Genomic DNA, 144179 nt, shown 5'->3' on the forward strand with positions numbered 1-144179 from the left:
GTAAGAAACCATTGCTCTCTTGATCATTGGAAAAATTTCCCTGTCACGTTTTAAAGTTTAAAAAGTATAGTCACTTTACTTTCCATGACTTACATTAAGAGAATATAAATTAGAACTGTGGGTAGTCGAGATTTACTTTTGAGCATATTTAATTATAGCCTTAAATAATTACATAAGTATGCAAACATAAATAGTTGTTCATCTTAGCATAGCACACTAATAAGCATATGAAGAATAACTTAACTACATTTTGAAGCCTGGAGGAATTGTGATCAATGCTAAGAGTATGGATGGCTAGTTTTAGTTAATTTGACACAACACAGAGTCACCAGGAAAGAGTCTCACGATTTAGATCAGGTTGGCCTATGGACATGTCTGTGGGGAATTATCTTACATTAATTATATTAATTGAGCTGGGAAAACCTGCCTACCTACTATAGGAGGCACAAATCCCTAGGCAAGGGATCCTGAACTACATTAGAGTACAGAAAGTGAGCTGACCACACATGTGTGCATTAATTTATTCTTCTCTGCTCTTCACTGTGAATGTAGTATTTGTTATTTCAAGTACCTGACTCTATGAATTCTATGCGATGATGGGAATTGTGAGCTAAATTAAATTCTTTCTCCTTTAAGTTACTTTTGTTATATAATTTTATCAGAGCAATGGGAAATTAAACAAAATAGGAAATAAGCATACAGTTGGATTATTTGCTGTACTAAATCTTAACTCATAGTTTCCCACTAATTACTATGCACATTTTTGCACCACACATGTATATATGCTACACACTCATGTACATATGTACATATAAGTGAACTTAATACTTTTTTGTGTGGATATGTATGTATGTATGTATGTATGTATATATCATAATATTTATATATGTGGATACGTGAAAGCGCATCACATTTGGAACCATTTGTTTGTCTTTTTTATCAAAATAGAGTCTCATTCAATAGCTCACACTCATCAAGAATACATGATTCTTTTTTCTCAGTTTCCAGAATTCTGGGATTGTAGACTGGTTTAAATCTGTTTTTTTTTTTGTTGTTGTTGTTGTTTTGTTTTGTTTTTTTGTTTTTTAACTACACTATACCTTGATAAAGATAACCATTAATTTGCCTTATCTCAGAGTCCATTCACTGAGGGAATGAAAATATTTAGCAGTTAACAAGGGGAAATTGATGTAGAACTTAATACTAGTCTTTGTAAGTCAAAGTAAATAGTTAATTCTGAACCAAGATAGCTCAGTAGGTGAAAGCAGTTGCCATGAAAACTTACTCACCTGAGTGTGATCCTTGAGGCCCTTGTTGGAAGGAAGGATAGAACTGACTCCCAAATGTTGTCTTTCAACCTCCATACACACTCCATGGTACAAGCACACCCACACACACCACTCACACAGTACAAAATCATGCCCAACACCTTTTTAAAGTGGGTATTGGGGATTCAAAGTCAACTCATACAAGTGGTCTTATTCACTGAGCCACCTCCACAGATGAGTTATGTAGCTATGAATGTATCGTTACCAGCAGTGATGTTTCCATTTTGGAATATGAAGCAGTCTACTTGATTTCCCCATTTTAGAAGATGTCTGTGTCATATTAGGTGGGTTTTCCTAAGAATGAACTATATCTTCATATTATACTATTTTAAAAATGTTTAAACTATGTTGTTACTATGTATAGACTTCTATATGTTTTATACAACACCATGTCCAATTATTAGTAGTCTTTTTATAACATAGATAATGGAAAATCAGTGTGAATGTAGCTAAGTTGATAGAATGCTTGTCCAGTATGCATGAAGCCCTGGGTTAAATCCCCAGTACTCCATAAAATGGACATAGAGGCTAATGTCCATAATCTCAGAACCTGAAAGGTAGAGGCCGGAGGATCAAGGATTCAAGGTAATCCTGGGCTACATGGTGAGTTTAAGGCTATCCTGGGCTATGTGAGACCCTACCCCAAAAGAAAACAACAACATAACAAAAAGCAGGAAATTCATTACATTCACATGGTCACAGAACTATGAATGAAATACCAGATAATAATCAAAACATGACTCTAAAGCATATTTAAAGACAGATTTCATATGCATCTGTTAGTGTATACTCTTAGGGCATTCTTTCCCACCCATGATTTCATATCACTATTTAACATTTGTCTTTGGCAGGAAGCATCAGTATCCCCTAGAGGGTTGTTACAAATACTTCACTCAGACAAACCAAATCAGAATCTGAACACCAATAAGACACCCAGGTAACTTTGATACGTGTCAACATTTGAGGACCAATAGTAAAGGGAAAGGGAAAGTTGCGAGAAGATCTGCTTTTTCTGATCCATTGTTTGCCAATTTGGTCAACTTGGGCAAAACTCTTTTTGAGTTCTTTTGTTCTCAGAAATGACAGCTCATAATGGCCACCTATGTTTCAATAGTGACAGGAGGCTGGAATGATAACAAGTAAGGAAGCCGCCAGCAGCCCGAATGACAGGCAGAAGGGATGCATGGACAGACACAACTACAGTAACTGAGTACTGTCTCTACAATTGCCACTTCATTCCCACTTCTGATAGGCTCCGCACATCCGAAGAGGATGTGCCTCTTATCTGAAAGTAGTCCACTTCTCTCAGAACAGAAGGGCGAAACACTCAGCAAAACTCCTTCCACCTTGTCCTCTTCAGTTTCTCCCGATTCTTCTTACAGACATTAGAGGCACACAGAACCTTCAGAATGAGGCTGTGAGTCCGACAGACGAAGAAAACCCCAGATTTTACAAGTTTAAGTTCCCATAGGCCCAAAATAAAAATAATACTTGAAAGCAGAATAGACTCAATTAAGGAAGATAGAGTGTAGATTCTAAACTTTTTGAAATAAATGTTGCTGTCAGGCATGGAGGCATGTACCCATAGTTGTTGAACTCAGGAGAGTGGGAGATAGGCAGAATTCCAGGCTATCCTTGTACATAATGAAATCTTCCTTGTCTAAATGGAAAAAAAAAAAAAAGCAAAGAAGAGAACAAAAAGGAAAAAAAAACAAAGAGAAAATGTGGGAAGATGTGGGGAAAGAAAGGGAAAGGGACTTATATGGAATTAGCTGCCAGGAAAGCAGACAATATAGATGGGGTCATGGCTGGCAGTCTAGGGATCCTTCAATAACTAATAGTCCAAGTGCAAAGACAAGAAGAAGAAGAAGAAGGAGGAGGAAGAGGAGGAGGAGGAGGAGGAGGAGGAGGAGGAGGAGGAGGAGGAGAAGAAGGAGGAGGAGGAGGAGGAGGAGAAGGAGGAGGAGGAGGAGGAGGAGGAGGAGGAGAAGGAGAAGAAGGAGGAGGAGGAGGAGGAGAAGGAGAAGAAGAAGGAGGAGGAGGAAGAGGAGGAGGAGGAGGAGAAGGAGGAGAAGGAAAAAAAGAAGAAGCCAGTGCATCCTTGACAGGTAGATGGGAGGATTCTGTACTTACTTAACTGTTGTAGCTTACTTGGTCTTTGGCAGACTTGATGACACCCACATAAATAACAGAGGACAATCTGTTTTACTGCTGTCATTTTAAGAACCAGAGTTAAACTCACTGGTACATGCCCTCATGGAAACTGACTAAATACTGAACACCCTATGGTATTGTCAAAGTGGTCCTACAAACACTTTTGGTTTTTCCAGGTAAAGATACCACAACAGTTCCCACTGGATTCTAGCATCAGAATATCTAAGGAGTTTAAAGGGAAAGTTTTCAAGGATTTCAATACAGTTAGGCTTGACTATATGAATACCATGGTACATGATCCTTAATTTTTCTCACTGTGTGTTGGACCATGGAAAACTTTGGGTGAAATGAGTCAGAACATCGTGGTTATATAACTGCCAGTCAACGTCAGAAAGCCTCCGAAGGAGTGTGATAGGGAGAGGCCTCTACACTGGGGTGATGCTGCAGGATGTGCAAGGAGTGAGACGAGAGAGGCAGGCAGGGGTCACTTACCCTTGGAGATTTTATCATCTGAGCTTCTGGCTTTTAAACACCAGGATCCTAGGATGACCCAACTAAGGAGATCAGTGAAAAGACAAAATCCAAATAGCTCTTTGTGAGCTCAGCCCTCAAGACCAGCTGATGGATGGTACGGTGGACAGGTGTTTTGGAGGTCATATCAGTATGGCTCTTGGGACTCTCCACTTGCCAGAAATCCTTGGTTGTCCCCCTTTACCCTCAGAAGAAAAATAAATAAGACAAACGCTACTTAAAAATAAAGTGAAAGAAAATGCTACATTAAGTCCTTTGCAAATAGCCACATAGAAGGATATAAATGATTACAATACTACTGCTTTATCCATGAATGTATTTCAGTGTCACGTTGTATTTGTGAAGGTTTCATTTCAGATGTATTAAAACTGACTGCTTCTAAAGTCCAGAACAGAGCTCCTCTCTGTGTCATATCACCTGAATGAAGAGGCACATTGTAACAGGGGTCAAAATATCACATAACTATGGGGTTTAGCAAATGATTGGTGCATTAAAGGATTCATATTACAGTTGTGTAGACACTTACTTGAAGGTGTTCAAATGCCATTAAACTCTTAGGCACTAACTTGGCTTCAGACAACCAGAAAAAGAAATCTCTAACCACAGAAAATTTCATGACTTTGAACCTTCTGTAAATAGTAGCTTGAACTTGATCTTTAGGGAATGGTGAATGTAGCCATGCCTCTTTATTCCTTTCATGGTAACATAATCACAGCTCAACCTATTTGTTAAAGAGAAAATCACAGCCTTATCATTCATTATCTTCTCCACAGGGATGTGTCTCAATGGAATCTCATTTCAATAGTTAGTATAGGAATGCATTTCGCATACTAAACTCATGTTCAATCAAATCTAATGTAAAGGTTATTCTTAATATAGATGAGCACACTAACAGCTCTAATTTCGCACTCTTGTGCTATTTCTTAGCCAAGAAAATTATGACTGACTTTCTATGTAATTATAGGTACTGCACTAATGGCTTATTTACACTTGTAATCTCTCATCCATGTTCTCTGAAGAGCCATTTTTACATTAGTCCTTGTTTGCTGAAGAACTTCAGGCATCAGAATGGTGTTAATTAAGTAAATGTAATGCAGTAATGCAGTTCTACATGGATCATGTTCATTTAAAATTGTATTATGGACATGTAATAGGATTACTTTACCCTTTTGTTTTTCTGGGGTTTTTTTTGATTGTTTGTTATTTGTTTTTAATGTGTCTGAGTATTTTCCCAAGTCTATGCATGTGTATCTGGTGTGTTTCTAGTGGCTTCAGTGGCAAAAAGAGAGTGTCAGATCCCCTGTACTGGGCTCACAGGTTGTTGTGCTGGGAAACTACTGTAGCCCTCAGTAAGAGCAGTAGTGCTGAGCCTTTGCTTCAGGACCAAGATTCTTCTTTCTTGTGGGTAATGATGCCATTTCTTTTGGATAATGAGCCTTTGTCATGAGGTCTGATACCCTGGACCATTTTTATTTGGCTATAACATCCCTATCTGCTGTGTTTGGTTAAAGGATGAACTGGCTTTGGTTCCTACGCACAAGAAATGACCTGCAGCACACATGGACGGGGAGGTGACAAGGGACTTGGCTATTTCTCCCAAACCAGTTTTTCCCTGGGGATTTTCAGTTGGCTTGAAATTGGAAGGGACACTCTCTTTCTTTCTCGGTGCAAAGTGGGAACCAGTGAGCAATGAGCCATTGTTCCACTTTCAGCCAAGATTCTGAACCTCAGCTCTACCTACATTTTCTGTGAGCTGACTCCTCATTATCAAAGGCTATCCTGGGTATTCCAGGGCAATTAACAGCATTGCTGGCCTCAGCCTATTTGATGCTAAGAGTACTCTCCTCCCCACAGTGTGACCGCCAAAAATACATCTGTGCTCTGCTGGATATTCTCTGAGGGTCAAAATGGCTCCCAGTTGACATCCCAGATTTAGCCTCATGGAAAGGAGAAGCAATGGTACCAGCCAACTGCTTTATCTTCAGAGACATGAGGGTAAGGACAGAGGTAAAACAGGGGTCTCAGAATCAGTTTTGTCCAGTTCCTTTTGGGTACATGAATGGATTAATTCTCTCACTTTTATTTTAGTTTGATTTGTCCTTTTCTCAAATGTAATAAGAACTGAAAGCAAAAGCCAGGCGGTGGTGGTACACACCTTTATTCTCAGTACTCGGGAGGCAGAGGTAAGGGGGGTCTCTGAGTTCAAGGCCAACCTGGTCTACAGAGTGAGTTCTGGACAGCCAAAGTTACACAGCGAAACCTTGTCTCCAAAAGCCAAACCAACTAACCAAACAATGAAAACTACAAAATTAGAGAAAGATATGAGAAAACTAACCCAGAAGGCAGTAAAAACAAACAAACAAACAAACAAACAAAAAACAGAAAACAATCAACAGGTTTTGATTAAAGCATAGATTGACCTATAACATATGAAAAGTTAAATAGTATTCAAAACAAGCAATAGTGGATTTTGGTTAAGGGACTTTTGAATTAAGTCATTTATTGAATATCTGACATCCTAAACACATTCCAGGTTCCAGAGTGCCATAAACTTACCTTTAAGGTAGTCTTGGTTGGTACAAGAAGGCCTATTTGTGTGTACAGGTGTTCATTCTCAGGAATAGATATTAAGTCATGATTTTTTATACAAAATTCATTTGTGTGGGGATATATCTTTGTTTGGAAAAATACACCAAATAATGTTTCCTATTTAGTCAATTCTGTGTTCCAGACCATCCTGAGCTGCAAAGTGAGACCTTGTCTTAAAAAACAAAGTAAATAAATAGAAAAAAGAAGGAGAAATATATTCTGCATCTGTGAACAGAACAGGCTGAACAGTTCTTCCAAGTTAGATGTTAAACCTCACAGCTACCCTCCCTGCCTTGGCCTTGTCTCCTCTAGAAATAAGTAAGAGTGTGTGTGTTTCAAACTTGCTATAGAGCCAAAGGTTACCTTTAAACAAAGTCACGATTCCCCTGTCTCCACCTTAAGTTAACAGGCCTGTGCCAAGACACCAGTTTATGTGGGGCTAGTGACTGAACCAGGGCTTGGTGAATGAACGGAAGACGAATACTCTACCGATGGAGTGACATGGTACTTGGAAGGAAGAGGCAGGTATATCTCTGTGAATTTAGACAGCCTCACCTACATAGCAAGTCCCAGGGTAGCCAGGACAGCAGAGTGAGACTCTGTCTCAAGTCTTCTGTTCTGATTGATGAGTTGGTTAAGGTAACATGTTTTTAGTTTTTCTCCAGGAAACTGAAATGAAAAGGGGGGGGGTGGAATCTTTAGAAAGAACTGACTTCCTGCCTCCAAGTAATAGTATAAGTTAGGAATATTTTATAGTAACAGTTGTTTTTAAAATATAGTGTGACTTTCATTGATTCCATGTCATAGTTATTGGTATGTACTCCACTTAAACCATGGTCTGTTTTTCTTTATTTGTTTTGTTTTGCTTGTTTGTTTTATAAAAGCTAATTGTTTTGAGGAAAGGTGAAGGAAATCTGTGCTTTGGCAAGATATTTCTGAAAGAAGCCATTTGCTACTGCAAAGTGCACTAAATATTCCTCATCACTGTGGACCAGAAGCACCCACAGCACAACCCTGTAATTGGTAGACTCAAGATGCTATAGGCTTAAAAAAATAAAAGTTGGCTGTGAGTTGTAAAGATATGCAGAAAATTATCAAAAAAAGAATCCATTTGTTAGTGTGAATCAGATTCTATGAAGATTTCTAAATAAGATAAATAATAATTAAGCCTACTTAGTAAAAGATCTTACATTATTGAAAACAACTATTTACTTATTAACAAAACTTTAATCAGTTGTTATTAATATTCAGTCATTTTTGTACATTTACTTCAAATTCTTAATATCAAAGTAAATTATGGTAGCATTAAAGTGCATGCATAATATCCTTGATAATGGATATTGAATTAATGTTACAAACTGTTTCAGAGGTGTGACCTCTGACAGAAAAAGAACACATCATAGACACCAATTTCTTATTAAAGATTTTATTAAAACCAAGTCTTTACAACATATTGAAAAATGTAATGTTCCACAGTCAAATATGTAAGAAAAAACCTCTATATGTAATTAATAGCACATACATTTAAGAAAAAAATTAAAATTACACTAAATCTTTCTATTCATATAGACATAGATAAATATCTATCCATATAACAGATCTATAGATCTATAGCATATACATCATATAATAGACCTATATATCTAGATAGATATGTTTATATCACAAATTCACGTTGATGACCTGGAATACCTGAGTTTTTAAGTTGTTGGTTTTCCAGACAGTGCAAAATCAATTGTCATCCACTCTATAAAGGGCACAGTCAATCCAGAAAAAAACAACTTTGGTTGATAGACGCTGTCTCTCAAAGATCAAACAGGAGTCTTTGATAGGATTAAATTTTATCTTCAGAGTCTTCTTCCAAGGGAAGGTCAGTCTGTGATGCAAGGAATGATTCCCACGTAGCAAGGCACTGTGTAACAGAAACGCCATGAGAGGGATCAGCTGTAGTTGTTGGTCAGTATTAAAATGATGAATAATGTATTGCAGTACACACATTCCTATAGCAATCTGCCCCACTTCTCCTGTCAGCTTGAGAGTATCTGTCGTTTTTTAGATATTTTAATCCCCCCTCGGGTGTGTGTGTATGTGTGTGTGTGTGTGCATTTTACATGGGTGTAGACATTTTCATTGTGCTTCCACAGGGCCAGCAGACACCATGGATTCTTTATTCTCCTCCTGTCTAGCACTGGGATGACAGATGTCTGTTTCTGCTCCAGGCTTTTTATGTTGGCTGTCTTGTGTGTGCATGCTTGTGCAGCAAGCTCTTTACCAATTGAACCATCTTCCCAGCCTGGTATTCTAATTCTTAATGAGAGATACTATTGACAAATAAGAGGAAAATATATCAAAGGCTGGAAGAAGAGTTTGCTAAAACAACCTATTGTTATCACATTGACAGAAGAGAAAAGAGAGCTCAGATTTACTCACTTGGACCTGAAAAGATCACATTGGCATCTAGACCCAGTGATGATGCAAACAGGTTTAGGTGCCTTAGGATCTCACGACATTAGGTGTGAGGCATGTATGTTTGCAATACTGCATACACTTCATACACACTGCCTAGCACAAGAGTTCTGAGAAAGCTATCTGTTAATTTATTATGTGCTGGGACTGAGTGGTGAGACTCAATATTTAATGGTTAAAACACCATTAAAATTATGGAACAAAAAAATACACCTAGTACACCAACAATAGGTGGAAAAATAAATCATATACAAGTTTCTATTTATCCCCAAAAGCCCAAAAAAGGGAAATAATGAGATGAATAAAAAATAACAGCAAGGCAACACACTCAAATTTAATCCTGTCAATAGTCAATTTAAATGTCTATAGAGTACACATCTCAAAAAAGGGGATACATTGTGAACAGAAAACTAAGACTCACCTGTACTTTGTATAAATTTCTCTTAAGTATTTAAAAATAATAGCAAAATGAAAAATAAAAAATGATGTGTGTGCACACAAAACACATGTCAAAAGAAAAATCATAATACTACATTAGTACTAAAGACTTCAGAAAAAAGATCCTTATCAAGATAAGGATGCTGTGGATATCACTCTGTATAAATAAAGTGCTGATTGGCCAGTAGCCAGGCAGGAAGGATAGGGCAGGCGGGACAAGGAAGAGGAGAAGGCTGGGAACAGAAAGGCTGGGAGGAGACACTGCCAGCCACTGCCAGGAGAAGCAACATGTAAAGACAATGGTAAGCCACAAGCCATGTGGCAAAGTATAGACTAACAGAAATGGGTTAATTTAAGAGTAAGAGCTAGACAATGGTAAGCCTGAGCTAATGACCAAGCAGTTTAAATAATATAAGTGTCTGTATGATTATTTTATACATGAGTTGTGGGACTGCAGGAGCTTGGTGGAACCCGGAGAGAAGCTCTCCAATTACATAAGGATGATCTATTATAGCAGTAAATCTGGAAATTTTAGATACATTAAACAAAAACAGAGCAATACAAGGAGAAGGGCAAACATATTTATGATTTGTTTTGAGGTCCTCTTATGTTTAACGTGTGGAGAGAAAAACACTGATAAAAATTTGAAGCACATGATCTGTCAACTTAGCCTAATGCATATCTAAAGAACAAAGCCAGAAAACACATCTTTCATGTACTACCTTCTAGAACATGAGAAGTCTCAATAGGCTAGTGTGGTGTCACATACCTGTAATTCCAGCACACAGGAGACCGAGGCTTGAGAACTGCGATTTGTTAGTATCTTTGTCTGGGCTGTACAGTGAGTTTCAGGCCAGTCAAGGCTACTGAATTAGACCCTGTCTCAAATAATATTTATACATACAAGGTTCAAGCCACATGAATTATGGTCTCTGAATACTGTGGGATTTAATTAGAAACGAGTAAGAGAAACACCCATAAAAGCCCCCTAAGTATTTGCAATCTAAATAGGAGAATTTTAAATACCCCTGGACCACAGAGGAAACCAAAAGTGAAATAATGAAGTATTTTAACTGAATGAAAAAGAAATCACAATATATCAAAAACTTCTGCACACCACCTAATACCACTAAGGGAGCAAACAGAAAAACTCTAATTGCCTACATTAGAGAAGAGGAAAAGATCTCCACTCAACGCATTTAATTTCTACTTTAAAAACCAAAAAAAAAAATGCAAGAGCAAAATAGCTGACAGCAAACATATTAAAGCCAAAGTAAGCAGCAGCATGTGCATGTATGTGCATGTGTATGTTTGTGTGGGTGAACCAGTGTAGGGATCCATAAAAGACCATAGGAAAAAACAGAGGAGAAACAATGGCACTAAATGTCAAATCTTTGGGAAGATTAGTAATACTGTTAAAGTGCCTTACTGATCATGAACAAGGAAGATGGCACAGGGTTAGAGAACTTAGTGGTACAACACTTGCCTAGCATGCACAAGGTCCTAGGTTCGATCCCCCACACTGTGACAAGAACAAAGGAGAGATAAAAAGAGTTATCAGGAGTGAGGGATGAAAGGGCAACATCAGCTCAGATCCCTTTGACTTCAAGAAGGCAACAGTACAAGCTTTGTGCCTTGGCCCTTGAAATCCAGATGAAATAGAACAATAGCCAATTACTCAAAAGGCAAAAATCACCAAAGCAACTACAAGAGAAAAAAAAAAGATAACACAAAAGAATTCAAACTGAGAGTTAATTTTCACCCTGCAAATAATTCAGTGGTGAATTCCATGAAATGTTTAAAGACATCATACCAGTTCTGTACAAATACAAACAGAACGGAAGACACAGGAGACCTTTCTAGCTCACTCAAATCAGACACTGTAGAAGAAAACTAGATTGATTTTAATCAGAAAAACAGATGCAAAATTAAAAAAAAAAATAGCAAAGAGAAGTCAGAAATCTCATCAAAGATTTACATGTAATATGCAAATGGATTTTATTTGTGAAATGAAGGTTTGATTAACTCTCAACATCACTGTCCACATTAAACACAGAATCATCTCAACAGATTCTGAAGAACATTTGTCAAATTTCAAAGTCATCTGTTCCCAAAAAAGACAACAATTTTCAGCAAACCAAGAACAGATGAACATTCTATATATTAAGAAAGAAAATCTGTGAAAACAAAACCCTATAGTTTACCTCTTATGCAGATATACAATAAATATTGGTTATTTAAGAATATGTTCTTTCTTTCCAGTGTAAACTCAGTTTCAGGTCTGCTTCACCAAATGTAAGTAAAAAAACAACAGAAGAACACCGTAAGTCTGACCCACACTCTAGCACACAGGCTGAGAGAGCCATTTTTCCTGCAAACCTTTTGGTTGAACTCTTGCCCCTCCTCTGAGAGGTCACCCATAACCAGCAGCTGTAACCCTGCAAGACTACCCAAAGCACTTACTGCTTTCAGATAAATAGCGTATCTTTTTTGACAACTCAGCCCAACTCCCACTTAAATAAACTGACCATCCCCCAGGTAAAAGTCACAATGAAATTCCAAGCAGCTTTCTTTGTTTAGAATTCACATCAAATAAAGACTCTGAATGGTACCAAGAATAACACTGGTCCTTGCTGTGGATATCGATCTTTCTGTATGATGTGAAGGTGTTGCTCTGATTGATTGATAAATAAAACACTGATTGGCCAATAGCCATGCAGGAAGTTTAGTGTAGGCAGGATAAGGAGAGAGGAGAATTCTAGGAAGTGGAAGGCTGAATCAGGAGATGCTACCAGCCTCTACCATGAAAAGCAAGAGTAAAGTACCAGTAAGCTACAAGCCACATGGCAATGTATAGATTAATAGAAATGGATTAGTTTAAGATATAAGAATTAGATAGCAAAAAGCCTGCCACAGCCACACAGTTTATAAGTAATATAAGTCTCTGTGTTTATTTGGGTCTGAGCGGGACTGGAGAAAACTCCAGCTACAGGTCCTCAACCAAATTCTCTCTGTTTTCACTGTCATATTGTACTTCAACTAAGCTAGTTTAATAAAGGCTGTGACATGCTAGCCACCATCTATGCCAGTTAGTATGGTGAACCAACATTCATTTATAAAATACTAAGGCTATTGAAACATGGTAAAGAGACATTAGTTATTGAGTAATTTCCCTGCCATACTCCAACTAGAAGCAGAGAAAAGATGTTATGCATTTTGTTTACTGGAAATCACAGAACAACTTCTATAGAATAACATATAATCAACATTGGATACATTGTTACGAATACACAGCAGGCATCACAATGGTTCTTTTATACATTGTAGGTTTTTTTTTTTTGTTTTTTGTTTTTTTAGTGTACAATTACTATCATAAACTCTAATTTACAAGTGAGGAAACTGAGCTTCACATAACCTAGGTACATTTAAAGCATTGTAAATAACCCAGGGACCATAGCTAATGTTTATTTATCAATATGTGGAGAATGATAGATCTCCAACATCACCACCAGAGTACATTTAATGTGCCATTGGCAAACATGACAAGATGTCTCTCTTTTAATGGGAGAAGGACTATTTGGGGAGGAAAAGCGGGCAAGAAAATACAGGAGGTATCAGGGTGACCAGATTTTAGCAAAAGAATATGTATGAAATCTGTGTATATGGAAGCTGATTCTCTATCTCATGACCATGCTCTACTTCCAGGAGTAGACACACCCTTTGAAGAGGATGGAGTCTAGATACATTGGGCATTCGACTAATGCTCAGTGAATACAGAGGGCTACACAGAAGGAACACATTGAAAAACCACAGCTAATATCTTGGTCGACATTAAAGCTGTACTACCCTTTCTCTTGTAAACTAGTTTCCTGCTTTATGTTGCTGTGTAGTTACTAAATGCTAAGTTTTGTCCTTCTGTCCTCTGGCCCCATTTCTACTCAGGTTTATGTTCAATGAACATTTTGGGTCTGTAAAGTTAAGGATTTAATTTTGAACTATGTAAGTCACGATGCCACTCAGTCTCTTCAGGGACTTTAACAATTCTCCTAATTGTGTGTGTCAGTGTGTGGTGCGCATGAGACAGCATGTGTTTGGAAGGTGATAGAATTCCTAGCTACTCCCACATGACCTCATATGAGCTGGCAAGATGCTTGGTCATCCCAGGGCCTTACATCCTACATAATCTGTGCTCTGGGTGATCACGTAATTTGCCCCAGCGTGATCATGTAATCTATGCACCTATGTGGCACAGCTATGAAAACCCATATGCGCATGTGCAGGGGAATCCAAAAAAGTGGTTCCCACATACCCCTCCCTCTTCCTGCACGATCATTCCCACAGTCCTAAGCACCCCCTACTGTTCCCTTCCCCTAATAAACTCTTATAGTGGGTTTTGTTGTATTTCCTGGCTTTTCTTGCATGGTAAACAGTGCCACCCAATAAATAGCAAAGGGCACAGGACAACTTGTGGGAACTGGTGTTCTCTTTACAACACATGGTTCCCGGCTTGGTGGCAAGTGCTTTTCTGTGCTAAGTCAACTTGCTGGCCAGGTTTTGGAATCTCTGTGTCAGCTGCTGTTTTCCTGTGAATAAATGCTTTTAGTAACTGCTCCTTCCCATTCATGTGGGGGTAATGTTCACTTGAGTTATCTGATAATTGGCACATATATCATTACAATCTATATCTCTTTTTAAAAGCAATAAAAAGGGGGCAAGATGGCTCAGCTGATGAAGGTGCTTGCTGCTAAGCCTGTCGAACTGAGTTCATTCCCTAGATCAGTGGTTCTCAATCTTCCTAATGCCACAACCCTTTAATACAGTTCCTCATGACCCCTGACCATAAAATTATTTTCGTTGCTTCTTCATAACTACAATTTTGCTACTGTTATGAATCATAATGTAAATAGTTTTGCAAGTAGAGGGTTGCCAAAGGGGTCAGGACCCACAGGTTGAGAAGTCCTGCCTTAGATCTACCTGGTAGAAGGAAATAACCATTTACTGAAAGCTATCCACTGACCTCCACATGCCAGCTACAGCATGTGTGCCCACACACATGAACACAGTCAAACACGAGACAAATAAATAAGTGTAATAAAAGCCTGAAAAGCTGACGTCTAACATTGCTCATTTCTAGTTGCTCTTCCTTGTTTTGCTTTAAACCAGAGAACCTCAGCAAGACCTCAAGCAATGGAGAGTCTGCCCAACACAGTTAATCAGCTTAGGACAGTGCACATCTACTGTACTCAGCATTGTGACAGTTGAAAACCATTAAGGATAAAGTCACCAAAATCTCAAAACCTAGATATACTTACTTTTAATTTAGCTTTTTAAATAAAGTGTTTCTATCTCTTTGGCCTTGAATTGTAATTAAGCATTTACTGTTTCTTTTCTTTTCTTTTTCTTTCTTTTTTTTTTTTTAATCATTACTATCAGTGAAGCTAGTATTTCTGTAAATCAGAGTGAGGGCAAAAATAAATTTAAAAGTGGTATTAATCCTAAGCAGCCTCACCGGCCTAGTCTTTGTAGTATCAGCCAGCCCAATCAAGTTTAGTTTCTTAGGCAACCATGGGACTCCAAACACAGGGCTCTACTTTCCTTTGAATATTGTGTCACCATTTTCCACATTTTATTTTATGTAATCATCTTCTGATGGAATCAGATGATCCTATTTTAGTTAAGAGAATGAATTTGGGGGCTACATGGCTCAGAGAGTTAAGGTGCTTGCCATGTTAGCTAGGTGACCCGAGTTGGATCCCCAGAGCCTAAGGTGGAAGGAGAGAACCGGCTCCATGAAGTTGTCCTCTAACTCCCCAGGCATGCCATGATATGTACACACCTTCACACACACACACACACACACACACACACACACACACACACACACTAAACATTAAAAAAAAAACAAGCAGGGAGGAGGGGAGAGAGGGCATGCCTTTAATCCCAGCACTCTGGAAGGAGGCAGATGCAAGTGGATCTCTGTGAGTTCAGGCCAGCCTGGTCTACATAGTGAATTCTAGTACAGCTAGAGCTACACACAGAGAAACCCTGTCTCAAAGAACAAAACAAAACAAAAAACCCAAACAACAACAACAACAAAAAACCCGAACAAAAACAAAACTAAAAGCCAAAACCAAAACATAGAGCACAATGAATGATTCACCCCATGGAAGGTTAAATAAGGTGGTGGAGGTGTGTTAGCCAGGATGGGGCGGAACTGAAAAGGAGGTTTACCACAAATCTTCTCTAACTGAAAATCCAGCAAGCTTTCTCTCTAGGTGGCTCTGTCCTGTAGCCAAAGGGCAAACAGCTCTCTGAGAACACAGATGTCTGCAAGCCCATGGCTGGGCAAAGGAGCCAGACCTGTGGACACATACCACAGAAAACATACCTCGGTTCTACATATTCACTTCAAACCTTCTCAAATACACAAAGATGCGATGCTAGGAAAACTAAGATTCAATTCCAAAAGTAACTTTGAGTTTTGAAAGGAATCCTCTTGGTGCTTCAGCAGAGATGGTGATGACATTTTGCTACCAGAACAGGCAAATGTCCCCTTAGTTCCCAAGTGCATAATAGTCCCGAGAACAGATGTGATCAGGGTTTCTAAAGAGTCAATGGTAACAGCAATGTTCCACAGACACAACAGCTTTCCATGGAAGTATGCACATTTAGGAGCTGGTATTGTATTGTGTCATCTTTGTGGGATGTGAGGAGGTATACTGCGACTCTCTGCTTTGCTTGGCCTATTCATTGACATCTAAAATAAATGGGGTTTCCACTAAATGGAAGGTTTCAGAGGCTGACTGTGGCTGACAAGAAGTTGGCAAATGAAATTACATATGATTTACAATTTCGTTTTGTTCTGCTTGCCTAGAGCCATTATAAAATATGGTGATCATAAAAATTTAAACATTCCCTCAAGTATTTGGTATTTGCAAGATAATTACCATTGCACAGTTTCCAAAAGTAAGATCCACAGGCACATGAGGAATCTTCTCCATATCTGCTGCTACTACTGTTAGCCTGCATGTGCTGAGTACTTACTACCTGGTAGACACTGAGTCTGGTGTTTTCATTAATTCATTTAACAGCTTTGAAGTCTGTTTTCTATATTGTAGTTTTAGGCTCAAGTAAAATTAGTAGTTTAGGAGACATGCTAGTCAGGCCTGGTGATACAAGACTGTAATAGCAGCTAGTTGGGAATCTGAGGCAGGGGGATTGCAACTTCAAAGCAAGTATGGACTACAGTGAGTCTCTGTTCCAAAATAAAATACGCGAATATTCTGAATATGTTGCTCAGTGGTAGAACATGTGTGTAGTGTATGAAAGGCTCTGGATTCAGTCCCCAGTACTGACAAAAAAAGAAAAAAAGAAAAAGGAAAAGAAAAAAAGGAAGACAAGAAACAGAGGGAGAAGGGAACCTTACTTCTGTAGAAGTCAGAATACAGATTTTGGGAATTATCTGCTAAGTTTTAATTTTAGAAGTATCCATAACTGTATAATACCAGGAGGTGCACACTACTTTTCTACAATTACAATGTAAGCTGCATGTTCAGCTTAACCACTGCAAGGGTTAAAGTAAAAAGACTCATTAGCTACAGACGCCATCTTGTGGCCCACTTATTTATTATTCCATAGTAGTCTATGGATCTCTAACTCCCACTTGGATAAAGACAGAAGGTGCTGCTGGTATCATTCATTCGATTTCTCTTACTGGGCTTCTAGGGTGTCGAGGGGTCTAATGTGTTAATAATCTTTGTGGGATAAACTAAACCGAGGGCCTGAATTTGCATTCATATCCTTCCCATTCATGTACTCTATACATTCTACATTTTATTGTTGCTTTGGATACAACCAGCCAATTGCCAGGGCTCATCCCCTTAAATATGGGCATTTCAAGCTTATGTTTTCAAGCTCAATTTGTTTAATCATCTATTGAACCTAAAGATAATTACACTGAACACATTTATCTTTCTTTCATTATACAATGGATCAAAGCACAACTATGGTATTTTGGTATTTTAAAACATTTCCCATGTCATCTTTCATTCTCCTAAAAGTTTATGGTGTTTGTGTGAATGCCTGCCTGCATGTATACATGGATGTGTGCGTGCATGCATATGTGTGTATGTGTGTGTGTAAGCATACATGACTTTGTGTGTATGTGTGTGTACATGTGAATGTGTATGTGCATGTGTGTAGTGGGGACACAGGCATGGGAGGAGATTATCACCTTCCACTGATATATGAGCTTAATGAACACCATCAGAGTATGATTAGGATTTAAGATCAGCTAGCAGCATGCTGACACCCAATTCTAAATTTTTCATTAGTAAACTCCCTTCTTTAAAATATATCCTGTATATATCCTCTGTATGTTTTAAAGCACTTACTCCTTTCTAATCTCTTGCTATGAAATCTCTAAATAACTTAGCTTCAGAAAACATCCCTAGGTTTAAGGATGGGAAGAGGCAGATGCCCATGCTTTCCCTCCATTGTACACATAAACTCATTTTTATTAGCATGGAAAACTGAGAAATAACTACATTACAGGCCATAAAGTAGTGATGAGACCATTTTAATAGAAGTTTGAGACAGCAAAAACCTCCAAAATACCACAAATGTTTACTAATTATATGAGACATAATAAAAATGGCATAGTTGTGTAGAACAATGATTTTGACTATGACTTGGAATGTCTAATTTGGATAGAAATTATCATTATTTACTTTTTTGTTAATTTTTAGATAGAATTTCACTTTATAACTCAACCTAGCCTGGAACTTACCATGCAGCACAGGCTGCAGGCATACTGATTTTTCTGCTTCAGCCTCCCAAAGTTCTGTAATTATAGGCTTGTGCCACCACACCTAGCTATCCTTTAATATTAAATGTAGATCTGAGTTCAGTTTATAATTCTTGCTTCATTGTTTATCCAAAATTCCTAGTGACCATTTTTCCACCTGATAAGGTAGTTTCCTATTGTCTATGGAAGTTTTGTTCCATGATATTCCTCTATCATATTCCTTGTGGTGAATGGAGAGTATAATACTGTAATTGCCTCCATTGAGCAGCCCAAAATAGTTAAAAATAAAAATGAATCATCCACTGAAAATTGGGATCTATAGTCAATTATGAAGCTGCTTCTCAGACTGTAAAAACAGAATTTTTAACATCCTAAGGTCATAAAACATCGTTGTATTTCCTATTCTCTTGCTTCATTCATTCTTATTGTATGCCTCCTGGTTTTATTTGAAATAAGAACTTATTGCTCACCAGGAAAATAATTTTCCACAATGTAGATGGTATAAAAGATGAGAGGGCTGACAGAGTTAATTATTAAACAATGAGTAATGCTGATCTTTTTAAAAGAAATAGAAGAAAGCTTCTAGATATTCAATGGCCACCACAGGGCACTGAGATGGCAAGAAGTAGCTTTTCCCATTTGATGAAGATAATCACACTTAAGCAAATTGAATGGTCCACACAAAAACACTAGACTGAGCCTACATTCCCTAATCCAGATGTTTTGGCTTCTAGTAGGTGTCTTCCAGTGACTAAGAGAAAAAATAATGAGGGTACAGGGATACAATGGATTAAAACATTTTAACTGGCATAAGAATGGCTAGGTTGAATACATTTCTAAGGCTCTGAGCCTCCTAAGTAGGTATGTTGGCTTTACAGTACCCTCCCACCCTTGCCAAACACACACACACACACACACACACACACACACACACACACACACACATACCAGGGCACTCTTTAATCCGATGGGGCATAATGAAGTTCTGAGACAGTCTTCCCAGTGACTAAGACACTGAACACTGAAAGCTGTTTTCGTAAACAATTGTTTTTGATACTATTAAAAAATTTGTCTTCCCGGGCCCAAGAATATATATCACATATTAGTAACTGTTTAGAGTTATGCTAGTAAAAACAAACAAACAAACAAAGCACAAAAACAAACAAAACAAAAAAAGCCAACCAACCAAACAAAATATCACTCTGATAAGGATTCCAAATTCCCAGTTCTAGGTCATTCTAGAATCTTCTAGTTCAGCTATGCTGAAATTCTGCAACTGACTAGGGCCAGTGAGGGCATGAAGGATAGACACACAGACATACAGAAAAGCGGACATCAGGTCAGGTGCGTGCACTCTGATGGAGTGACATCTACTACCATAGCATGTAACTGGAAGTTTCCTGTGTCCCACCCAGTCTGCAGCCACTCAGACCCAAGTAAACACACAGAGGCTTATATTAATTATAACTCTATGGCCATGACTCAAGCCTTTTGCTAGCTAGCTCTTATATCTTAAATTAGCCCATAACTGTTAATCTATATATTGCCAAATGTTCCATGGTTTTACCTGCATGCCATGGTGCTCCCTGGATGGCGGGCTGGTATCTCCTGACTCAGCCTTCCCATTCCCAGAATTCTCCTCTCAGCTTATCCTGCCTATACTTCCTGCCCGGCTACTGGCTAATTGGCATTTTATTTATCAACCAATGAAAGCAACACATATTCACAGCATACAAACATCCCACCGCACCTCCCCTTTTCTGTCTAATCAAAAAGGAAGGGTTTAACTTTAACATAGTAAAGTTGCAGAAAGTATAGGTGGGGCAAGCAGAGAGGAGAATTCTGGGAAGTGGAAGGCTGAGTCAGGAGACACCAGCCTGTTGTCCAGGGAGCAGCATGTAATGGCACATAGGTAAAGCCACAGAAAATGTAGCAACATACAGATTAACAGAAATGGGTTAGTTTAAATGTAAGAGCTAATCAGTGGTAGGCCTGAGCTAATGGCCAAGCAGTTTTAATTAATATAAGCCTCTAGTGTTTACTTGGGTCCAAGCAGCTGCAGGACTGGCAGGTGAGAGAGATTTGTCCTGACTGTGGGCCAGGTGGGACACAGGAAACTTTCAGTTACAATAGCAACTTGGAACCTTTGCATGTTTATTATGTACAATGAAGGGGAAAGGGTTAATTCGTCTCAGCAAGAGGTCTCTGTAAGTAGCAAACATCTGGGAAGGACACAGCAGTTGCTAGTTTTTGTACACACTGGCCACTTGCTTGAACTCAAAGCCCCTGCTCTATCACCAGGAAAGCTATGACATGCCTGTGAGTTTCACCTGGGGAAGGCTTTGGCACTCCCATAAGCCTGAGGGTCAAGCCCAGGTCAACAATACACATTCACTCAGGACTTTACTCACTCATGGTTTCCTACACTCCCTATAGCCTGACTTCATTTTAACAGTAATAACAGGAAAGTTGACTCTAAAGAGGGTGCCTGTTGACTCAAATTCAGCCTGAAAGAGAGCCAATTTATAAAGATACTTAATGATCCAATATAGGCCATCTAGAAAACCTCTGTCCCAAGATTTTAAAAGAAATTGCAAACACTGCCTGTATTCTTTAGGCTCAAAATCACAGGAAAAAAATCTCTACATGAGTAAAGTTTCTGCCATGTCCACCCTTGCCTTTCCAAGATGTTTCATACTGAGAATTGAGTGTATGCTACTCATCCAAATGACAGAGGGCATTAACTGGAAACAGGTGACAGAGTTTCCAAGTTTCTGGAGTTAATATTCATAGTCATCTAGGAAGGAAACAAGGGAGGTTGGGGGAAGACCCATCAATCTTCCCCCTAAAAGTAAGTTTGGAATTAAGGGCTTCAGTTGAGGTTGTAACTCTGCTTTCCGGCCAGTAAAGGGCTCTCATAATACTCAGGAAGAAAATAATATAACCAGTCTTCTCTTTCTGTGGAATGGATAGTTTTTTGTTATTGTTGTTTTTGTTTTTGTTTTTTGAGACAGGGTTTCTCTGTGTAGCTTTGAGCCTTTCCTGGAACTCACTTTGGAGACCAAGCTGGCGTCGAACTCACAGAGATCCGCCTGGCTCTGCCTCCTGAGTGCTGGGATTAAAGGCGTGCACCACCACTGCCTGGTGATAGTTTTTATTTAATCTCTTCAAATATGCCACCTTTTGTTTTTGCTTTGTTTTGTCTTTTCATGGGCAAATCCATTCTATTTCCATTTTCCTTCTTCTTGATGGAATGGGCAGAAGAGGAAAGGGGCCAAGCAGCCATTTTCTCTTTCTATGGCAGTCTCCATCAGAGATCCCTTGTAATAATTTTATTAACAAATTAGGTCTTCATTTTCCGTAGTCCAAAGAGGCTCCACATGCTTGACTCTGGTACTATTTGGAAATTTCTCAATGCCCCCTCCTCAAACCTCACTCTCTCTTGAAATGTGACCCCTGACACTCCCCATTCTTTTCTGGACTCATCTTTAAACGTTTTCTTCTTCTTCCTTTTCATGGTCCACAGTCCATGGTGCAAGCACATCTGATTCTTCACATGATCCACAGTCACACTTTAGAACTGCCCACTCTCTTTGGTCATAGTCCCTTTCAAGGTCTTTGACTTAGAAAGTGTAACTAACTTTTCCATGATTTTTCAAGCCACTTTCCTAAATTCTAGGGAACATGAAAATGGCTAGTTTCCTTCCTCTGGTTTCTCCTTCTGGATTCGGAAAGCACTTTATCCTTAGGTTAATGGCAGATAACAGTCCTCCTTTGCTAGTCAGAATTAAATTCTGCGAGACCGCTGTCCTTGCTCCTTTCACTAAAGTAATTTTTCTGATTTTTTTCCAGCTTCTAAAAGAATGAAATTTGATAGATATCTAAATCAGATTCTTTCCTCGGTAGCAATTTTATAATTATAATCAACATATTTTTACCTAGTATATTCAGAATTCTTGAGAGCTATCCTAACTTGGACAAGGGTATTTTTCAGCATTTTTTCCCCACATCAGAAAAATGTGTCCAGTCTGCAGTGTAACGCCGATGTTAAAGCAACTTTTTGGCATTTCCCATTCCCAATGTAAGTAGGGATGCATTCCAGAAATAAAAATGGAAAAGAAAACTATGCTTTAAGAGCATTCAGGATCCTTGGAGCCCATTTGTCCATCACTTAATTTGTAGGCCTGCTATAAAACCTAATTTAGTTTTTTTTTAAATTTACATATGTTTTACATGACTCATAAAAAAACTATGTTTGGATATTAGAAAAACTTAAGCAGTAGTACTTATTTGGATATAGATGTGCCCTTGTCAAGACTCTGTTTTTTCTGTTTTCATTTACCTCCCAGACAATGCATTTTACCCTAAATGCTTCCCTACTTCCTAGATGTCCATGTGGACCCAAATATTTATGGCGCCCACTGAGAGCAGATTCCTTCTCCAGGTCTGTCCATTGCAGTTCAACCGAATAGAACAAATTCAAATAAATGACCATGAAGAATATTAGCACCAGCTGTAGTGGTACCTGCTTGTGAGTCTATTGCTCGAGGTTGAGGCATGAAGATTGCCATAATTCTGAGGACAACTGAGGCTGCACAGTGAGTTCTGAGCTATCCTGGGCTACATAGCAAGATGCTGTCTTAAAAAAACAACTGTAAAGCTGTATCAATCAAGTGCATATGCCTATTATTCTTCCATCACAAATTGTAACTCTATGAGCAAGATTTGAGCTTAAAATTGGCTCTACAGAGTACTTACCACATGGCTTTGATAGTAGAATCTTTTTTGTTGTTAATTTTCAAGTCAGTATACAAAGTAAAGGGTTTCATTATAACATTTTTGTACATATGTGTCATTGTGCTTTGTTCTACTCTGTCCCCTCTCCACAGCTGTTCACCATATGTCCCCTGCCCTGCTCTGTCTCATTCCCTTTCTTCACTCAGATGATCCCCAACTTCACATTCAAAGGTGCTTGCTGCCATACTGGGCAATAATGGGATCTTAAATAAATCATTTTACATGAGAAAAATTACATTCTAAAGTAAGATATGATAGTCTGGTGATTATAAATGTGGACTACTCATAACTGATAATAGTAGAGTCATCTCTTTTTTATTTATTTTAAAGTTAGTATATAAAATAATGCATTTCCTTATATAGGATTTTCTTTGTCAATTTTCATTTCCATTGTCCTTCCTTCTAATTGTCCCATATCCTACTGCTCTGCCTCAGGTTTCCTGCCTGCATTGGAAATGCAGTAACCAGTACTCTGGTTATTTAAAATTCATACTACCCAAATGTAAACAGCTAATATTCATAATTATCTTAAGAGTTTCTTCTTCTTCTTCTTCTTCTTCTTATTATTATTATTATTATTATTATTAAACAAGTGCTTAAATATTTCTGCCCCAGCCTTGCAAATAGTTTGGACTGCAGTTGTATGATGCAAGGTCCAAAGGGTATACCCTTTCTTCCCATAAGGGCGAGTCCACTGACTTGGTCCAGTATTGAGTCTAGGCTCAATTCAAGCTGGACTACAGAAGGATTTCTGGCTGTTAGATAAAAGATAGCATTCCTCAGGAAACTGTAAAACAGGTTCCCTTCCCCCTGGCAAAATAGACATATGGTTCTCCAGTGATGTATACATCGGTGGCACATATCAGCATATCCAAGTCCACGCTGGCATCCAGGATCCCTTGTCCTTATTCAAAAGTACTTGTTCCTTGACTTGCCCCTTACATCCATGTGCCAGCATAACAAGCTTAATAGTATTATTTACAGGAGAAAATAAGATAATCAAATTTTAAGTACAAAGAATTATCTAATCCCACGATGATTTATAAATGCTACATGAAAATTATGACTATATTGAAAATTATGTAAAACAAATGAAAAATATGAAAAAACAAATATATTCATTTTAATTATCAAGGCCTAAAATAAATAATGTATTTCCTGTGGGCACTTTAAGAAAGGGCCATATAAACATTTTTAATTAGTATGATAATTTTATGCTAGCAATTATTTTTCTATAATTATATTCAAATCTACTTTTCTGTAGGAAATAGGGTGATGAACCTTTATTTCTTCTTTATAGTAGGATAACTATTTAATTTGTATGTATTTGTTTTCAGTAAGTATGCATTTTTCTTTCTCCTTTTAACTAGAACAATAGGCTATAAAACAATGATTTTTTTTAATACACCTACTAGTAATACTAAAACAAACTTTGCAAAGGAATAAAGTGTATTTGTTCATTATCAGTTAATTATCACCTGTTTAACTTGACAAAAACCACCAGTAAAAGTTTCTGTTGCTGGGAGCTCGGAGGATTGGTGTAGAGGTGAGGTTAAAGAAAAAGCGAAGGGAGATGCTTCCTGTGACACTTAGAGCAGCCTGACCATTTCAGTGCGCAGCTGTGGGAAGCCTGGACACTTACGAAGAGTGCCATCCAGATGTTCTGGAATTCAGATCCCTTCACTAACTCCACTCCTCACAACTGCCACGCATATCTAGTGAATTCCCTGTTCTTTTAGCTGTCAGGCTGCCCTTGATGTAGTAGAGGTGAAGAAAGGAAAGACAGTATGATGACAAAAGGGACTTCAACAAAACTGTGAAGGAAATCAGGGCTGCTTGTACACTCCTTAGTAACAACAGTGATGTCCCTAGACTACTTTCCCATTCAAAAGGTCATTCTGTTTTCTAGTTTCGGCCAAACCCAGATCCATTCCAAAGCTACCTTGAAACTAACTGCACTGCCACAAAGTCCATGGAGGCACCCAAAGCTCAAGTGTAAGAGGAGACAGGAAGGCTAAGTAGATTCAATGATACTAAACTAAAGCTTTCCAAAGAATATACTCTTCTAATCCATTGTTTCTCTCGAGTATCAAAGGCTTCTGAAACGTGCTCCACCTCTATAATAGGCATTGGAGCAACAAACACAAGGTCTTTCTTTCTTTTTTTTTTTTAAACTAGAGGGGAACAGTGAAAAACGTCCACTTTCTTTATTCCACATGCCATATTGTACTCTTTCAACATCCCTGCCACATTACCACATTAGCAAGATTTCCTGTGGATGCTGTGCTACAATCATGTCTTGTTTCACATTGTTTCAGTCAAGGACAGAGTGACCACCTGATGGCATTCCCATAATATTCCACCCCCTAGTGGTGTCCCTGTCATCTTAATTTGTGTAAACACACTTCACAATGTTCTCAGAGCAGTGAAATTGCCTGCAGACAGACACATTGTGCAGAACAGAGCCCTGAAGCAAACAGATGCATGCCTCTACTAGCCAAGCTGGGTGTGGTTTCATGTAGAAAATAATGGAGTAACATTTTATGTATCCACTATTAGGCCAGAGTCAAATGCCTCTCACAAATTCATGAATGTAGGTGTGATATTTCAAACTGGCAGTCACTACAGTCCAACTCAGACCCACTCCACATATGTATAATCTCATTTCCCCTTGTCGTTTTGATATTTAAATGTGAAGTCATACAAGCTGTGATCATCTCCCTTCATATAAGTAAATCCAAAGGCAGATGTGTGAACTCCATTTTATCTTCTTCAATAGGAACAAACCCTTTGGGGATTTATCTATGTGAATGTTGAAGAAAAAGGAGGTATTTCTGTGAGAATGTGATTAAATTAAACGGGATGAAAAGATCATGAAATACTTCATTTCTCCTTATATCTGAGACACTCTGAAGTTAACAGATAACAACACACTGCTGATCTTTAGGCCTTCACAGCTTTTCTACTAATTAAGACTTCTTGACTATTTAAGGGTGCCAACTTCCTTATTCCACATTGGTAGACTGATGTGCCAGATACATCAAACGTTGCCACTGAGGAAATGACAATAAATATCCTGAGCAGGGTCTTTTTAAGTTATCCTAACAAAACCCAGTAATTCTCCCAAATAATGCTACACAGTGAGACCCTGTCTCAAAATGGAAGAAGCAAACAAACAAAAGAAAACCCAAACTTGTAAAATTCAGCAGACTTTACCTTTAAAAAGTTAGTTGTATTTGTGATATTTAATATCTTAATATATATATATATATATATATATATATATATATATATATATATATATGCTTCACAATAGTAATAATTTTTATTACATATTATCATTTTCAAGGGATTTTCTTTTTTTAAAGATTTATTTCTATTTTTAATTATATGTCTCTGTGTGTGTGTGTGTGTGTGTGTGTGTGTGTGTGTGTGTATATGTGTGTGTGTGTGCATGCGCACACATACTCATGCAGCCAGAAGAGGGGCATTGGATGTCCTGGAAGTGGAGCCACAGGCAGCTGTGAGTGGCCTGACATGGGTACTGGGGGCTGAACTTGGGTTCTCTGCAAGAAAAGGACATGATCCTAACTGCTGAGCCCTTGTCCAACTCTACAAGGCATGCTCAGATGCACTATCTCAGCAGATTGTCACTAAGAGTCCTTAACGTAAATATGCCCAGGTGGGAACACAAAGGAGAAGTCATGGACACTACAGACTTAAACAGTTGTGACGCTGATGTCTTATGTAGATAAAAAAAAATTATTAAGGAGAAATACTTTATATCATTCAAACCTGAGGTTTACAGGCATTTTCAGACATTTGAATTGCTTAAAGGGTATGTATGCCAGATCAATAATAAGGAGAGAGATGATGTATATCATTAGATAAAAACACAATGGCCTCATTAGAAGAAATGTGGAGACTAAACTTATAACATACTCATCTTTAACTCAACATTACCTTCACTTCCACCAACACAGACAAATGATTTGATATATCTCTCACTTCTACATTTTTGTTCACGGGTTTTTGGAACCTGTACCTTGATTTCTCACATCTTCATGTGGAGGTGTCTTGTTCAACATTCAGATCTCAGCTTCAACCTATTCTCTGAGGATCATCCCATCCTTATATTAGGGATCTCCTTGCAATGACTTTCTGTACTAGAACATGCATTGTAATTTTTAGGCTCCCTTGTTTTAACTGTTTCCTATATTAACTCAAACTCCACGAGGAAAGGACTGTGCTATGCTCGCTGTTTGGGTTCCTGAATAATGTTTGGTTGATGGTGCTCATTTAATTCTCATTTTATGAAAATGTCCATATTAGTTCGTCTTTCAAAACAAATAACTTTTAAATTTAAAGTACTTTGAAAATGATAATTATTGCAGGTATACAGCATAAATTTCTTAACCTACCACTTTCATATACTTGTTATTTGTGCTAGAGGTAATTGTAGAGACCTAAATTTTAAATATTCTTCCAGGAAAGTATGTTTAGAGTAAGTGGGGGTGGAAAAGCGATAACATTATGAAATTCATTTGAGAAAGTAACTTCTTTGAGGAACAGTTAGTTGCAAACTTAAAAAGGATTATTCAAAAAGAAAAATGCTAACTGAGCACCACACCTTCCCCCAAATACCCCTTGTTACTCTTGCATAGACAGATGCATAGATCAGCTGCTTTTCCCATGTTGCTTTTCCAGCTTTGGGATAGCACAAATAAAGGCTTCAGGGGCAGCCTGGATTGATTTTGTACCCCTAATGTCTGCTCCTTTTCTTCCTTTGCAAGACCTTTATGAGACAGACACAGCAAAGGGGAAACTAAACCAACCATCAGGAACATTCCACCCTCTTGAGGAATGCAAGCAAATCCTTCCAGAATAATCAATGGGGCACATGTGGGGGTTGAGGGGGAGACAAGCCAGCAGGAAGTTACCAAGGATGCTTTGGATTAACTCTTTCAATGGGGCAGGTAGACAGTCAAGAGCGTCTGTCCCATTCAACCAGGAAGCCGGCTTACCTGTTCGTAGAAGCGGATGTTCTCCTCGGCTGTGTCTGTAAACGCTGACTTGAGGTCATTTCGCATGTTCTGTTTCCACCTTCCCCAGTCGGCCTTCAGGGCATTGTTAGCACATTCCACTTTGTCTTCAAGTTTTCCAATGTCTTCTGTAAGCTGAAGCATGCCACAGAGAGAGATAAGTCCATGTGTGTGGTCTCAACCCATGGGGAATTCACTGAGACCACGTAGACTGACCATTATGTTAAGAAAATTAAAAACAGCTGCTGTCTGGGGTGTGGAAGTGATCAGACCTGACCATGCAGAGTAGTGAAAACTGGAAAGTGCACTGCATTCAGTAGACACTGCTGAACAATTCTAAGGTCTGCCACAAGAGCAGTTTGGATACGATCTCAAACCCTGTGCTTCAATGTTACTATTTAGAAAACAAAGAAAACTGAATAGCACACCTCTGGAAAAGTACTACACTAATACTCTCATGATCGCTATCATTAATGGTGATAACACTTACATTTATGTTAAAAGATATGTGGCTTCTTCCTTCACTTTACCTTTTCAGTTCTGGCTTGAAATTTTTAGTTATTTTTAACCAGAAGCTAAATTAACTACATGCATAGCCACAGAAATTATGTTTTCACATATGCAGATTTAGGGGATTAATTTACACAGTTTTACTTAGGTAACTGGATGTCTTAGTTTGGGGTTACTGTTGTTGTAATGAAACACTGTAAACAAAAAGCAAGTTGGGGGAGGAAAGGGTTGATTTGGCTTACAATTCCACACTGTAGTTCATCACTGAAGGGAGTCAGGGTAAAAACTCAAGCAGGGCAGGAACCTGGAGGCAAGAGCTGATGCAGAGGCATGGAGGGGTGCTGCTTACTGGTTTGCTCACCATGGCTTACTCAGCCTGCTTTCTTAGAGAAACCAGGTCCACCCCCAGGGTTGGCACCACCCATAATGGGTTGGACCCTCCCCCACCAATCACTAATGTTCTACAACTGCAGCTTATGAATAACTTTCCCAATTGAGGTCCCCTCCTTTCAGATAACTCTAGCATGTGTCAAGTTGACTTAAAAATATCCAGCACACTGGACACACAAGCAAGCTTACAATCACAAGATGTCTGACCTCCAGCCGATCCTCTATTAAACAGGCTTACTGTGATCTTTATATTTTTCTTTCTTGTCCCTACCAAACTTGGAGCATGATGACATTGGCTTAGTCTTTAGATTAAGCACATTGAGACATAATTTCACAAATGTATGGTTTGTTAATAAACTCAGAATAATTTATTAAGTGTCCTGTCTGTGCCAGGCATGCCTCTAGGATTGGAAGATTCAGCAGTGGAGATATTAGACAAAACTTTTCGCTTTCCTAGAGTTTATTTTCTCCTGGGAAGAGACAAACTATAAGCAAAATAAATAAAATATGAAGCATCAGCTAGTACAAAAGCTAACGTGGAAAAATAAGACTAACACTGGAGAGAAAAGGAGGCTACTGAAAGTTTAGATAAAATGGCCAAAGGAAACCTAAGTAAGAAAATACCACTAAAATTAAGGTCTGATATTTGAGAGTGAAACATGGGTCCTCTCGCTCAAAGCTGTCTTATCAGAGGCATGTAAGACCTGGACCTGGAGATGGACACATGGCTAGCAGATTCAACAAGAGGCTGGAGTGACTGAACAAAATGGAGGAAGTCCTTTGAGAGGAGGTAAAAGCAACAGCAGGAAGAAAACCTCATAGTTATACAATCCAGGCAAAGGCTCGGGAGTTTACAGAACCACAGCAAAGTCAGGAGATGTGAACAAAAATGATGTCTCCCTCATGTTAATGACACCACCTCTTTCATGTTTTAAAAGGGACACTATACTGAGGCATCATTTGTGGTTGGTTGGATTTATAAAGGGCCATCATTTAAGAAGCATTTCTTATTTCAAAGAAATTACAATGTGGAAATGTCCTAAGTCAATAAAATATATTTTTACTGATGCTCGAATTAACTTTTTCCCTCAAAATCAAATTCTACTTCTATGCTTATAATTTTATACGTTATGTTCCCAAGAACAGATTTTATATACATGAACTACACACACACACACACACACACACACACACACCACACACACTCACCTGTGTGGGCGCGTACATAATCCTATATTCCCAATGGCAGACTTACTTTGGTGGTAAGGTTCATGGTGTACTGTTTCATGTTTGCTTTGTTAGGCACAACTGTCTCAGTGATGTCACTAGTCACTTTACAAGCCTCTATATTCTTTTAGGTCATTATTTAGTTAAGTGTAGGGAATATGTATAGCAGAGTGTTAACCAAATGGCTAATAATCATAGGGAATGGGTACTAACAGCTAAACCTGAAGCAAAGCTGTTAAAAGATCAAACTCAAGAAGGATAGATGCCTGCTAAAAAGGGCTGTGAGGCTGTTACTCTTACTCCTCTGAGTTGCTGACGAGTCTTCCCAGCTGCAGAGCCATACAGATATTAAACAAATATATAGGGTCCAGGGTCCACCCACCAACAGTGATAATATGCTCCTCTGCTTAGCTTTCTAGTCTACAGTACAACACATGGGCTTGAGATGGCTGGCATGGAGCTTCTCTAGAAACCAGCTTCAGAAAACATAGTATTTCACTCTTCCATTTTATCTTCCTTCCCTTTCTGTGACAGTTAAATGCTACCACCGCTATAACCAATTTACAGCAAAATTGTCTTCTGTCATTCTGTAAGTGAGCAGTGTTAAATCCCTTCAAACAAGGTCAGACTGATGATGGTCCAGCTCTGTCCAGGGGCTGCTACAGTTCTAGAGAGCAGTTCTCTTCTGACCTCAGGGACCAAGTCAGCAGTCTATCAGTGTAGCATTAGGAGCAGCCGTTGAGAGTGGGTGTAACTGCACGTTGAGTATCTGATAATGTAAGGCTATTTGTTCAAGTCCTGGCTCCTCCATCCATAAAACAAACATAAAAATAATAGCACTCACTTCATAAGAGTTTTTTAAATACATGAAATGCTAAACATTGAATTACATAGTGTCTAACAATTTGCCTTTTAAATGGTTGTCCTTGACCATCATGACCAAGAACATCACACCATTAGCATTAGCTGTTACAACAGACACAGACATCCTTTCCTCCTCTGGTACTTTGATCTCCGGCAATGTGTCATTCTTCTGTCAAAATCTAGGCCTTATTTGGATCACTAGTGCTGTTTCTAACTTTGTCTTTCCCAGTGTAAAGGATGGCACCTAAGCCTCAAATGACTATGACCAATTCATGATGGTTTTGTTGCTGGATTTTGTTGTTGTTGATGAGTTCATTATTTCAGTCGGAAAAAGAAAACTGAGAAGATTTCTGCACAGTGAATCATTTTCTGGGGATGTTAATTCAAAGAAACAAAAAAAAGCATGAGACACCCAATCAAAAGAGTGGTCTGCATTATATCATTTAATGCTCCATGAAAGTATAACTTAACCAGATGCTCTTCTCATAAGCTACTCAGGAGATTTCAATTTTCTTACTTCTTTTCTGAGACTGCCCTTAAACTCAACACAAAGCAGAGGATGGCATTGAACCTAGTCTGGCTGCTGCTGCCTTCACTGCCTTCCTGTATGCTCACACCTGGTATATACAGTTCTGAGGCTCTAACCCAGGGCTTTGTACATTCTAGGCAAGTACCCCACCAACTGAGCTACAATCTCAACCCCTTATTACTTGCTTTGTTACACTGGTCAGATATTTTTGAGTCTTCCATCTTTCTGGTTCTGACAGAACATAGAGATTCAATAAAAATTAACAAATGCATGAAAATAGGATGTGTTAGAAACCTGACAGGCCAAGACAGCGCCTCGCCTCCAGTATTCCAGTGTACTGGACACTAACAAATGGCTGGCTCTGCTAACTGTAATCATTATTGTTGGGACCTAGAATAGGAGCAGGGGAGAGAGGTGGATGGGCAGGTGCATGGCTATTAAATTCTTAAGATTGATGAGGGTGGTTGGGTTTTAAGGGAAGAGCTTCTGAAATAGCTTCCCAAATAAATTCTCATGATACCAGGGAAGGTGGAGACTGAAAGCTGGAAGGCAGGAAGTAGGGGAGTTTAGATATAGGCACCAGGAAAAAGGTTCAAGTTGCTTAGCATGTGAAATGGAAGGGCAGATGGGATGGGGTAGGAAACGAGGCAAGGCAATGGTGGTAATGCGGTCACTCTCTCAAACTGCCTCTCTCCCCTGGGAGTCACAGTATTGTAGAGATAGTAAGATCTATTCATTTATAAGAGGATGTTAAATGTCAGTGTTGGGAAGGAAGGAGAACTCAAGATCAGAAGCCTCAAGATGACATTTACAGCTTGGAATTTCCAAACTAATTTTGGGTACTAGTTTGGGTAGCTTTGTCCAACTGGCAAGTGATAGGCTGTTTGAACTGGCATCTTGATTATAACGTAAGCAGAGCTAAGTATTGAAGTGGTAAAATAACAGAGCTAAGGAAAAGGGGTAAAACTACATGGGAACCACTCAGAGAAGGGCTCTGCATGGTGGAGCAGCAGACACACAGCTTCACTCTGAAGACATACCTCTCCCTTATAGAACAGCTATCATGTAGATACTAACCCACCCCCAAAGACCCGTGAATTAAGGCTACCACAGGTTCTAGTTATTCTAGGATATGATGGAGGCTTTCGGTAGGAGACAAATGAGAAGTTAAGTCAATGAGCACATGCTCTTGAAGCAAATATGGAGACAGTTAAGTCAATGGGAACATGCTCTTGAAGCAGATATGGGGACCTCTGTCCCACACTTTCTCCCCTTCCTTCTCCATTGTCATAAACTGAGCAGCCCTCCCCAGGCCATGATGTTCTGCTCACCACAGTCCCAAGGCAAACAGGCCATATGACTACAGATAGAAGTTTCTGGAAGACTGTTGGAAAGCGGGCCAGCACACACAGCTTTTCACTTACATTTTCACTCTAGAAAGCAAGACAAAAGTTTCCTCTTGCCCTTTCACTTCAGTTATTTTCTTCTGTGGACATCTTGGCTTAAATGGAGACACTCACGTGAAATGTCAAAACCAGAGCTCTCAAGATTGGAGAGGTGGATCAGTGGATAGGAGCACTTGCTGTAAGAACTCAAGGGCTGGAGTTCAGATCCCAAAACACATTAAAAAGCAGGGCATGGCCGTAAGTGTGGCTTATGCTGTAGGGGGCAGACACTGCAGGGGTGCTGGAACTTGCTGTTTCAAAGAGACTCTACAAAGAGTAATAGAGCAAATCATCCTAAGTTACCTCCTGGTCTCTGCATCCAGGCACATGCACCTGCATACATGAACACATACACCATACACACACACTAATAAATTACATAGGCAGATAAATGAATGAGTGAAGCCAGAGAACATTTAAGAAATGTTAAGCTTGCATTAGACACTGGTGTGTCTAAGGTTTATTGGGAGGATGCATTCAGATACTTTACATGACAGAAATTAAGCTGTTTTGATAAAATAAAGACTTCGAACCATATACCACATTAAAACATATGTCAGAAGGAAATGTGTTTGCTGAGCTATATACTTAATAAATAATTTATATACTACAGTGTGATAATTCTAGAGAAGTTAATTGGCATGATTGCCAACAGTATCTGTCACAATATTTATGGAAATATGAGTAGATGGGCCAGTGAGATGGCTCCTCTGGAAAACACTTGCTGCTGAGCTAAATGACCTAAGCTCACTGCTTATGAACCATGTGGTAGAAAGAGGAACCTATTCCATTAAGTTGTCCTTTGAACCACACATGTAGACATGAGCATGATAGGATGTGTGCATGCATGCACACACACACAGAAAAATGAAAGACAGACTGACAGACAGCAGATAGATAGAAAGATAGATAAGCATATGGTGGAAAGAGAGAACCTATTTCCTCAAGTTGTCCTCTTACTACACATGTATACATGTTATGTGGTAGCATGCTCATGCACATAATCACACATGCACATGCTCATATGCGTATGTGCATGCACACATACACATGCATGTGCATACACACACACACACACACACACAGAGAGAGAGAGAGAGAGAGATGGAGGGATAAAGAGGTGGGCTTCCTTATAGTTTACTTCCATGGGATTAGCTGCTAGAATGATAGCAAATATTTGGCCAACTTTCTTCAATACTTGTGCTAAAGCTTCAGTCATTGCTAAAAACATAATAAGACTCATTTCCACTCTTGGAACTCTTTTCCTCCTGGTGGGTTTCCTTGCTCAGCCTGGATATGAGGGCTTTTGGCTTATTGTATCTTGTTTTGTTGTGCTTGGTTGTTATCTCCTGGAGGTCTGCTCTTTTCTGAAGGGAAATGGAAGGGGAAGAGCTGGGGGAGAAGGAACGTGGAGAGGAGTGGGAAGCGAGAAGGGAGGGGAAATTGTAGTTGGGATGCAATGTAATGTAGGAGAAATAATACTTGCTTCTCAAAGAGAGAACAGCTGTTGTTGACTATTAATCCATTAATCATTGATCCTCTAAAGCACTGATTCCTGATATTATCGTGTCCAACATTACAAGTAAACATACCTTATCCTCACCTCACCACTGCCTTTATAGACATGCTAACAAAGACAGCAAAAGCCCAGGAGGCTTCAAATCTACCCAAAGAACTACAAGTAACAAAGGAATGCTGAGAATGGGAGACAGTCTCTGCTCATCCAAAAGCAAATCACCAGCCCTGAAAACATGCATATAAGTAACATTACATATACTGAGTAGGTTGTGCTTAGGGATATATCTATGCATATACTGCACACACAAACACACACACACACATACATACACACACACAGATACATACATACATATACACATATACATAAATATATGTAGCAATTAATGAAAAAAGAGGCCATGAATTTGTAAGATAGCAAGGAGAGGTATATGGGATGATTTAGAGGAAGGGAAGGCCTACAATCTCAAATATATATATATATATATATATATATATATATATATATATATATGAAAAATATTATAGTGTATTTTGAATGATAATGGCCCCAGTAGAATTATATATTTAAATATTTGGTTGCTAGCTGGTAGAACTGATTGGGAAGGATTAGGGAGGTTTGGTCTTGTTGAAGAAAGCATGTTACTGGGGCTGGGCTTTGAGGTTGCAAGGACTGGCACCATTTTTTCTCTGTCTGTCTCTGTCTATGTCTCCCTCTGTCTCTCTGCCTCTGTGTTTCTGTCTCTGTTCTCTCTCTCTCTCTCTCTCTCTCTCCCTGGCACTTGTTGTATCAAGATATGAGCTCTCAGTTATTGCTCCCAGAGCCACGTCTGCCTGCCTGCTACCAGACTCCCTCACGATGGTCAAAGACTCTAACCCTCTAAAACCATAAGCTCCAAAGAAACTCTTTTATAAGTTGTTTTGGTCATGGTATTTTATCACAGCAATAAAAAAGTAACTAAGACATATGGTAAATATCACTATGAATGAAAGAGGTTTGAAAGCATTTACTTTAGAATCAGGAACAACACAAGATTTTTACTGTTGATAATAACATTACCATGCTTTTTGCCAGATTGGTACAAGTGAAAAAGTAAATGAAGGTATCACTATTGAATAAATGAGAGAATAACTGATATATATTAGTGATAGAAATTTCCACACAGAAAAATCACAGTCAACAAATTGCTAAAATTTAAAACTATTCATAAGATAGCTGAATAAAGATAAATAAGCAAAAGTGTGCTACATGTGTTTGCTTTTTACCAAAATAATGTTAGGAAGTACAATGTTTTAAAGTAAAAATTTGTGGTAATTACAAAACTATAAAGTACTAAAAGTACAGCTGATTAAAGATATAAAATATCTTTGAGGAAAAACAAATTTAAATAATATAGAATGATAGAAAGGAGATATAAACAAAGAATGTAATCAGTGACTCAATTTTAAACCTTAGAAGTTCTTCAATTCTGCTTAATCAAGTCCTCACATGATCCTTTGCAGAACAGCATGGTGTTTTTGTTTTTCTAATTGTTTTTCCATCTTTGTTCAGTATTTGTTTCTTTAATGTAGAAGACATGATTGAAAAACAAACAAACAAACAAACAAACAAGAAAGGGACTTTCCATAGTATGAGCCTGGTTCAGGAATCACTCCTAATAACACCACTGAAGAAGACAACTTCATTCCAGCCAAACTTTGAGCAGAGAAATGACATGAATGAGCACAGCCAATCATATTAACAGAGACTAACGAGAGGGTTAGTGCCCTCCCACAGCCAAATATCAGCTAATCGGAATCTTCCTAATTTGCATGCCAGGAACTGAACAATAGAAACTCAGACAAAAACGAGGGCAGCTTCCAAACACAAAGCACCACACCCCACTGTATTATCTCAGGAGGTTCTTCTGTTTTAGCCCTGCCCACTGCCTTGCAGTTTACTCAGTAAATCTTTTTCTACTACATGGGTCTTGGATGAACTGTTTTACATTCAGTCTATGCCCTGCAACACTTAATATTCAACGAAACCAGCAATTATACCTTCCTATCTGAACAGAAGCTCCTCCATGAGACCACATCTTTCTACCATTATATTCGGTGCTATGTGGTCATAGCCTTAGGGCACAGCCCACTGCCTTAGTTTCCCTATATTCGCAAAGGAATTAGAACAGAAGTTGGTCAAGGAAAATGGACTTATTTACAGTTTGGGGAGGAAATGTGAGTACAAGAAGCCAGCTTCTCTCACCATGCTTGTGGACAGTCTTACAGTTCATGGACAAGCATGGCACAAAACCTCCAAGCTATGTAAACTTCCAGAGGAGACAGCTTGTCCTCAGCTGGGCGGAGGATGGCTTGGCCTCAGTTTTCTTTCCCTGTCTCCAAGTGCGGTACAGAGGTCTGTTACGTAATTACTCCGCTGCCTCCCTTCCACCACGTGAGAGTTTAAGAAATCTGAAGATTGAATGAATAAGCTCAGGAAAAGTGCAATGTTTGATGTGTGTTTCCATTATTTCTCTAAGTTTTTTTTTCCTAATACTAGAAATTACCCTAAAAACTTAAAATGTGAATGACCCTATCCATAAAGGCACAGATCACCAAAATTTTAAGGAAAATAATATAATTCAAGAATTATTATTCTTAATGATAATATCTCTGTTTTCTATTTTAAATGACTTCTCCATGATTTCCTTTTATGGAAAAGTAAAAGCGCAGCCATTCAATTTATTCAAATGTTAAAACTTTCTCTTCACAATAAGACAAGTTGAGGAAATTATCATTTGGAAAAGTTCTTGAAAATAACATACCTAAATAAAAAGATTTAGATTGCCACTCTATCAGAAGACAATAGAAAACTCAAAAATTAAATTCCAATCTGACAGTTACCTCTCCTTAACAAGCACTAATTAAATTGCAGGGGAGAGAGAAGAGGGCTCTTAACAATAAAATTGTATTATTTTCTGATTCATAAGAGAGGTAAGATGTGTCTGAGGAAATTAAATGCTTGATTATACAATGCTGCTCAGGCACACACGTGATTGCTAAGTAGTACCTTTCTCAACATACTTCATAATTCACACATTTCTCATAAAGTAGAAACCTCTCTCCTTGAGATCCACTGCAAATTTATTATCCAAATGTAACTCGTTCAGTAGTACACAATGGCTTCTGTAAAATGACAACTTGAGACGGGAAACACCCACAAATCCTGTTGATGAATCATGGTTGAAGCCAGTGCCTCCAACAGCATTAGCATCCTTCAAAGAGTAATTATGGCTTCTCAGTACACTGTGGGCGCAGAAAGCCAATTACTTAAATAGCACCATTCTAGGAAACAAAGAGATCCCCTTGAATTTTCTTCACAGGCAAACACAGGAAATAAGCATGGGAATAAGGAGTATTCTTTCCTTCCTAAGACTTTCTGTAGGCCATTTTTAAAAGACTTTAACAGGAATCAGCTTCTGCCTAGACCTCAGGTTCTCTAACCTCTGACCCAAACCTTTCTCTAATCAGAAAGCTCCACATAGAGATAGATGAACTTGAGGGTGTATAGATGGGATATCTCATAGTGCTGTTTGAAGGCATTTCCATTTCCATTTAACTCAGTCAGAATTTTTAGTATCATTACATTCACTGTTTATGAAAGAGACTGAATATACAGACAGAAATATAGGTAAAAAATATACCTTTAAAATGTACATGTGTTGGATGGCAATGGTAAAAGGTATTTCGGTGATATAAGTGCCTGTGACAGGTCTGGATATGTTTCCTAAAGACCCATACATTGAATGCTTAGTCTCCACTATAGAAAATCAGTAGACTCCTTGGAGGGGGGGCTAATAGGAGGTATTACATCACTGGAGATGTGGCCAAAAGTGGACTGTGGGATGTCCATCTCTTCCTTGTTCTACTTCCCTGCACTTGAAGCAAGCAGCATGCTGTGCCACATGTAATGATGTAATGACTCACCAAGGCCCTAAAATAAAATAACAAGGTCAATTGATCTCTGATTGAAAGCTCTGAAACTGTGACCCTCCCTTCCCAAACAAACCGCTCCTTCTTATACATTAGTTATCTCAGGGATTTTGTCATAGTTATAGGAAACCAACCTAGCATGTGATCAAAAAAAAAAAAAAAAAAAAAAAAAAAAAGGAATCTGGTGATTGCCATGATATTTTATACTTTAATTAAGAAAATTCCCCTGATGTTTCTTTCTTTAGACATTTGCCACCTCTATTTGAATCACTATCAGAGCTAATGTTCCATGAGAAATGACTTCTCCTCTATGGTTAAAAACAGTTGTTTAAATTATAGCACACTCTAAAGTGGAGCTAGCCCATTGGGTACTCCACAGCAGTGGTTTTCAACCTTCCTAATGCTGTGACCCTTTATCACAGTTCCTCATGCGTGCTGACCTCCAACCATAAAATTAATTTCATTGCTACTTCATAACTGTGATTTTAGCTACTGTTATGAATCATAATGTAACTATCCGACATGCAGGATTTCTGACATGTTACCCTGTGAAAGGGTTGTTTGCCTCCCAAAGGAGACGTGACCTAGAGGTTGAGAACTGATACTCTCCAGGGAGCAATGCTCTACTCTGAACTACCCAATGTGCTAGCAATAGCCATACATGACTACGGCAATGCAGATGGTGAAAGTGAGGAATCTAAGTTTGGTATTTCATTTTAGTTTACTCAACTTTTATATAAATGGCACCTGTTTCTTGTACACCATATTGGACAGAACAGCTCTAGAAGGTCATGGCCACCTGTATTCAAGAGTTTATATGTTCAGGTCTGTAAGATGGGATTCTCTCCCAAGAGTTTCCTTAAAGAGTATAGCTTTTGTTTGCTTCCTAAAAAGCCTCTGATATTATCAGGTATCTCAATCTCAGTCTGTATGATGTATAATATTTTGAAGGAATCAACAGTTTAAACCAAACTCTAGTAAGTAGTTTATATTCAAACACTTAATTATGAGGTCATTCGCAGGAACAGTCCGTTGCCTACCTGTTTACCACTGGCTCAGCAGCCCAGAGATCAAGGTCTTAAAGGAGTTGCATATAAAGCAGATAGCTGAGGAAATAATAGTTGAGTAAAGCGCATTTTTTAAAATTTAAATAATAGTTCAGTAAAGTAAATTTTGTTTTTAAATCCAGACTTGGCGGTGCACTTTTGTGTTGCCATCACTGGTTTAGTATATCCCTGGAGCTCAAAGGCCAGCCAAACTAGCCAAATAGGTAGATGACTTCTGAAATATAAAATCTGAAGTTTATCACTGATCTCTACACACATGCACATGCACTCACACACTCACACACATACACACACACACACACACACACACACACTCACACAAAAGAGTTGAATATAAAACAAAACTCAGATATATTTCATAGGCAGCATCACAAATCACTAGGGAAAATATTACTAGGCCATAAACTGCTTTGGCAAATCTAGATGGTCATCTAAAAATAGACACAGGTGATTGAGACAGCTAAACATGTACACAGATATTTAATCAAAACCCACAAATTTTAGGTAGGTGCAATTCGGAGTAGCTCAAGCATTCAATCATCAAAAGTAACCTTAAGTATGGAAATCAGTGTGGCCATACCTCAGGAAGAGGGACTCAGACTCCCTCAAGAGCCACTCTTGGGCATATACCCAAAAGATCCTTCATCCTACCACAGACACACTGTTCAATCATGCTCACTGCTATTCTGTTCATAATAGTCAGAAATTAGGAACAAACTAGATGGATAAAGAAAGAATAAAGAAAATGTGGTACACTTATATAATGGGATATTATTCAATCACTAAAAAGAATGAAATCTGGAGCTAAACAAATGGATGGGACTAGAAAAAAAAATCATTCTGAGAGAGGTAACCCAGGCCCAGAAAGACAAATATGATATGTATTTGTTTCTATGTGGATATTATATCTTAAGTCAATAAAAACCAAGCTACAATCCATAGAACTACAGAGAATAGGTATAGCATATAGGACTAGGGGGCACAGGTAGGTCTCCTAGGACAGGGACATAGAATAGACAGAGAATTCCACACAGCCCCCAACACATCTATCAATAAATATTCTATGCTCCCCAGTTGGCTTTCCAGTTAATAAAGGTTTCAGTAGAAACAAAGGCTTACTACCCAACACCTGAAGGCTCATAACAAGTCAAAATGCACTTACTATGGAAATAACTATCTGGGAAACAAACAAAAGCTTTCAACAGTTTTCCTCCTTTGAGTTAAGATCTCTTCACATGAAGCTCGATCTGGATTTGAACTGACACGTTTGGTGTCCCCACTAGAGCATATGCGACCATGCTCAACTTGACTTCCTTTCCTAAAAAGATTCAATACTAATAAATAATAAAGTTGGTCATACTTTAAAAGATGTGCTTTAGGATGTTATTATCTAGTATTTCATACATTTGTACTGTAACTTAGCAAATGTTTATTATCCAAAGTTCTAGATGTAAAAGTGAATGTTTCAAAAAAAAACTTTCTTTAGAGGAAACATTATTTCTGGGTGTTCACAGATAAAGAATGGCTAATGTCTAATTAAGGTTACAAGTTAAGGACGAGTGAATCAAAGCCCTCTGCAGGCTCCTGGCTCCTGGTGTGTTATTGCTCTAAGCATAATCAAATATTTATTGAGTGTCCAAGCAGAGCTGGAAGTGAAAGAGATATGTAAGACAGACCCTCAGGGCACATTTTTTATTAACAAAATGTTTAAATTAAAAAGAAATTGAATCTCTGTTGAGTGTCTGCACAGGCCAGCTGTTTAAACTATTATACTCATGGCAGGAGGATCCCACAAAGAAAATCACAAATCCAAATACCAGACATAGAAGGTTGCTTTAAATACTGAAAAAAAAATAAGGCTAGAATTTTAAACTACTCTTTTTACTTCTCCATCTGTTACTTTTCCTAATGCGGTAAAGACAGGGAAAGAAAAGGGTTCTGGAGAAAGGCAGAGCTTGAGACCTTCCATTGGAAAATGAGGTATAACAAAGATCTCCAGTCTATGCTGGCCCTCACCCCTTCCTGACTCTCCCACCACAAACACACAGAGGCCACTGTCAACACTATCAAGTCCTCCTCTCCCTGCGCAAAGTAATAAACAGTTACTGCCATATATAATTTCATTGGCAACATTTTAGAAGTACTTTTTTCTCCCCTCAAGTATCTGCTGATGAGTATTTGGGCCAAAGTGACAGGAGCCATTCAGAGCTTAAGTTTGTATTTGCAAAAGGAATGCCTATGTCTGTGCATTCCCAAAGAAATAACTTAAAAAAAACAAAAAAAAAACTTGGTCATGAATATGATGTATAAAATGATTGGTCTTGTAGAGGATTTGGAGTTTAACCTCTAGTTCTTGTTCATTTGTTTTTCAGATGCTCTTGTTGGACTTTGGTTCCTGAAATTGTTCTCTACTGGGTTAAAAACAGTAAGAGGAGAAAGATAGAAGTACAGGAGCTGGAGGAATGGCTCAGCCATTAACAGTACTTGCTGCTCTTGCAGGGGATCCAAGTTCAGTTCCCAGCATCAGCATGAGGTGACTCACAACCATGTGTAACTCCAGCTCCAGGAATCTAATGCTCTCTTCTGGCCTCTGAAGCACCTACCCACACATACATAAATGAAAATCTTTTTTCAAGAAGACAATAGTGCTAAAGAAATGAAGCATGGAAATAAGACTAGGCAATGCCGACTGTGTGGCCATCTCATCTGCAAAAGAGACGTGTCAGACAGCAGTAGATATGAATGGATTGATCAACATTCTGGCAACTAATATAACACATGGGCTGAGAAGAGAGATTGGATCAGCTGGTAAAGTCAAGATGTGAGAAAACTGAAGACACTACTCAAGAGACAGGAAACTCATTTGCCGCTGCCATGAGGAAATGAAAACTTTCTCATGGTTCCTCAGGAAAATGATAAAACGTTCAGTGCCGCCAATGCTAAGCAGAGGCAAAATTGCAGCACACCTTCAAATGGCCTTTATTGTACATTGATGGCATCGGACCAAGAGTGGCTTAGCTAAAACAATATCCATGGCCCCCAAACATAACTTCTGAATAGTCTGCTTAAATCCAGATGCATTGAAAGAGTCACTACAGTGCCATTCCACTGGCTAGCATGCCTAGCTAGAAACTGAGGAAATAGAGTTTAAGTACTTTGAAGTCTGCCACTCTCCCTTAATAAAAAGTCAATTAAAACACTGTTTTGGGGCAAGTGTTGTATCACCGAGCTAACCTTCAGGCCCTGTCTTTCTCTATTCTTTTGGAACACTATGAAACTCTAACAAGCAAACATACAGCTACCACTCTCAACATTTTGATGCAGAAGAATGAAAAGCACAATGCACATACCAAAAAAGTTCTTCTAATATGTTTTACAATTTACAAGCCAACTTAGGCTCAGCACTAGGCTAAAGGTTTTAATACAATGGCTTGAGAGGACTCTAGGAAGATAACTCTTCACTCACATCCCTTGTAGCTGAGGAAAATACAAGAGAGTGTAAGAAACTTGCCCCAAACTACAAAGTCAATCCATGACCGCTGCCAGAAAATGCTATGTTCTCAACCAGCACATGCAATCATGGGACTAGAATTAAGACCTTAGCTTAAAACCCTTTTCAGGGATTGCTGTATTAGAAGTGCTAGAAACACAAAGATAAATGGCTAAAAAGAAAACACCCATGTAGCAATTCCAGACGCAACAGCCTCCTGTTTGTATCCTTCATCAAATATTCATTAGGGTTTTCTCTAAAACTGTCTTTTACCAGTTTCTATAAATAGGATATATAATTTACTACAAGTCAAGCCAATGAACTGCTGAATGGGAGTCTAGCAAAAAGAATATTGGAAGGAAAGGAATTCATGGCATCTCCTGGCACATTCTTCTGGGAGAGGGCTGATGAGGACCTCTTTGTTACAGCATCACTCTCCCCCATCCATATCCCCACTCAGCTAAGTATATGTGAACCAAGATGCTGCTACCCTTTTGGTATGGGAGGAGTTACACTTAGCAGTTTTAATTTTGATCTAGAATTCATGCTATTCTGTTCTTACTTCATGATGAGCCTTAGTTTTTCATGTCTCTGAACCATGGGATGTATGGTAGCTAGAATAAATCAATTCTTGGAAGTCATATCCCCACTCTGTGATTATATAATGACTTTTTATAATACTGACCCCAAATCCTAGAAGAAAGTTCATGGGATACCATTTAGGATAAACTGACAAAAATAAATATACAAGGAGAAAATCCCCTGCCCTCCCAGTGGACAGTTGTATGTTTTGTGATTATGTGAGCATCTGTACGTGTTGCATGAAGATTTGTTGAGAAATAACACCAATAAGAGAACAGAACAAAAGAGAGAAAATAAGGCTGGGAATATGGCTCAGTATAGAAGGCTATTTCCCACCCAAGTGTGAAGACCAGAGTTCAGAACCCACCATCCACATGAATGCTGGGGGATAAGATAGAGTGGCAGCCTACTTATAATGCCAGCAGTAGGAAGACAGAGATGGGTGATCTCAAAAGCAAGTTGGTTAGCTAGAATGGCAAGTTATAGGTTCAGTAAGAGATCCTGCCTTAGTATAGAAGGTAAAGATGAATCACAAAAGACACCCATCATCAAGCTCCTCTCTTTACATGGGAACATCCATATATACATGCAATACATTCATACTATACAGATACACACACACACACACACACACACACACACACACACACACACACATGCACACAAAGAGAGAGGAAAACATGCATGCACATCATATTAGGAATAAGGCATATAGAAAAAAGTAACAATCGGATAGTTAGAGAGGAGAGGTAAGCCAGCAAATACCAAAAAGGTGCAGCTTTCCTTGCTCCTGTTAGGGTAACAGCTTACTACATTAATATTCTTATCTCCTTGGCTTCCTAGAATCAGAGAGAAGGCAATCTTTCTCTGTGCAGATTTAGCACACCACTAAGAACATTTGGAAATTAATAACCACCATTTGAGGATGAGAGTAAAACATTGTTTCAAAAATAGCAAGTCATACAGATCAAGTACCAGCCTGAATTAATTTGGTATCTGCTTGGAGCTACTGAAAATGGCTATATGCAAATTCATATTATAATGATCTTATGAAAATGTATTTTTTTGCTCACATAAATATAGTACTAAACAGCTATGGCATTATATCTAGATCCAAATTTCAGTCTATGCACATATTGCTAAATGTCAAATGTATTCATATTCATTTATATCCGAATGCTGCATTGAGTGAAAAACTGTAAATCATTCATTCCAAAATAAAAATAAAAATAAAAAAGATATGCAGCCATATTTAGCACCACAGATGAACTTTATTTATTTTACAGTTAGGTGGGGAAGTGAATAAGCATTTTCAAACAGAAGCTCTGACTGAAAACTTAACCAAACTGCAAGTACATTAGCTTCCACACATCTTTGCTTCTCCTCATTATATCAGTCGTTCTTACCCTCTCATTCTTTTACTATCAATGTGAAGTCTACTTCCTTGACGGCATTCTCCATTAGAGCGCATAACACAGCCCAGGGCATTCCACAATGTTCTACCTATATTCACATTCATGATTCCCTATCCAACTGTTTGAATAGATGTCTCCTAAATGGAAAACTGGTCGAGTGCTGATGGCCCTAATTAGATTTGTTTACTTCACTCACCCATTGAATTTCCTACCAGAAGTCAAGCTGTATAAATTTCCTCTTCCTTCTCACTTGCTATTCATTCGCTGACTGTCCCATTATCACTGACCTCTTAATGGTGGAATATGTCAAAGCCAAGACCAGGATTTCTTTCTTCACTGTTTTCCCTCCCTTTAGTGACATCAGCTAATCCTAGGGCTTCAAAAGCCAGCCTTTTGCTATCAATCTTTAAATACTATCTCAATACTACCCCTAGCTGCACCCCGCCCCTCCCCCATGGGGCTTCTGTTTCTCTGTATAATTCACTACTAAATGTATCCACTTTGATACTGATACACACATCAATTTTATATATCCAAATCTGATTTCTTCATATTCCCCCTTACATTCACTTACATTTCCCAGAGCCTTCCCCTACCTAATTAATGTAAATTACTTCCTTCCATGCATTCAGGCCACAAATTGCAGAATCTTTCTTAACTTTCCTAATCTTCTCACTGTGTACAACCCACCAACTAACAAGGAAGTCTCCCTACCAAAGATACTCCAAACATGACCCACTCTACTTCTTCTTCATATCACCAAGAATAATTTTTAAGTGAGTAATTATTTCCTCCCCACCTTCTAACATGTAAGATTCATGAGGACCTATCTTCTTGACCTTCCTTCTTGTTCCTCTCTTGCCTGGAACAGACACTCACACAGGAGGTACTTAACAAAATTTGGTCAGAGTTTTGTTGAATATCTCTGCTCAAAATGTTACCTTATTGTGATTTGAAGTGGCCCATTTCTAAGTTTCCTGTTCTTGTTTTATTTCTCAGTGTTGGGAGCCATCACTTGCCTCTCACCAGCTAGAAATGACCAGGTTAGTGCAGCCTCTCATCCATGAGGTACCAAGGAATCTGTTCTTCACCTACCTGTCTCCCATTAACCCTTCTCTGCAATGCACTGCTACCTCTTCAGTTCAAGATCTCACTAGATTTACACTGCCCCAAATATGGAGTTTCCTCTCCTTTGTCTGATGAGAAAGGCTCCCTGCCCAACTGCTTCCATCCTCCTGTTAGCCATATTCATTCAGTTCTCTAGGCCCTTCACTCCACATATCCATCTAGATTCCCAACTTGGCATGCTTTTTGAACATATACCACCTTTAATAATATCCATTTTGCATAAAGTATTCTCCCTACATGTCAATGAGTAATGTATTTGTCACTATATAGGACCTAACACAAATATCACTTCTCCATAGCATCAAAATAATAGCAGCTAACAGCTAGTGTGTGTGTGTGTGTGTGTGTGTGTGTGCGCGCGTGCTATAATGTAAGTAACTTACTGGCATTGTATCATTCAAGATTTAAACAAGGCTATTACAAAGGCACTAATAATTTCTGAAAAATAAATAAAATGGCGTAAAGAGAAGCTAAAAGAAAGAAAATTTGTTCTCTATGATTTGTTTGTAAGTCTATCTAATTCCAAAGCATAAATAACAAACCTTTCAATAAACAGCCAACTTGACTTTGAAATGAGCATTCTGCCTTTAGGAAGCATAGGTCATTTTGAAACCATTCATTTCTGCTTTGAGATAAGAAGTCCAAACGACAAACTCTAAAAAGCAGCCACTTTACAATAAGCTGGGTAGTAGGTTCAAGAATTCACTGTCAAACACAGTTCTAGATTATATAAAAACTTGCCTGTGGTGGGTATATCTTTGTGAGGAGTAAATGTGGCCATAGTGCCATAATTAGTTATCCCCAATATACAGTTACAAGTACTGTAAAAAAGACTAGAGCCCTGTATTACATATAAGCCACCCAACCCAGTTAAAGGTCACCTGATGTATTCCGCTGACCTCTGTGTGATACTCTGTTGCTGTCTTTCTATGCAGTATTTATTATCCTCTTAATTTTTGAATACTTGGTAGCAGCTTCATTTCATCTAGCATCTCATTACAAGTTGCTTATTGTTGCTTATTGGCTTTGCATGTGGCATCCCACCCTGAAGTGGGTTTGATAAAGCCTCTGAAGGCAGCCTCAGGAGGTCTCCATAGAAATGGCCCCAGGGCCATCTCCAAAGTGGCCCTGTCTCAGTTGCCATGGTAAACAACCAGGCAGATTGCTACATTCAGTTTGCTGCCAGGGTCGCCATGGTGACTGCAAAGGCTTGCTCCTTAGAAGGACCTCACAAGGGCAGGTTTCCATGGTGACACCCATCCTGCATATTTCCAAGCAGCATCTTTTTGGTTGTCCAGTGACCAATCATCGCAGATTCAATTGTAGGTGATTCTGGAAGGTTGCTAGCAATGCATCATGTCACATGGGGATTTTAGTTTGTATAAAGCGCAAGACTGTAGTGGACATATCTATGTGATGAGCTAAAGGATATGTAAAGACAATATTTGAAAATGTAAGTGGGGAATTTTACAAATCATTAAACTAGACAGATCTGTATTGATGAGTAATAAAGTAAAATTAAAAAACCTGTCAATGAATATACATCAATCAAAAAAAAACTTGTAATGCTTCCACTGAATATGACTGCTTCAAACCTTAATTTCAAACGTTACAGGACATAATGGAATATTTAAATTTTAAAATTTTCCAGATTTTATAACAACTATGAAGGAATTAAATACAATGGGCATCAAACACACACAAATAAATAAATTAATTAAACAACTGTAAATTAAAAAAACAATGTAGGAGGGAGGGCCATCCTGAACAAAGGCTGCCTTTGTAAATCATATTATTCTCTAGAAAATTTAAAGTCTATAGTATTTACTCAAGCAGAAAATTTTGTCTAAGCACTAGTCTTAATGGTTGTTCAAATAATTTAACAAATAGGAAAAAAATCCTAATTTTCAAGTGATATTATTTTTCCCTTCCAGTAAACTCTAAATAAAATAACACAAATACAAACACAAGCCTATAGGAAAAAGGTTAATTTTCTGTTTAGTTTCTTTTTCCTTCATCATGATGTAAAGACAAATCTAACTCTTCCTCTGATCAATAAGCTCCTCCATTTGTGCATTTCCCATCATCCTCTTTGATGGATTCCTCTCTCCAGCTCTGTCCCCTACAGCCCACCAGTCTCCACTCACACTCCACTCAGACAACATTTTCAGTTGTCTCTATATAGAATCAAGAAATAAGACTAAAGTTCCCAGTCAGATTTTAATGACATGTCAGTGTTTTTCAAACTGGGTTTGTAAAGATCTCTAGATTTTAGACTTTAGTAAGTTCTCATGGATCAGAGCAGTCACCAAGATATTTATTCTTTCACTAAATATCTACTGAGTGACTAGCATAGTCCTCCTAGTACAAGGCTGGGAGTACTCAAGGGACAAATGACCAATTCCTGCCCTTAAAGTGTTTCCATCATGGAGATCTGGAGAGGAGGCAAAGCAGGGGAGGAGTTTGGGAGGACATAGGAGACATTGAAGGAAATAGGAAATGAAATTTTATGTTATAAAATGATTAAAGCAAGGAGAAGGGATCAAACCCACTACCAGGTCAGGTTGAGGAGGCTACAATATTACAGTTTCACAGGGGGGTTCAAGGATCCCCTCACCACCAATCTGACCAGGTATACTCAACACCTATTCAGTGCCAATCTAAGTATTTGTTTAAACTGTAAAGGTATTCTTCACGGAACATCCAACATAAGTTCATGTGAATGAGTCAGTTCCCCTTTGTATGTTTTCACTGTGAAGCAGTGTGGACCACCACAGACAACAGCACCCACTCCAACACAACTGTGTTGAAACACAAACTACTGTGTGAAACAGCAAAGACTTAGGCAAACTCTCCCAAGTCTTCCTCAGTCATGAAGGTACACATTGGAATTCTGGTAATAATGTGCTGAAAATATGCGAATGCAACAAAATATAAATATTAAAATGCTGTGAACACAATGACATGATATCAGAAATTACTACAGAGTACTCCAGCAAAAATAAGAAAGAAAGAAAGAAAGAAAGAAAGAAAGAAAGAAAGAAAGAAAGAAAGAAAGAAAGAAAGAGACGAAGAGAAGGAAGGAAGGAAGGAAAGAAGGAAGGAAGGAAGGAAGGAAGAAAGAAAGAAAGAAAGAAAGAAAGAAAGAAAGAAAGAAAGAAAGAAAGAAAAAGGACAGGTGGTATGAAAAAACGTTGATCAAAACTGAGTATTGGTAATAAGGTTTCCCCATGATGGCAAAACAAAAGAATTCGTCACAATGTACAATTTCACAAGTGAAATTTCCCATATTATAAAGGAAGGGATTAAACTTAAAACAGGAATTAATTTGCCAAGACACTTGCCAAGTGTCCATTTTTTTCCACTGAGTACTGATATGAAATGCTGTTAAGTACTTTTTACACCCACGTCTAACACAGTGTGTCCTTTTGAAAATATAGTTTCGTATTTCCTTACAGCCCAAGTCAATGTAAGTCACAAAGGCAGGAAAACATGACTGCTAAGCTTGAAGACTTACAGAATAGTATGTTAACAATTTTTAAAAGAACTTTGAGTATTATCTGTTGAATACTTAGAAGCAACCACGCAACAAAGTTCTACATCCTTGATTCAACTTTTAGACAGTGACTTCTAAATGATTCTATCAACAAATTAAAAAACATACCTGATCAGCATCAGCTTTTTTGTAGGTCAAAGCTTCAACTTTGGAATCCAGTTCTGTTTGTATTTGATCTCTTCTTTTCATAACACCCTTCATATCAAAATAAAATGATAAATCAAGTTTGGGTTTGCGGAAATAATCTTTACCCATAACAACTATTTATATTTTAGAATATAAATGATCATGGGGAATATATTTCTGATATAACCAGTCATTTGGGGCTACAATATTTTTATAGAGTAGGTTTCCTTACTCTTTAAAATCTTAATTGTAATCAAGTATTTAAAATTATTTTATAAATGTTTTATTAGGATTCCCAATACACATTTTATCAGTTTACACATTACATGCAAGCTGAATATTTGATGTCAAAGTCTTCAAAGAGACCAGAGACCAGAACAAATAAGCAATAAAGGTCAATGAGAGCAACCAAAACACATGTTCTGTCATATACTGGAGCATCTGAGGGGACACCTGGGTCACTAACCTGGAAATATCTATAATCATTGGAGGCATTTGACTCAGAAAGGATGGATAAATCAAATCACCAGTTACAGCACAAATCAGTCAGCTGGAACATGCATTCACCATGGGACTGCGACACACCTTTCCCAGACCCTGCAACCTAACTATCCATTCATTTGTAAATTATGCCACTAAATAAACCTCCCTTTTAACTACGTGGAGTGGCCTTAATAATTCCACCAATATTCACATCTTACAAATTTCACTGTAGCTCAAAATGTATAAATATTCATCCATTGGCCAAGCTTTGGTGAGAAATCATGGCTTCTTTGGTTAACTGATGGCCCAATCTTGACTTCTTGAATAATTATAATGTCATGTTTCAATGTTCTTAAACTTAAAACTCCCTTGCGATTCAATGGAAATGTAGGACCCATCTACACATTTAATATATTTTCTCTGTCTTTCAATTGCCTTTCCTTAGGCAACTCAATTTTCTTACAAGACTTAGACTTCAATGTCATAGGCATGAGGACTTGTTCCTTGTAGTCATCTTTCCCTGGGCTTAACAATGTAAATTAAGGGAAAATAAAAATTGACTCTGGGTAAGCAAACAACTCCACCAGTGACAGAAGAGGTGTAGTACATGAGAGACATTCTACAGAGAGAAGCATCTAGACTTGGTAAGATGCATGGAAGTCAAATAACATGGCTCTGAAGCATTTTAATGAGAACTAGGAGACACTGGGTTAAAAATGTGTCCAGACACATACTGAATCAAAGTTCTCCCTGAGCAGAATTACCTCTCTCTGATAATTTATGGACAGTTAAGAACTGCTAGAGTTAAGGGGCTCATGAGGCCCCATTTGTATATGAGTACCTATGGGCAGTTAATAGTTGCTAGAGGAAGGAGAGAAACTTTCTTTGGTGGTGTTACCACTAATAAGTTGCTCATGTTCCCATAACCACCACCCCTTGTTCTTGTAAGCAACCCACTGAAATTTAGTGGGTCAAATCAATGAATGAATGAATGAATCAATGAATCAATCAATCAACTAACCAACCAATAAACAAGACATGAAAGTATAAGTTGGGAAGAAAAAGTATCATCTAGAGTGGAAGGGGGACAAGAGAAGACAATGAGGATGTGAATATGATAAAATATATACATGTATGAAGATGTCATAATGAAGCCAATTATGCATAATAAGGATGTGAATATGATGAAAATATATGCATGTATGAAGATTTTATAATGAAGCCAATTATGCATAATAAAGATATGTTATATAAGACACAAAAATATTTAAAAAGAGATTAACATTTTTCTTAATTTCAACAAGAACAACAGAAAACTCAAACTAAGTATCACACATTCCTTTATAAAATTGACTTTGCTTAATGTTAAGACCCCTTTGTGGAGGTTTGAATAGGTATGCCCCCACCCATAGACTCATGTTTGAATGCTTTGCCCATAGGGAGTGGCACTATTAGGAGGTGTGGCCTTGTGGAGCAGGTGTGGCCTTGTTGGATGAAGTATGTTACTGTGGACATAGGCTGTGTGTTCTTGTAAGCTCAAGTTGGGCCAATAGGACACAGACTTATGCTGCCTACAGATCAAGATGTAGAACTCACAGCTCCTTCTCTAGCCCTATATCTGCCTGCATAAAGCTATGTACCTCTATGATGATAATGGACTAAACCTCTGAAACTGCATGCTACACCCAATTAAATGTTTTCCTTTATAAGAGTTGCTGTGGTCATGGAGAATCTCTACAACAATAAAAACCCTAACTAAGACACCCACTTTTTCCTCTAATCCAAATTATTTGTACTATAATTAAGTCCAACATACTTAAGGTCTGCTCCTGTACTGTGCTTCACATTCATAAATAGATTTTAAATATAAATATATACTTTATAAGATTACACAATTTTAACAATTATTTTCATCAAGATACTACTATTGATTATTTTAAAACAGTTGAAAAGATCTCAACATAAAACAGAAGCAAAAATGTACTATAAAAACTACTGATTATTTCATAGGTGACTATAAAACAATTCAACCATTGAGGAGTTATATAATAATTCATTCTATCAGCTATTATGATTTATCAGAATTTTAATTACACAAGAATTTGCTTTTGTGATTTCTATCTTGACTTAACATGGGAATAGATAAATACTACCTAAGTGATGGAAAGAAACAGACAAATCAGATTTACCTGAAGAATTACAAAGAGATGAATAATAAGAGAAAATCAAGAGCAGCAGCCGAGGAAATGTAAGAAAACACTTTAACTTGAAAGATTTTATTTTAGAAGCAGCCCAAAGGCAAAGCAGATATCAAGAACCCACTTAATCACTTTCTACATAAAATATACATAAGACATTTTAAATATATTTTAAAATCATAAAATGATACATGAGAGTAACTCTATAAAGCATACAAAAGAAATGTTTTAGGGTAAAGTACTTAAATGTTAGAAGACTCGTCCTTAAGGAAATCTTGATCAAGGATGCTTTGGATTGATGATAATCATACAAATTATTGGTGTTGCTATTGAGTATCCCAATCTCTGCCTATATGGTCTTCCAGCTATTGATTCACAGATGCAGTGAACAGATATTTGGGCATCTACTTGTCAATTATCCCAGGACAGGAAAAAGTGGTAGAAACCCAAAGATAGAATCAAATAGAGAATAGCAGAGAGACTCTTGTTAGAGGGACTTACCATTAGCATCTCACTGTAAAGCACATACTCATGGACAACAGGGAGCAGGGCCTCAGACAGGCCAGACATCCGCTTCTCGGTGGCCTTACAGCACTGGTCAATGCAGCTGGCAATGCCTTTCAATGTGTCAACCAGGTCTTCTTCTGATGCTGACCACAGAATATGAATGGGGCCATATTCTTTCATTTCATCAAAATAATCTGAAACAAAAAAGTGATAACCAATTTTCATTTTTTAAGACAAATTTTTATTTGTATTCATTTGGTTGGCTGTGTAAGTACATGCTTCATGTGTGCAGGTACCCCCAGAGACCAGAAGAGGGCACCGGGACCCCTGGGGCTAGATTTGTAGGCTGTTGTGAGCCTACATCCTCCGGTAGAGTAGCAAGCACTCTTCAATGCTGAGCCATCTCTCCAGATCCTATAACTGCTTTTCAAAATTCCTATAGCATAGATAATATGATGGGAATTTGTCTCATTCTATACAAGTTCTCACACTTGGATATAAGCAAATGTTTAATTATACCATCATTCATTAACTAACCAGTTGTTCTAGATTAGACATGACAGTTTTTGAAGTGCTACTGTCTAAGTATAAACAAAATTAGATGTTCTTCTCACTGTTCAGGCTTGGAAAAATAGATCATATAACCACCATAGGTATTATAAACTTCCACCTATCATAAAATTATATATTAGTATATCAGAGCCAAGAGATCCTAAACAAAACCTGTCTTTCTTCCTTTCTTTTAACTATATGCACACTTCAATAGTAATCACTACCCATTAGCCTAAACAAAACTGCAGGGCTCCTTCCTATACTCTCGAGGAATTCCCATAAACACAATGATATTCTCTACATCTAACCTTCTTTCCTCCCAGTGTAATCGTGGAAATCTATTCTGTCACTTGAAGCTACAACTAGCACAATTTTTTTTCTACGATCAAGTGAACTCAAGAAGTTTCAAAACATTAAAGATATGCGTGAGCTCATGAGCATAAAGGTTTTCATCTAAGTCCTCCTGAACTTCACTTTTCTGAGTCTAGGTTCATCTTTGTTAAAGAGTGGTGGCATTAAAATAGAAAACAAAAACTTCAACAGCTCTCCTCTCGGTGTGTGTGCTCACTGGTGGTTATTGTTAGGCAGCCGTTTTCACTGCTGGGCCTTCTTAAAGTTACACAGCATTCAAACCACACCCGTATGCCAATGTTTAGTAAGTTCCCTTGGAATCCAACTAGTAATATACACGTCAAGTCTACTGTGAGGTCTGGGACAGGTACAGCTGTAACCCCTTCTTTAGTCCACAGCAGAGAAATAAGACAATATGTGGTCAATAGAATTCTGCCAAATAAATCAAAAAGCAGAAAAGAAAAGGACACTAAGCATTTTTTTTTTTAAGTGTAGAATGAGAAACATCCAAAGAGAGACTGCTGGTTACTGCCCTCAAATGTTTCCTGATGTGGGTATAAATGAATACCCTGCACAGCTTAGATTCTGAAATCGCTAAGGACTCTCCATCAATTTGCATGGAATCTTGTCCTCCAGGTCTGTTAAGCAGGCTTCATATCTTTTCTTTTCTTCTTTTTTAAATCAGTGTTTTTTTTATACAATATAGTTTGATCGAGTTTTCCCCTCTCCCAATCCCTTCTGATCTTAAATAGTGAGAAGTCTCCAGTATGGGCCAGAAACATTAGAAAGCCTGTCAGGATTGAGCTGCCTTCACTTCAAGTCTACTAAATGACCTCCTCGCCAGCAAGTTCAAAGCTTGTGGAGGCCCTTATGACTCTCATGGGGCAGCAGTCTCCATAGTTACTACCCAGCCTAACAGTATATCCAGAATCTGCCTCACAGAACTGCAAGCACAGAATCTAGTTGGACTAATCAGTTTCTTGAGAATGAGAAAAATGGTAAACCAGGTGTGGCACTACACACCTGACATCCAAGCATGAGGATAGATAGACGAGAGAGAGAGAGAGAGAGAGAGAGAGAGAGAGAGAGAGAGAGAGAGAGAGAGAGAGAGACTCCAGACCCTTTAGTAAGCTGTGTGTGGATATGTGTGCAGGGTATATATATGTACAGGTATATAGGTTTGTCTGTGTGAACCAGTGCTCATACATAAGTGTGTGTCACGTGTGCACACGCGCATGTGGGTATGTCAGAAGACAACCTTGGCTGTTGTTCCTCAGGAAGTGACCACCTTGTTTCATGAGAAGGGTCCTTCAGTGAGACACTAGGCCCACTGATTCAAACATACCTTGGCAAGCGTTAAAGACTGAGCCATGTCCCCAGTTTCTGAAAAACTTTCAGTAGATGGCATTGCATGAGCCATGATTGCTAAGTAAAATCCTAACAGTGTCTGTCACCAAACCACAATACAGCAGCCAGAGTGAAGCTCCAAAAGAGGTCTTTGGTGACCCCACGTACCCCTTTCTTCCTTGTAAATTCTCTGAGATATTTTATCTATTAAATTAATTTTCTGGCTAAATGTTTCAATGAAGTTATTCATTTCCATGAATTCATCTGGCCGGTTCTTCACTCCTCTCATGGAGGATGCCACAGCTCTGACTGTCTGCCCCATCCTGCTCAGCAAGCCAGGTCCTTGCTTCTTATAAGAAGACAGTTCCTAGAAACAAAAAGTGAAGAAAGTGTGGTGAGTCACTCAGCATTAAAGAGTAAGACAGAAATAACAACACACTTCTGTGTATATCTTTTAAAGCCTGTGCACTTGAAGCATCTGAATTTCTTTTTTGGTAGCATCCTCCTACACTCCAGTCTACTGGCTAATATTCCATTTCAAAGCACTCACATCAAACAGGTGGACAGTCTTTTCCCAGAGCATAAATCTTTCAAATAAAAACTATGGGATCAGTGATCAAGAAGATATGCATGAAGAGCATAATGCCATAAGCAACTTATATTTCTTTGGAAAGGGCTTTATTTTTATTTTATGTTCATGTGTGTGTATTTGCCTGCATGTATATGTGTACCACATTCATGTAGTGACCTCAGAAGCCAAAAGAGTGTTAGATACCCTGAAACAGAAGTTACAGACACTTGTGAACTGAACTCAGATCATCTGCAAAAACAGCATGTGCTCTTAACCACTGAGTTGTCTCTCCAGTCCCCATCCTATATTTTAGAACAGATATTCCATGTAAAAATGATCCAGAGACAATTCCTTAGGGCCCACATTAACAGGGAAAAGGGTGGAAACCTTGATTAATTCTTCAAGTATAACAGTGGACATTTATTGAGAGTTTTGATGTGTTCCAGTAGTTACGTGCATGGTCTTAAAAGCACAACTGAGAATAAACCCATGTGATAGGTTCTACTATTTTCCTCATTTTTGAAGGAAAAGAGGAGCACAGGCAGAGCAAGTTCAGGATGGATAAGCAATTAAGCGATGGGAGGACATGGGTATGAATCACAGCAATCTGATCTTAGAGGGTCCACTGCTACACAGGACACACTAGGCCTCCTTCAAGTTTTCATCTTAGCTTATAAGCAGACATTTTCTGATCACAGCTCTTCAACCAACTGGAATAGGTAAACTGGGATGCCACCTCCACCAATTGGCTATCTGCAGAAGAAGCTGTTAAATAAGACATGGACCTAGTTATTTCAGAGTTAACATGGGAGAGAAAGCTACAGACAAAAAAATAAAATAAAATAAAACAGACATACTATAAAAGGATATGTAGCCCATAAAAGTCATTCCTTGATAAACACAGTGTGCTTAAGTAAGCAACAAAACAGACCTCATGAATTTTGAGGAGGGCTACAGCATTTGTGGAAACATGGGTTTGTTTGGGAGCAAAGCACATAATATATATATATATATATATATATTCCATAAATAAAAATAATACCTGATTGGTATGTTTATGAGCAATATACAATTTACCCAAATATGGAAAAACACATTGTCTGTATTCCCAAAGGTTTTCCTTCCCAAAGTTTTACAGAAAACACATTTGTGGCCAAAGAGTAACAGGTACCATCAGTACAGGTACATCAGAGTAACAGGTACCATCCCTGATCAGACGCTCCATCCGTCAAAGAGTGTCATTCTTAACCAAGAACACCTAATTCATCACTGGCAGCACAGACTATAGCTGCCGCGCTGTTACTGCAGTTCTTGTTTACCGTGTTCTGGCTGTGACGCATACACTGGACTTTGGGGAATGTTTCTGACAGATTCTAAGGTTCTAGAGTTAGGCCACAGTTCATTTCATAAGCTAAGCTATAAAGGGTTCTCAGATAGAGGACCCTGAGTCACAACTGAGAGGGACCACTCTTTGATCTGGCTTCTACTACTCTGGCAACATCTGAGAGATATAAAATATGACTTTGGTTTGTAATTGCTACTGAACCACTGCCTATCTATTATCGTTTTCACAGTTATTATTTCATAAAAAAGAAAAATAATAATATATACCAATTTTCTGCATGTTAAAAAATATTTTTAAACATCTCCAACATAGACAACTGAAGGAAAAATAAGGAGACTGCTTTTATCTAATCATCCATCCATTTATTGATCCATTCAATTATCTACCTAGTCAACAACTTAATAATGATTTTTATCCTTGTTAGAAGAACTCTGACCTCATTATTACTCAAAATGACATCAACAAAAGATGTACGTAGGAGCTAGGGAGATGGCTTGGTGGGTAAGGCACTTGCTGTGTAATCATAGGCCCTGAGTCTGAATCTCCAGAATCCATGTAAAGCTAGTTGCAGAGGAATGCCTCTCTAATCTCAGTACTCCTACAGTAAGATAAGAGGCAGAGAAAGAGCATGCCTTGGAGCGGGAGGGCCAGCTAGCCAGAGGTACATGATGATAAATAGTAAGGATACTTTATCTCAGTGAGCACTAACACTCAAGGTTGTTTTCTGTCCTCCAGATATGTGCTCTGGCATGCATGTGCCCCGCCTCCACACACACACTTGTATACCATAAACACATACACTCAGGTATACATACACACACACACACACACACACACACACACACACACACACACCCTTGCATATCATATCCATATTCACATAGACACAGAGAAGACATACTCATTCATGACCAGTATTGATTACACATGCAAAGAGCACCCTGTCATTGAAAAAGAAAATGAAGAGACATGAGAATATGTGTATGTGAGGAAGACAGCAGGTTTCTATCATTTCCATTTTGATTTGGCACCAGGGTTATACCAGAAGAAGTCACCCCAGTGTCCTTTAAAACAATTGACTAACACACTTCAAGGACATCATAGCCTAATGTGGAAAGGCGAGAAAGAGGGAGCAGTCTGCCACACATACGGATACTAAGGGGTTTTAAGGTTATAAAGTAGAACCATTTACCCAGGCTTGTGCAGTGAGGAAAACCTTGAAGTCTTCATTAAATGTTAAAGTTGGATGATCGGCGATCCTGTTCAGAAACTTATGCAATGCTTTCCTACGGGTTTCGATGAAGTCATCATTGAAACGCTCCACCAGCCCTTTCACGATAAACTTTTCCGGCAATGGCTGAGACCAAAAACAAACACAGTAACTATCTGAAAACACACATACACCACAGAGGAACAGCTTAGGGATGGAGATGGACACAAGAGGGTTGGGGGCAGACATCAGAGATGAGCAGCGGGGAACAGCCAAAGTTAAGTATGCATGCAAATGCTCATAGGGAACGCTGTTGTTTTCTGTGCCAATCTACAAAGAAAAGAAGATAGGTTTTTAAAAAGTCTATCTGAGGGCTAGTGAGCTGGTCCTGCAGGTAAAGGCACTTGCTGTCAAGCCAAACAACCTGAGGTAGAAGGAGAGAATTGACTCCTACAAGCTGTTGTCTGACCTTCATACAAGTGCATGCATGCTCACACACAATCAAGAACAACTAAATGTAAAAAGAAAAGAAACCTAACATGTCACACACAGGGTTGAAAGGGATTCTGAACAGCAGTTGAATACCTCATCATTTTTTATAAAAATAAGTTTTAAAAATACACAGTAGGGGCTGGGTCTATGACTCGGCAAGTAAGTACACTTGCTGACCAGGCTGGCTACCTGAGTTCAGTCTCTAGTGATCCATGTGGTGAAAGGAGACGCCCCACCCCGCCCCTGTACCGCAAGTAGCTATGAGACCTCCACATGCATGGCAGCACACATGTGCTACCCCCTCACAATAAATAAATGAATGTAATGCATTTTTTAAAAACCTCAAAGCTGGTAGACAAAAGTAAAACATCAATCCATATTATAAAGAGTTAAAAAAAAAAACCACACAGTTATAATTAAAGGGTTTAGAAGTAAATGATCCTCACGTAAATGAATTTTAGTGTATTTAAAGGTATTATGCTTTAAACAGTCTACAAGACTCAAGCAAACAGAGTGGCTACAGTCTAAACAACAGCAATCACAACCCCTGAGAAACTCACTGGAATAATGAGCGTGGGATGCGCTTCTTCCAGTCTACCCTTCAACCACAGGAAATCTTGATAACGGCGCCTGACTTCAAATTCACTGGAATCAAACTCCCCACGAGAGGTCTGAAGGAGGCAGAAAGACAGAACAGCCCAGACAATATGAGGCAGAAGAAGACATTTGCTTAATTCTATTTTAGATAGGATGAAAAAAAAAATGGGTCTCTAAAAAAACTTGAATCCTAATTATTCAGTGTTTGTCAGCCTGCATGTATTTTCTTTTCTTTTTGTCATCTATTCGTGCAGCAGATGAAATTAAGCGAACTTTCCGGTTTTTCCAGAAAGAAAGCAAACACCATGCTTAAATTTGAAGTCCAAACTGAAAACTCTGCCTTCCAAAAACCATCTGGCTGGTCTAACCACTATTACTCTGGCATGGCTTTCTCACTTAGAAAGTGTGCTCGGAATGTAGGTTTCAAACATTATTCTTTTCTTAACATGATTAGAATTCAGAATTTGAGGAAAGTTCTATTTTTAAAATCTGGAAAATAACCCAAATATAACTGAGAAGACTGTTCTCTTGGACTCTGTTCAAATGAACTGCTTTCACTAAAATTTGCTGTTGGTATGTAAAAATTCTAACATTTCGCAGAGTGATTTTGCCACTTTTTCAAAAAGAATGTAATTAATGGATATTTAATGTGAAAAGATTTTTTTCTATAATTTCTCAAGGAGTTTTATTTTGAGCTACATGCTTAAAGTCCTAAAATTTTAGCAAATACATTAAGCTCTCTGTTCCTAGTAAACGAAAAATCTGTGCCAACTCATGTGACAAGGACATGGGTTCACTATCAACCTCACTTCTACTGACTGAATCTCAGACCATAATAAAAGTAGTATTTCTCTAATTCATACTCACCTCTCATGAGAAAATAACCACTTATACCAATATCTCACTTAACTGGATTTTTACATATATATATACAGTAATATTTAGGTTGCGATTTCCTGTAGGAGTAAAGATGAAATAAAATATTGCAAATATATCCCCCCTCATAGAAAATAACAATAACTCACATTGGTGAACTAGTTGTAAAATTAAATAGTTTACATCATAGGGTGTAGTTTTAATTATTTAGAAATCATTAATAAACTCATAAAACTATGCAATCCTCAAAAGTCTGTTTATAATATAATATAATATATCTTACTAAATGTTCTCTTTGCAGTTGGAAAAAGTTGGTATACATCAAATGCAGAAGCCTAAGAATCTAAACGTTCAGAAAACACTTCAAAAATGTAATTATTTTGCAAAATGACACGATATGGAAACAGTAAAAACAGAAAATCTAAATCCAGTAAAAACATGTTTAACAATATACACACACTGACTGATATGCGGATGTATATATGCATGCTTGCATATGTACACACATATCATGAATTATAGTACTGTGAGATGTCTTTCAGTATGCTGTGAATTATGTGTTGCTTTAATTGGTTGATAAATAAAGCTGCATTAGCCTATGGCAGGGAAGAATAAGGTTAGGTGGTACATTCAAACTAGAGATGAGGAAAGGTGGAGTCAGGGGAGACGCCAGCCCATAGCCCAAGGAGCAACAAGATGCCAGCAGACCAGTAACTCCATGGCCACATGGCAACTCATAGATTAATAGAAATGGGTTGAGCTAAGTTATAAGAGCTAGATAGCAAGAATCCTGACCCATAGGCCATACAGTTTGTAAATAATATAAGCCTCTGTATGTTTACTTGGGACTAAGCGGCTGTAGGACACAGATGGGAAAGATTCATCCTGACTGCAGTGCTGAGCAGGACCAGAGAAACTTTCAGCTACATTAGAGTCACTTTCATCTGACTGAACACCAGGCACTATAAACAGGTTCGTGAACAACTTCCAAAACAATAAACTGATGTAACTATTAATAACAATAAATGCATTCAAGCAATGGCTGGTGAAAATGTCATTCAGCTGTCCATGTTCTCAGCCACTGCCAACTCTTTAGTAAACAGGAAACAATCTGTTATAAACTCCAGCATGGAGATGACAAATCACACCAAAGAATCACTCAATTCTGTCTCCAGCACTTTGTCCCCAGCACTCTGTCACTGGCTTAAAATAATTCTCTAATATATAACAGCAACTAAAGAAAATAGAAAATGCATTCAGGGTCTCAGCAGAATCTTCCATGTCTTTCTACACAGGACCCTACATCCCCTCCTGGATGGAATATGACAAGGAGAGCAGCTGTAGTCGTTTGAGTTTAGATGGTGACTACTCTTTGCACAGTAGACTTGAGCATTACCATCCCAGCTAAAGCAGTCAGTCATGGTTGGCTATCTACAAACAAACAGAAGCTTCCAGACTATAGGGTTAACTGGGTTTGCTGACAGATCTCCAACTTAGAAAGAACACATGTTCTATAGAGTATGGCTTCCCGTATCAATAATGTTTCTGACAGGAATGCAGGTTTCCATGCAAATAATACTACAAATAATGGTTAAATTTTCATCAGTGACCAAAAGAGCTCAGACACTTGACATTGAACCCCAACAGGTGCATGTGAAACATACCCCAAAATACATTTTCTCAACAAACACTGACTTTTGATCCAGGGTAAGCAGGCATTTTAAGATCAGAAGATTTACAAAACTGCTTTTGAAATAAATGAATCCTAATATTCAATTCATTGATGAAGGATACTGTCCACTGCCTACATATATTGTCGGGCATTCAAATCTTTACTTCATGATGATAGTATGGGAGAAAAAAAAAACACTGTTATTTCTCTCAGAAAGTAATCTCTACATGTCCAGAAGACAAAGCAGTTCATCCAAGCTGCCACCTCAGGACGTCAGTCTCAAAAATAAAGTCCCTTTCCCATGAGACAGATGCCTTGAACATGAGAGTCCTGGTGCTTACCCTTCTATGGTTGGATAATTCTTAAATGATCCTAAGCATGATGTTATCAGTGTGTACACGTGACTATGTATATGTGTATATCCTTATAGACTTTAGTATGTGTGAACTGCAATACTATAAAACTAAAACTGGAGTTGGGATGTATTTCAGTTTGCAAGAGCTTTCCTGGCTTGCATGAGGTATGATATTCAGCACTGCACAGACAGGCTAGGACGCACATGTAATCTCAGCACACAGGAGGCAGAGGCAAGGGGGTCATAACTTCAAGTCATCTTAGCCATCTAGTGATTTCAAGGCCACCCTGGGCAAGAGATTGTATCTAAAATGAAAGAGAGGCCATCCATAAATGTCCAATGTTTGTAACAACTTTAAATTAAATAAACTGTAAGTTAATTAACATCAATCATATCCTCCATCATCATGTAAAATTTGAAAGCAGAAATCTCTGTCCATCATGTATAGCTTGGCCAGAGATAGACTCTAAATAAATAAGAGGAATATTCTGAACAGCACTAGCATTAAAAAGATAACTATAAAATAAACCAATACATAAATGATAATAAGTAAATAACAAAGAAATTATTTAATAACAAAATGCCCATCTAGTAGATGTTTACTATATATATATATATATATATATATATATATATATATGTAGTGTATTCATTGCACATATATGTACACTACATACCATGATAAAAGTAATAAAAAGTAGAAAAGGGCAGGTAGTTTATAATAATGTGAAAGTCAGTTTGCCACTTCCATATACAGACAGGTAGAAACATAGTGGAGAAAGATGTATTAAAGTAATGGTTTATGTTTAAATCCAACTCTGCCAATTATTCTGCTACACAACTCTTGCAAAGTTGTTGAGTTTTAGTTTCCAATGGAAGGAAATAAGGGCAAATAATATCTAGTTTCTTAAATTGCTTTCAATTAAGTATTTAAAGCATTGCCTATTCAATGTAGTCACTATTGATGTCAGCCAGTTCATATATTCCTATATCACTGTTATTAAGAAATGTAGACAGCCGTTAGAACATTGTTCACACAGAGTATTCACTGTTGATGCCATCTGTACCATACATTCTAATGTCATTTTTATTATTTTTATTATAAAAGCAGCCCATTTAAATATGATATAGAAGGACAGCAGGTAAAGCCTGCTGAGTCATCTTGCTGTCTTTCTATATCTTATTTAAATGGGCTGCTTTTATAATAAAAACACCTGTCACAAAGCCAGACAATCTGAGTTTGATCCCAGGGACTCCCATGGTAGAAGGGAAAAAAAACAACTATCCCAAGTTGTCCTCTAATACATGTGCAGTGCCATGGGCATGCATACTCATATCTACCTACCCTTTACACACTAAACTAATTTCAATGAAGTAAATTAAAATACAATACAAATATGGAAAATGCACTGTATGTCATTGATCAGAATCAGATTTCCTGGGTGCTTCCCAAAGGGTGTCTGTGAGAAATGCAACCGACAGGGAGATAGCAGTTTCATAGCTCCTCTTCCTGGAGACACTGAGGACAAGGAAGGTATGTAGTCACAACAGTGAGAGCAGAGAACTTTGGGTCCACTCTGGGCAGTAGTCCTGTGTTAACGGATTCACATTTCTACAAAAGTCTTCAAAGTTAGTGCCTTTATCCTATTTACAAACTAAGAAACTGATAAAAAAAAAAAAGAGGTTGATTAAAATGCCCAAGACATAGCAAAGGAGAGAAATCTAGATTCAACTCCTTGTTGTCTTGCTAGAACCCATTTTGAGATCATAAAAGTGTGAAGACTTTACTCATTCTTTCAACAAAATAGTAAATTATCAAGTAAGAAGTACCTGTTTGGGATTATTAAAACCTTCCTTGAGAAGCTCAGACTCCTTGGGAAGAAATACAAATACTCATATGCTTTTCCACTTACTAATGGGTAGACAGCAGTTACTGACCACTTACTGCACACAGCTAAGTGTTTTACATTGATTACTTCACTTAAGTTGATTCTCAGAGCAACACCGGGTTTGATTACAGAACTAACATCTAGCAAAATCTCCAGTTTTAGCTTTGAAAACTATGAGGCTCAGAAAGATTGAGGAAACATTTTTAGTTGCTTTTCTGTACCTTTATGGGTTCTTCTGGAATTGTAGGAAAGAACAGAGAAAAGCTAGGAGCTAGCACTGGGGAGCTAGAGAAGCCTTCTTAGGTAGCTGATACCTTGAAAAATAAATATTACTCTTTCCATCTAAGGAGATGGAGACATCAGACAGATGGGAAAGGATATTCATATTCATGAGACCAAGAGGCACCTGTACTATTCACAGCATAGAAACTACTCTACCTGAGTAGAGCAGGGGCTGGGATGAAAATGAGATGGGCTTATGTGGTGTGGCTGTGTATGTGGGGCATGGGGTGGGGGTTGCACTTTGCACTGAAGGAAATGAGGGGCCAAAGAAAGAAATTCGATATATACACTTTCAGGAACCACAATGGGCCATAGTACGGAGTCTGTGCTAAAAGATGTGGATTATAGGGGCTCAGTCTAGAACCCTCTCAGCTAGAAAAGACATTCTTCCACCCTTGAGACCCACACTGGTGATAGGCGGAGCCTTCCTTAAAAAAGGTACTTAACTTGCAAAGTGAAATTACAGATTACTCTTAAAAGAACTTACTGAAACAGATTACATTTTGTTTTATTTTGTCTGACATTAGCTTTCTTTGTGTAAAGGATGACAGACATAGTTTCTGAATGGATTTCTCTTGTGTTGTTGAACAAGCATTTCACATGCAAGCTACAGTTGTGGTTTGATCCTCTTTGAGAAACAAATAGCGTTACACTCTGTAATTTTCAGAAAAAAAAATAAACTTCTATGTGTCCTGTTTTTAATGATTTGCTCTCTTTATTATGAACCCAAGACTTTTCTTTTCCAAAGGCTCTTATTTATTTATTTATTTATTTATTTATTTATTTATTTATTTATTTATTTCCCTATCTATTTATTATTTATTTGGAATGTTTCTTTTGAAATAGTGTCTCACAAAGCCCAGGCTGTACTTGAATTCTCTACATAGCTAATGTGGCCTCAAACTACAGTTTTGCCTGACTCAGTCTCCAAGTGCTGGGATTCCAACATACCCAACTATACCAGGCTAGTTAGCATTTTTATGATTAAAAAACAAAATCTTCTTATTCTTAGCAGAACAACTAAAAAACACCACTTAATAAAGCCGATTCAAATATCAGATTTCATAGGAACCAAATGAAGGGCAGGTAAGACACAATATCTTACCCAAAATAGCTTTCATGAAAAAAGTCAATGCACCTGACTCTGTAACACTGAACTGTATGATCAAGACATTTTCAGAAACTCAAAGAGCACAGTGTCACTCAGCATTTACCTTGGTTTTGATCCTATAAGTGATAAAAGTTTCAATTGTAGTAACATGGCTCTCAGGTGCATCCACTGTAATGAAAAGATCCTTTAAATCTGATTCATCTTCAAACTTGATTTGGTTTATCATCGACAAAGGGGATGTTGGCATCATAGGGCTGAAGGAGTTCATGTCCATCAGTGAAGCATCCTAAAGAATAAAGCATGTATAAAGAGAACATCAGCCACTGGCCATAAGGCTCAGTCTGGAATGGGCCTGCTATACAAGCATGGGGACCTGCGTTCAGATCCCCAGAGCCCACATAAAAGCCAGGTGACATGGTGCACATCTGTAATCCCAGGACCACAAAGGTGATTCCCTGAGGCTCATTGGCCAGCCATCCTAGCTGAATAGATTAATTCCATGTTCAGTGAGAGAGACCCACTCAGAAAAATAAGATGGAAACCTATCAAGGAATACACCCAACCACCCAATGCTGACTCCTGGATCCCACATAAATGCACACATGCATAATGTACACTCATTCGCACATACATGCATATATATGTACACAAACATGTGCATGTAACACACATGCATACACAAACTGACTTCAAAATAAATAGCAACAATTTTCAATTTCAATATCAATAAAATATGGCAAAAGCAAAAAGAACTCCTGGATTCATAGCTAAATATGTATGCTAAGTATTTAGTTTTATATGGTTATTTAAATATTTATTCTAATCTATGCTTGCTCACAAATTCCACCTTAAAAATGATGAAAGAAAAAAGATATAACCTTTCAGGTTTCCACTGCTTTGAATGCTTGCATTATTTCTAAAATACAAGTTGAAACTTATTCCTTAATGCAACAGTATTAAGAGTCAGGATTAAGTTACAAAGGTAAAGTCTTGTAAAGTAGCTTTAGCTACCTTATAATGAGGTTATGGGGGTGAGGGGGCACTAACTAGCAACCGTCCAATTTCTTCTTTCTACATGTGAGGACACAGAAAAATAAAATAAAATAAAACACCATTGTGGAAGCAGAGTAGTCAGTGCAAGATGCCAAACCAGTCAGCACCTTGACCTTCTAGAATTATGAGGAATTGATTCTTACTTCAAAATGGCTCTAGAATTGGAAGCACCTGAAGTTGGGCACAGAGCTGGGAGTTGACCTAAAATCCGAGACACTATTTAAATATTTCATCAAACAAAAGTTAGGGTCTAGGAAACAGCCCAGTTGATAAAACACTTGCCAAACAAGTGTGAGAACTAGGATTTGAATCCACAACACTCACAGCAAAGCCAGGGAGGTGTAGCATCTATCTGCAAATGTCCATCAAGAAAAGATGCTTGGCTGAAACAGCAGAAGAGGTGTCATGTGGGACACAATCATTGACGAAACAAGGATGATAATGGCCCTTAATAATAAGAAGGTGCAGGCTGTTGTCATCACAGAAAAGACTGATCTAAAGGGTAAATGTTTAGGCATGATTTGAACCAAGTAGTAAAGGGCCAGTTTCATAGCTAGGTAGGTTAATCAGATGCACAAAAACACAAAATACCCTGAAACAAAAGTTTAATAAGATAATTTCTATCTCTATATGTTAGGATGCAATAAACTGTAACCAGATGATGTAATAAAATAAATGATCAAAATGATCCAAAGCAATGTTTATTATATTGTAAAGATTTATTTTTATTTTAATTATGTATCTTTTGTGAGTGTCTGTATAGGAATATGCACATGTGAGTTCAGGAACCTGCAGATGCCTTTAGAGGTTGTCAGATGCCCTCAGAGCTGTAGTGATATGTGGTTGTGAGCCACACAATGTGGTTGTTGAGAATAGTAGTAACTTAGGTCTTCTATAAGTTCTATAAGAGCACTACACACTATTAACCACTGAGCCATCTCTCCAGTCCAACATAGTACCTGGAAAAAATTTCATGGTGCATTACTTTAAAAAAAAAAAAGATTGGTCTAATCTTTTGGGGTTGGTGGGTTTGGGGAGAAATGGATCCTTAACATTGGTTCTTCTCTAACAAAGATGTTGTTCTCAGGTTATATTTTTTTTCTATGTGATGTTTTCTGTTTTCCAAATATCCTAAAGTCAATATATTTTGTCTTATACTCAGAGAATTATAATAAAATTGCTAGAGTCAACACTGTAAATGCTAATGTTCAGAAGCAACAAGAAACCACGATTATAAGTTAAGACAGTTGTCTAGGGCCATGTGGCAAGAGACACTGGATTGGACTTGGCGAGTGTTCTTTTCTCAGCTCATCAAAGTTTACATGGCTAAACAGGAAATTTTAAAGTATGGTGACAAAAAAGGATAATTGTCTAAAATAAAGTATGGAATGTGACATAATAGAATCCTAAGAAGCCATTAACAGAATTTAGAGTTCCCAAGTAAATATTACACCACCAGTATGTACAAAAACCTCTTACAAACCACCCACTAGAAATAGGAGTTTTCTAACCTGACAAGTTTTAATTTGGCAGGCAAATGTCCCTGACATTTCCCTGACACTGCATGCAGCCCTGCACTACAGCTTTCTTTGTGCCCACCCACTCTGCTTACCACCACCCACTTCTTTTACCTACTACGTAATTTTGTGTTCTATTTCCTCTACATAAAATGCAGCCTTTTGTAGAGTGGGAAGGATCTGGGTTGGTTTACAAAGGCTCATAATTTTGTGGAGTACAATGTGGTGTAATAAAAATATGCTTCCATATCCAGCAAAGGAAGAAAATTACAGGCTGAAAATTTAGCAACATGGATGATTTCAGTAGAAGGATTTAAATTACTATGACTCCCTCAAAAATATTCTTTAAACCGCAATAAAACCAACGATCCAATGTGTTTTAGACTTGTTCCCCCCTCCAAAAATGAAAAAAAAATACATTGACATTACTTAAAAGATGCACCTTGACACAAATAACTGAGAAAAATAGGTGTTGGAAAAGATACACAGAAGCAATTAACCCATTTAACCTTTTGTGGCTGGTGAGTTTGGATAATGGATCCTTAACACATATTCTCTAATAAAGGTTTCCCCTCCACCATTCTCCCGCCCCCTCTCCCCCTTCCTTCTCTCTCAACTTTGAAACATGTACATTATCTTACACTCTTTGAAGCATTGGAAAAACAGCTTTTTTATTTCTTTCTCCTAGACACAACAGCAGAAGGGACATGATCGCTATGAAAAAAATCTCTTCTTGAATTATATTTGATACCCTTTCCACTGCCAGTTCAATGAAAACAGACACAAACACAAAACCAAGAAAACCAAGATCTGAATATATAATAAAGAAAGGCTTAGTACATTGCTAAAATTCATTGCAATCTGTCTTGACTCCAAAGCAACAGTCCACTCACTTTTAGAGAGAACATTGAAGCAACTTCTGAAATGAATATATTAGAATGGCCGTATCATCCACAAGTTAAATGCAGGTTTCCCTGTGGTTATTCTTGGTTCTTTAACTATTTCTTTTATCAGTTCAATCATGTACCTCGCCACTCCCAAATCCTCCAAACTCATATACTGAAAACCTACACCTAGTACCTTTGAATGCAACTTTATTTGGTGAGAGGGTCTTTGTGTGTTCATGCATGTTTATGTATGTGTGGATGCTCTTATGTGGAGTACAAATGTGTTTGGGGGTGTGACTATACGGAGTACAGACAACAGTAGGGATTGTTCCTCAGGAGCTATTTACTCCTTTTAGACAACTTCTCCTTTTGTGTCAGACCTCTCCAAGGAAGGTAGGCTAACTGACCTGGGAGCACCAGAACCTAGGTATTGACCTGTCTTTATCCCCCTAGCTCTAAGCATGTAGCCAGATCTAGTCTTTTCTTTCCTTCCTTCCTTCCTTCCTTCCTTCCTTCCTTCCTTCCTTCCTTCCTTCCTTCCTTCCTTCCTTCCTTCCTTCCTCTCTCTCTCTCTCTCTCTCTCTCTCTCTCTCTCTCTCTCTCTCTCTCTCTCTCTCTCTTTCTCTCTGTCTCTCTCCTCCTCCTCCTCTTGTTCTTCTTCTGGTATTGTGTTCCCCCAAAATATTGTGTGTTCCCCAAAATAAACTTATCTGGGGTCAGAGAACAGACAGCCACTAGAACAGAGCCAAAAATGGTGGCTAGAAAATGGGTCAGAGCAAGCCATAGCAGAAGTTAGGTGGTGGTAGTGCACGCCTTTAATCCCAGCACTTGGGAGGCAGAGCTAGATCTCTGACTTCAAGGCCACTGTAGAAACAGCTAGGCATGGTGACACATGCCTTTAATCCCAGAAATTCAGCCTTTAATCCCAGGGAGTGATGGCAGAAAGAAGAAAGGTATATAAGGCGTGAGGACCAGGAATTAAGTTAGTTAAGCATTTTGGCTGGTTGAGCATTCAGGCTTTGGAGCAGCACAGTTCAGCTGAGATTCATGGGGAGGAGGACTCAGAAGCTTCCAGCCTAAGGAAACAGGATCACCTGAGGAACTAGCAAGTGAGATACTTGTGGCTTGTTCTGCTTCTCTGATCTTCCAGCATTCACCCCAATAACTGGCCTCGGGTTTGATTTTATTAATAAGAACTTTTAAGATTCCTGCTACTACTATTACTACTACTACTACTACTACTACTACTACTACTACTACTACTACTACTACTACTTCTTCTTCTTCTTCTTCTTCTTCTTCTTCTTCTTCTTCTTCTTCTCCTCCTCCTCCTCCTCCTCCTCCTCCTCCTCCTCCTCCTTCTTCCTCTTCTTCTCCCTCTCCCTTCTTCTTCTTCTTCTTCTTCTTCTTCTTCTTCTTCTTCTTCTTCTTCTTCTTCTTCTTCTTCTTCCTCTTCTTTGCAAACATAGGTTTTAGGGAATCAAATAGAGATTGAACAGCTGAGCGATCTCTCTACCCATGACAGTGTCTTTATTGAACTAATTATATTTAAATAAGTTCATTTGGCCTGCATTGATCCTGTAGAAGTTCAGACACAAGTACCCACATTAGATGGCTCACAACTCCCTGGAACTCTAGCTCCAGGGGAAATCCAACACCTCTAGCTTCCATGGGAACCATCCCATCATCTCCATCCACCAACCCACCCATACATATAAAACCCCACACACAAGTAAAGACAGTAAAAATAAATCTTTTAAAATAAAATAAGTTCATTAAAGTGACAGCTAATATAACTGGCATTTTTGTAAAATGGGGAGACATACATAGTGGGGAAAAAAGAGGAAGAAACACAAAGACAGCTCTGAATAAGCCCAGGTGAGGGGCAAGGGATAGGTCTTACCCTCACACCCCAAGAAGGAAGCATTACTCTTGATGTATTGGCCTTCAGATCTGGGAATGCACCATTTTTTGTTGTTGACACGCCCAATTTGTTGATAATATGGTATAGCAGAACTAGCAAACTAATACAGTGTTTCTATATCTGCCTTTGTACACAGTGAAAGCCTGAGGATAAAGGGTCATCCTTGATCTATCCTTTTCCTATTCTGTAGGTTCATACCCAACTCTAGTAATAATTCCTGGAAGAGGTCTCTGGCTCTCTCCTAGTTTCCAAACTCTACAACTGAAATTTAAAATCCAGAAGGGCTTATCAATGATCGAATGTTCCAAAGATAAACACCAAAAGAAATACATTCAAAGTTGAGCCATGACCTCTCAGCACGGTGTCCTTTCTTAATATCCCCCACTAACAAGCTACTCGGGATCTCTCATGAATATAACATGAATTGCTCTGATAATGCTAAATCGCATCCGCCATCTGTGCACAAACAACGATTTTCTTTTTACACGTAGTTGGGGAAGAGAAATCAGTGTGAGAAGTGTGATAAATCAGAATACTGGCATGAAAAGGCCATGCGAATAAAATTGCTGAAGCAGGAGAAACATGCACACCAAGAGACATCTGGTTTAAAAAAAAAAAAAAAAAAAAAAGGCAACGTCAAGTGGAAGGAGTTTGAGAAGCCGTTACAAAGAGGGACACTCATCTTGATAGGCCTAAATTTAGGCTTGCCAGCTGTGTTTTGATTTACAAGTCCTTCCAATCTGCCTGCTTATAATAATAATAATAATAATAAAAATAAAGGAGACAGACCCAGGAAGAGTGCTGAAGATGTGATTGAAGGAAACGCTACCACTGCCATTTTCGGGAACAGAGCACACAGCATGCTAATCTTGTTTGACATAATTTCCGGTTCTCAGTAGTGTATACATCCATGCAAGCACATACCACAATTCATTTATCTGTTCCTCAGTTTCCTTTATCTTTTAATGTCTTGCCAGTGCCGCCTTGGATACGGTTGCATTCCCTTGGGCACTGTGCACTACAATGACATTCAGAACAAAGATGTAATTTTACTTGACACAATTGTGCATAATTTTACTTGACACAAATTTCCTTCCTGAAGAAAACAAAACAAAACAAAACATGCTATATAATTACAGTACGCTTTGTCTCTACCCAAGCTCAGGGGGAGATTCAATTATCCGTGTGATGGTATTGAAAGGCAGTGAGATCCTGACTTTTCTCAAGTTTAATTTCTCATTTGCAGTCTATTAGAAAGGTCATCTATCACCTGGGAACCCACAGTAGGAAGGCTATGAACGTCCCTACTCTTTGAAAATGTTGTACTTATTGTGGGGTGGGGCTACACACTGCAGCCTGTGTGTGGAAGTCAAGGAACAACTTTTAGGGGCCGGGTCTCTCTGTCCACTGTGAGCTCTGGGGATTGAACTCCATCATCAGACAACAATAGCAAAACCATTCATCTGCTGAGCCATCACACCAGTCCACACCCTGCTCTATCGGGAGGTTCCTGTAGTTCTTGCAAGAGTGGGGTAAAGGAAGGAACTCAGTGCTTTGCCACCTGCATTCTGCAGTCACGTGCCAACTCAGTCTTCCATAGCCATCATGAATGAAAGCAGCAAGATGCCCTCACTAGATATGGCTTTCTGATCTCAGAATAGCCAGCCTCCACATTCATTATTTTTTTCTCCATAAATTGATCAATCTCAGGTACTATATCATAGCAACATAAAAAAATTAAACATTGTACATTAAAAGAAAGAAAAAAAAATCCACCCAACTGGCAGATCTAATTTCAATTCAAGTTTAGGCCAGAGTTGTGAATTTGATCAAGTTACTTGGCTTTTCTGACCTTCAAGTATTCAGTTGGAAACTCTCAGAAAAATCATATTTTACCCTGAATCATGGAGGGGCAGCAAGGAGAAGATAATAAATAAATAATAAATATGATGTATGCAATGTGTGCTTGAAGGTGCTATATACGTTATCTTTGACACTAACAGACCAAACAGCAAACATTTGGGGATTCTTAGGTCATCTGTTCTCTGTTAAAATATTTTCAACTTGGCCACTATAATGTGAAATTGGTTACAGACCATATATAAATGAATGTGTGAGCCTGTGTTCTAATAAATCCTTATTTACAAAAATAAGTCCAACTGTGTCTACCCTGATTTATGTTATAGACACTGTATAGATAGCTACCAGATCTGTAAACTTCATCTTAAATGCAATGGAATATTTTATTAGATTCATATTTTTTAAGTTTTTGTAGTGATGAGATTGAACCCATGGCATTATTTACACTAGCATATGATCAGTCACTTTGAGTTACATTTTCAACACAAAACTCATCCTAAAAATTAAAATAAGAAAATAGTACATTTAAGTATGATGAAGACATACTTTCCTGATTAATTGGGAAAAGAATTCTGAGTTGTCTTTGCAGTTTTCTCATAGAATTTACAAATACACACTAGGTTTTTTGTTTTTGTTTTTTAAAGATTGGCATCCACATGTGTGCCTCAGTAACCAACACTGCTCTGTGGTTTCAAAGCTATTTGCACCAGCTGTGCTAGGTCTGCACATGATAACAGGCCTACTGAAACAGCCTTTTTAAAGCCAGTCTAGGGTGCTGGATGCACACAGAAAACATCAGCCAACTTTCCAATTGTGAATTCAGCAATGACTAACTGGAAACAGAATAAGCCCGGACAAATTCTCTAAACAGAACTTCTAAAGAGGTTGACAGCATAGACCCTACAGACACATGGCTGCACAATGCTGTACACTTGACTAGAATGTGTAGGCAGAACTGTGTCCCGTGGGCTGTGCTCCTAACAGACATGGATAAAATGAACCTTATAATAATAAACTAAAAACACTCCCCTAAACAAAGATGTGGCCTTGACAGATATTTTCCAAGGAAAGGGCCTAGATATCACATATTTATAGATCATTTCTGGGGAGACTTAGTATATAGTTATACACACTCTAGAAAAACCAACAGACAACTCAAATAGGCACACTCAATGTTTTCATTTCCTAGTTATTCTAAGTAAACTGGTACACATAAGAATTTCATTCAAAAAAGGAAATTATGCAAGAGGTACAGCATTCAGGAAACTGAGAAATATATGTTTTCCTTATTTCAAATTAAAAGTACCCTTCATCCTAAATTTTATCACCAGAGGGCCTCCTCTGAGTGCATGGAAAATTTTGCTGTATTCCATACTGAACTAAGTAGTCACATTTTCCACCTAGACTATCAATACAGTACCATGATATATACTCTTAAAAAACATAAGCTGCAGAAAGATAGAAATACGATTGTTCAGACTGCCAGGGTCCCCTCAAAGAGATCCAGCTACACTCTGGTGCATGAGCCAGCTTTCTGGATCCCATTACCTATGGTTGGACACCTTGCTCACCCTAGATAGAGCGGGGAGGAGGGGGGCTTGGTCCTGCCTCAACTGAATGTACCAGGCTTGGCTGTCCCCCCATGAGAGAGCTTACCCTGTTGGGGGAGGGGATGGGGAGGAATGTGGGGGGTTGGGGGGAGGGATGAAAGGGAATCTGTGGTTGGTATATAAAATGAATTTTTAAAAAAAGAAATATGCTTGTATGATCCTCAGATGATCTCATTACAAATTTAAAGTAAATGATTATACAACTAAAAAGCATCAATCTTAAGCACAATGGTGAGCACGAAGCCTCCTAAGTGTGATCAATAAATGTGAGTATTATTTTACTTAATCCTCTCAACAACCTGATATAAGTAAATGTGATTTAACTCCCATCCAAATTTTGTTGTATTGCCATACTAAAATTTATAGAGCTAATAAGATATGACCATTGTTACTACTTAAAAGATTAAAAAAAAAAAAAAAAAAAGCACCTACTATCATGGTTTTATTTCATTTACCAAGTGTTACCGAGTGCCCTTCATGTGCCTGGTAGTAGGCTGAAGAAACAACAGTGGCCAAGACTGGGGGCTTCTGCTCCCATAAAGTTTATAATATCTGGTTGGGTGGGAAGGACATAATCAATTTGTTTACAAACAGTAAACAAACGAACCCTACAAAAACAAGACCACTCCCCTGTGATGCAAAGACAAGCTTTGTTGATGTTGTTTTAAGCTTTGTAAACTAGATCTGGTTGCATACAACTGTAACCCAGCACTTGGAAGGGTCAGCTTGCGTTTTAGGCAAGCCTAAAGTACTTAGTGACACCCTGCCTATGCACACCAGGAAACAAAACAGACAAAAACAGGATTGAGAATCCATGAAGAAAGGAGGAGGTTCTAGTGGAACAGGAGCCTTACTGGGGCCAGGGGTGAAGGAGCAGGAAGGAAGAGTGCTGTAAAGCTGTCTTTGAGGGGGGGGCTTTAAGGAGGCATTGTGAAGAGTCACTGTGTACAGCACCGAGGCAGGAAAATACAGTAAGACATCATTAAGCCCAAGGCAAAACAAAACAAAACAAAAAAAGATAAACACTGAAGGAGCACACTGGAGATGGATGGATGGGTGGATGGATGGATGGATGGATGGGTGGGTGGATGGATGGATGAATGGACAGATGGATGGATAATGGCTTTTGATGAAAGAATAACTAACAAAAACAGTTGAAATAGACTGGGTTAAACTTCCAGATAGTCATATCTTTGTGCTGTGGGTCTTTGCGAGTGAGGGGAGAACTCCAGAATAAAGGGTCCCCTTGAAATCCAACAGCAAGGTGTCAGTTAAATAGCTGCACCCCACTGAGTAGCTGTGTCTTCACTGTGGTCTTACTGGGACTATGAATGGACATTAGCCAATGGGACACAATGAATCATAAAGCTAATGCAGTTACACTTAACTTCAATTATACTTCCATGATGTATTACCTAAGGGAAATTTTCTTTTTTAAAAATATTTAACACTTTATTACAAATTTAATCCCAGCACTTGGGAGGCAGAGCCAGGTGGATTTCTATGAGTTCGAGGCCAGCCTGGTCTACAGAGTGAGATCCAGGATAGGCACCAAAACTACACATAGAAACCCTGTCTAGAAAAAACCAAAACCAAAACCCAAGACAAAACAAAAACAAAAAAACAAATTTGGTTTTCTTTCTTCAGAAAGACCCAATGTATTTTCTACAGTACCAAAGTTAGAGGTAGCAAGATTCATCCTATGACAGGACTATACCACCTATTAACTGCCAGGAAATTTGCAATGCCCTTTTGTGGAAGGAAGATCAATCAAGAGGTCTGAGCAAAAACTTGCTTTGGACAGTGGATGTATCTGAACCGAAGATTCCAGAACCACTTCCCATTTCCATCAGTGTATGTGTTCTTTTCCCTCTGACACAAGAACAGCATGTCCCAGTTATCAGTTACTTCCTTAGAATGGACTCAGAATGAAGAGGAGTTGTGGGGCCAACTCAAAGGCTATCAGAGGACCGAAGTTCAGCCTTGACAGACAGGGTCATAAGCAAGAAGTAAGTGTTCATTATAAGAAAATCCCCAAGACTTGAGATTGCTGAGCTATGGCACACCCTAGTGAATAGAGAAGATGCTCAAGGAGTTAAAAGGGACATCTACATTTGACTAGCTCAACCTTTCTACAAGAAAAACAATTGGCATTCTTTGTTTCTTTTCTTTTTTTTTTTTATTCTGAAGACTCATCAGCCAAGAATCTGACATGTTTAATTTTTTTGGTCACAATAGCAAGGTTTCCATTTTAATTTGAAACAGACCTTATATTGTTCAGATTTCATTTTAAATAATGAAGCTGTTTTCCTTCTTAAAACACATATACAAAAAAAGTCTAACACCTATGAGGCCTTGAATGATGACACAGGCCTGTGATTCTAGCACTGAGGAGGAAGAGGGAGAGGAATTCTAAGTTCAAGGTCAGAATGGGCTATGTATGACCTTGCCTCAAACAAAGCAAATTCTCGAAAAAATTCAAATTGACAATAAAATAATTTTACATTATGAACAAACATACAAAAAATGTACTTTAGTAATATTACATTGGTCATGGTGCCATGACCTGTAATCTCAGCACTCAGGAGGTGGAGACAGACAGTCTGAGAGTCTGGGTCCAGCCTGAGACAAATAAAAGACCCTGTCTCAAACAAAAGAAACAAAAATATCCCAAACAAAAGAAGTCAGACATAAAATTCCATATAGGGTATGGTTTTACACATGAGAAATAATCTGAGGAAACAAATCTTTGAAGACAAAAACAAAAAACAAAAAACAAACAAAAAACAAAATTCCCCACTAAATTAGTAGATGGATTTGGCTAGATGTTATGATAAATTTTATTGAGAGAATGAAAATGTCCTAAAACGGTTTACACTGATTATACCATGCAATTAATTGATTTAAGAAATTATCTCCCTCACAACGAGTGAATTTTAGAATATGTAAAATATACCTCAATAAAGTTGGCCTTTAAAAGAAAAGAGGAAATCTATCAAGTGTTAGCACTTCCCAAAGTAAACATTAAAAATAAAGGAGCTAGAGAGATGGCTCAACAGTTAGGAGCATGTACTGCTCATCCAGAGGACCCAAAATCAGTTCACAGCACTCATATTCACAGCTTCCAACAGCCCATGGCATCTGATGCCCTTTTCTGGTTACCAGGGCTTCTACACCACACACACACACACACATACACACTCTCTCTCTCTCTCTCTCTCTCTCTCTCTCTCTCTCAATAATAAATAAAACTTAAAATTATAAATTGATTAAAATATTCTTTTTAATTTTAAACAATAAATACTTGTTTAATTTTCTGATTTTATTGTGTTCTAGTGATTTTTATGCACCTGCTAATACCCTTATTTTATTTTATTTTTTATCTATACTACAGATAAGATTGTGTTGTCTATCATGGTTGATATATACACTACCAAAGTTAATCAAACATTATGTTTAAAACAGGCAACTTATTTTCATGATGTGATTCTTCACCAGCTTGTAGGGAAACCATATATGCATGCATATATATATGAGATGATGCCAATGCTTAATATTTATTTGAGCATCTCCTTTAGAAAGCATAGAGTACAGATAAACACATGAAACGGGTGAATTCTGAGTTTCCTCATAATCACCTAGCCACTTGGAAAACTGCAATAGGCTGTCACTTCAGAGATGTGCCAGGGGACATCAGCAAGTCCCTCAAGGATAACAGCAGAAAACTCCAGAGAATAAGATATTCTTTTTAGACTTTGGGGCCTAAACACTGTTGATGACAGCTTACCTAAATATATGTATTTATATAAACTATTGTGGAGCAAGGAGATAGAAACAGACAAACATTGTGTCTCATTAAAGGAGCTATTGTCCCCTTCCCTGTGGAGGTTTCTGTTGTGGAATATTCCATTTGTTTATGTTGTAGAACATTTGTTTAATGGTGCAAAGATGTGCTGCATTTTTTAATGTTGCACTTGTTTAACTCTGTAAAGCTGTGTTACTTTGCCTGTCTACCTGATGGTCTAAGAAAGAACTGAACAGCCAATAACAAGGCAGGAGAAAGGATAGGCGGAGCTTCAGGCAGAGAGAATAAATAGAAGGAGAAATCTGGGAGGAAAAGGAAGAAATAGTAAGAGAACAAGGAGAGGAGGATGCTAGGGGCCAGCCAACCAGCCAACCAGCCACACAGCCACACAGCCACACAGCCAGCCACACAGCCACACAGCCACACAGCCAGCCACACAGCCACACAGCCACACAGCCACACAGCCAACCAGCCACCCAACCACACACCCACACAGCCACACAGCCATACAGCCACACAGCCACCCAGCCACACAGCCACACAGCCACCCAGCCAACCAGCCAACCAGCCACACAGCCACCCAGCCAACCAGCCAACCAGCCACCAGCCAACCAGCCACACAGCCACACAGCCACACAGCCAGCCACACAGCCACATAGCCACACAACCACACAGCCACACAGCCACACAACCACACAGCCACACAGCCACATAGCCACATAGCCACCCAGCCACACAGCCACACAGCCAGCCACGGAGTAGGAGTGAAAGTAAGATACACAGAAGTAAGAAAAGGAAAAGGCCCAAAGGCAAAAGGTAGACATGATAATTTAAAGTTAAGAAAAGCTGGCAAAAAAAAAAAAAAAATTAAGAATAAGTTTCCGTGTGTGATTTGTTTGGTTGCTGAGTAGTGGGTCCCACAAAAGAGCAAAATAAAACAAACAAACAAACAACAGGTCTCTGCCCTTTTCTGTACCTGCTTTCCCAGCCTTCAGATTTGTTCTGCAAACTATCCATCCCATACCACTTTATTCCTTTCCTTCCAGAGTCACCTTCCAGCCTCCTAACCAAGCCTTCTGAGTCAAGAATTAGTGACTTACTTTCTCAAGAACAGAGAGATTGTTGATGATTCTCCTGCCATTTTTACACCTTGTATTTTTCTCTTCTCATACAACACAAAGGGGGACTTTATCCAGGATCTAAGCTCAACACAGCTCTCTGTCATCTGGTAATAATCCCTCACCACTGATTAAGACTAATTTGTTTTCCTTCTACTTAGTTTAGTATCTGGCTTGGAAAGAACAATATAATGCAAACGACATTTACTGAAACCCAGATCATTAGCAAATTACTGTTAATAATTGGGTTTATAAATGTAAAAATGTCAAGGCCCATACCACTTGCTAATCTGAATGTGTACTAAATACCAAACACTCTGTATTTAATTGTCTTACTCTCCTACCTTCAATGACCTTAGCATATTGGAAACAAGTGAGCAGTAAAAGATTTACAGAGAAGAAAAATTATCTATTTATAGGGCAGAATTTATTGATATTCGACCATTCACAACAGTATCACAGAGAGCACAGAACAGAAAGAAATGAACTGAATGTATGGAAAGAAAAGTAACTCCGAGAGGACGTAGTTCTAAGCTACATCATAAATAGCAAGAAGGATGTTTTTTGTTGCTCCTATAATAATTATACAGAAATAAAAACTAGAGTCAGCTCATGAGTGGCAAGCAAACGAACCTAGATCACCACTAGAGAATCCCGTTCCAGGTGATTCTGAGTCATCCTTTTGGGGATGGGTTCTACAATGCTGCATTGCAAACATCTCCTAAGGTTCATCCTCAGGATACTGAGTTAAAGGGGTAGAGGAGAGACCAAAACTAACACATGTCCTGATCAAGAACCTTGACCGGAAGGCTCACCACCCACCCAGATGTGGAAGCATACTCAATAGGGCACAGGCAGAAGATGTGGGCAACAAACACCCTAAAGCTCTATCAGTCATTCTTAGGGAATACCATTCAAGTAACTACTCCGATGGGACAGTGAGAGCCCAAAGCAGCCCTAGCTCTAAAGGCAGGAATATAAAAACAGGCATGAGGCATGGCTCAGTGATTGAGTGGACTTGCCTTGTAAGTAAGAGGACTGGAATTCAGATGCCAGAACCCACATACGTGCAGGGGGGCATGGAAACCCAACTGTAATCCCAACAGAGATAGGTAATTCCCAAAGCAAAATGATGAGCAAGAGCAGCCATATCAGTGAGCTCTGGGCTTGATTGAGAGACCCTATCTCAAAGAACAAGGTGGAAACACAAGCAAAGATGGTTCCCAGCATCAACCTAGGCCCCCCACACACACACACGTGCATACTTACACATATGCAAAAACATGTATACACACATATATGAAATATGGGAGGGAAAGAACAGAATGACAGAATGACAGAGCCATTTCATATATACGAGCAAATATGGGGAGTGCATGGTGTGTAAATGCAAGGTAAACATGGGGCATTGTGTCCTATATGCCTCAGGAACTATGACACAGAGGGCAGAAAACTAAATGGAAGAGAGAACAGTTTGGTCTGTGCGTCCTGATTGCAGACACAATGAGAGCAGCCACCTCATGCTCCAGCCATTATGTCTTCCCACCCTAACAGACTACATTCCTCCTAAACTGTAAGCCAGAACAAGTCCTTCCTCCCTGAAAAAGAAATGAGAGGCTTGAAAAGAGATACACTGAGAATTAGGGCATAGAGGGCTAAGATTCACCATGGGCATTAAACTGAAGGACTGGGAAGGACTATCAACTTAAGATTTTTCTTTCCAATGCCCCTCCAGTTGATTTGGCATGTGAAAATTCCACTGTAACCCCCTCTCGCTGGTGGAAAGGGACATTTCAACAGTCACACCCTGCTTTCCTCTGAGACCATTAGTCATCTGGCTTGCACTAACATTTTCAGTGACAGGACCCAGGCTGGCATGATGTAATCCTTCTCACTTCAGAAATGACAACAAGAAAACTCAACTTTGAACTGAGTGAAACTTGATTGATTTTTGGCCCCGTGGTTGGTTCCTGGCTGTGCCCCTCAAACTGCAAATACTGAACCCACCCAGACTATAATGATTCTTCAGAAAGAGTAAAGAATAAAACCCAAGTCTTTCCTGAGCTAAAGCACTTTGCTTCATCAAAAGGTTTTCTTCACAGTCATGGTCACCCGAAGAACCTCAGTGGGACACATGCATGCACTGCACAAGTGCATACACACACACACACACACACACACACACACACACACACATGTAGAAAAACTTGTCAGCTCCAGAGTCAACAGAAGATGATGGCATTGGTTCCCAACTAAACCTCAACAGCTTCTCAGCCTCTTCCTTAATACAACATCTGCATTTGGAGATGAGACAGCATTCCTTTGCCATTTCTGACACAGTCTATCAACGCCTCCCCACAGCCCTGTCAAAGAAGGAGGATGGAACATCCTCAGATGAGGCACAGACAGTTCAGGTTTTAGCATCGCCAACACTCCTTGTGACCTTGGAAAAGTGACATTTTGTTTTGATGCAGCAGTACTGTGGCATTTGTGTGTATTGATCTTCCAGGCACCAAAATCCATATGAAATGCTTACCCATAAAACAGTCCTATAAAAAGGTCTCTTGCAACTCAGACTGAAGTTGCTTCACTGAAGTGATCACATATGCTAACTCAGTCAGAGAACCTAGGGGTTTCATCCTTTCCTTTCCATCCTTCACTTAGGGAAGAAGATCGAGAGCACTTCACAAATGAGAGCCGTGATTGCACTGAGTGGGATTTCCAGTGGGTGGAACAGAAATAGTCAGATCAGCTCTATAGTCACTCATTCTCTCCCTCCCTTCCCCCTCCCTCCTTCCTTTTCTCCCTCCCCTCTGCTTTCATCTCTCTGAGCCACAATACAGAAGCAGGCCTTAAGGAAAGAGACATTCATTTAATCCTCATATTTACACTTTCTCCTCATCTGAGTGGTTGCCATCAAGTGACCTTCCCCAGAGAAACACTTACCTAATTTTCTAATCAGTGGAGCCAGGATTTCACATACAGGAAAGGGAGGTTGTCTCTGGTCCTAACCACTAAGATTATGCCTTGGGTATATTTTCATTTATAATGACCTCAGGGAAAGCTTACCAACTGGAGGCCTTAGCCTGTGTTTCTGACAGGATAGCTTTGAAAAGCAAACAGTGCCCCAAAGGACAAACAGGACTGTGGTCCCTTTTATGAACTGGCCTTGGAACCAGTACAACACCATTTCCATCCTATCATATTGGTCAAGATAGCCATACCCTCTCCACCTCCAGATTCCAGGAGAGGCACAGATCCCATTGTTTGATAGAAGGATGGTGAGTTGCATCATAGATGAACATGTGAAAACGGAGATACAAAGTGGTTATCTTTATCTGAAGCTACTCTCTACCTTTTGGTACTATGTATGGTCTAATCAAGTTATCCTTTATTTCCAACCTCGGGTTCCATCCATCTGTGAGCTGTGTGTTGGAAGGCTTGTCCCTATGATGATGTCACGTTGGCAACTTCCCTGGTGGTGGTGGGGAACATATGCATGCTGTCCAAGGAAGGTAAAGGGGAACTCGGAAAGCAGGCTCCATGTTGTCTCCCTGCCTTGCTACAACCCTGCTGGCAGTAGCTGTGTTGCTTTATAAGTTCATTTGGCCCTTCCTCCACAACTCCAGCCTTGAACAGTTTCTATACTTCATCCCTTTTAAGCAGAACAATGGTAATGGCTTTTTGTTACTCTCAGACTATTTATGTGCTTCCCTGGGATCCATTGTTCCTTAATATAGACAACAAATTCTATAAATAACTCCTGCATTAATATCTCATTTAAAGTATCAAAGAAAATTCTGATTTTTCAGGGTGATGACTGATAGAGCATTTAACACAAAACAAAGATTGGGTAGACAAACATGAAGTATGTAGTTTTCTGTATGTATGTATGCATGTATGTAGTCTAGTATCTTCTAAATGCTTGATAGACTTACTGGCTAGTATAGTATGTACCTCTGTCATGGCTGTGGTTTTACTATGGTCTGAGGAGCTTTCTGTCATTGTGGGCTTACTGGGGAGGGGGTCATGGAACCCACAGAAGGTTGGATCTACTGGGACATCCTTAGATTTAAGGGAGTACTCATAGAACCCTGACTTGCTTCTTTCAAGAGGTTCTTTAATATAAATCAAGACTGGGGACTTTCTTGGTCCCTCTGGCTTCCTGTGTGATAATGTGATAGTTCTCTTCTTCCCCTGTACATCATCCATACGATGACATTCACAGGAAGCCTTCTCCACAGCTGAGCTGATAAGCATATCATGTCCCTGAGCCTCTAACATCCTATGGTCAGCAAACTTTTATTCATAAAGTGATTTAGTCTTAAGTATTCCATAATAGTAATGAAAAAACCTATTATCTTTCAAAAATAACTTCTTCTATGAGAATGTGTTTCCCTTCAAACTTAAACTTCTAAATAAAATATCTGTTACTAAACTTCTATTTATCATAAATAATCTTAAATTTTCCATATTCATGTGAGACATATTGGCTTCTACTGATCATCTCTTTCTTTCCAAAGTTCATAAACAAAACACAAAATGATCCACCCATTGCTTTGCTAGAGATTAAAAATAGGACTACTCCTTATCTTTCAGAACCTCTTTATGGTCCATTTTAAGAACTTATTTTATTCTTAATTCATATGAATGTATGTGTGGCTGCTCATGTGTATGTGAATATGTAGAAGTGCCCATGGAGGCCAGGATCTCTTGGAGTTACAGGTGGCTGTCAGCTACCTGACATGGATGCTAGGAACTGACCTCAGGTCCTCTGCAAGAGCACCAGCTGCTCTTAACTGAGGCATCTCTCCAGCCCTGGCCTATTATTTTTTAAAAACATATTTACCTAATTGTATTTGGAGGTAGAAGCTACACTTCTCAAAAATCACTAGATGTGATGGCGTAGATGAAAAATAAGGACAGTTTATGAGTACTATAATTTTCACAAAACTGGTGAATTTTCCTCCTAAAAGTAGAGAATTCGGTACTGTCGTGGTGGCTCCTCAGGTAAAGCACTTGCCACACAACATGAGTACTAGAGCTCTGATCCCCAGAACCAAAAGGGCTGGGTTGGGTTGGCAGTGGTCTGCCTGTTCATTCCAACATGGGAGACAGAGAAAGGGACTCTGAAGCAAGCTGGAACCCAGATGCCAGCTCTGGGCTCAGTGGGGGACCTTGTTTCAGTGGCCATGGTGGCCAAGGAAGAAGGAAGACACCTAATGTCAACCTCAGGTCCTGTGCACATGCACATGTAACCATGAATACACAGGCGACACACACGTATAGCACAGGTCTATGTGTGCAAAAGAAAGTAGAGAATTGGCCTCTTTTCATTAGTATTTCTCTTTCATTTCCTTGTGGCCAAGTTGCAAGACAATTTTTAACATGATTACTGTCATTTGCATATTTTTTCTTCTTACTTTATTTCCTTGTCTTGTTGGTTATGTTCTCTGTTTTCTTTTCAAACACCTGTTGTTACTTTTTAAAATCAATACCTGCTGCATTTGCAATGTTTTTTCCAAACTCTGGATCAATGACTCCTGGGCAAATTTTTGAAAACTCAATGCCCCCTACTTTCTTTTTCTCTCAATTCCTCCTGGTATATGTTACCAGTTAGTGTTTGTCCTGGCTTGCCATGTAGGCTTCAAGACTATGATAGGAAGAAATAGATATTGCATGTTTTTCCTAGAAGGAGGGAAAACATGTCTTTGTTTTGTTTTGTTTTTCTGGGAGAAAATGTTTTAGTCAGTCAATGTTCTTATTCTTTTGATGAATTCTGGAAGGGACATCAGTTATACATTCACAAACACTCTAAGGAGAAAAAGTGACTGTAAATGTGAATGTCACTAATCTTACACTGCTGAGGGGCAGTGAGAGTTGGCTTCACTAGTACTGGGCAGACCTCATCCAGGAGTAGGCCAGACAGTAGTAAAGCTACAGAGAGGCTGAAGAGGGATATGGCAAAGAGTGGTTCCAATGAAGCCGTTCATAATTTTGTTTGTCTAATTGTGGCTAACAGTTGAAAGTTTTAACCCCTTGGAATAACTAAATGTTTTTTTCAGTATGGTACTTTCTTTCGACTTCAACTAGTATTACACATTTACTTTTCAAATTCTAAGGACATAGTTCTTAACTTTCCCGAGGCAACAAGTACATGAAGTTATGTAGCAGCAAGTCAGGTTGGTGCAGATGTATAAGCCTGAAACATACAATTCTGGAAACCCATTTTTTAAAAAGAATACAAAACCACAAGGACACCATTATGAGGAGAGTATGACTCTCAGTAATAACCTCTAAAAGGAAATCTCAGCAAATGACTGGGCTCCTGGGAGTTCCCTTATGCTGACACTGCTTGAGGCAATTTGATAGGAATGCTCATTCCCAGGGCTCCTGGCTGCAACCTGCCTTTTCCTAGACCATCTAACTCCAGCAATCCCCAGCATTCCCATGGACCCAAGCCAATGACCAGCTCCTCCATCTCAGGCCATCTCAGAATCATCTCGGACCACAGGGACTCCTGAGACAAGGATTCTCCAGGGAGACCTAAGGGACACAGAAGCTAGGGGGAGAGGCTACCTGGAGAGTTTGCAGCAATTCCAGGTGATTTTGATATACAAGCTCCAATCCCAACACCTCTCCCTCAAGTTTGGAACTTCCACACTGATCTGAATATAAAGTATGTGTGTAATGGGGTTGGGGGTGGGGGGGAGTACTGGCTCACTGGATGGCTCAGTAGAGAGAGTTGCTTGCTGCAGGGCCTGGGGAACTAGGTTCAATCCCCCTGAGCCCACATGATAGAAGGAGAGGAGACAGAATGCAGGTAGTGCTCTGGTTGCCATCTGTGCAGTAGGGTATACACACACACACACACACACACACACACACACACACGCAAATAAATACAAATAAAATAAATTTTAAATCAGTATTGAAACTAAGCATAAAATTCCCAACTTTATAGTTTAAATAAATGGAAAAGCTAAGCACACAGAACTGTGATGCAAAGTCTAAGGAGAACGCAACTGGGTGAAGCACTCCATAGGCTCTAAAGGGTGCAGACTGAAGTTTGTGAGCTCGGCACAGGAGTCCAAGCGTTCTGTTTTCTTGCTAACTTCTGGTTGACAGGTGTTAAGTAGGTGGGCCGTTTAAACATCTCAAAGTAACATGTAACTACTGCACAGATGCTCCAGTCATTGATAGGATGTTCCCACTGAGCTCAAGGCTTCCATTAGTGGCACCTTTGAGAAACTGCTGTGACACGGGACTGTGCCACATGAAAGGTATTTTTGTTTGGAACTTTCAGAAAGTGCAAGTTTTAGGCCACAGGCACCCAAAGCAACCACTAATGCCCGTAAGTCCCTTTCTGTCCAAGCATACTAGCCAGGGAGCGCCTCTGAGGCTAGATTTCCAAGCAAATGCGAAGGAAATATGCAGACTGCAGCTGGGGTGTGGACCATAGTTAACCGCGCCCCCCCCCCCCACCCGGTCTCCGGCAAAAAAAAAAAAAAAAAAAAAAAAAAAAAAAAGATAAAAAACAACTCCATCTCCTCTTGTAGTGGAGGCCAGGCTTTCTCCCGCTGAAAGGATTTCTACACCGAATGGTCACAGGATTCCAGACTCTTATGGTGTGACTCAACTCTCCCATTCACACGTAACCACAGTAAATTAAAAAAAAACACTTTCCTGCAGTAAAGCAATTGCTCTCCTAGGCTTCAGGATAATCAAGAAGCCTGGAGGAGGAGCAGTTTCAGGCCACCCGCCCATGCATGAGACGGGATGTCCCTGTCAAGGAAGGACAAAATTGAAAGAGTAGTTTAAAAAAAAAAAAAAAAATCAGAACTTTTGAGACTCCATAAGCCTTGGCCCTGCCTCTGGGAAGGCCAAAGTGCTGAGGAGGGAGCGGCCGGTTCAGGCTGGGTGTACCTTCTCCAGCTCGGCGTCCAGCAGGGAGTTGAGTCACCCTGGAACTTTCCCTGGACGCGCCGCCCCCTCCACACTCGCCGCAATGTCCCCTGCCCTCACCTTACTGAACACCTCCAAGTCGTCCTCGTCCTCATCCAGATCCAGCACGTCGGCCTGCAGCAGGCTGCAGGAACCGCTGCCACCCGGGATCGGGGCGCCGCCCCGCGGGCTCTCACCGACCGCCAGCTCCGAGGAGCCCGACGCCAGGCGCTCGCCGTCCATCCCGGCAGTGCGAGCCCCGCCGGCCGCTGCAGCCAGACCGGCTCCCCCCTGCGCTCCCATTGGCTCCCGCGGCGCCCTGCACCTCCCCGGCCAGCCCTGCTCCTGCCCCTCGGCCTTGCGCAGACGCGGAACTGCGGGAGACCGCGGCGCGGAGCCAGGGAGGGCAGGCGGGCAGAGCGGACTGTGAGTCCCCGACCTGGCCTCAGGTTGCTGCCAGGCTTGAGATCCCGAAGCTAGGAACCCCCGCCAGAGTGGGCAATGAAGACCCTGAGGACAGGAGGTGGCTTTCTTGCTCAGACACAGCTAAGGGCCACCAGGTTTGTGAGTGAGATGGCAGGGACTGGATGCACAACCAGCTGACCCAGCTTTATTTCCAGTACCTAAAAGGGCCTTTTTCCTGGGTTGTGATTTTATAGAGACTAATGCAAAAAAATTAAAGACACTATAACCTCCTGGTTTCTGATTGATTTTTTTTTTTTTTTTTTGACCCAGTGATTGGACCTTGTGGTCGTTTTACTGTCAAGTCAAGGAAGCTGAGACTGAAAAATTATTTTTAGCTTCTTTCTAATGTAGCTTTCTCCTAGAAATTCTTCCTGAAGTTAATGTGCAAGAATGTTTCCAAGAGCCAAGGTCTTCGGGCAGGCCTGGGTATTGCAAAGAGAAAGAAACAATCTTGCAGGCTCCTGCTTACTGCCAGAGCGAAGCTGAAACTACTTGTTTATTCATTGCTTTTCAGTGCTTATTTCTTAGAGACCCAAAATTAATGAAAAATTGAATGCCAATTGATACATGTTAGAACTAGCTTCACTTGTTAAAATTTGTTCACCTCAGCCTCGTCTTTTTTCTTGTTTCTTTAAATTTTGCTAGTCCTATAAGAGCCGGGTTTGGTGGTGTGTGCCTGGGATTTTAGCACGGGTTAGGCTGAGGCAAGAGGACCTCCAGTTTGAGGCCAGCTGATTTTAACACAGGGAAACCCAGGTTGAAAAATACAAAAAAGAAAAATAGGGAGGGGAAACATAAGAATTCCCAATTTAAGTATTTTGATTTCTGATTATGAGACAGTTCTTGAATGTATTCTCTTTTAACTGTTCAAGGACTTCCTGTATGTTTCTGGAAGGCCCATGTAGATTTCAGCTCGGTCACTAGCCACTTAAATAGACAAATTTGATTCTGTGCCTTATGGTTTCTGTCCCGAAAACACTCTGTTCAGCCCCTCTTCCAGGAACTATCTATAGTCCCATAAGTTTCAGTAAGACTTGTGAAATGACAGTCTGGTTCCAATTTCTCCTTGTTTTTATTATATAGATTGTGTGTGTGTTTCACACATGTGTCTTGTATTCCTTAGGAAACAAATGGTAAGTTTTTAGGTTGAGAACCATGGAACATATTAATAAAGCACATTTAACGGACATGCTCATTCAAAATGGCTCTTTGCTGAGCTCCACAAAGAATGAAAGTTATTAAGACAATTTATGTTTTCCTCTCTAATCTCATTGTAGCTATGGTAAGAAGTCTGAGGTTTCCAATTTGTAAACTTTGAACCAGGAAACTCTTAATGATACTGTGTGTCACCTAATTACCTCTAGAACATAGCAAACAGGCTCAGATCAGTTAGAGCAAATAGCAGATACACAGCTCAGAGCAGAGGCTAAAATATGTCATGTGCGTTGGAGCAAATCCTTTTGGAGCTGCTGGCTGATTTTGAGAAACCAAAGCACCTTCCCTTGTTGCTATAGACACAAATAGCACATCAGCACTGTGCTATTTTGAAGAACATCCCTACAATTGTCATAAAAATGCCCCCACAGTTCTACCTCTTTGTGTCTCTTGCTTTGCCTAAGTCACCAGCTGTCATGAAATTTCCCAAGGCAGAGAATTTTCTAAACCTAGAAAAACCATGTTGATCCTCGTCATAAAGAAGATGAAGAAGAGGACAAAAAGATAAAATAAGAAAATTCTACTCGAATTCACCCTGTTCACCATTCCAACAGCCAAATCACCTTTCCTCTTATACTCAACCCCACCTAAATGCAAAATACAAATCAGCTGTGCCTTGGGCACCCAGGACTAGAGTTGCCAGCTTGGAAAATGAGGGAAACCTCTGAAGTCTGCCCATTATGTACATCACTGTGTGTCTGCTACATTTGACTCCTGAAATCTTTGCTTCCTTTTGGAAGAGATAATTACAGGATCCTTTAGTAGAAGAATGCTTACTTAGTGCTCAAGCCTTTGAATTAACAGGGTCCAAAACTTTGAGCAGTGATATAGTAATGAAGATACAGACTCTGTCTTGTCTCTTTATTTCCTGGACTATTAGCGTGATTGATATTCTTCATAATAGGCTAATATCACCTGAAAGAGGGCAGAAAAGGATAGATGCCCCCATGTAGGTTTAAATCTGAAGACAGTGATGAAGGCCAGCCCTCCTAGGAGGCAAAGTTTCTAGTATGACATTTGGTTGTATACTTTCCCTGGAGAGAGACAAGCCTAGAAATATAAATCTAGATCAATTCATGGCTAGTTGCAAATGATTGGGTTGAATCGTCATGGAATAGAATTTTACGGATGGACTTTCCAGAATGACCACGATCTAAGATATTTTGGAATGTGAAACATCCCACAGGAGTGCATATTGCAAAGGTGACTCACTGATAAGGTAGACAGAATTATGCATTCCGGGATAACTCTCCCAAGACAGAGCTCATGCACAGGTCAGTAATGTAGGCATTCCTTCACCGATGTTGACCTGCCTAGTTCTACTTTTGCATGTCTGATCTGCCTACAACACAGACCAATAACGACACCCTCCTTGTTGCAACATGCTTGGTATATGGGACATAAGCCAGCACCCACATCTGGCATCAGGCTCATTACATTAACTTCCGTTCTCCAGAACTGGGTAGAGATTCATCCTCATTAAAATGCACATATTCCATATAGAAATGTGCTTTCCTTGTCTCATTAATATTTCTGCGGAGACCACTATGAATGGATATGGAGAACATCTTAAGCACCCTCAATATAAGCATTGCATATAACATTCCATCTGATCAAGAAGCACATTTTACAGTCATCATGGGCTCACATGCAAAGGAATCAGCTCATCATAAATTCCATAGCCGGAACATTACAAAGAATGAAGTGTGAATAAATGGCTTAGTGAAGAGTGTTCCTGGGCCTTGCAGGGTTCTAAGAAGGTACGTTATGTCCCCTTACATAAAGATATATTAAGTTGCTCTGACTTCATGTGGATGGAACACATGGACCCATGATAGACTATCTATCTTGAGATTGAGAGTGACATCTTCACTGTATCCCTCATCACACACTAACATGTGTTCTGTTTTCCATCTCTCCTTTTTTGGCTCAGAAGAAAACTAACTTGATTACTATTGTTATTGCTATTATTAATGTTGGTTTGGTCACAAATTTTTGGCTGGGATCGACCACATGACACTACTCAATCTGAAAAAGGCCATGAAGTACAATCTCACTATGTGTTCAGTAGGCAGTGAGTCAAAAATGTTTTTAATAGCACAAATGACAGTTGTAACCTTTAAGCAGTTAATTCTAGGTGCTTAACATGAGGCAAAGACAAGCTAATACAGGGGCTATGACCTCAAGGCTGTGATTATTACCCAATTATCTGAAAGTACACAGTTCTTTACATGAAATTTCTTACTAGCTTTGAAAACTCAAGCATGTATCTCAAATTATTAAGTTCAATTTTCTCATCAGCAAAGATGGGATAGTTAATAATAGGTACTTCAAAGGTTATGGAGATCAAAGTAACTAATATACAGGAACTAAGTATCTATCTAAATCTTAATTGTTTTATTGCTTTTCCTGCTAGCGTTATTGACTTAAGTAGTAGTATCATGCTGCCACAGCTGCTGCATAATTGCATTCAGAGTCCCAAGCAATTCAGTTTTCACTATAATATGTGTTTGTGTTTTTCCAAAATGTTTTCCTTAGTACACTGGAAATTGCAAGTGCTTTGTCATTTTTCTGCATCAAATAAAAACACTGTGAAATAATAAACAAGCATGATTTTAAACATCTTTTACTTAGCAAAACTCAACAAGTATGAACTATGTTTATAATTTCATGACCTAAGTAATCTACTTCTGTCTTAACCCTACCATCAAATACAGAGATTGGGAATGGTCATCAGTCAGAACTTAAAGCAAATTTCTTTATTTAACAGTATGGAAAACTCAGAGGGAGGGTGATTTCTAGACACAGTTGGTCATTGTTCAACAAATGTTACCCAATTACTTCCATAAATGGACTGATTTTTATAACAGTTTGATATTGTTTCTAAAGTGTTTATTGTCTTTCCAAGGACAAAAACATTAGTCAGAACATTGCTACCTGAGAATTTTATTCGGAGTCAAACTTATCTGCAGTGCCCTTGAAGATATTTTCATTACTTAAAATTGGAAGAAATCATTCCTATGCAATGTTTTGATGAGAAAGGTATTGCTTTACATTTTGATGATAGCCTTGAAGGAAGGCTCTCTTAGGCATAGAGGAACCACTTCATAAAACTGGCCTAACGATAATTCCTTTTTCTTTTAAAAAGTATCTCTATTGAGGTTTATTTTGCACTTAAAATGCTCAAGTTTACAATCATTGGCTGTACAGCCATCAACAAACTAAACTGTAGAACTTACTAATCACCCCCCAAAGGAAAGCTTTGCTCACATTAACAATTACTCCCATGTACCCCAAGGCTTAGGCCCTAGAACTACTAAAGTAATTTTTAAATCTCTAGATTTACCCATTGTTCACATAAAAAGAATTAAGTCAATTGTTGTCTTTAGTGACTGACTTCTGCCATTCAGCATGTTGTTCTCAAGATTCAATTCCCTTGACTCTCCATGCATTTGCATCTGTTGTATGCCTTATCACTTTGAACACTGAAACTTTTTTTAATCCTTTCACAGCTATTCTGTAATACATGTGGATGTGTGTACATGTTCGTGTGCTGTGCGTATGTATCTTCTCAATTGTAACATGCAGTCTGAGAGACAATGCTAGTAATTAAGATTGGAATAGAAGAGCCTGTGACTGCCAATGGTTGTGTTTACAAAATGAAATTAAAAATAATTAATAAATTAAAGGCAACAAAAGATATGCTCCTGAATTTATTGCTATTTAGTAAACCCTGGTGTTGTGGAGAGGCAAAGACTTATCTGTCTGTATTTCTGAAAAGAGCCCTCTCCTGATAGTTCATTAATTAACAAATTGGCCTTTGTTAGATTCTCAGTCTGCCAGCACCTTGACTTGGACTCTAGAACTATGAAAGATAAATTTCTGTTGTTTATTAACCACATAGTCCATGGTATTTTTGTTATAATAACGTGGAAATTATTACTCATAAGGAGAGTTGCTGCTAGAAGAAATAAGTAAAAATGTGAAATAGCTTTGAAATTGGGTAAGAGGCAGACATTGGAGAAGTCTTGAAGTTCAAGTTAAGAAAGATGATTGCTGTGAATGAACTGTTACAAGTGATTAGGTTGTGAGGGTTCAGGAAAGGAGGAATGCATATATAAATAAATACAATCATGGTGCAGGGCCCCAGCTAGAAATGAGAAAATGTGATTGCAAAGTAGAGGGAATGTTATTATAAAGTAGCAAGAAAATGGCTGAATTATGTCAAGATCCTGGTGCTTTGTAAATCCCATGATCAATGAACTTTAATGTTTGGCGAGGGTAACATCTAAGGAAAGCATTGAAGGACACAAATGGTTTATTCTTGAGCGTGGAAAGAAAGATGACTTAAAACAGTTAACATAAAAGGAAAGCAAAACTCAAAATTTTAGGGGAATTTTTCAGCTTTCCTATTTAAAAAACAAACAAACAAATAAACAAGAAATACTTCCAGAAAAAATATGAAGAGTGTGGGCAAATTAGGGTATATGCCTCAAATGAAGCCAGTGCTTTTCATCCAGATACTGGGAAATCAGTCAACAATTCGGACAGAAGACAAGATCTAGTGAGAGCTGCTGGTAGCAAGGGGCCATGGGAGTATACAGCAGGTGACAACTGGTGTTCAGCAGATCAACCCACCAGACTCTTTGATGGGGAGCCCAGCCTGGCAAGGCCATGGAGTTACTATTAATTACTAGTTGCTCCTGTTTGTAATTCTTCTCATGTGCCACTGGATTTCTTCCCGAAGAACAGCTATGGGTGTTTTCCCACCGCTTGTGTGTTTATCTCACATATATATATATATATATATATATATATATATATATATATATATATATATATTCCATCTATTGGGCACACATATTTATGGGTGGACAGGAAGATGGCTTCTTATTTAACTGTATATAATAAAAACATACTAACATATGCTTAAAAACTTTGTCTGTTGTTCTGTGCGGACTGTGGATACTTATAGGTCTTGTTGTCTATCCTTAGCCACTGACAAGGCAAATTGGTCAAAGGAAGGATCCCTGTGGAGCTTTCACAGAGCAGAATTGCAAGTGCCTGGCCTTGTTGGATCAAAACCCTTCAAAAGAATTACAGTGAACTAGAAGAGATAGTGCAGGTGTCTGACCTTGTTATATCTTAGTCCTCCAAGAGATCAATAGCACCTGTGTTACCCTAAGATTCCCCCACCAGCACCTCCCCACTATGATTTAAAAAAAAAACTATTAACACTTTGTATTTATTTCTACACCAGTTTTTAATGTAAGATTTTAGGCTCAGTAGGCTAACTATGCATAGGTCCTGAGATGCAGGTGATTAACAGATAAAGGCCGTTAACTGATTAACCATGTCTGGATAATATTAATCACATAAAATAGTACACACTTTATTTGCCTTCTCCTTAAATTTCTCATTGGTTTAATTTCTTCCCTTGTACCCTTGTAGCTACCCCGTAAGAGATGAGCTGAAACTTTTCACAATCTGCAGCTGCTGTCAATCATCAATTAAGCTGACCAAGTTTTTGCCAAGTGTGGCTCTTTTCAGAATGCTTGCCCCTGGGAGTTCGCTTTGTAGTTTTTTATTACTAACAAGTTATTAATGCGTGTATATATATACACATACATGCTTGGGAATTTGTAATAGGGAGAAGAATAAAGGAGTAGAGAGGAATAAAGATGGAAGAAACAAAGAGCACAATAATAAAGAGCACATAGTATGAAGAGCATTTGCCCAGTGTGTATGAAATGATTATAGAAATCTTTCACTTTTCCCTTGCTCTAGAAAGCATTTCTCTTAAGGAACCCTGGGTAGGAGGTGAGAGCAGGTACCTCAACCTCCACAAAGATCTACTGTTCTGAACAAATCACATGACCCCAGAAGACTTTTCAAAGCCACTGTAGAAGGTTTCCATTCATAAGTCTCAAGGTTAAGATCTTGAGGGCTGGCTTACTCCAAAGGGAGAGTCATTCCCCATGATGCCATCTTGCTGCAGAGGTTCTTCTTCTTCACAGTCTGTGGCCTCTCTTGGTATTCATCCTAAGTTCAACTCTAGCAGATTGACAGTGCTTGTACCCAAGTAAACTCTAGGGTATGGCTATGGTATCTATATTGCCAAGGATGCCTCAGAGAACCATAGCATCCAGGTAGAGAACCACCAGTGTATTGGGCTACCAGAACGTAAATTGGTAAGTCCTAAGTAGGTCAAGACCCAGTGGGGCCATGTAAAGAGGGCCAACTTCATGACATCAGATTAGCACAACCAATGGCCTGTGATTATGGCTTGAGAGGATAGCAAACAAGTGACTTCAACCAGTAGAACTGGACTGGACTGATCCAGGAAAGTGAAACCTGGAACATCCAGTCAAAGGTTTTGATCAAGCCTTAGGATTCATTCTGCTGGCCCTGTTGTTCACTTGTGTGTAAAACTTCTCTCCTTTCTTATTTCTCCATTTTGAAATGGCAGCACGGTGCTGTGCTGATCGACCATGCTCTGTAGTTTAGAAGCACAGGAGGTATTGTATTTCACAGGTTGAGCACTCAGTAAGACTTTGTTTCAAAATGACTCACACCTTGATTCTCACCCATCTCTGTGCTAGACAAGATTTTAGACACTAGACCCTTACACTGATACCAGACAGAGTTAACACTTTAGAAAGAATGCAGTTTTCCTTAGGAAAAGCATGCATTTCAGGATTTCACCAGTTGGAATGTTAGGGTCCATGGTGGACTGTGGCTCTGTTTAGGCCTTCAACAACTTGTACAAGTTCCTCCACATTTGAGAGGGTAGTCTGCTTTACTCAGGTGACCATTTTCAATGTCAAGTTCATCAAGAGACACTCTCTGAAATACCTAGACTAATGTTTGACCAGGTATCTAGGACTTCATGGCCCAGTAAAATTGATGAACAAAATCAGCTATCCAAAAGCCCATTGTTGTCAATTTGACACCTATGATACAGTGATTTAAAAAAAGTATATTTGGTCTTCAGGATAAACTCTTTGTAACCTTCTAGGAAAGTGCTGAGTGGTAGGGACAAAGGTACAATCTTTTGTCACACATCACAAACTCCTTTCAACCATACCTGAGTTTGTAAGATAATTTTTGCATGTATGAAATATGATTGCCAGGGGAACCAACAATTAGGTTAGAGGGCTGAGATTTGGACCATGCATCTCAACCTCTAGAGAGGAAAGAATACCAAGAGATCCACTTAATTACCAGTGCATACTGATTTAATTGACTATGCCTCTATAGTGAATCTTGTATAAAAACCCAAAAGGATGAGCTTCAGGGAGTTTTTGAATTGATGAACATGGAGAGGGCCAGTGAGTATGACAATCCTGGAGCGGGCAATGATGATCAGTGTTCCCAACATACCTTGGTCTTTTACTTCTTCACCTAGCTGTTTCTAGGTTGTATCTTTTATAAAAATCAATAATAAATAAGCTGTTTTCCTCACTTCTGTGAGCCACTCTGTCAAACAGACAAAACCAAGGATAAAATCGTAGGGACTTCTAATTTGCAGATGAGTTGGGCAAATCTTTTGGGTTATCAGAAAGGGATTTTTTTTTGCAATGGACATCTGAGCAGACAGCGGAAATATTGTGGGTCTGAGGCCTTACCCTGTGAGATCTCTCTCTATTCTGAGTAGACAGTTTTTCTGTTTCTTTTCTTTTGAGACAGAATTTCTCTGTGTAGTTTTGGTGCCTGTCCTGGCTCTTGCTCTGTAGACCAGTCTGGCCTTGAACTCACAGAGTTCTGCCTGGCTCTGCCTCCCAAGTATTGAGATTAAAGGTGTGTGCTATCACCACCCAGTTAGTGGTTTTTCACAGTTACATTAATTGTAGAATATCCACTTGATAGCTTCTAGGGAATTGAATTGAATTGCTGTGCAGTGGAGCCTACTGTTTTGTTGTTGTTGTTGTTTTGGTCAAAGTAGAGAACTGAGAGTGTGGAAGAAAATCAGAGGTTCTCCTTCATGACCTCTTCAGTGTCTCCACAACCCATGCTTCATCCACACAGACAGACAATAAAAGGGTCGGGATTCCCTATCACGTCCTACAACTATCCCAAATACAGCTGTAAATGCACTGATGACTTCTTGGAAAGAGGGACCAACCAATCCTAAAGCAATTATTCTCGTTGATAACTGTGTTAGGCAGTTTTGTACCACCATGATGAAGTACCAGAGTTAAACAGCTTATGGGGAGGAAATGTCTATTTTGTTTCAAGGTTTCAGAGTTGTTAAGCTATGGTTCTGCTTGTGGAAAGTCAGAACATCATGGCATATTGGTGACTAAAGCTTTAGTATATGCTTCTTTGGGAGACACCATTAACAAAATATCCATGGGTACATATAATATGACATAAAAATCACTAATTCTCAAATATCACAATGAAGTCCAATATATCACATAATAAAAGAGCAAGAAAGGAAAGAAAGCCAAGATATTTTATTTCGTTGCATACAACTATTATATGTATATAACAAAAGAATAAATATTCATGAAAACTATGCACATTTCTGTTTTTATTTTCATTCCACACTTCCGACACTGTTCTGTAGTCGCCGCTCATATTGATGATTACCCTCTGACACCTCTGTCACTTTCTATTCTGTCTTCTCTCTGCCTTCAGCACACACCTCAGCTGGTTGTGTCATTTTACCTCGGCATGTGACCCCAGCCTTCGCTCCAGAGAGAGCTAGACCATTAGCAGTCTTAGGAGCTTTGAGTTGTTGTAATTATCCACTAACCCTTCATCATAATTGACCTTAATCATCTTTAATGCATATTAGGAATGCATCCCCCAAGGAGTCTCTTCTCTTCTAGACATAATTTTTCTACTCCTTACTTATATTGTGGAGAAGTCTAATTTCCTCTTGGCTGATGAAAGTTAGTGAAATCATAACTGAGTCATCTGTGTCAACTCTAACAAAATAAATAAATACCTAAGTATCAAAGCAAATCTATCCCAGGAGATTCTGGTTACATAACAGCAACTGTTGTAAAAGATGACCAGAACCACCGGTGTGTGCAGAGGCTGGCACAGAAAGTACCCAACAAAGACATGCTGGGCAACTCTGTTCAACCCCTGACTGGTGGCGCTGCCGTCATTAACAATTGAGCCCAGAGATTGTTGTTTCAATGTGTTTGAAGCGATCCCTCCACATTTTTATCTTTAGAAGCCTCCTTTGAGCATAGCTCTGTGTATGTGTCCATGGTTTACTATGGCCTAAGTATCTCCACTTCAGAGCTCTGCTGTTCTCGACTACTATTCTCTGGAGAACCTTTCTTTAATTGTTTACTGCAGTTTTCATTGGTATCAATCAGGGCACTCAGCACAGTAACTTCTTTCTTTTCCTGCTGGTTCAAGGCAGGCATGAAGCAATCTTAATTCCCAATTCAATGGAGTCATTGTTGGTTTCCCTGGTGGAAACCCTTTTCCCTCTGTAATTTAGGCTTCCTCCAGCAAAGCAGATAAGAGCATATAAGAAGCAACATTTTGCTACTAAATCATTAATGATAGCTGTTGCATGAATTGTTAGGAGGTCTTATTAATAAAAGCAAACCCAGAGCCAGGTATTGGGGTGAATGCTGAAAGATCAGAGAGACAGAACAGGCCACAGTTAACCTCACCTCACCAACTTCTCAGCCGATCCTGTTTCCTCAAACTGGAAGCCTCTGTGTCCTCATCTTAGTCCTTCATCTCAGCTGGAACTGCTGCTAAAAACCCAAAAGCTTAACCATGCTCCAGTTCCTGGTCCTCACACCTTATATATCTTTCTGCTTTCTGCCATCACTTCCTGGTATTAAAGGCATGCATCACCATGCCTGGCTATTTCCAGTGTGGCTTTGAATTCACAGAGATCCAGGCAGATCTCTGCCTCCAGAATGCTAGGATTAAAGGTGCATGTGCCACCATTTTCTGGCCTCTATAGCTAGTGGCCGTTCTGTTCTCTGACCTCAGATAAGTTTCTAAAGGTACACAGTATTTTGGGGGACACATTATCACCACAGATAGAACTTTTTTTAAAAAAAATTTCCAACACTTTTTCTGGAGTGGTGTATTCTATTTTTAGAAGAAGAAAACTCCCTAAATTTAAATATGCAAGACTTTAGGCATGCAGACTCCTTTACCCAGGTTCTAAAGCTGGATGGTCCTGTAGATCATCTAGTTGGCTAAGAATACACTGCTCTCTCATAGGTTAGTTCTACATGGTGAGGGCAAAGACCCCATAATCATTTTAATATGTATAGGAAAATCTGAGAAAAACACATTTTATTCATGATGAAAAACATTTAACAAAAATCTTAGTCTGATAAAACCAAGAACAATGTTCTCTAAACTCTAGTCATCATTATTGGAGATCACAGCCAGGTGATTGCACACTAGGGATTGTTAATATTTTATGTCAACCTCACTGGTTCTCAATATGTGTGGATGATAGTCTAGTGAAGGAAGTTGCTGAGGTCCTCCTCTGCTAGTTAAATACACCTAATTTAATCCGACAAAGGACTGAAGAGAACAGAAGCTGTACATCTGGTTGTTCACTTGTCTAGGAAGGGGAAAACACCTGAATTATATGAATTAAATAGTTTCTCATGTGCCATGTCCAGTTGTTTTATCTGAATGGTCCCAGGACGTAGCAGGAACATGACTAAAAAATTCGTGACCAGGAAATTTGGTAATGATGTCTGTGGGACGATATCTCTTTTGGGGCAAAATTCATGAAAATGTTTTATCCCATTTGAATGCTCACTAATCAAGTGTATACAATGATACATTCTTCAGATATCAGTTAAGTTCTTTCATCAAACTTTCTTCTTATCACCCAATAAAACAATTATAATCAAAGATGAATAACTAAGAAAGTCATAAAAGGACATGAAAAGTCCCACGTTTTGTAATCCCTGGTGATCTGATTTAGCCATTGGATAGTTCTACACTGTGAAGACAAAGACTCCATAATCATCTTAACATAGGAAAATCTGAGAAAATTCCACTTAACAAAATCTCAGTAACTTGGCACATGGTCTTTCCCAAAATCCCAAAGAATATTTATGAGCTGTGTAACCAAACATATCCACATCCTACCGTGGCTACCGCCATTTAGTTGTAACATGCATTGCCTGTTCTTCATGGTATACTTGTTTCCTTCTCTACGCTTCTGGTTATCACTCCTTGTCTTAGTATTCTTACTACTGACTATTATAGTGAAGTTCATGGTTCTTCCTTCTTTGAATCTTCCTTCTTTCCTTCCTTCCCTGCCTCTCTTGGTCTCTTCTTCCCTTCCTTCCTTTTTCTTCTCTTCCTCTTTTCCTTTCCTTTTCTGTCCTTCCCTCTTTTCTTCCTCCTTTTCCATCACAGCAAGATGTAATCCATATCCTCAGACATACTAGGGCAGTGCCCTCCTCATGACCTATAACTTCAACTCCACGGTTGTTACTTTCTTCCAGATTCAAATATGACAAATTTTATTTTTAATTAATCTAAGCATCATGATGACCTCTAAATTCCTTATCCTCAGCTCTGAGTTGTGTGTCTTATTACAATTCAGACATTAATTTTTTTTTTACTGACAAAAATATAGATGCATTTTAAATATGTGCAAATTCTCAAAAACATACAAAATACGAAAGAAATTTCAAAAGTAAATTTAAATTTTTGTTTATAACGTTACACAAAGAAGAAAAAGTGAACTTAATCTTTCAAAATTCTTTTCACATAATGTAATTTAGTAAAACTTTTTTGACATACAAAATTAACAAATGGATACATAGAGTGATATCCACTACCACATCTGTGCAACTGGAAAGAACAGGAAATAACTTAAATGAGGGTCAGAGATTTTTGCTATGGTAGAGGTAGATTTTTTCAATTAAGTATCATTTTATCTCATTTTCTTAAAAGTTAGAAAGTAAAGCTGGATGGAGACTGTTGCAGCTAGAGTTCTGGAACAAATTAGTGTTAGTCAATATGATGCATTCATTTATATTTTGAAGGCAGAAATGAGGGCATCATCTCCTTCCACTCATTTATTTATTTATTTTAAAGATTGTTTACTTTTATTTTATTTTGGATTGGTGTTTTTGCCTGCATGTATTTGTGTGCACTGCTGACATGTGTGGTACCCATAGATGTCAGAGAGGGCATTGGATTTACAGGTCTCTAGTTACAGACAGCTATGAACCTCCCTGTGGGGGCTGAGAATCGAAACTGGGTCCTCTGCCATAATAGCTACAGCCATCTCTCTAGCCTAGTTCTCATGTCTTGAGCAAACTAGCTGAGACGCAGTTTTGCTGCTTGAATGTTTCCCGCAGTGGCATTCTCCCAGGACCCATCCCCCACGCCTACACATTAGGTGCTAATTGGGAGGCTTGTTGTTGTTGTTTTGTTTTAGGTTATATGCAATTTTACTATGTGAAAGTTAAAACCTTCCTTTTTGAAAAAAAAGAAAAGGGTAAGTGCTGTGGATATTGCTCTGTATAAAAATAAAATAAAATGAAAGCTATTGGCCAGTAGCGAGGCAGGAAGTATAGGCAGAACAAGCAGAGAAGAGAATTCTGGGAACAGGAAGGCTGAGACAGAGAGATGCTGCCAGATGCCGCCATGACAAGCAACATGTAAAGATACTGGTAATCCACGAGCCATTTGGCAAGGTATAGATTTATAGAAATGGGTTAATTTAAAATATAAGAACAGCTAGTTAGAAGCCTGAGCCATTAGGCCAAACAGTTTAAATAATATAAGCATCTGTGTGTTTATATTATAAGTGGGTTGCGGGACTGCCAGGGCTTAGGGCTTGGCAGGAGCTGGAGAGAAACTCTCCAGCTACATATATGTTTTAATTGGACAGTTGTTTTTTTGTTTTTTGTTTTGTTTTGTTTTGTTTTAGTTTTGAGAGACACTCCTGAAAAGCCTAATGGAGATCTTTTATTTCAAGCCTTACCAGTAATTTTAAGCCCAAATTCTATTTTATCTGTGTGATTACAATACATATAGTTATTTAGTTTTTGAACTGAATCAACCTTCAGTGATAAAACAAGGCACTACTGATGAATAAATGTACCTTTTTATCCAATGATGAAATCACTAAATTTAGTGACAAAATCATCTAATTAGTCCCATAATGAAATGATGCAGTTAGTTAAAGAAACAGACAGCCAGTAGATACAGCAACAAGAATCAGAAGTGATTATTAATGAAAATAGTACAATGTGAAACTAGGGTTTCAGAATGTACATGAACAACAAATACATACACACACACACACACACACACACATATATATATAATATATTTTTATTTTTCTCTCTATATAAAATATACATAACCAAGCTGTTTTTATTACTTGAGGTTGGGGATTGTGATGCCTCCAGAGATTGTTTTATTGTACAGGATTCTTTTGGCTATCCTGGGTTTTTTGTTTTTCCATATGAAGTTGAGTATTGTTCTTTCCAGATCTGTGAAGAATTGTGTTGGTATTTTGATGGGGATTGCATTTAATATGTAGATTGCTTTTGGTAAGATTGCCATTTTTACTATGTTAATCCTGCCTATCCATGAGCATGGGAGATCTTTCCATTTTCTGACATCTTCTTCAATTTCTTTTTTTCAGGGACTTAAAGTTCTTGTCATATAGGTCCTTCACATGCTTAGTTAGAATTACCCCAAGGTATTTTATATCATTTGTGGCTATTGTAAAGGGTGATATATCTCTGATTTCCTTCTCAGCCTGTTTGTCTATTGTATATAGGAGGGCTACTGATTTTTTTTGAGTTGATCTTGTATCCTGCTATGTTGCTGAAGGTGTTTATATGCTGTATCAGTTCCTTGGTTGAATTTTTGGGGTCACTCACGTATACTATCATGTCATCTGCAAATAGGGAAAGCTTGACTTCTTTGTTTCCAATTTGTATCCCTTTAATCTCCTTATGTTGTCTAATTGCTCTGGCTAGAACTTCAAGTACTATATTGAATAAGTATGGGGAGAGCAGACAGCCTTGCCTTGTTCCTGATTTTAGTGGGATTGCTTTAAGTTTCTCTCCATTTAATTTAATGTTGGTTGTTGACTTGCTATAAATTACCTTTATTATGTTTAGGTATGTTCCCTGTATTCCTGATCGCTCCAAGACCTTCATCATGAAGGCGTGTTGGATTTTGTCAAATGCCTTTTCTGTGCCTAGTGAGATGATCATGTGGTTTCTTTCTTTGAGTGTTTTATATGGTGTATTACAATGACAGACTTTTGTATGTTGAACCACCCAATGGTCGAGAGAAAGCCCGAACTGACCTAGTCTGGAGATTGGATGGCTAAACACCCTAACTGTCGTGCTGGAACTCTCATCTAATAACTGATGGAAGTGGATGCAGAGATCCTCAGCCAGGCCCCAGGTGAAACTCTAGGAATCCAATTGTTGAGAAAGAGGAGGGATTGTAAGAGCGTGAATTGTTGAGACCAAAATTGGAAAAAGCACAGGGACAAATAACCAAACTAATGGAAACACATGAACTATGAACCAAAAGCTGAGGAGCCTCCATCTGGATCAGGCCCTTTGGATAAGTGAGACAACTGAATAGCTTGAACTGTTTGTGAGGCAACCAAGCTGTGGGACCCAGACCTGTCCTCAGTGCATGAGCTGGCTGTTTGGAACCCTGGGCTTACAGAGGGACACTTTGCTCAGCCTGGAAGGAGGGGTCTGGACGTGCCTGGACTGAATCTACCAGGTTGAGCTTAATCCCCAGGGAAGTCTTTGCCCTGGAGGAGATGGTAAAGGGGAGGGGCTGGGGGGAAGGCGTGCCGGGGGGGGGGTGGTGGTGACTGGGGAGAACAGGGGAACCCATGGCTGATATGTAAAATTAAATTAAATAAAAAAAGACATATGCTACCAATATATAGATACATAAAATAGACATCAAACTCTTGGAATTTACAAAGAGAGGGAGAAGAGGGAGAGGAGGTGCATATCCAAAGACAATTTTGGCTTTTTCTCAAATGCATCAAATAATTTTGAATTTTTCACAAAGTTTAAAGGAGAACTCATTCATATTTATTGATTTATAAGGAGTTTTAATGTCTGGTTTAACTTGAGGCCCATGCCATGAAAGGGAGCCCATGTCCTACATTGCCTGGATGGCCAGGAACAAGAGCCTAGATAGCCCAGAGACCTAGGATAGAACCAAACTGGCAAAAACAAAAAACAAACAAAAAACAAACAAAAAAACAAAGACAAAACAAACAAACAAACAAACAATAAAATGATTCCTAATGATATTCTGCTATCTCTACAGACTGATGACTTGTCCAGTCATCATCAAAGACCCTTCCTCGGGCACCAGATGGGAGTGGAGTGGGTGCACAGTACGACATTGTGCACAGAGAGAGTCTCCATTGGGTCCCACCCCCCAGGACCCAGAGAAGAGAACAAAAGACTGTAGGAGTCAGACAGGATGGAGGACACCAGGAGAACATGGCCCACTGACTCATCGAAGCAGGGCTCATATGAGCTCACAAAGACTGAAGCAGCAAGCACAGGGCCTGCAAGGGCCTGCACCAGACCCTCTGCATGTATGTCATGGCTGTGAGCTTGGTCTTCTTATGGGACTCCTAATAGCCTGCTCTTGGGACTCTTTTCCTTCTACTGGATGCCTTGTCCAACCTCAGTATGAGTGCTTTTGCTTTGTCTTATTGTATCTTGCTTTGTCTGATTTGGCCGCTGTCTCCAGGAAACCTGCTATTTTCTGAAGTGAAATGGATGGGGAGTGGATCTGGAGGAGAGGGGAGGTGGGAACAGAGCTAGGAGAAGTGGAGGGAGAGGGGAACTGTGGTCAGTGCTGGTTTGTACTGTATAAGAGAAGAATCTATTTTCATTATTAAAAAATTAGAATTTTAAATTTAACCATTCATGTTGTCATCTAATTCATTCATTGTTTTCTGAGCGCAGTATTTTTTTTTTTTATTAGTCTAGCTTCTTTCTTTTTGGTACCAGGTATTGAACTAAGAGCCTTATAATTGAGACAAGCACTCTACCAGTGAGCTCCATCCCCAGCCCTGTTCAGTTTTATTCTCAGTAATATTCCTTCTGAGATCATCCTGTCCCACATTGGGCCCCCAAGATGTGGCTCTCCTCCCTTCTATCTAATATATCATTGTGCAATTTTACATGTCTGATTTCTTCATCATAGGAATTTTAATACTCAATCACTCATCCCCTATATTCTGTGCATCCCTTGATTTTCTCCGTCCTGAGAAAACATCCATTTTCTCAGGATTCACCTGAGGAGCTCTGAGCTCCTGGAAAAACAGAGTCACTTGTACATGAAAATAGTTGTCAGTATAACTTTATATGGACAACCTCACTGATGATGCTCATTCCATTGTATTTCTGCCTCTAATTATTACTCACCATAATGACCAATTTAGAATGTCTTCTTAGCTTTGGTTGACTAGCCTCTCTATTGCCATCAAATGACTATGTTATCCAGTATTTTCTACAGAAAGTAATGCTCCAACTTTCAAACACACAGGTTGACTCATGTCTTCCTGCATGTAAGACTCTTCTTTCTCTGAATAAAGATCAAGAAGTTGCCCATTCTAGAAATGTCATCTGAGCCATTGAGTCCATTTTGAGGCTGTAGGAAGATATTCTGAAAACAAAGTTGAAATTATGAAGTTGGTGGACATAAAATGAGAAAATATGTGGATCAAAAGTGGTGGTACTAAGTGATTTAATTTAATTAAGCATGTCTGAAAACATCCACATCAGAAATGTTGTAGTTGTATAGAAGAAATAAACAGTCCATGTCTTATTAAGTTATTTCTATTTTTTTCATTTTATATTTCAAAGCTCTTTACGTCTTGGAACATGCTAAATATATACATATTTTGAATTAGCTATCTTGGTAATTCCTTTTATGATACACTTATACCAGATGGTCAGCCTTATAGAAGCCCAGTTTATTGTGGTAAATGACCAGGGTTCTCATAGTAGACCTTATTATTAACTAGTTCATGTATTTTTCTTGCCTGTTTCTACAGGCTAAAGTGCTATACTTTTTGGTTGTCACATGACTTCAATTCAAATGCACACACTACATATTTTTCTTATTCATTTTGAGTACCTAATTTATCTTTGTTTTCAGGTAGAGAAGTCAATTTTATATACCTAATCTAGTACTACTGGAAATAGATGCTGTCATAGCTTTTTATGCTTAAATATGGGATTTTGCTCATATTCAATATATTCTATAATTTTTAAATGTACAGTGTGATTAGTTTTGACAGTTATATGAAGCTGTATATCTACAAACCAAATCATAATATAAAATATTCTCATCAGTTAAAACACTTACTTGTACCCTTTGTCATATATATGTATGTATCTAAATATATGTATATGTGTATATATATATATATATATATATATATATATATATATATATATATATATATATCTTAAATTCACCAAATTTGACTTAAACTATAATACATTTGCCATATGTGCATATTTTAAACTTTGTTTGGATGATTTCTAGATGACTATTTCTGATAAGTGAGATCTTGGAAAGTATCTTGAAAAAAAATAGCCTCTAAACTGAAACTTGAAGGGCAAGAATGGGTCATGTAGGTGAGGTAAGTGAGGGCTAGAGGTAGGGCATGAGTTTGAGGACAAGGGATAGATCATGTGAAGACATGGAAATAAAGAACAAAATTTTCCAGAAATCTTCAGTGGAAGGAGGTAAAGAGAGAAACTACAAAGGTATAATGTTAACTGGAGCAGAGCAATGAATACTTGACTTGGATCAAATGGAGATGTTAGAATTATACTTGGGAGTACATTATTTATACTGTTATATAGTATCTAGAGTTGGCTTTAGCGAGGAACATACAATTACTGGGATTTTTTTAGTATTCTTTTAGGAAAGAAGTCAGACATTCCAAATCTTAGGGGCAAATCAAGTTTCAGTGATTCTTTTAGCTACTTATTTGGTCATCTGTAGCACAAGTCTTATGTTTTCTAGGATTCATGATGGCTGCTTTACTTTCATATGTTGAGTCTGTATCCTAGTTAGAAGAATTAGGAACAGTAAAGGGCAAAATAGGAATGTTGATCTGTCTTTACTCTTAAAACCAGGAAAACATATCTGTGGTTGACATATTGTGTACCCTAATAAAGCTTTCCTGAGGATCAGAGAACAAAACACTAGATTAGATATAGAGGCCAGACAGTGGTAGCACACACTCATAATCCTAACACTCAGGAGGCAGAGTTCTGTCATTGAGTTCAAGGCCACACTAGAAACAAAGCCAGGCAGTGGCAGTACACATCTTTAATCCCAGGACTTGAGATCTCGTGTCTTTGCTTAGGAAGGACACACACCTTTAATCCCAGGAAGTGATAGCAGGAATTAGAAAGGCATTCAAGGTGTGAGGACCGGGAACTAGAGGCTTTTAAGCAGTTAAACTGAGATCCTCAGGAGTGAGGACTCAGAAGCTTTCAGTCTGAGGATTCATGGAAACAAGATCAGCTGAGGAGTTGATGAGGTGATATTAGGTGATGAGGTGTGGCTTGTTCTGTTTCTCTGATCTTTCAGCTTTCACCCCAATATCTGGCACTGTTTTATTTTTTTTAATTAATAAGACCATTTAAAATTCGTGTTACACATATCACCTTCTTGGAAGCATTAATGTATGATGAACACATTAAATTAAATAGGTCTATGTTGTAATGTCATCCTTGACAACACAAAAGTCTGGAGTGTTGAGTTTTTGTTGTTGTTGTTTGTTATTTTTTTTAATGAAGCAAAGTTTGGATTGGTTGTTTAGTTATTTCATAGTAATCTGATATTCTCACATTGCCTTTTATGTGAACTATTTAGTAAACATTATTGGAAATTTCTTCAAGGAGCACTGTATAAATGTTGGTTTCAGAAAAATATGAGAAAAGTGAAATCTATTATAGGAGAAGTAGTACTTCTCCAATGTAACTATAGACTGTGGAGCATCATAGCAAATTTGTCCAAACGTAACATATTCCTGGGTAGTTACACATAACCATTTATGTCAACCAGAAAAGCATTTTCTACTTCAATCACTTGAAATTCCGAGTCATAAGTGTTTCATATACCATGTGCTTGCAGCAACAATGAGAGATTGTCTACCAAATGACATGCAATGACAATGAAGCAGCTTGTTCATAAATTCACTAATGACTAAAGAATGACTTTAGGTATCTGGGACCACAGCTGTGGGCAAGGCTGCACTATTTTCTAGTCACCCTGCTCTTTTCCATGGGGTTTCTGGGTTTATAGTCCTGAGTTTTTATTGTTTTATTTTTTAAAGTTTAGTTTATTTTTTATTTGTACTACAGTTTCATTACTGTTTGGTGTCACAATTTTACTCATTATTCTTATTCTACAAATTCCCACTTCTTTTTTCCTGAAAGAGCCTGTTGAATTGGAAGTTGTGGATGCCGATATAGAATTCTGTCTTCATTCTCTAGCTACTCCTTGTTGCTCTCTTTAAGGCTCTTCATTCTCATTCTCCCCCCTTCCTTGAATGTCAGTGACATCCAGAATTTCATTTTTCACCCTCTGCCATTGCATGGCTCCCTCCTGGAAACCTTACTTAGACGATGTAGGAATAAAAACTACAGACAGTGGAGGAGTGGCACACACTCAGAAAAGCCTGGGTTCGATGGGCTGTGCTCCGATGGAGGACACCTGTTACAAACCCCAGAAACTCAGAGCGTTAATTATGCATGCTGTACACATTTATTATATATGAGACAAGTATGAGAAGTTAGCTAATCTCAGTGGGAGGCACGTGCAGGGGAGCAGTCTCAGGTTGTAGTCATCTAGAAGGAAATGTGGTTGCTTGTTCTTGCAGACACTGGTCAATCATTCCTAAACACTTGTATTTGGACCAGAGGAAGGCTTTATCCTTCCTCGTAGCCTCACTCAAGGAAGGCTTTGTCACTTCCATGGGTCTGAGGCATTGGGGTATTTGCCAGGGCTATGCCCATGTCAACACTATACAATCACTCAGGACTTCATCGGCTCCTATAACCCTTTTCTGTCTTTGCACATTCTCCCCTGATTAAAACATTCACTCAGAGTTTCAATTACTTCTACAAGTTAGTAATTACTAGTCTATACTTTGAGGTTTTGAGCCTCAGATTAATGAATCTGCCTTCAGACCACTTCCTGTGCATAATATTCAATAGGTGGATTCCTATATTACAGATGTTTCTGTTATAATGTTCTTCCTATCCAATTGTCTCTTCTCGTTATCGCCGCAGTCCTTACCTCCTACCATATCATTGCAATGATCCTTTGAAACAAACTCTTCACCTTACTAAACCCTGATATTTTTATTTGTCATTAGTAATACTGTGCTTTGGGTGGCCTACCAATTCTCCCTGAATCAGCTCTCTTCATCATGAAGTTCATACTGGCTTCCACACTTACGTGCCCTTCACTGATTGGATAAATCAAGATCCATTGTGGTGAGCCATGCATACTCTAACCCAGTTGTGGGGGCATTTTGCAGTTGTAGCATGCTTCTTTTATTACTTATGACAATATAATTTTTTTCTTTATGAATATTTTCTTGGATCTCCTCATCTAGGCATTAGGGGCATTTTATAAGCTTCCTGAGACTCAAAGTTTATGCATAGGTGTTCTCTTGACTCTCAGCCATGACTATATTATCCCATAGGTAACCCTATTCTGTAAAGTTCCATCCCTCTTCTCCCTATTGGCCTCATTCAACATGACCCATCATATCACTGACTCAGTTTAACAACTTTTAAAAAATGGTTACAATTTTGGGATGGTGCAATGGGCCCACAGATAAGTGTACTTGCTTCTATGACTGATCCCTGGAGTTTTGTCCCTAGAGGCCACATGGTAGAGGGAGAAAAACCTGACTTGTGTAAGTTGTCCTCTCACTGACAATATAGCACCTCCCCTTGAAACTACACTTGGAATAAATAAATAAATAAATGTAAAAATGTCTTTAAATAGATAAACTTTATCAAAGACAATTCAGAACTTTAGTGACCTCTTTAGGAAAATGATACTCCCAAACTGGCTAACCTAAGATCTCCCTCTTCTCATGACCACATCTATCACCTGTGGTACTTTGAACCTTGGATATTCCTAGTATTCTGAGAAACTGAAGGTGAACTTATTTGGAAAAAAAACTTTATTGCAGCCATCATTATATTGTGTGGGTATCATGTCAGTTTGGAAAAAGTTTCCAAAGTCTTTTGCTAACCTCAAACCTTAGATTCACACTAAATTATTTATACAAGGCATATGGATTGCCTCTCTGTTACAGAACAAGATTGATTTTGTTCAAAGAAAAATGATAGGTGTTCCAGAAGGAGAAAGAGGGTCTATGGAACAAAACAGAATGGATAGAAAAGCTTGTATAAGGCTTAGAGAAAATGAAGTTATTTCTCATAGTCAAAGCTAAGATTTGATGTTCATTTATAGGGGTTTTAAAGGATACTTTAGTATCAAATATTGACACAAAACTAGAATTTTTTCTTTGCTAAAATATGGCAGAAAATTTGTGATCTATTTTCTGCTTTTTATAAAACATGCTTTTATTCCCATCTTATAACCTGCCTAGAAAATATATATTTTGCAACCTATCAGAATAATTTTCTGTGTCTCAAGCTGATAGCAACATTTAATTTGTTACTTTCCTTGCTATGTACCTAGCTTTTTCTCTGTGCTATGATAAAATACCTGAGGAAAGCAGCAGAAGGAATGGTTTATCTCGTTTCTATTTGAGGGGTCTAATCACCATGGCAGTAAGTCACAAGACAGGAATCAGATGTGTCTGCAGTCATGAAGCAAAGAGAGATGAATACTTAACTTACTTTCTACTTTCTACTAATTGATCTGGGACCTCTCTGAAAGGGGACCCCTCACATTCTGGGCAAGCCTTCCTATCTCAGTTGAAACTCTCTAAGAATACCTTCACAAAGACATGCTTAGTTAGTCTCTTCATGGATATTAAATCTTGTGTAGCCAAAAGTTCTCTCCCACCCACAGTCCCACAACCGCTTATAAAATAATCACTCAGAGGCTTAATATTAATTACAAACTGTAAGGTCTATGGCTCAAGTTTCTTGCTAGCTAGCTCTGATAACTTAACTCAACCCATTTCTATTAATCTATGTATCACCATGTGTTCCGTGGCTTTACCTGTGTCCCATTACATGTTGCTCCTTGGACTATGAGCTGGTGTCTCTCTCACTCTGCCTTTCTCCTCTCCTATCTCTCTTGGATTCTCCTGTCTGGCTCTATTCTGCCCTGCCATAGGTCAATGCAGCTTTATTTAATAGTCAATGGGAGCAACATATAACCACAACATACAGAAACCACAGCAATCTGGTCATGTTGATAATCAAGATTAAGAATCCTGAATTAGGATTTCACTCCTGTTTCTAGATCACAGCAAATGGCCTTACAGAACCCTAGTTTCCTCTCCTTCTCCTAAGCTAGTATGTCAAATGCATATTAAGCATCATAATCTCATTCCATCCATTCAGTGAAGCAGTGGAAGAACATAAGTCATAAGAAACCCATTTTTTATCTGTTCTAAGATATCACTGTCAAAGGGAGAGAAGACAGGGCAATGTGTTCCCCTCTTCCCCATCTGCATTGAGCCACAAATGTGCATATCAAAAATGATATTTTAAATTGTATGTAGACATAAGGAAATGGAGGGTCATGTTTCTTGGCATCATGCTAAGTAAGATACTATCATATCCATCTATAAAAGGTGATCTTTCTGCTTTCTTATGTAACAGAAAAAAATTGAAATCACTGATTAAAATAGTATACATTTAGCTCAACGATAGTATTAGTTTGTCATTAAAAGTTAAAATACTTGAAATCTAGAGGCTTGAGAGATGGCTCAGAAGCTAAGAACTTGTTCTTGGAGAAGGCCTAGTTCGGTGTCCACCACCCACATAGTAGCTCAAGACGATCTCTAATTCCAGTTTTAGGGGATTCAATTCACTCTTCTTACCTCTGCAGACACCAGGCACACAGGTAGTACACATACATATGTGCAGACAAAATATCATACATATAGAAACAATTAAAATTTGTAAGAGAAATGCTTGAAGACACAGGGCTGAAATTCTTCATATTCACTGTGGAGACTGAGGAGGATGGTCAGGGGGATGCAGTGTAGGAAGGACAGAGTGTGGGAGTGACAGTGAGGTGGGATGGAGTAGGGCAGAGCTGTATGGACTCCTAAGACTGACTGTCCAAAAGCTTCAGTTTTTTTTTCTTATTTTTATATACAAAATAAAAAGTAAGTAGTCACATAAACTTTAAACCCCTGACCTATCTGTTTCAACAGTTTCATGCTCTTTCGATTTTTAAAAATAATTTATTAATTAGTTTTGAAAATAGATTTTTTTCCCATGCAGTACATTCTGAGCACCATGCCCCTCTCTCTCCTCCTCCCATGTCCTCCCCACTAGCCCACACTTTCGACTCTGTATCTTCTTTCTGTCTTTCTTCAGTAAACAAACAGGCAAATAAAAAAACAAACTAGAATAGAACAAAACAAACAGAGAAAAAGAAAAACAAAGAGAAGACAGAAACACAAACACGTGTAGAGACACAAAGAAAATTCATAAGAGCACAAAATCGAAACCATAATATATAAGCAAAACACCAGTAATTTTTTTTTAAATGACAGACAAAGCAATATGAGACAAAAATAACCATGAATTCATTTGGAGTAAGTTGTCTACTGTAGGGCATGGAATCTGCTGTGGAGTATGGTTTGTATGCCTAGTGAGATTCCATAGGGGGAAAGAAAAACAAACTAATTTTTCCTTTGTGCGTGCTTGTCAGTTGGAGATATCTTCTTGGATAGGGATGGGGGCTTGTTTCTGCTTCTCCCTCTCAGTGCTGGGACATCGTCTGGCTTGGACCTGTGCGGGCCCTATGCACGTTGCCCAGTCTCTGTAACTTCATATATCAGTCTTGCTGTGCCTGGAAGGCCTTATCCCTGAGCCCTGAGGGGAGAAGTTTGGTGGAGACATCTCAGTTGGGACTGGGTACTGTAAGGTCACTCACTCTCTGCGCATTATCCAGCCCTGATGTGGGACTTCATATTTGTTCACGTCTACTGCAGGAAGAATCTTCTCTGATGATGACTTGGGCAAGATGACATGTGTCCTTTTAGTTGTGGTGGCACATGCTCATAGAACTTTTGGAAAGAGGCAGGAGGATCATGAATTCATGCCTGGTATTTTTCAACAAGGAAAAGCAGGATCAAATATAGAATTTAAATCTGCTTTGATGGTTGTCAGCAGAATAGATTACAGGACAAAACAGTGAAGGGGGAGTTGAACTAGGGAGGACCTGGGGAAAGAACTGTAGAGACTGCTTTGGGGGCATGCCTAGTAAAGTCCAAACTGCTTCCCTGGGCCTAGTCAGGGAATTCCTAAGTGATTATAACTGGTGAGTCTTCTGCATTATCTCCTCTGACCTCCTACCTTGCCAAGCTGCTCTGTCCCCAGTGGTCTTGACTTCCTGGTGATTAATCACATTGCTGGTTTGAGTGAAAGTAATCCTGAACATCCTGAACATCTTATCTGAGTTGCTTGTTTTCTGCTTAGCTCCTATCACAACTGTGTGATTGTTTAGCCTTAGTATGTGCTAGCTTACTGTGTCCCATCCCCGAATCCAGAGAGCAGCCCACAGGAAAATGATCCCATCTCATTTGCTTTACTTCAGCGCCTTGTTATTTGGGGATGTACAATACATGTCTGTGGGATGAATTAGTGCAGTTAACTGTTTAAGGAAGATTTCATGAATTAAATTTTGGCATGCGCACACACACACACACACACGCACACACACACACACACAGACACACACACACACACACACATACACAGACACACACACACACACACATACACAGACACACACACACACACACACATACACAGACACACACACACACACACATACACAGACACACACACACACACACACACACACACACACACACACACATACACAGACACAGACACACACACACACACACATACACAGACACACACACACACACACATACACAGACACACACGCACACGCACACACAGACACACACACACACACACACACACACACACACACACACATTCTGTCTACCATGACTTTCATCTTTCTCTCTCCCTCACAGCCCTACTTTCTCCCTACAAGTTCTTCCCCCACCTTCTTGTCCATCTGTTTTGTGAAAAACTGAGTTTAGTTGGAGCTATCTGGGTAACCATGGAGCCTCTTATTTCACCAGTAGGCACACAGCTAAAGGGCAACACCCCTGTGAACTCCCATAGCCTTTCAGTGTTCAGCAGTCCAGTAGTGAGAGGTAGCACCCATAGAATCCTCTTCCATCCATGCTTGAACGCAGAAAGGCCCCTTCTGGTGCAGACCCAACATAGCCACCCATAGTTGTGAAGAGTTCGTGGTTGTTTTGACTCTGTAATGCCCAGCAGGTATCCTATACCTGCCCTTCTCTCTATATTCTGGCTCTTACATTCTTTCTGGCCACTCTTCAAAAATGTCCCCTGAACCTGGGAAGGAAGGTTATAAATTGCTTGCTTGGAGCTAAGTAACCCAGGCACTCAAACAACAAAAGCGTAAACAAACCAACAAAATCCCCTGCTGTTATGTTGTTTTTACATAAGTGAATGAAAAGCAGTTTCTAGCCAATGGCTGAATTCTAAATCTTGAGTAGAATAACCAGAAGGTTTAGATTTGTGTTCTCACTTAAAGTAGTTTCATGTGCATTTATAAAATACTTGAGATTTCTTATTTTAATTTCTAATAATTAATATAATTCTTGATAAAATTGTGATGCTGTATTGTTAAAATTTTCTCAAATTGAAGAAATTTGGGTAATAATTAGAACATTTGCCTTTCTCTTCATAAAAAGCAGATCCAAGACCTACAGATACTGCATTAGGATCTATTCATGATGCTATCAGGGAGAAAATAGATCAAAATAACAAAACTTCAATTCCACATAATAGGAAATTCAGCAACTACTGCTAAAAACAAAATCTAACTTTTATTGAATTAGTCAGATAGGTAGGAAATAAAATAATATGCTAAATTGCTAATTCTAAAATGAAATGCACCTAAAAATTTGTGCACAAACCTTGAAAGCATGATGACATTTTTACATTGGCTTTATTCACCTCGCATCAGCATTGCCTGGAATGTTATTAGTTAAAGCTTTTAATTGTATCACGTAGACCCTCTTCTAGATACTACCCAGACCCCTCACATCCCAATGCTAGGAAAATGATTTTGAGGCTAAGTCTTGAAGACATGAAATTTGGAGAATATCTTCAAACCACAAATTTGCATCTGTAGATAATCTAACTGTGATAAAACTATGAGTTATTTAAGAATGAAAACAGTAGTAGGAAAACATGTCTTTAGTTATATAAATGAAACGTAAATACATATATATATATAAATATATTCTGTGTATCTGCTTCAGTTGTAAAAGCAGAAATTCTAAATATCAATAAAAAAGTGCTCAGTATTTTTGATGTACATTTGATTGACCGTACATAAACTAATATTAAAGTATTTAGTCTGAATGTCTAAAATTAATTGGAAAGGTAAATCTAGAAGTTTTTCTGATTAAATAATATTAGCATAAAAATTAACAAGGACTTCCAAATTCCCCTTGCTTAACAGACCCATAAGCTCCTTAAACTGTTTCCGAGGATACATGGCTGAGCATTTCAGTTCTCAGATTTTGAAAGTCTGATTTTTACCTACAAGTATTATCAGAGGGGCAGTAGACAAAACAAAAGGAGCATAATTGCGTCCTGCAGAAAAGCAATTTGGTTTGGATAGTCCACTTACAAAGATGGCTGCAGGTTTTTCATTAGAGATAAAACAGAGCTGTTTCATCTCCTAAATGGAAGTATAATTGGGATGCACTTTGATGCAAGAGCTGGAAGATCTCTTGAGTGCTGGGTAGCCTTCTCATCTTAAGAGCCAGCTCTCTGGTAACACACACACTTCAGGTGAACCCTTTGTCTACTCTTCACATTCTCTTCCCTGAGTTACCCCAACCTTTATTTGTTTTTAGTTAATACTTATACCTATTGGAAATTTGAATGTATGCAAAGTCATTAAATGTTTATTAAACAAAATTGGCCTGTGTTTGGAAAAAGGATTCTCTTCATTTCCAAATGGATTGTGTGTTAGCATAAAAATTTAAAAAAAGAACTGGAAAACTTCAAATAAATCACTCTCCATTAGTAAAGATATATATGTTGACAATATTATGCAATTTTGTGTTATTAATATTGTTTTATCAGTGCTAAGCTTTGCACTTCCGTGTTCTATGGAGAACAAACTTCTCTAACACCTTCCTTTCCCAGCATAGAGTCTTGTACCTGCCATCCTTTTTGTAGTGCTTTGATTAACAGTCTTAGTGATACTGTGGAAGAGCTGAGGGACCACCTGGTTCTTGAAATATCAGAGAGATTTTAGAAGGTGGAGAAAGGAGTTGCAGTGATATTTAGTAAATAATAAATAAATTAATTATTGGTCATTATTTGATTAAATTATTTAATTCATTTCTTCAATGACTCATGCCACCTCATTTATAATAAAACAATAAAACTTGTAGTTGTATAGATTGCATGTCTAAGTATGAGCTTTCAGCTTTATTTATCTTATAAATTTTATATTGCTATTGCACTTGCAATAGAAATCGCTCAATAATTAATATTTCAGTCACTACAGTCATCACTGACTGTAAGCTTCTTTGCCTTACCTAATTTCTCAGAATCTGTAAACAAATAAGTCTCATCTGTATTTTTTCAATCTATATTATTGTTGAGACCAAGACTGGAAAAAGCACAGGGACAAATAGCCAAACGGATGGCAGCACATGAACTATGAACCAAAGGCTGTGGAGCCCCCAACTGGATCAGGCCCTGTGGATAAGTGAGACAACTGAATAGCTTGATCTGTTTGGGAGGCACCCAGGCTGTGGGACCAGGACCTGTCCTTAGTGCATGAGCTGGCTGTTTGGAACCTTGGGCTTACACAGGGACACTTTGCTCAGCATGGAAGGAGGGGACTGGACCTGCCTGTACTGAATCCACCAGGTTTAAATGAATCCCCAGGGGAGTCTTGGCCCTGGAGGAGATGGGAATAGAGGGGAGGGGATGGGGGGGAAGGTGGGGATAGGGGCGGGAGCGGGTAGGATAGGGGAACCCATGGCTGATGTGCAAAATTAAAACACAAATATAATAATAATAATAATAATAATAATAATAATAATAATAATATTTGAATAACACTTGTCTTCTAATTTTCATTGCTCTGTATTCTCTTGGCTTTCATTTTGTATGTAATCCTTGTCATTCCTCTGTCTGTAAATTTTATTTCTTTGATATCTAAAACTTTTAGATGAGTTTTATAGCACATATAAGTGAGATACTGAATTTATTTCTATTATATGAAGATAATTATAAAAACATGTACCTAGGAAATACATATTTTGGGCCTGAAGATGTGGCAAAGTTGGTAGAATACTCTTCTAGTATGAAAGAGACACTGGATTTGGTTCCTAGTACCATCGAAACTAAATGTGGTGGTATATGCCTGTAAGGAGTTTGACGTCATCCTTGGTTATATTGTGAGTTTGAGGCCAGCCTGGGTTACATGTGCCCTGACTCAAAACTCTCTCTCTCTCCATGTGTGTGTGTGTGTGTGTGTGTGTGTGTGTGTGTGTGTGTGTGTGTGTCACACACACATATAGTGAACCAGCTAAGGGTCTGAGGAACCTTGTAGAGCTTCCAGCAACCTTATGGAGGGAGAGAGATAAAGATTAATTAAAATTTGCAAAGGATGCAGGACTTTGAAGTTTCTTTCAGCAGGGATCACAAAGAATAAGAATAAACAGACAGCTGGTTACTGCTTTCCAAAACTGAAAATGAGTTTCCAACCTCACTTCAAAAGGGAGTAAAGAGACCTACCTCCCAAACAGACTGACAGATGAACAAGTGTAAATATCTGGGAGAAGTTGACGTCATCCTTGATCTCTTATTACCTTCAATGTTTTTAAACGTTCTCTGACACTAAAATAATATCTATAAAGAGTACTGGCTATGGAAAGCAGTATGAAAACAATAGGCAGTATGAACAAACGTGTGTGTCCTCTCAAGTGGTCAGATAAAATTGACAGGTCAGTGGAAGAGTGAACGGATGTGATGTTTTAGCAGGAAGGCAAAGGATTGACACACAGAAATGACAAAAAAGACACAAATCCAGAAAAAAAGCTGAAAGTCAACTAAGAAAAGATAAAGAATATCTAAGATTTAGACTTTGAAGTCTCAGGGAGAAGGTGCATGGCCTTTGTGCTTTCCAGGCTAGAAACTTACATTCTCTAGGATTTTCACTGCAAGAGAGAAGTCACATCTTAACTTTTTATAGCAAAAGCTGTGTTTTCATTCCCTGTGCAACCTTTAGGACGGAAAGTTTCACCTTCTTAGATTGTAATTCTATCTAGGGTACTTCCTGAATCACCCTTTGATCTCTTTTTTCCAAATAAAAGAGGGTGTGGATTTAAAAAACCCTTTGGTACATAACTGGAGAAGCTACAGAAGTTGTTGCTATGGCATCTGTTCCTGTCTCTCTCTTGAAAAGTCCATATCTCCTTCCCTGGGTGCTTGCCTGTCCGCTAACTGTCATACTTAAACCTGTGTAAAGACCCTTTGTTAAGAAACTCCAAATCTGCTTTACATGGGCTCACCTTGAACTTCTTTTTTTTTTATTATGTGTTGTAATTTTACACATCAGCCATGGGTTCCCCTGTCCTCACCCCTCCTGCCCCCACCTCCACCTTCCCCCCAGCCCCTCCCCTCCATTCCCATGTCCTCCAGGACCAAGACACCCCTGGGGATTCATTTAAACCTGGTGGATTCAGTACAGGCAGGTCCAGTCCCCTCCTTCCAGGCTGAGCATGAGTCCCTGTCTAAGCCCAAGGTTCCAAACAGCCAGCTCATACACTAAGGACAGATCCTGGTCCCACAGCCTGGGTGCCTCCCAAACAGATCAAGCTATTCAATTGTCTCACTTATCCAGAGGGCCTGATCCAGCTAGGGGCTCCACAGCCGTTGGTTCATAATTCAAATGCTTTCTTTCGATTGGCTATTTGTCCCTGTGCTTTTTGCAATCATGAAGAGGCTGAACTTCTTTACTATGGCTAACTTGTGAATCCTGACTTCACCTGAATAGATGTCCCTGTGGAGAACACTTTCAGACTGCTGCAGGTGACAGTATGGGGTTCTGCCTTCTGTCTATGTCTGTCTCTGCCATGCCTCATTGTGACTGACAAAGCAACACATGCATTAAAATAGAGAAATTTGTATTAAAACAGTTCTCAACATATTTATGTCAATTGACAGTCCCCCCACAATGGTAGAGTACAGCCTTTCTCCAGCAACATGGTTTTTCAAATCTTTTTTTTTTTCCTTCTTCATTCCCTGAAGTAATAGGTGAAGTGGCAGCGCTGGTTTTGTTTTGTATTACTTTGTAAGTAATAAAACAATTTTAAAGTGTTTAAACAACTGATAACTTGCGTTTTCTGAGAAAAGTCCTGTGCTAGTTAATTTTTTGCTAACTTGACAGTAACTAGAATCACATGGGAAGAGGAATTCCCGTTTGAGGAATGGGCTTCATTACATTGGCCTGCAGGCACATCCATGGGGCATATTCTCTATTAATGTTTGATGTGGAGAGGCCCTGCCTGTTGTGGGTGGTGTCACCCCTGGGCAGGTGGCCATCACTTCAACCCCAAAGCACTGTGAAAACCTAGTAGTAGGTGGCCTATTATGTTTTAAAACTTTCTCTCATTTGCATTGTCATTGAAACATGCGGTGTGTAGAATGCACATTCTCACTGGTCATCAAGTGTCACTTGAGAAGCATAATTTCAATAAGGGAGAGAAATGTATATCTCCTATGAAACTGTTGAGTGGGAGAAATGGGCTCAAGTATATTAGATTTGGTTAAAACACTTTTGGAGTATTGGTTCTTTGGGTTTGAGTGATATAGAATGGTGTGAGAAGTCAGTATGAGTAAAAGGCCAAGATTTGTGCATTTGGGCTTGGGTTTGGCAGAGGTTCAAGGAAGGGAATGCTGTGGGAATAGTCTGTGTGTGAGGAAGTGGAACATATGGAATTATTGGGGGTGTGATTTTGAGCTACATTTCCCCTTCACAGTTTTCAAGAAAGGCAAATAAGGAAGAAAGTTATTTTGAAAGTATCTTTGCTTGATGTTTCATCTTTTATGGCACGAGTTGATCCCAGACCATAGGAACAGCCACTCACTTCAATGCCAGCAAATGTTTCCAAGGATTTAATAAAGTAGTGATTTAAATATCTCACCAAGTCTTGCCATATAGATCATCAGTGTGTATTGCTGAAGATAATTTGATCTATAACCTTTCCAAGTTTTCTCTAGAATAAACAGATGCAGCCAAATGCATATCCATTTTCAATGAGGAATATGCCATTATTGGTGTATTAGTATATAGGTATGAATATAAAGTGCTCAGTCAGATACATCTTGTTTGTCTTTCCAGATTATTATCTAGATCCAGTTAATTCTTCTTAATAAGCCGACTCCTTAAGAATTGTCGTAGATTTATTCTTTCCTATGCAGTTTCTCTGGTTTTGTGCAATTAAAAAATTATCTCACAAAATACATCCCATGCAATTTGATTCCATTATCTAGATCAGTGTATAAAGAAATATATAAGTTGATAAAATATTGATATTCTAAGGATATTGTGTCAAATGACACCCCACTCTGGGGCATTTCAACATTTATTCAGGTCATAGTGTACATCTTTCAGTGAAATTTTCTGGTTTTCTGCATTAAGTTGCATTGTTCTTGTTAGAATTGCCTCCAGTGTACAGCAGACGCCGTTCAGTTACATCTTAATTTACTAAGATGCCAAATGATTTATTCACTTACTCATGTAGTTCATTGTCTTTTCATATAATAATTAATGAGTCCAATGATTCATTACTTGAAATATGCCATGTACTTGCCAGTGATTATATCCATTTTTCAGAGGACATGATCTAATTTATCAAGTGTCTGAACCAAGATTTCCATAACCATCATGTGGATTGCATTAAGATGCAAAAGAGGTGACATGTTAAGTACTCCAGAATGTAGACATTTTAATATTAAATGACAACGGTTGAATGCTTATAATGATCATCTATTAATTATTAGTGATAACACACAAAATGTCAAATAAAGTACAAGGTCACTATGTGTAAGTATGAGTGTTGACTAGTATCATCCAAAGGTAAAAAGAAAACCCATCAGTTAAACTTGTAAAAGAGCTTGCAAAACCAGATCAAACTCTAGTAGTCATTAACCAAACAGCTATGTTCAAGTGGACGATAGTTTACTAAAAGCATTAGGGACCTCAGTTTGTCTCTTCTGTTGGATGGGTTTATTTAGGTATAAGTAGGGAAAGGTCTTTTTTTCCTATTAAAAGGGGCAAAACAAAAACCAACAGAAAACCAAGTCAGTTTGACCATCAGTACATTATCTTGCCATGAAACTCTGCTCCAGAACGAAGCATAGCATATTGAGGATATGAGTTCTTTGTGTGTGGGAGCTTAAAGCAGGCAGAGGTAAATTTTGGCCAATACAAATGCTGGAAGAAGAAAATGAAACAAAACTGATGTGAGGAACTAATGTTCAAGTTATGATGGGTTTAATAATTCTACAGCGAATCTCCAATAAACAGGTATATTCCATCTGTGCTAAGTGGACCATTCAAATTAACAACCACCAAACACAAAGGGTTGAAGTGTTAGCCCAGTCAGTAGACGACGACTCTGCTCCTTGGGTCATAGTGTTAAGTTCTTGAAATCCCAGAGCTGAGAAGATTGGAAAAATCCTGGTGCCTTTCTGATCATCCTAGTCTGCTTAGTAAACTGGCCAGTAAGAGACCTTATCTCTGAAAATAAATAAATAATGCTTAATGGCACCTGAGAAATGCCACTCAAAGTTGCATGTGGCCTTCACATGCAAGTGCACAGATGTGGATGTACTCTCACAAGTACCTACACAAGCATCCACATAAGACATCACACAATGCACACTCACATGCACATACACACACATGCACGTGTGCACACACATATGTACACATACACAAATGCACACACATACACACAGACAAGGAATAGAAAATATACCAACATATCTGAGTGGACTAAAACATACATAATGCATAAAGAAGAAAAACTTGGAGGAAAGGCAAATTGGAGAAATAGTGAGAACAGAGGGAATATATTGAAAGCCAACACTATACTACTCCAAAGGAAGCTGGAGGGGCTACTTTAATTTGAAAAATGTAGATATCTGATGAACAGAAAATATTATCACGGGAAAAGAAAGTTGGATTTTAGTCCCAGAAGTACTAAGTCAAATCCTAAATTCACATCCCTCAACACTTTACTTATCCATAGCAATGTGAAATAATGAAACAAACATTAATAAAATTGTAGAAATCAACAAAGAAATTCACAATTGTAGTACTACATGTCTGTGTTCCTCTTTCAAAGTAGAAGGTAATAAGGTAAGTGTTTTAGATGATTGGCTTGACATGTGGCTCAGTGCAGTGTCTGCCTGGCATGCTCAGAGCCATGGATGCAACCCCAGCACTTATCAAAGGAATACTAAATAAGTAAAGTTGAACCATGCACTTCAAACAACTGACCTAAGTTGCATTTCTGGAACGTTCTACCCCCAAATTGTAGAATACACTATTTTAACTGCACATTTAACATTTATTCCCATAGGTCATTCTTGGTAATGAAATAATGCTCACTAAATTTAAAAGGACTCAAATAACATAAAATATGTTGCTTGAATACACCAAATTAATTATATTACAAAATAGCAAGATCTTTTAAATATCTGCAAATATTTTGAAAACTTTTTAGCTTTCATTTATTTATTTTTTTGTATACGCAGGTTGTTCATGTGTGAGAAAGAACATGCATACATATATGTATTTGCTGTGGAGGCCAGACTTCACGTGTCATTTCTAAAGAACTGTCTATCATATTTTCTAAGACCAAATCTGACTATTCTGGAGCTCTGAGAAGGCTTCCATGGCTGAGCAGTGAGCCCTGGGAAACATCTGCATCTCCCACCCATCGCTGGGATAACAGGTATGTGCCATCATGTCCAGCTTCCCAGCCTCTAACTGGGAATCCACCTGCATCTGCCCACCCATCACTGGGATTACAGGTGTGTACCATCATGTCTGTCTTTCCAGCCTCTAAAAACAGTTTTAGTCAAGATTCCCCAGAGGAAAAGAATCAATGGGAGACAGAATGATGATGGGTGGTAGTTAGATGATATCAGTCTTGAATCTTAAGCATGGAATTCCACCAGAAGCGTTCTGTGAAATCTGGAAGCAGAGATCTTTGAGAGATTTCACCTAACTAGGTAAAGTTCATTCATATTATGAAAAAGATTTTGTTTTCTTTCATGTAATTGTATCCGAAAAACATCAGTGTAGCCACCCATATATCAGTGTTTGACTAGAGAATGCCCTGCAAAACTGTACCCAAACAAACATGGAAAATTAATCATCATACAAACTACATAGCACCCATCTAAATGACTTACTTCTCAAACACAAAATTGTAAGAAAAGTCAGGTTTAATTTTGTATCTGACTAAAAATCAATAAATAACATATTATACAAAGTTAGTGGGATGAGCCAAATCCAGTGCTTAGGAGAAAATGACATCACTAAACAGTTATATTGGAAGAGAAAAAAAAAATCATCTCTTTCCTTGAAAGTTAAGAAAAAATAGAAAAAAAAAACCCTCAAATCAGGAAGGAATGGAATAGCGTAGTCAGTAAAGGTTCAGATTCATCAAGAAGAGAAAAGAAAGGATATAAATTACCAACATCAGAAACTGGAGAAGTAGCTTAATATGAATTATAGTTCCTCTAGGTATTAAATGATTTAGAAGCAAATTTTATGAAACTATGCTAAGCAAATTAACAGCCTAGAAGTGGAAATTCCTTAATAGATACTGAGCAATGTATAAACTGAATAACAGCCTGCTGTCAAGGAAAATGAATTAGTAGTTAACATCCCACAAAGGAAAGTTCAGATTCAATTGGCTGTTTTTAGCAAAATCTCCCAAATATTTAATGGAAAATAGGACTTCTGTACCAAATTTCTCAAAGCAATTAGAGCAACTCTAGTACATCTCTTCCTTCCCTGCCTCCAGCCTTTCCTTCTGTTTGCCCTTCTTTCTCTCCTTCTTCCCCTTCAAAAATCAAAAAGAAAGAAAGCAACACATGATTTTCATGTTTGGAGAAAAGTCTCAATTCAAATAATTTAGGAGTTTTCTGAGTATTTGTGTATTTACTTAAATGCTAAAACTATGATTTAGTTAAGCATAGAATAATAACTTGTACTATGTATTACACAAGGCTTTTGTGTAATCTCAGCACTCAGGAGGCTGAGACAGGAAGATCTTGAGTTTGGAGTCTGCATAGGGTACATAGTAAGAGCCTGTGTCAAAACTAAGCATAAATAAATTGCCTAACAATGTGATTTCTGTCAAAGCAAGGATTGCAAGTATTGTATGTGGCAGTGTTGGGAATGGTCACTGTATATTTAAAAAAACTTTTAGCTAATACATTTTACTATTTTTTGGGGGGAGAGGGGTTTTGAGACAGGGTTTCTCTTGTGTAGCTTTGTGCCTTTCCTGGAACTCACTTGGTAGCCCAGGCTGGCCTTGAACTCACAGAGATCCACCTGCCTCTGCCTCCCAAGTGCTGGGATTAAAGGCATGTGCCACCACTGCCCAGCTACATTTTAATAAGCTACTGGGTAAATATTTTTCATTTCAAGTTATAATTCCAAAATTATGTTATTAATTTTGCTACTTACATTATATTTTCTGTAATAATCCAATAATGTTTTATTAATGTTGTGCCTCAAATGGCCATTTTGGGGTCCTCTGGCTTGGCAACCTTCCATTGTTTTATTTTTGTTCACTTATTTATTTATTTTCAGTGGGACCAGGGTTACATCTTTCTCTTTTAACATCCCAGACATTTCAGGCTCACCCCAAACCCAGTCACATGTCGAAGTTCAACTGCATGAATATGATATTACAGTTGTCATTTCATTCATTGGAGATCAATTTGTGCTGTCACCAATACTGGATGATTGTGAATATATAAAAAGTTTCTATAAATAGTCTCATAAACATTCTGTGTAAACAAAATAATTCAGTTAATTTGGGTAATGAAATGGTATTGCTAGCTTTTTATTTGGCACATTTATCAGAACCCACCCAACATTTTAATGTTGATAATGTCTGTTCTTTTAAAGGCTATTTTCTTAGTATCACTTCTAAAAATTCTTTGCAAAACTGAACACCAAAGGGTTTTTTTTTGTGATCTTTAATGTTTTTGTGTATACACTACAATTCTATTTTGAGTTAATAAATTGCAATTGATCATTGGGTCAGATACACTTTTTCATATGAGGTTTTTTAATTATTGCAACAACTTTTGCAAAGGCTGTATTCTCCATTGAAACTACCTTTGTATCGCAGCACAAGGGTCAGCTGATAATATATTCAGGTTCATCTCAAAGCTCACCACTGTTTCACAGATTTCTGTGTCTATCTTCTTGGCATGTCTTTTCTTATTTCATTATTTTGTAACTGTAGGTTTTAAATCATCCTTGATACCAAATAAGGACTCTTTAATTTCCTTTAAATGGTTTTAACTATTTTATTATTTTGCTTTTATTTTGTTACTTCACAAGGCATATATATACCAAAGTACCATGCTGTGTTTTACACACACACACACACACTTCATCTGTTAGTTAAAATTAAACATATACAAGTTAAAAACAGGGAAAACATGGATGCAACATTTTCATCATAAAAGTTGTGGACCAGTTGATCTTTCAAAGATATCTAAAGAAAATGTTAACAGATATAGAACACAGAAAGGACAAACCAAATGACAAAACACCGGCATTTAGAAAATAGTAATTGAACGACCAGAGTAACCTGGGTAGATGAACACAATCCAAAGGAAAATGAATAAGTATTCTGCTGTAGACAGCAGATATTCATCACCTCTGAACATGGCCAGTGTGAAATTACCTCCATTTGTCTGATTTCATTTTCTGTAAGGACCTTATTGATTATCATCCGGTTTTGGGTTTTAAAGCAGGAATGCTGTCCAGCCTCAGAATGCAAGCTAGGTACAAGCTTGTGAATTTCTTTCATGAAGTAAGGACTGGAATAGTATATCTCCCATAGGATCCTTATTGTAAGTGAATAAGTCAACGCAAGTCAACCTGGTAAAGCACAAATTCCATAAATGAGAATTGCATGGCAGATACCTGGATTTCTCTTGCTTCAGCAACACTCCAATTGGCTTATTTCTTAAGGGTGGTCTACTTGCCAGGAGATGTGGCAAGTGCCCAAACCAGAGAGGAGATATATGAATGGAGAAAAACTACACCTTCCACATGAGACAATTAAGTAGTAGAAATTATATGATTCTCTTAGAAGTTCCTAAGAAACTCAACAAACAGTGTGAGGTTAGTCACATCAGCGAGGAAGGGATGAGTAGTGAATAGTCTGGGAAATAGAACTAACTAGATTTGACATCTGAGAAAGACACATAATTATACACTATTCCCAAGATATTTAAGAGGCAGAGACAGAAAAGTAAGCAGAACCATTACTGAAGAAAAAAAAATTCATATTTGTACTCAGAGAAAAAAATAGACCAAGGAATTAATAGCCTTTGTAGTTGGAAATAATTGCTTTTTTCTCTAAATTGAGTACACTTTATTTGGTGTTTATTTACTTATACATCTCAGATATTTAATTTTCCATTTATCCTTTTAATATGTATTAAACATATTTTGAAGTATGATGATTTATGGTGGTGATATGTTATTTGTGCTGAAATGTGGTGATATTTTATTTGTGCTTTAATGAATAAAGCTTGCCTGGAGATCAGAGAAAATATCAAGCTATTTAAAGTAAACAAAGAAGTCAGGCAAAGGTAGCACATGCCCTTAATCCTATCACTTAGCAGGCAAGATCTATATGTGTTCATGGCCACACTGGAAAGAGAGTCAGGTGTGGTAGCAACATCTTAATTCTAACACTAGTTAACCATGAAGGTCTGGAGGTCTGTACAGACAGACAGGAAGTGACAGAGCTGGGAAGGAAGAGGAAGTAATGTAGCTGGACAGAGAGCAAATCAGATGGCAGAACAGCAAGGCATATGTGCATGGGTACACAGGAAGTAACTTGCATTTGGAAGCTGCAGAATTGGTGAGGCAAGGTTGGCTGGTGGCTTCACCTATTTCCCTGATCTCTCGAAGGCTCTCACTCTTATATTTGGCTCCATGTTTTTTATTTAATAAGACCATTTAGAATTTCATCTACAATATATTAATCAGGATTCTGTAGAGAAACAAAACTGATACAGTGCATATGTATAGACTAATACTCTCTCTCTCACACACAAACACACGTGTGTGTGTGTGTGTGTGTGTGTGTGTGTGTGTGTATGTGTGTGTAAACTTATTAGGATGGTTTACACAATACTGACTGGTTAATTCAGTGATGCCTGTTTTCAGACTGGAGAGGCGGAGAAATGGGTAGCTGCTCAGTCCATCAGGCTTAGCACTTCCAACCTGGTATTGAGGGCTTGGAGGATTCCTGTGGAGTCACTGGTCTTCGGACCACGTTGGGAATTCAAAGTAACTGGGCTCTGATGTCAACAAAAAATGTCAGAATCATCAATGGGGCAGGTGAACTTTACAGTAAGATGCAAACAGGGTAGATAAACTTCACAGCATGATGGGAAAAATAACCAAGATGAAGATAATTCCAACATCTGTTCAGTGAAGATACAGTGGGAGGTGTTTTTATCTTTCAGGTAATGTAATAGATATCAGGGACAAACACACCTTGGCCTTTAACTGGGTATAATTTATGGTTGTGAGTGAATAGGAGAAAGGAAGATGGCTCCTACAATTGCACCAAGCACACATCAACACATTCTGCTCTGAAAGGGCCAGAGAAGATTTTTGATCTTTGTGGGCCACACAATTTCTATAACCACTTCTCCATTCTGCCATCAGACGAAAGGAGATCAGTTTTCAACATCATGTTTTGTCTTGAATGTGAGTCATCTAGATTCTACATGCTGGTGTGGTGCCATTTCAGATTCCCAGAAATGGGGATTTTACTCATACTCTAAATGGCAGAAGAAAAGGGAGGTGTGCTGACGGGGCAAAACTTGTGTGGAGGAGCCTGTCAGCATCAGAAACACAGCCATGAATCAGCAGCCCACTGGGAAGGCAGTGCCTCAGTGAGGTTTGCTTCTAAAGTTGAAGAAAAAAATTAGGTGCAAAAGACAATGGACTGCACTCACTACCAGCCATCACAATGGTTTCCAGGATGCTCCATCTTGCAGAAATAGTCTGTTCTGTCAAGACAAAGGATGACACCTGTTTTAGTGTAGTAGAATGAAAACATATAACCACTCCCCGAATGATAACATTACCCACTGGACTGAAATGGAGGGAGCTACTGCCCAGCCTAGCTTGGAAGCTGTCACAGTTGGTCAGTTTCTATTATGAAAGACTTGATGCTGAATCAGATAAGCCAGAAGCTTTGGATAACCCTCTGATAGAGCATTATAGAAATGCATTTCAAGACAATTGGGACCATTATCTAGCAAATCAATCACTGATGGTGGGTGGAAATATGCACAAGGCATCTTGTTTATTTATAATTGTACTTATCTGATACTCAAAAGAATTTGAAGTGGCTTGTAATGAAGATGTGTATATACACATTTTTCAATAAATGCACACTTTTATTAAAGTTATCAAAGTTAGATTAATATTAAATGACCCACCCCAAAGCGTGGCCCATCCTTCAGTCCTCCCCAGAAGTCATGATTCTTCCTGTTATTTGTAAATAATGCTTGATATTCCTTGAATTAATCTTTCCAAGGTGTTATTAATTTCATTTATTAGTTCTCTTATTTATCTTTGATGCCTTTTCTCTTTCTCTTTTTCTTTTATTGAAAATAGATTTTTTTCCTTACATGGTATGTCCTGATTTCACTTCCCTCCCCTCTGCTTGTACAAGTTCCTCCTCCACCCTCCTCCATGAATCTAGCATGGTTCTCTCTCTCATTAGAAAACAAGCAGGCTTCTAAAGCATCATAGTGTAATATAACTAACACAATTTAATTAATATAATAAGATGAGATAAAACAAAACCAAATACATCCCAACAGAACAAAAATTAAATAAACAGAAGTAAAAGAGGCCAAGAAAAGGCACAAGAAACAGATATAGACACAGAGATCCACTCGTTTGCATACTCAGGAATCCCACAAAAACATTAAACTGAAAGCCATAATATATACAAAAGGATCTGTAAGGTAAAAGAGGGGAAAATATGTACATACAATAAAATAAAAATAATAATTAAGAAAATAAAAAACAAAACAAAACACTGACACTACATTATGAGGAACTTCCAAAGATGCCACTGAGCTCATTTTCTATTGGCCACCTACTGTTGGGGATGCAACTACTCTTAAGAGTAGTTTGTTTCCCCATTGAGACTCTCTCAGACAGAACCTGCATTTTCAATTGCAAGAGGTTATCAATTGGCAACAGATTGTGGATTAAAGACAGGGACATATGTCCATGTCTCCTCTTTGCTCTAGGTCCCCAGTGGTACAATCCCAACCAGTCCTTTTGTGTGCTGCCTTACTCAGTCTCTGTGAGTTCATGTGCATCAATCATGCTTTTTTAGAGGGCCTTGATGTTTTTGGTGTCTTCCACACCTATGGCTTTTGCACTCTTTCTGCTTCCTCTTCCACAGGGTTTCCTGAGCCCTAAAGAAAGAAATTTGATGGAGACATCACATTTAGAGGTGAGTGTTCTAGTATCTCTCACTCTCTGCCTATTTTCTGGCTATGGGTCTCTTTCCCATTTGCTGTAGGGGAGAACTTCTCTGATGATGGCTGAGCAGGGCACTGATCTATGAGTATAGCACAATGTCATTAGGAGTCATTTTATTGCCATGTTCTTTCAGTAGAACAGTAGTATTTGGTTTCACTCTAGGCACAAGGGCTTTTGAATCTCAAGTTCGTTGTTACCCAAGAAGTGTTGGTATGGGTTCCATCTTGTGGAGTGGGGGTTAATTTAAATTAGATATTGGTTGATCACTCCCACAAGTTTATGCCACTATTGCACCAGTTTATTGAGAATTTTTGCAACAAGTGACATTGGTCTGAAATTCTCTTTCTTTTTTTGATCTTTATGTGGTTTGGGAATCAGGGTAACTATGACCTTGCAAAATGACTTAGGCAATTGCTGTGGAATCGCTCTGTATAAATAAAATGCTGTTTGGCCAGTGGCCAGGCAGGAAGTATAGGTGGGACAAGAGAGTAGAGAATTCTGGGAAGTAGAAGGCTGGGGAGAGACACCGCCAGCCGCCACCATGAAAAGCAACATGTAAAGACACTGGTAAGCCACAAGCCATGTGGCAAAGTATAGACTACCAGAAATGGGTTAATTTAAGATAGAAGAAGCAGATAACAAGAAGCCTGCCATGGCATACAGTTTGTAAACAATGTAAGTTTCTGTGTGCTTTCTTGGTTGGGTCTGAGCGACTGTGGGACTGGCGGGTAAGAGAGATTTGTCCTGACTGGGCCAGGCAGGAAAACTCTACCTACAAATGGTGTCCAACGTGTTGGCAAGAATTTCCACCTAAAACCTGAAAAAAAAAAAAAAAGATTCTAAAACGGAGGTAAAAACAGCTTCCTAGTTGTCTTTCTCAAGGTAGCGGCAGCCCTCCGGTTTGAGCTACTATGGCGGGTTTCTGGCGTGTGCATCTGACCTGCAGTGTGGCGGGAATGAGGAGTCTACAAGCAGCACTTTACTCTGCTGTGTGGTGGATTTAGCCTTTGCGAGTTAAACACAAAAACAAAAAAACAAAAAGGGTGTCTGGGATATGCGCTGCTTTGATAGAACTGCTTCTGATAGTTGATGGTACACATGGCTCCAGACCCAGAGCTGGCAGTAAACTGTACCACTGCCATGTTGGGAAGCTGAGGTGGGCGGAGCCAGCAGCCACAGCAGTGTTTCAGTCTTACAAAGATGGATATTACACAGAGAATCTGGTTTATGTTGTCTTTGGGATTTTTAACTGCAGAAAAACATTTGATCATAAAAGCTGTTGAGTTAAACAAATATGTAAATTTTAAAGGTACCTTGACTTCAAAATTTGGATATAAGGATATGTTGCTTTGGAAAGGAGTCTCTGTTTTTGTTTCCACAGAAAGCCAGAGGCTATGGATTTGTTCCAGATTAAGATACATCAGGTTTGATCAGCCAAGATCACCTGAAAGGTCTCTGATGACACCATGGCCCAGATGATCCGACATCCAGAATGGTTTCAAGGCAACTGGCTCAGAGGTTCACCCTAATGGACTACTCCATAATCCTAAAATTTTCTTTGTGTCCCCATAAGATACAGCGCCCCCCTCCAATAGGAAGTAATAAGAAAACTACACCCGCATTCCCAAAATTATCAAGCTGGCTTTGGAGATGGAATTGGCTCACTCCTTCTCTAAACCCAGACATATTGTTAAAAGAAAAGGTTAAGAGATTCTTGTGTCCCAAATCAGAAGAGCCCTCTGATGTGGGGCAGAGAAAAACCAATATTTTTATTTAAATCGGGTTGATTATAAATATGATCTCTTTCTAAAGAAGAAAAGGTGATAGGATATAGATATAATAGGACAAAAGGGTAGATTAAGGAACTTACTTCTAAAGAGCAACAACTTGTTTAAAATGTTTTACATTGGTATAGACTTTAGTCTATTGATACAAACTTAAAGTTAATTTTGTTATACTGTGTGTATATTTCTACTATGTTTAAGGTATTATGTTTGTATAGCTCATTTTAAATTGTAATGGATAATTAAAAACAGATTAATAATTAGTCATCTATGATAATCATACTTGTAGCCATGTTAGTTAAGTCTTCTAGGTATACAGAGATATATTTCAGATAGATAGGTAATCTTCAAATACTTCAGAGACCTACAGAATATGACATTTAAAATATTTTTAAAATTTAGAGTTTCTGGACAGTGAGACATGTCTGCTCCTGACAGCACAGATTTACTTCAGAGAGGAGGATGGGCATTGAACACTCCATATGGAGTTTATTTTCACCTTGACAAAAATAGCCATTTGGGCAGGAAACTGTTCTTGCCTGGACTGCTTGATCGACTGGACATGCAGGACCCATAGGAAGGTGACCACTAAACTTTGCTTGACAAAATGGTCCTTCAGGTTCCTGCTTTGCAGAGGAAACTGCCAGACATTCTACAGGACACTGAGAGAAATGACTGAGAGACTCTAACCCTGTGGGCTGAAGACAGATGTCCCAATTTTACAAAGGAATATTAAGTTACTGTCCAGGCCTCCAGCTGTCTCTGTCTACCCTGCAAGACTCCCAAAAGTTGCTTGCATCCTTCTCCCGGTTCTCAGGTAATATTATATCCTTCTGAGGTCTTTGATGTAGCTGAAGCTAGATAGTTACAATTTTTCTTAATTATGATAAAAGATAAGTTAGATATAAATCCTTAGACTCACAAATATAAGATAGATAGGATATCTTCTTTAATTTTGCCAAATACAAATAGACTAGTTATTATAAATAGACTAGACAGTAACTGTAATTCTTCCTTGATAATTGTTTTGTTATCTGTAATTTTACTATGTGAAAGTTAAAACCTTCCTTTTTTGAAAAAAGAAAAGGGGAAGTGCTGTGGGATGTTTTTTATGTCAAATGTGCTGCTCTGATTGGTTAATAAATAAAACACTGATTGGCCAGCATCCAGGCAGGAAGTATAGGCAGGACAAGGAGAAAAGAGAATTTGGGGAAGTGGAAAGCTGGGGAGAGACCTGCCAGCCACCGCCATGACAAACGAGATGTAAGGTACCGGTAAACCATGAGCCACATGGCAAAGTATAGATTAGTAGAAATGGGTTAATTTAAGATATAAGAAATAGATAACAAGAAGCTTGCCATGGCCATACAGTTTATAAGTAATATAAGCATCTGAGTGATTATTTTATACGTGGATTGTGGGACTGCAGGGGCTTGGTGGAACCTGGAGAGAAGCCTCCAGCTACACAAAACAACTCTTTTGCATTACAAATATCATCAATTTAATTTTTATGATGTAAATTATAGAGAGTTCTTGAATATTTTTCCCTTTTGGGATTGTTATAGTCCATATAATAAAGAAGCAAAAAATGTAAACGATAAAACCTGAGGAATGGAGTGTTTTAATTGGGATTTATTGAAAGGCCATGAATGACTCACTGAAATTGTGCTGCATTCAAGGTAGCTGGAGAGAAATGTCAGTGAATATAGAGTTCCTTATGTACATATTCTTAAATTTTCTTATACCAAGACATAAGAAATGCTAAAGAAAATAATGGTGAGCCAGGAGTTGAAATAGTGAAAGAATGAGTTAGTCACACATGGAGGCATTTACAGATGACTGGGACCCAGCTTAATTAGTGGATTCAATATTATGAAATTCATACCTTTGTTTTCCACGAGTAAAGAAGAATCATCTGAAATGACACTCAGAAATAGAGTTATTCAAAGATACATCCTGTTCCAGAGGCAAATGATGCATTTGTGGGAGAAATTACACCGTTAATATGGGTGGCACTATTCATTTGGTTGAAGTCCCAAAACTGCATAAAAACAAGAAAGCTAGCTAGCCAAGAAAACAGCTTTCTCTTCGTTTCCTTTCTACAGACAAATGTGGCCAGCTAATGCCTCAAGTTCTTGCCACCATGATTTCCCATCATGACAGACTGTATCTTGCTTAGGCATGCACAATTCTGAAGAGAGCTGAGAAAATCATTGGCCTGACTTTTGAAGGATTATCTAACTAACAACTGGTATAGAAGAGAGAAAAGGAACAAATTAATTTTATTTGAAGTAAGAAGTTCATGACATTTTATTGCCCATGGAAAAATGTTTTTTATGGAGTTTACCCCAAAGCTACCAACAGAAAGACAACAGCCGACACATCTAGGTGGATGTCCATTGCATACATTAGTGAGTATTATTCCTTAATACTTCTGAGCTAATGTGCTTGTTGGCTTCCAGTCACCACACAGCAGAGAGCCTGGCATGATTTATGTTTGGTCAATGTCCTGTATGACTGCAGAACTAGAAACTTGCATAGACACTGAAGGAAAGGCTATGTTAGGGACTCAGTACACACGATGTCACTTGGTTCTGAGAAACATACCTTAACCCCTGGTACTCATAAGAAATTGATTTCATCAGGCACTGGCAAGAGGCCAGCAGCTATACATCAATGTCACATGATTAAAGATTTTAACCCACCCTAACCTAACCCATTTTTATCCCAGAGGTTGCATAAGATTAATATGGAGGTCACATGGACTGCAGGAAGATCAAGTGACTATAATTGGTTTATCTTGTCATAACTGCCTTTGGGTTTAAAGTCTCATTATGTTTCATTTTCAAATTAAGTGACTATAATTCTCATATATTGTATGAAAATGACATTCCCTTTCTAGCCTCCTGCAATTTCTTATCCTCTTAGCTCCATAACTCTTGGCTATGTTTTATAAAACATTTTATTTTTAATTATGCATATGTCTGTTGTATCTGTGTGAGGATCTGTGCACACCAGTACATTGCCCTCAGAGGCCAGTGGTGTTAGAGTGCCTGGTGTTACAAGTGGCTGTGAGCTATGGGACATGGATGTTTGGAATTGAACTTGGGTCCTCTCCAAGATTAGTACACTCTTTTAATCACTAAGCCCTTCTCTCCATTCCCAGATAGGTCTTTTTTTTTTTTTTCCTGCCATTAAGTCAGTGGCAGTTTTCCCTCTTTACAAACTGGAGTTTTCATTGTTTTGTGTAGATGCCAGTTTGTCTTTGGGTTATGCTTGCTTACTGTGTCAGTGTCAGTACATAAAGGTAGAAGCACTCCAGTGAGTATTGTTATCAGGCAGCACCCTAAGCATTGCCCTTTGTAGTGAGATGCCAGGTAGTAGACATCTGTTTAGAGGACAGGAGCAGAACTCGGGAGCTACATGTCTGCTAAAGAACTCACTTTAGCGTGTGGCTAGGGTTTCCACTTGGCTTGTATGTTCAAGTCAGTCAGATCATAGTTGCTCACAATGTACTTCATTCATGTTTAACTCTGTAGAAATTTTTCCCATGAGTTGGGTGATTAATTCAAATGGGTGGATTTTCATTGTGTTCGCTCTATCATAGATGCTATCTTTCTTCATTCCAAACGTTATTTAAACAATACATAAAACAAGGTATGTTATCTAATTGACTCTTCTATATGATAGGCTTTTTTTTTGTCCAACTGTTTAAAAAAAAAGGAAGCTTCTTTAATCATTTTAATTGTTTACTTTGCATACATTGATTTCATTTTATTCTATGCATTAATTTCTTAACTTATTGCTTGAGCTAAACTCTCATCATATAGTAACTGATGCTCATGTTACCAGAACTTGGGAGACTGAGGCAGGAGGATGATCAAGAACTTGAGGCCAGGTACCTAGCCTTGTGGGGTTCAAACTGATGCTAGGGATGGAGGATGTGATAAGGTGCAGGAAGGTGGAAAAAATTTCGAGAACCATGAGCAGACAATATATACTCTATCCATTACTACATGAACCACTAGGTAAAGAGACCCTGGAAGAAGTACCTAAATACACACTGGCATACATGGACCACACACAGGTGGAGATAGGCATTCATGTGTTTTGGTACACAGATTGTATGGAAGGACTTAGACACTTAAAGACAGATCACGCAGGCAGCCTGGAGAAGATGAGCTGCCCTCACTCAAACCTAGATTCATAGAAATCCACATACAAGTGAAATTTGGCCAGAATAGTTATGTTACCGACTATATCACTATTTGCTGTGAGGTTCTCCAAACATCCAGTGTCAGCCATATTATAGCTAATTCATATTGTATCTACACCAGCACCATGTTCTCTAAACAGAATAGTCCATGTAGTCTTTTGTTTCCCATGAAGCTATACAGCGAGTTCTATCTGTTCTAAAGAGTAAGACTCCACCTAAGACAAGTAAGTAAATAAATAGAGTTTTTTAAAGTTTGGGATTTTAGGAATATTTATTTTTCTGTGTATGAATGTTTTGCTTGCATGTATATCTGTGTACTACATGCATTCTTGGTGCCTGTGGAGGACAGAAGAAGGCATCAGATCCCCTGAGACTGGAGTTACAGCTGGTTGTGACTCACCATGTAGGCCTGGGAATTGAACCTGGGTCCTCTGTAAGAGAAGTCAGTGCTTTCAACTTCTGGGCCATTTCCCATATATAGACATTTAAGATGAGGTTTTTTTTATAGGTAACATTTTATGTATAAGTGGTTGTTTCCTTCCTATTTCCCTGTGGTGCAACCTTAAAACATTGATGTGAAGGTCTTTTCATTAAATATTTGATCCTGTAAATTTACCTGAAAGACTTTTTTTTGGTATAGCCAACATTTTTATATGATTTTTCATTTTCATTCAATTCTATTTTATAACTTTCATTGTGATTTTTTTGAACTATGGGTTACTTAAATATTATCTAATTTTCAATTGTTGTGGAATTTAAGATTTATTTTCAAGATAGAGTCTCATGTTTTTCAGAGTGGCTTTGAAGTTACTGTGCATCCAATGATGACTTAGGACTTCTGATTCTCCTGACTCTGCTGCTGAGTGCTGGGATCACAGTATTTACCTGTTCCTGGTTTCTGTGCACTCTGTCATCTAAGCTACATCTTCAGTCCCACAAATACCTTTGGAATAATCAAAGAACATACATGTTTGCTTTTCATTATTTGAAGTATGTTGTTGTTTGTTCTACCGTTCAGTGTCTTCTATCTTGGAAAATATTCATGCATGGTTGGGTTGCTGTATCTTTACATGTCACTGATAGAGCCATTAATTTCTTCTGGTTTGTTGTTGACTTTTTTTTTAAATAAGTAAATAAATTTTTTATTCTAATGTTAACATTCTTTCAAAAGGTATTTTATTTATTATTGAAAATGAATTTTGAAAATACAGTATATTCAGATTTTGGTTCCCTTCCCTCAACTCCTCCCAGATCCTCCTCACTTGCCCACCTACCCAAATCCACACCCTTTGTTCTTCTCTCTCATTAGGATATACAGGACTATACAAAAATAATAATACAAATAAAGTTAGGTAAAATAAAAACAACAAAACAGTGATAGGATAAAACAAACAAATAGAAAGAAAAGATCCAAAGAAAAATTTCAACCTACACAGAGGCATTCATAGTGGCCAAAAGAATGGCAGTTAAAAAAAAAAACCAGAAACCAAAATATGTATATGCAAAAGACTTGTAAGGCATAAATAAATAAATAAATAAATAAATAAATAAATAAATAAATAAATAGTAGCACGAATCTTAAAAGGTCTTACTAATAATAACAAATCTGGAGTCAGGTATTGGGGTGAATGGTGAAAGATCAGAGAAACATAATCAGCCACAGCTAATCTCACCTCACCAATTCCTCAGCTGTTCTCATTTTCTCAAACTGGAGGCTTCTGTGTCCTCATCCTAATGCATCTCAGTTGAACTGCTGCTCAAAAGCCTAAAAGCTTAACAGCCTAGTTCCTGGTCCTCATGCCTTGTATACCTTTCTGCTTCTTGCCATCACTTCCTGGGATTAAAGGCATGAGTCACCATGCCTGGCTGTTTCCAGTGTGGCTTTGAACTTACAGAGATCCAGACAGATCTCTGTCTATGGAATGCTAGGATTAAAGGCATGTGTGCCACTATTTTCTGGCCTCTATATCTAGTGGCTGTTCTATTCTTTGACCCAAGGTAAGTTTATTAGGGTACACAATATATTGGGGAACACAAAATCACCACAACGAATAAATAAATAAAATCCCCAACAAAGCGTTATGAGTTAAAGAACCTCCAGAAATGCCACTGAGTTTGTTTTGTGTTGGCCTTCTGCTGCTGGGCATGGGACCTGCCCTTACGAATGGTGTGTATACTCAGTAAGACTCCATTGTAGACAACTAAGTTTTCACTTGTGAGTGGTTAGCAGCTGAAGACAGCTTATGGGTTAGGGATGCACGTGTTGGACAAGTCATTTCACAGGCATGAAAAGCCTCCAGTTAGAACTGTCAGTTGGCCCATTAATGCTAGCTCTATCTGTTTTACTTCATTTATTTTGAAACTTTAGTTTGAATCCATGTACATGGTGAATTGTTTAGTACTCTCAGTGATTATGTCTCATATTAGACACGATAATCATCACCATTATGCAATGTCTGTATTTATGGTAAAAACCCCTTGAATTACAGTTGACTTTGGTGCTAATGTGATTGATCTTTGTTTTAGTTCAGTTTTCTGGGCCTGCTATTTTGCTCCCCTCCCCTTGACTCCATTTTACACAATTTGAATTTGCTATATCTGCAATGTCTCAATCTTTCAGTCTAATACTCTGGCAACCATTTTATCAGGCTTGTGGCTTTTGCAAAATTTATTACACAAAAAATATAGACACTGCATAATGTTGATGATTACATCACTTTTAATTGTATCTATTCCACTTCAATTCAAAATATGTGTGTGCATCTTAAAAATTATTAAATTCTAAAAGTTATAAACAACTTTATATTAGAACATTTAATAATGTTCTACTTCACTCGCCGTCATTCTTTAGGATCTTCTTTTCTAAATATGTTGCAAAATTTCTAGCTGGAAAAACTATAATAGTTCTTGAAGTCCATGAAAGTTCCTCCCTTCCTCTTTTATCTATTTATTATCTATAATGAGATCATCTAACAATAGTATTCCAAGTGAAGCTTAGAAATATATCAATATATAACCACTAGTACATAAGGTTTCCTTACTGCTTGGCTGTCAATACTTGCCAATCTCTATTATAATTTATAAACTAGTTTTTATTTGGATGCTTTATCTAATGTAAAACTTTCCAGTTATAACTTTCGGATGGGCTTTCATGCTTGGAGGTACCAGGTTGTTAGCATTGTCATCTTGGAAGCCCTGCAATCTCTGTTCAACTATTCAGTCCCACTGTTGTGGTACAAAATCAGCCATGCATAATATTAAATTGAAGTTCATGTCTTTATTCTAATAAAGCTTCATTTATTTTAAAAAAAAAAACAGACAGTGAACAACTAGACCACAGGCTCATATTTATTTTAATTTTATCCAAATATCTCTTTGTATTTTATCAAAATGTACTATGTATCCCTAGCACATGTTAATTTTTATCAAAATGCCCTATCTGCTTGAAAGGAAACTGGTTTTTGTGTGTGTGTGTGGGGGGGGAAGATTTATACATGCGTATTCAGGCTATTGAATCACATTATGATGTTCAGATCCTTTACATATTGTTATGTGATATTCTCTGTCTCTCTGTCTCTGTCTCTGTCTCTCTCTCCCTTTAAATTCAGTTATAGGAATAGCACCTGGAGCCTTGCCCTTGAGGCCAAGTGCTCTACCACTGAGCTAAATCTTCAGCTTCTAAATTGAATTTTAAAACATGAATGACTTTCTCAAAACTTAAATGTTCCTGGTAGATGGTGACAAAATGATGAACTATGAGCCATCCCCCCAAACACAGAGCATGGGTACACTCACTGATTTAAGTGGAAAGTTCCTTGATATGTTTATTAATACACACAAACTGGTATTTTAAGTGGAAAAACATTAGCAATTTCCCTTATATTAACACTGTAAGGCAAATGTGAGGTTTTCTCCTACATTCAGTTATTATTCAGTATTTACTTGAACTTTACTGGGATGACTAACACTCTCTGTATAAACCTTATTCACTATCAGTTTAAATAATCTCGTGTGCAGCTCTTTTGCTAGCCATCTGGAAAGTATCAGACTCAGAACTAATGAGATTGTGTGTTTGGGAGAATAAAAAGACCAAGGTTTCTAATTTTATTCACTCTGTGTATGCTATATCATATCTTCATATGGTCTGTTAGGAACACTGGGTGAAGGCTTCCAAGACAAAAAGAACATATAGCCAGGGGAGTAAGATGTCTAATATTTCAAGGATCAATGTGGGAGAGGATACACTTAGCAATGGGAATGAGATTTACACAGTGTGGTTGTTGAGATGTGTGGTTGAAGTTTTGCGTATTACTTTCGTACACAAATCTATGCTTTGTACTGCTATGAATACAGCAGAAATTCATACCAGGGTGGTGGGGTGGAGCATTCAGTGGGCCACTGGTGACACCAGGAATTGCAGAGAAGGAATTAAAATAACGTTAAGGACGAGTTTTTTCTGCTGATGCACTAGCTGTGGTGCTGCCAGATTCTGTAAATTCATCTTCATGGCAGTCAAAACACAAATGGTGAGTCCTACACTAATCTAAATTTCTCTTGTGGAAAATGTAACGTGTTTCTTTAGCAGGGGGAAGAACAGGTGTCCTTTTTACCACCTAGTTTCCAGAAAATTTATTGTACTCTCTTGCTTTCTTTAAAAAGGGAACTCTTCATAGTTTGAAATGAGCTGCTCACAACTTCTCTATCATAAACGGAAAAAGAGAATCCCATAGAATTTTCTATGTCTAAGCCCCCATATAGGTCTTCTGAGGTTCATATCACTATGAGGTATGGTCTGAGATGTTTTCCATGTCTTGGCTATGGGAGTTGCCCACGCATGAAAGTGCTCACCTGGGCACAGTCCCTCAAATATCTAATTAGAGACCAGAGCACTGACAAGAGCACAGTGGGCATATTATACAGGTAATACAATGGCAATGATTTCTTTGAATAACTCCCTCTTTACAAGAGGCCAAAGCTGAGATCATGATAAAGGTTAAGTCACAGAATAACCTAAACTCTGCCTCTGAGTGGTTACATGATTCTACCAGTTGTATAATCTTGGGCAAACCAATTAACATTCCTGAACCTCCATCTGCACATATATAAAATACACACAATACACATATCTTCCTAACAAAGATGACTTCTATAAGCAGTCATGATTATTGTATGTAGGAGAAAAACTACACAGAACTAGACAACCATAATATTTTTGTGTTCTGAGCCTTCAAATCACTGCTTTTGTAAATGTTAATCGAAATGCAAACATTTCATTTTCTCCACACTCTCCTATATAGTTTCTAAATTTTATAACATGTGAATTATTTTAAACCAAATGAATGATTAACCTTTACTAAAGGTTTAAAATATATGATAAATACAAGCTTATCTTGGGTCAGCAAAGGTCACCTTTTGCATTCCTCCCTGGAGAAGAATTCATAACAAGAAGTTTCAAATGCATTTATTGCTGCTTAGAGGACATGAAGACTGAGCTGTTGCTATTGCTGCTTTGCAGACATGCATCTTTGAGGATATGGCTAATGTTCTTGGTCCACTTCTTGAGCTGCAGAACTGAGGGATTAAAGTTCACGATTTCAGAGGTTTCATCTCTAACGTTACCCTGTGCCACTGTTGGCTTCCTATGGTTGCTACATTTTGAATAGCTAAAATAAAATGAAAAGTATCAATAATTCTGGAATCCATCATGGTCCAGCAGTCGAAAATTACTGAGTATATGGTAGCAACGTTCCAGTGCATCAACAAATCAATATCACTGCCATTTTTCTGTCTTCAAAATGCAGCCCTCTATATCAAGAGAATGATATAGAGGTCTTTTTATTGCAAAGTGATTTAAGAGAGCAGCTCAAGAAAGACAAACAAAGTCCAGGGGAAAAAAATTCAAGGGTGACTTTAAAAATTGACCCTGATCAAGAATCAAATTGACATTAGGATTTACACTATTATTTCCTAGTTTCTGAGAAAAAGTCACTCTGCAAAAGGAAAGAATATTGGAAAGGATGCAAGTTTGGTAACTCTATAAGCATTAAGAATGAGTATGAAAGAAAAAGAAAGAAAACAATATTGAAAGCATGGGATTCTGGTTAATGAAATGATAGACTGTAAATAAACAGGTCCAGGCACTTTGTGTTCAACCAGTGGCCAAATCCACCACTGCTAGTCCCACTGCCTTCCACAACAAACTCTCCAGGGTTATTGCAGCCTATTTTAAAAAATACACAAAGAGTAAAGATCACACTAGTTTCTGCAGTCCCTCTTACATTTTGTGAACCAATAAATCAGGCATTTGTCCAGTTAGAATACAATCATTCCTGAACTAGAAGAAGATCCATGTCAAAGTCCCTCCCTTAAAGGCCGCCTTCTTCTTCTTCTTCTTCTTCTTCTTCTTCTTCTTCTTCTTCTTCTGCTTCTGCTTCTGCTTCTGCTTCTGCTTCTGCTTCTGCTTCTGCTTCTGCTTCTGCTTCTGCTTCTGCTTCTTCTTCTTCTTCTTCTTCTTCTTCTTCTTCTTCTTCTTCTTCTTCTTCTTCTTCTTCTTCTCCTCCTCCTCCTCCTCCTCCTCCTCCTCCTCCTCCTCCTCCTCCTTCTCCTCCTCCTCCTCCTCCTCCTCCTCTTCCTCCTCCTCCTCCTCTTCTTCTACCATCTCCTCCTCCCCCTCCTCTTCCTCCTCTTCTTCTCATCCTCATCCTCGTCCTCGTCCTTGTCCTCCTCCTTCTTTTTTAGAGACAGGGTTTTTCTGTGTAACTTACAGAGCCTGTCCTGGAACCCACTCTGTAGACCAGGCTGGCCTCAAACTCATAGAGATCCACCTGCCTCTGCCTCCCGAGTGCTGGGATTAAAGGTGTGCACCACCACCACTTGGCAAGGCTCTCCTTTCTATGCCCAGTTCACATTTGAATTCTGCTTGATTTTTGTATCCTGTAACATCATAGGACAAGAAGATATAAAAAGTTCCCTCAGTGTGTTGATGTACACTACACCTAGTGTCAAAATGCAAAGACTTAAATTGATCCAAAGTATCATATATTTTAGTGAATCTATAGTTTTAAGGTAAGGAGATTAAACATTAGAAGAGCTGAACTTTTAAAAGTTTTTAATTATATTAGTTACATTGAATGGGTTTCATTACAATATTTTCATATATGCATGTGATGTATTTTGATCATTTTCACCCCATTAGCCTTTCTTGTCTCCTCCCTCTCTCACTGATTCCTTTCCCCCTCCCAGTTTGTCTCCCTTCAATTCTTTTGTTACCCAATGAGTATCATTACAATTACTTACAGGAACGTGAATGACTCACCAGTGCTACACCACTAAAGAAAATGTAACATTCTTCCCCAGAAACTATGAACTTTTATAGATCTCTAGTGAGGGGAGGGACTTCATGAGAGAATCAGACATTTTATTATTCTGTATCTTAGTACAAGATCATTCCCTATGGGGATTGCAAACACAATTTGATGCTTATAGTTGGTTTAGTTTTCTGTGTTCCAAATAGAAATGCTGAAACCCTGTGGAGGACACTGAACTGTCATTGATTTTGAGCAGAGCAATCAAATATGCCAGTAGGATGATAAATATGCCTCTAGGAAGTCAACCCCTTCAAAAAAAAATTACCCCAAAGAAAGATCAGTGCCAATTGGTATTTAGAATTCATTCAGCTTGTATAATTGAGGGAACTATTTCTATTGCCTTATTTATTCTTTAGTGTGCAAAGAAAAATGCACTGGTAAATAATAGCCCCCTTCCTTTCTGACCTAGGCAGTTCTACCACAGGCACTCCTGTTTCTATGGTTACCATTTTAAATGATATTTT

The 144179-nt window shown here is 38.5% G+C and overlaps 1 protein-coding gene across 1 annotated transcript; it reads right to left on the reverse strand.

The window, feature by feature from the left end:
* Window positions 1-8406: 8406 nt before the first annotated feature.
* On the reverse strand, window positions 8407-87861 carry Snx7 (sorting nexin 7). Its single transcript, XM_036191482.1, has 9 exons — window positions 87608-87861; window positions 65912-66094; window positions 59587-59697; window positions 58517-58681; window positions 55577-55775; window positions 53153-53352; window positions 49953-50039; window positions 28134-28286; window positions 8407-8514 (listed from the first exon to the last, which is right to left on the reverse strand). Exons 1-9 carry the CDS (start codon window positions 87827-87829, stop codon window positions 8437-8439), a joined length of 1398 nt encoding a protein of 465 aa, XP_036047375.1. The 5' UTR covers window positions 87830-87861; the 3' UTR covers window positions 8407-8436.
* Window positions 87862-144179: the final 56318 nt, after the last annotated feature.

This window comes from Onychomys torridus, chromosome 6 (genome assembly GCF_903995425.1).
Source record: "Onychomys torridus chromosome 6, mOncTor1.1, whole genome shotgun sequence".
Classification (NCBI taxonomy): Eukaryota; Metazoa; Chordata; class Mammalia; order Rodentia; family Cricetidae; genus Onychomys; species Onychomys torridus.

Bases quoted from the DNA above. Each gene is read 5' to 3' on its own strand.
- Snx7 (XM_036191482.1), bottom strand. From the start codon at position 87,829: ATGGGAGCGCAGGGGGGAGCCGGTCTGGCTGCAGCGGCCGGCGGGGCT. The intron at 53,353-55,576 runs GTACGTGGGGTC...TTTTTGTTTCAG, and splicing joins AATTTACAAGGAAGAAAGGG to ATTATTTTGATGAAATGAAA. The intron at 28,287-49,952 runs GTATGTTTTTTA...GGCATGCTTCAG, and splicing joins AAAAAGCTGATGCTGATCAG to CTTACAGAAGACATTGGAAA.